Below are 144179 nucleotides of genomic sequence, written 5' to 3' on the forward strand. Positions count from 1 at the left end.
AGTGAAATCTACGACCATGATGAAGGATTGTAAACCAAGCACACTTACATACTGGTGTCAGCCACCTCTGGAAGGATCCACTCTTCTTTTAGCTTCCTATGCTCTTGTTTTTACAAAAATTATGCAAGTGTGCCTGAGAGTCTCCATAGATGTTTATTGAGCCTGGATCTCCCAGCTCATTTGCATAATTTTTAAAGCCTTTTTTTTTAAAAGACAAGAGCATGGGAAGCTCAAAGAAGAGTGGATCCTGCCAGAGAGGGCACACACAAGCCAGCAAGTGTGCTGGGTCGTTTGCAAACGAGCCAGCACAAAGAGCAGTCTCTTTCGTGTGAACTAAGTGAAGTGGTGCTACTGGCCTGAGGCTCCCTATTATATTATTTAATAGGAAGCCGTTCAGGAGACAGAGCTGGCTCTTCTTAGTGAGTGAAGCCTAATGATCCAGCTCACTAAGAGCCGGACTTCCCATCACTACGGTGTAGCTTGTGGCTGCTCCTCTCCATGTGGGACCTGTGAGGGGCAAGGAGGAGCAGGCAGGAGACTGCTGAGTGTCCCAATGCCAAGAACACACATGTGCAATGGACCAGCATCAAAGAGCCTGCAGGGGCTGGAGCCTCTCACAGCGGTGCAGAAGGAGAAAAAAGCAGCCTGACAGCACGTGCCAGGATGTGACCTGGTCAAAAAACCTGCAGCCCATCCAGAGACTTATACATAAAGTATATTGCCAGTCCGCCCCTGCAACTCACACTGATCACCTCAGTGGGCCCCTCAAAGTCCTGGGGGCCAGGAGAAAATGCTCCCCCTGCCCCCGGTAGCTATGCCTCCAACTAGAACATATCCGACAACATGCTCATACAATGGGATACATCCTCCTGTTCAAGGCGTAATTAGGAGAGGCAGGGCTCCATAGGAAATTTCTGAATTGGGCCCCCCTTAAAAAAAAAGTAAACACACACCAGATATACATACAGCATATACACACCACATATGCAAATCATACATCCAATACCCCAGATGCTGGGGCTCCCTCACACTGTGGGCCCCAAAACAGCCACTGTAATAACGTACCTGCTCCTGTTCCACCCTTACTCCCTGAAAGCAGGAGGAGAAATGAACAATGGCAGCAGTCAGTAATTTATCATATGTCGGTGTATATGTTCTCTGTTCCTTCCAATACAAGAGGAGGGTCTGGAGTTTCAGGCTGTACATGATTCTACACCACACCCAGCCTGGCAAAGAATTGAAATGTAACATGCAAACTTTCAGTCATGAAAGTTTACAAGCTATACCAAGTTTGTCGGCCCTCTTCACCACTGTCTTCCACCTCCTTCATGCCAACTACTAGCATTTCGCTAGTAAATACAATTATTTCACTGCTTGTATACCACAAGATTGTTATATACTACCTAATAAATCTCCCCTATTGTATGTTTAATAACATCCAAAGAGTCTAATTTTGGTTTCATCTGGTAATCCTCCGGTATTAAACAGACTTGTATAAATGTTGTTGAGCAAACTGCAGACGCGGTTGAACATGCTTTTTGGCCAGCAACGGAATTAATTTATTCATATCCATTGTATCTTGCGAAAGCACCTGGTAATGTTCCTTCCACTTCAGGATTATGACCCAACACTTAACCAATGCCATCAGTATACAGCATTTTGCGACAGTCTTGAGGCAGTTTATTGTGACAGGGGTGCACAGCCCGCACCCCTATGTCATGCCTCTCCTCACACCGCCCACACTCCTATGTTCTCCCTCTCCTGCTCACACAGCCTGCACCCCTATGTCCTCCCTCTCCTCACACAGCCTGCACCCCTATGTCCTCCCTCTCCTCACACAGCCTGCACCCCTATGTCCTCCCTCTCCTCACACAGCCTGCACCCCTATGTCCTCCCTCTCCTCACACAGCCTGCACCCCTATGTCCTCCCTCTCCTCACACAGCCTGCACCCCTATGTCCTCCCTCTCCTCACACAGCCTGCACCTCTATGTCCTCCCTCTCCTCACACAGCCTGCACCCCTATGTCCTCCCTCTCCTCACACAGCCTGCACCTCTATGTCCTCCTCTCCTCACACAGCCTGCACCCCTATGTTCTGCCTCTCCTCACACAGCCCGCACCCCTGTGTTCTCCCTCTCCTCACACAGCCCGCACCCCTGTGTCCTCCCTCTCCTCACACAGCCTGCACCCCTATGTCCTCCCTCTCCTCACACAGCCTGCACCCCTATGTCCTCCCTCTCCTCACACAGCCTGCACCCCTATGTCCTCCCTCTCCTCACACAGCCTGCACCCCTATGTCCTCCCTCTCCTCACACAGCCTGCACCCCTATGTCCTCCCTCTCCTCACACAGCCTGCACCCCTATGTCCTCCCTCTCCTCACACAGCCTGCACCCCTATGTCCTCCCTCTCCTCACACAGCCTGCACCCCTATGTCCTCCCTCTCCTCACACAGCCTGCACCTCTATGTCCTCCCTCTCCTCCTCACACAGCCTGCACCCCTATGTCCTCCCTCTCCTCACACAGCCTGCACCCCTATGTCCTCCCTCTCCTCCTCACATAGCCTGCACCCCTATGTCCTCCCTCTCCTCCTCACACAGCCTGCACCCCTATGTCCTCCCTCTCCTCACACAGCCTGCACCTCTATGTCCTCCCTCTCCTCACACAGCCTGCACCCCTATGTCCTCCCTCTCCTCACACAGCCTGCACCTCTATGTCCTCCCTCTCCTCACATAGCCCGCACCCCTATGTCCTCCCTCTCCTCACACAGCCCGCACCCCTATGTTCTGCCTCTCCTCACACAGCCCGCACCCCTATGTCCTCCCTCTCCTCACACAGCCTGCACCCCTATGTCCTCCCTCTCCTCACACAGCCTGCACCCCTATGTCCTCCCTCTCCTCACACAGCCTGCACCCCTATGTCCTCCCTCTCCTCACACAGCCTGCACCCCTATGTCCTCCCTCTCCTCACACAGCCTGCACCCCTATGTCCTCCCTCTCCTCACACAGCCTGCACCCCTATGTCCTCCCTCTCCTCACACAGCCTGCACCCCTATGTCCTCCCTCTCCTCACACAGCCTGCACCTCTATGTCCTCCCTCTCCTCACACAGCCTGCACCCCTATGTCCTCCCTCTCCTCACACAGCCTGCACCCCTATGTCCTCCCTCTCCTCACACAGCCTGCACCCCTATGTCCTCCCTCTCCTCACACAGCCTGCACCCCTATGTCCTCCCTCTCCTCACACAGCCTGCACCTCTATGTCCTCCCTCTCCTCACACAGCCTGCACCCCTATGTCCTCCCTCTCCTCACACAGCCTGCACCCCTATGTCCTCCCTCTCCTCCTCACACAGCCTGCACCCCTATGTCCTCCCTCTCCTCACACAGCCTGCACCCCTATGTCCTCCCTCTCCTCACACAGCCTGCACCTCTATGTCCTCCCTCTCCTCCTCACACAGCCTGCACCCCTATGTCCTCCCTCTCCTCCTCACACAGCCTGCACCCCTATGTCCTCCCTCTCCTCACACAGCCTGCACCTCTATGTCCTCCCTCTCCTCACACAGCCTGCACCTCTATGTCCTCCCTCTCCTCACATAGCCTGCACCCCTATGTCCTCCCTCTCCTCACACAGCCCGCACCCCTATGTTCTGCCTCTCCTCACACAGCCCGCACCCCTATGTCCTCCCTCTCCTCACATAGCCTGCACCCCTATGTCCTCCCTCTCCTCACACAGCCCGCACCCCTATGTTCTGCCTCTCCTCACACAGCCCGCACCCCTATGTCCTCCCTCTCCTCACATAGCCCGCACCCCTATGTCCTCCCTCTCCTCACATAGCCCGCACCCCTATGTCCTCCCTCTCCTCACACAGCCTGCACCCCTATGTCCTCCCTCTCCTCACACAGCCTGCACCCCTATGTCCTCCCTCTCCTCACACAGCCTGCACCCCTATGTCCTCCCTCTCCTCACACAGCCTGCACCCCTATGTCCTCCCTCTCCTCACACAGCCTGCACCCCTATGTCCTCCCTCTCCTCACACAGCCTGCACCCCTATGTCCTCCCTCTCCTCACACAGCCTGCACCCCTATGTCCTCCCTCTCCTCACACAGCCTGCACCTCTATGTCCTCCCTCTCCTCACACAGCCTGCACCCCTATGTCCTCCCTCTCCTCACACAGCCTGCACCCCTATGTCCTCCCTCTCCTCACACAGCCTGCACCCCTATGTCCTCCCTCTCCTCACACAGCCTGCACCCCTATGTCCTCCCTCTCCTCACACAGCCTGCACCTCTATGTCCTCCCTCTCCTCACACAGCCTGCACCCCTATGTCCTCCCTCTCCTCACACAGCCTGCACCCCTATGTCCTCCCTCTCCTCCTCACACAGCCTGCACCCCTATGTCCTCCCTCTCCTCACACAGCCTGCACCCCTATGTCCTCCCTCTCCTCACACAGCCTGCACCCCTATGTCCTCCCTCTCCTCCTCACACAGCCTGCACCCCTATGTCCTCCCTCTCCTCACACAGCCTGCACCCCTATGTCCTCCCTCTCCTCCTCAAACAGCCTGCACCTCTATGTCCTCCTCTCCTCACACAGCCCATATCCCTATGTCCTCCCTCTCCTCACACAGCCTCCTGCAGTATACGGCTATACGCGCTCTACATCCTTCAGAGCACAGCTCTTTCCTGAAAGCTCTGACTTTGCTCCTCCCCGGAGAGTGGTCACATGGCCGTTTCGTCATCGGAGGTCCTGCAGCCCAGTAGGAAATAGCATCAACAACTCGATGCTAATTTCATCAACGCGGGAAGACGGTAACCTGTGTCCTGCCGAGCGGAGCCCACGCCCCTCCCTGTGGAGTGTACAGGAGCGAGCTAGAGGGCGGGGCATAGCGCTGCGCCGGACTCCTCCCCTCTTGCACGGCCTGGCTGTTTACATGGGGGCCGCTCCCCCCTAGCGCTGCACTTGTCCTGTCACATCTTGAGCAGTGGCCGCGCGGGGCGCCTCAGTGGCTCCTCCCCCTTCTTCTCAGCAGCCTACGTCACTGCCGCTCCGCGCCTGGCCGCTTCTGTTGCCATAGAGACGGTGGCCTGAGAGCCTGGCTGAGTGCGGGCCGGGACATGCTGAGCATGCAGCGGAGAGCGCAGGAGCCCGGGGAAGTGTCCAGGGCGGCGGGGCCATGCAACGACGTGCGCTTCCCGGGGCCCCGACCCATGCGCCTGCTGGAGTGGAAGGTGTCCACCGGGATGTCCGTGCAGATCGGCTCCGTGCTGGCCCTCGGAGTAACTATCCAGGAGGCGAAGGAGAAGCGGCCGTCACAGGACGAGGCCGGGAGGCCGCACAGGGCGCCGGAGAGGAAAGTGAAGTCTGAGCGGGCCGGAGTGGTGCTGGAGCTGTGTGTGACGCCGGGCCAGGTGGTGTGTGCCGGGTAAGCGCGGGCTTGTTTACATGTGCTGCGGGAAGGCCGCGGCGCCCCAGCTCCTGCAGCGCCCCTTCTGCACGGGGTATGGGGCTCCATACAGGAACCCTGACCTTCCCCTATTGGAGAGGGCCCAAGCTGTAATCGTTGTGTCTTATACTATGTATCAGATATGTGTGTAGGGCCCCGTGCAGGACGTGGGTGGGAGTGGCGGCTGGCAGCTTCTGTACATTGATATAGATGACCAATTCTAAGCAGATGAATGGACCTGACCTATGAAGCCTCCCACTAGGGCACAACAGCTGCTGGTTGGATACAGTGCTGTGTATAATACTCCCAAACACGCAATATTGCTGCATATCCTGAGGATGGATGATGAATATTAAATAGGAACCTGTTAGGTAGAATTGCAACGCTTAACCACCACAGGTTGTTATGGAGCAGTGGTGTAGTGTCCCACATCACCCAAGATGGTCTCTGTCTGTGACCTGCATAAATACATTTATACTCGCTTTGATTTAAAGGAAACCTACCACTTTAAAATGACCCCTCTGACCCACAAATACCTTAAGCTAGCTCAGGATGAGCTGATGCCAGACCATATTTTCAATTAAACCAGAAACCGCTGTATTTGTAGAAACATTATTTTCTTGTGGTAGTAAAATCTCTCTTCGGCGCTTCTATAAGCGTCATACAGCGCGCACCCCGGACCCTACTCCGCGATCACGCTGTCGTCAGCGCCGCTCCCGTCACTAATTTTGCTGTGCCCGAGAGCCGGTGACGTCACCGAGCTCTCGGGCACACTAGCGCATGCGCACCACCTCCTCCCGGCGCGTCGCGGCCGGATCCCATTGCGCATGGGCGAAGTCCCGAAGCCTCGTAGTATCGCGAGGCTTCGGAGAGAAGACCCAGAAGACCACCTCCACTATGCTCGCCGCTATACTTCGCCCATGCGCAATGGGATCCGGCCGCGACGCGCCAGGAGGAGGTGGTGCGCATGCGCTAGTGTGCCCGAGAGCTCGGTGACGTCACCGGCTCTCGGGCACAGCAAAATTAGTGACGGGAGCGGCGCTGACGACAGCGTGATCGCGGAGCAGGGTCCGGGGTGCGCGCTGTATGACGCTTATAGAAGCGCCGAAGAGAGATTTTACTACCACAAGAAAATAATGTTTCTACAAATACAGCGGTTTCTGGTTTAATTGAAAATATGGTCCGGCATCAGCTCATCCTGAGCTAGCTTAAGGTATTTGTGGGTCAGAGGGGTCATTTTAAAGTGGTAGGTTTCCTTTAAAGCTGCCATGAAGCCAACATATTGTCCAGCAAGTCTAAGTCAAGCACCAGTGCAAAGAGCTCCAGATATTTATATTCTCCCTTATGCATTTTGGGACCCTAAACCACCAGTCCATAATGATGTGTAGTTGGTTAAGTGTCCCAAATCCACCTGACAGGTTCCTTTTTTAAGGTCAGCAATATCCGTTAACTAAAAAAATGCTGGAAGGGCGTGATAACACCTGCACAGTGGGTGCCAATCTGATATGAATCGATATTGTGAAACTGGAAGATCCTGGTGTGGAGTCTTGAGACGTGTGTTTGGTGCCACGCATGTGACCCTGACACTAGGTTTTAAAGATAAACATATTCTAAGGTTTTTTCATATATGTAGCTGAATTTTTTTTTTTTTAATTGCAGAAGGGAGAGTTGAGTTGAGGTCTGGACAGGTGTGAATAGATGCTAGAATTAAAGTATAGACTCTGCCAACAGGTATATATATATTTTTTAAGAAATTGCAGTACCACATGGTAAATCATTAAAAGGGAACCTATCAGCACCTCATTCCCCCTAATCCTACTATCAGTACCTTGTTATATAAAATGCATGTCCCACAGAAATCCTTCTGTCATATTTCTGTGTCAGCGCAACTGCAAAAAATACTATTTTAGGCTACCTTCACACGAATGTATGGGGGGGGGGGGGCATATATACGGCTGTCATATATACACCGTTTATACATCCCCCATAGACGACAATGGGCGCACAGCGCCGTACGTTCCATAGCCTTGTGATATATATTACTATGGACAGGGTTGTGGGTGAGCAGCACCGGTACTACGGTATGCCGGGGACACATTGTGTGAATGTATCCTTATTCAAATGTAATACACAAGAAGGTTGGGCTGTACAGTGTATTGCACTGTTTATCAAAGTGAACCTGTCAGCAGAGTTAAGCCCAACGAACACTACTAGCATCTTATCAGACACAAACACATCTTTACATTTTGTTCACTTTATGGTCAAGTATACTGACATCATACAAAAAAAATCAGCTTTGAAGTGAAATGCAAATTATCTTTTTAAAATCACAGATGAGAGCTCAGATCTAGAGTTAGCTGTGAATGCTCTCTCAGCTGGCTATTGACATCTGTGACCACAAGGACCTCAGGATTGTTGGAGGAGTCTGAGGGAGAGCTTAATAATTCTGAACTCTCTGCCTCCATGACTTTCTAAAGCTAGTTTGCATAACACATCTAGATCATGCCACCATTGGGGCCCATAAAAGTATCTTATCTCAGAAGGTGTTTGTCTGTTGATAAGGTGGTGGACTATTTCTGATAACAGGTTCTCTTTAACCTTAATAATAATAATTCTTTATTTATAAAGCGCCCCCAGATTACGCAGTGTGGCACAAAGCATGACAAAGTCTGTGGGCAGCTAAAAGAAGACTGCAGCAGGGGAAGGAGCGTCAGGAAGGTGAGTAAGGATTCAGTAAGGGTTATATTATGTAGATGACACGTGGCGTTGACTTCTGTGATCTTTGCCGGACCAGTACTCTCACGATATATTGCTCTACAGTAGTATTGCAGTATATTATATGAGAGGATGAAGTACTCTACGGGACCAGAAAAATTTGAAACTTTGTTCTTTTTTTTGGGAGGGGGGGGGGTTACTTTAACTCCTTCCGGATGTAGGACGTGATAGTAGTGTAATGGCTGTACTATTACGTCCTGCTTTTGGCACCAGCTCCCAAGGAGTTGCTCCGATTGTGGGTGTTAAACCCCCTTACACGCCGTGGGCAGGAATGACTAGCTCAATGAGAGCTTGAATAAGTGATCGCAAAGAAAGTCTCAAGACAAGAGTCCTTGTATGTTTACCATGTCCGATGAGGTCCACCCGTCACACGGCACAGGTAGAGGTGGGCGTGCACAGATACTTGATAGTAGTTGGAGCTGAGCATGTTTACAGGGGCTCAGACTGACCGCGGTGCCGGATGAGTTGAGTACACCTTTATTTTTTTTAAAAAGCCCTCCCCGGCCTCGCTCCAAGATTTTCTTTCAAGGTGCAAAATGGCCATGTTAAGGTGTTAAAACAGTAAGAATAACAAGACCTATGTAACTGTCCTATCCCTGGAATCCTTTTCAAAGCTCCTGGCTCTGCTTTCCACAGGTATCACTAAAGTGAGTGCAAAGACAAATATTAGCTTTTTTGGAACTGTGAGCCATTTATATCCCAGAAGTCCTGACTTCTAGTCCCAAGTCCTGGGAAAAGCATTAAAATGGGTTTTCTACAGACTAGGTTATGAGTAGATCATTGGTAGTGAGACACAAGCCACCCACACCAATCGGCTTCAGGCCAACCGGATGGTTAATACACTGTGGATGGCTTTGTTTTTCAAACTTCAGTTGTAGTGTATAAAAGCAGGTGTCCCAGCAGTCAGATACCAAAGACCAATCCTATAGATGGGTTCTCCTACCTTTTTAAGACCAAAACTATACTACATTTTAGGTTACGATTTCTCTGTTGTGAAAAAAAGAAGCTGGACCATATTGGAGAGTATTTATTTTTTTTACTTTCACCCTGGCCTTCTTGAGTAGCTTATTTTGTTTAGTGTCCTCATGTTGACATAGGATTTGTTTGCAGTTGTGTTTTGTGTTTTTATATGCCATCATATTTTGAGTACATAAAACTTATTAACCCTTTTATAACCAAGGGTCATTGTTACCTGCAATTAAAAAGGTTCTGGCCTTATCTTTGTAACAGCTTTCAATATACCGGTAACAATTTTTTTCATGAAATGTGAGAAACAAACTTGATGGTATATTTATTGGATACATGTTTTTGTTTATAGAATTAGCAGACTTCTAACTAACTAAATGTGAAAAAATACTTTTTTGGTAATTTTGTCCATTAAATCGCAACTCTGAAATAACCTGGCAAAATTGTTTTATCACTGCAAGAATAAGCTTTTGACAACAATTCCAACAATACGTATATCATGCTGCTATTCTTCCTAAGTGGAGATCTATCCTGGAATATCTATTAGCCCTTCTTATAAAATCATCTTCAACCTCTCCCGATGCGGGCAGGCACCTCCTGGATGTGACATCAGCTAAGGGCACTGAGGCCTGAGCAACTTTCCTCACTTCCCATAAGTCTGAGCTTTCCTCTCTACCACTAGCAGTTCAGGGGTTAGTGTGTGCAGAAAAAGGACCTTGTAGAGAGATTTGTGTGAAAGAGGCGCCAAAAATTGTGTAGCATTACCAACCGGCTGAGGAGATGAGATGGAACAAATGTACTGCAGCGTCTGACCCCAGTGTTGGGACAAGCCCAGTATACTGATATAATTTATTAATAGAAGACAAATATAAAATGAGGGGTAAGCCAAGGATGACGTGCTGTACTGATATTGAAATAAGGAGCAAAGGGGAGGCTAGAGATGAGGATTAGTTTATTTTGTAGTAATGAAAAGGACAACGCGTTTCGATGTTTAAATGGTGTCTTCAGGCCAAAGTAAAAGTAAATCTACACCTGTAAAAAGATAAAAATACAAAAATTACAAATAAAGGGCTTATTCACATGGCCGTCTGCGGGGACGTACATGCGGCCGCAAATTTTCAGCCGCATGTACATCCCCATAGACGGGATGGCACGTGTGGCACTGATCCAGGCAGCATACCGCAAAAAGATGGCTTGCTCTATCTTTCGGCGTGTGTGTGGCCTTGAACCGCTGTTTTCTATGGAGGCAGGAGGGGCCATCTTTTTGAAGCTGCCGGCAGCGATCGCGATGATAACACCCGCGATCGTTGCTAGCACTGATGGTGGGTGTTACCGCTAAGTCTTTGCTGCAATATGCCCGTGAGCCCTCTCCGTGCACCGGGACCGGCGGGCGGTCGTGAAACAGTTAATATAGACTTACTAATAACAATGATATAAAAAGATTATATAATGAAGTATAAGGTCCGTCCTAGTATAATACATAAAAATTCAGTATGTAATAAAGATGTAAACATTTTATCATAATAAGGGTGGGGGAGGAGTAGAAGTCCATGAAGGTGTCAGTCAGTTAGGGGGGCTCAATGGGAACCTGCCACTATCTGTAATTCTGAAAATGCGGTGACAGGTTCCCTTTAAACTGCTCGTTTTATGACTTATTCATCATGGAAAGATGTAGCAAGCAACATCTTGCCATCCTCTGGATACGTTGCTTTGCAGGATGGGGGACTCTAGTGATGTCGCTGTCCATATGAAAACCGTGACATCACTGGTGAAACACCCCTAACACCGGCAGCGTCCAATCTCCAGCTGCTCCTCTCCCCGCATTCACGGGACAGAACGAGTTGCAGGATGATGTATCCCCCTGTAGTGTTTGTGGCTCAGCAGTCTATTCTATTGTCATGGGCTTGTGAGTGGACCTCACACTCCAATGAGACACAGGTCACAAAACAATGGACCACGGCTCTGTTGTATGTGGCCAATGAGATGTATGCATCTGTGTGCAGGAAACCTTAGCGTTGGGCAGCTTTGATAACTCTGACCCATTGTCTGAGTGCTGTGTATAAAACACAGGATGTGGCAGTGGCTCTTCCTGTATTTCACAGACTGATGACACAGATCCCTTTACTGTGCCAGAATTGCTGGGTGTTATCTAGATGCAGATCAGCTTTGATAATGAGAAATATTGCATAAACCATAACTGTTAACATACTTAATGCAGTTGGAAAATATGTACATATGTTCATCAAGTTCAACCAAGTAAGGGAAGGGATTGGACGAGGAAGTTATGTAAGGGAAATCATTCTATACATACATATTCATAGCATAACCATCAATGTTATTTTTATGTAAAAAGCAGCAAGACCCTTCTTGACGCTTTCTGCAGTGCCTGCTGTGACCAGTGCATGAGGATGGCCATTCCACAGACTTACAGTTGTTACAGCAAAAAAGCCTGTCGCCTCTGGAGATTAAACCTTCTTTTCTCCAGAGACTGTGCCCCCTTTTGATGTAATTTAACCTGAAACAACTTTCCACCATTTTTTTTTTTTACGGACCGTTTATATAAACAAATCATGTCCCACCTTGGTTGTCTCTTTTTGAGACTAAATCTAATTATTTTATAATCTTTTCTCACAACTGAGACCTCCATGCCCCTTATCGTTTTTGTGGCTCTTCATACCCCCTCCAGCTCCAGGGCATTCTTTTTATGGACCTGTGCCCATAACTGGACAGCATATTTCAGGTGAGGGCTAACCAATGCCTTGTACAGTGCCAAAATTACATCCCTATCCTGAGAATCCAAACTACTTTTGATACATGACAAGATCTTTCTGGCTTTGGAGGCAGCTGACATTGCATGCTGTTATTTAATCTAATATTTACTAGTCACCCAGGTCCTTCGTAACAAGAGACTCTCCAAGATTTACTCCCCCCAAGGACATATGTTGCCTGTGGATTATTAGCCCCAGGTGCATAACCTTACATTTATCCACATCGAACCTCATTTGCCAAGTAGGTGACAACTCTCAGTACTCAGTCATCCTGCAGCCTAAGAACATCCTCCATAGACTATTACACTACACAACTTGGTGTCAGCTGCAAAAATACGCAGTGCAAGTTAAATAATAGTGGGCCCAGTACAGAACCTTGGGGTACATCACTTATAACTGCATCAACAACAAAAAGACCATAGCACTCTGCACCCCCAATAGATTTTTATTAGTTTATAGCCACACAACAAACCCATTAAAATGGATATGTACAATTAAAAAGGTTCTGGCCCTGGTCAACGAGACTCATCTGCCATTTGGGGGTTCCCCTTCATGTAATGATGTATTTGTCCTGTATATATTGGATCCTTGAGATATCACTATGTAAATGGGAACCTCTTGTATGGCAGTTGAGTCTTATCCTGGACCACGACCAGAACCTTTTTAATTGCATGTAATGCATCTTAAGGACGCAGCCATTTTGTAGCTTAAAGGAAACCTACCACTGCTGATGGTAGGTATTAGATGTAAACACCGGGCACCAGCTCAGGGTGAGCTGGTGCCGGAGCTTACCTTTGCTAGTGTTTTAAACCGCTATATCGCGGTTTAAACACATTTTGATGAACAGCCCCGAGGTAGCTCCGGCGTGGCGCCTCCGCACTTCCTATGGAGGCGTTCCCCATTTTTTGTATTTTGACTTGCGTCGCTTTATATGGGTATAAGTTTTGAACACTGTTACTTATCAAAGCGATTCTGAGATCATTTTTTCCCCCACATGTTGTACTTCAAATTAGTGTTACATTTTGGCTGATAAGTTTTGCATTTATTTACAAAAAAAAGAAAAAATGAAGATTTTTTTGAAAAATTTCCCTTTTTCTGAATTCGAAATCATTGCGTTTTCAGGCAGATAGATTTACCATCTAAGGCTGGATTCACACGACCGGTGCCCGCCGTACCGTAGCACGGCGGGCACACGGCAGCGCGCGGGGAGAGGAGGAGGGGGAGAGCGCTGCTCACCCCCGCCCCTCTCCATAGGGATATATGGCGCACGGCGCCGTATGCCCTGAAAAAATAGGACATGTCCTATTTTTTCACGGGGCACGGAGCAGTACGGTGCCGCACGTGTGCTGCACCGTACCGCTCCCGTAGGGCGCCGTGCGCCCATTGCCGTCTATGGGGGACGTATATCGGCCGTATATACGTCGGCCGTATATACGTCCCCCTTGCGGTAGTGTGAATGCAGCCTAAATAAGTTGCTGAATAACATTTCTCATAAGTCTACTCTACATTTTCATAATTTTTGAAATGTCTGGATAATTTATTTTGATGTTACGTGGCTTACCATTTTGCAGATAAATACAGTTTTGAATGAAATTTTACATATTTAGCATCAAAACCCCCTATATAACCAACCCATTTTCAAATTTGCACCCCTCAAACTATCAGAAACAGCTTTTAGGAAGATTGTTACCCCCCTTGATATCTTCATAGTAATTGAATCAAAATGGAGGTGAAATTTAGAATGGTCAAATTTTGTTCATTGTACATTTATTTATGTTGAATCAAGTTTATTGAACTGTGAAAGACACAAGGCAAAATACACAAACAAAACGAGGCTTATAAGGATACAACATAACTTGCAATGAGAAACATACATATATCCAAATCATATATTTCCTTTTCTGCAAAGCCCTGTGAGAAAATAGTGACCTCTAGGGTGAGGAGGAGGCTAAGCTCAGAGACGGAACCCTAAGAAATATACAACGTTTCACATCCTTTTCTCTTCCCCACAAGGCCCGTCGACTCCTGTCGTATATATTAGGGCAGAATATGAATCCTTAGATCTGCTGAGAATAAAGTGCCAGTAAGGGGCACAAGAAGGAAAAACTCGCAAGGACACAAAACATTAGACAGAAACATTCAGGGTAGAACACATAGGGGAGGGGATCCTATAGGGCAGTGATGGCTAACCTATGGCACTGGTGCCAGAGGTGGCACTCAGAGCCCTTTCTGTGGGCACTCAGGCCATCACCAAAGATGAGTCCAGGTATCTTACTGCAATCCCAGACAGCCCAGGACTTGCTGTGCACAGAGATATTTTAAAGTGACAGTGCTATCTGGGACTATTCTCTGCTTTATTGGTGTCCTCAGGGGCTGGTATCAATGAAAACTGTGACAGAGCAGGGAGTATAAATCACAAATTACATTTCTGTGTTGGCACTTTGCGATAAATAAGCGGGTCTTTGTTGTAGTTTGGGCACTCGGCCTCTAAAAGGTTCGCCATCAATGCTATAGGGTGTCACCCCTTGGGTTAGGAAGAGGAATGAGTGGTTCAGATATTCCCATCCTCTGTAATAGGGTTATACGTTTATTTAGCCCTAAAATTTACACATTTCCAAAAGATAAAAAGAGAAGACTCAACATACAATTGGTTCTGCAATTTCTCCCGAGTACAGGGGGGGCGATCGTGGGGGAAAGCCCCCCCCCCCCTCCAAAGGCAAATTAAATGCCGTGGTCGCGCTGATTGTGGCATTTAACGGGTTAAACATCCACGATCGGAGCCCACTCTGACCTCGGATGTTACACTGGGGTGTCGGCAATTAGTTACAGCCGGCACCCCGTGTTTCCCGATGCGCTAAGGGGTTAATGTATTTGTGTGGCTAAAACTAATAAAAGGGATTTAAGTCTATTGTGGCATTGTGTTCTTGTTGTTTATGTGAATAAATTGTAGGACTAATTTGCATCCCTGCTGTGTGCTCCCTTTCTTACCTTCACCACTTATAACTGGTGATAACTCTGAGTAGGAATCATTGACCCCCTACTCTGGATACGATCCTTCAGCCAGTTTTCAATTCAATTGCAAACGAATCTTGACAAACCAATAGAACTTTTTACCCATCAGGAGGCGTCTGAGGAACAGTGATCAATGCCGTTGTAAAGTCCAAAAACACAATATCCACAGCAGCTCCCCTGTCCAGGCATAGTCTCACCTCTTCATAAAAACAGATGAAGCTACAGCTGGTTCCCACCTGCATTTTGTCTTCCGTTTTGCAGTTTCCGTTTTTAAAAAAAATGGATGAATAACTGATTTGTTTTTTTCCATGGATTTCATTGGACTTGCTATGGTGTTTGTTAGCATTTTGTTTTTACATCTTTTGATAGACCTTCCATTATTTGAGCATTTGGTAGGAATAAACCAATGGATATAAATAATTATTTAAAAAGCATATTGCACCCAGCCTTTAGTCTGAAAGCTTAGTAAACCCATGCGGGAAATCAGTCTTTTAGCATCCCTAAAAATATTTTCTCCACAATGGAAGTTAAAGGGGTATTCCCACGAAGACAAGATTCTTAAATAGGCTCAGGATAACAAAATACATTCACTAATTCGCTGTTTTAACAAAAATACAGCATTCCACAGATATAATTCCAACCTGTGTCTATCAGGCCTGGTGTATCAAATACACTGCTTTGTTATTTTAGCTGTGTGCTTAGGGTCATTGTCTTGTTGCAAGGTGAACCTTCGGCCCAGGCTGAGGTCCAGAGCACTCTGGAAGAGATTTAGAATATCTCTGTCTCAACTGCATTCATCTTTTCTTCAATTGCAACCAGTCATCCTGTCCCTGCAGCTGAAAAATGCTCCCATAGAACGACACCTCTATATTTCACTTGTATTGGGCAGGTGATGAGCAGTTGCTGTTTTTCTCCACTCATACCGCTTAGAATTAACACAAAAAAATATTCAATCTTCGTCTCATGCAAACTGTATGCAGGCTTTCATGCGTCTTGCACTGTAAAGAGGCTTCTGCCATAAAGCTCTGACTGTTGGAGGGCTGCAGTAATGGTTTACTCAGCCACCGTAATCTTGGCGTTCTTCTTTACCTCTCCTTAAGGCTCTTCTTCCACGATTGCTTAGTTTGGCTGTCTTAGTTTGGTTGTTCCAAACTTCTACCATTTAAGGATAACGGAGGCCGCTGTGCTTTTGGGAACTTTGAGGGCTTTATAAAGAATTTTGTAACTTTCACCAGATCTGTGCCTTGACATAATTCTGTCTCTGTGCTCCTTGGGCAGTTCCTTAGACCTCATGATTCTCATGTGTTATGACATGCACTGTGAGGTCTTGTATAGCTTGGTGTGTGTGCCTTTCCTAATCAAGTCCCATCAGTCACAGCAAAGAGTCTGAATACCTATGACCATGTAACATTTCAGTGCTTTATCTTTAATAAATTAGCAATAATATCTACGTTTCTGCACCTGATGTATGATTATAAGCTATGCAGCGGCTCCACTGAATACACCCGAAGGGGCGGGGACTGCATCATATGCTGGCTCACAAACATTGACATAGAAATAGTGGGGGCATTTATTATATATCTTATGCTGTCCGTCCCTTTGTCTGGTTAAGTAAATTATTGTATTCCCCTAATAATAACCGTTCTGGAGCCTCTCCTTTTAAAAAAAAAAAAAAAACTTTGCATAGTGCGGTTTCAGGTACATTTTTCAATTGTTACACCTACTTTAGACATGCGAGTTGCATATGAAAATCCATTCCTGTCTTTTTCTTTAAAAAGGACCTGTCACCCCCAAAAAGACCCCCACCAAATATGCCCCCCATAATTCTCTCCCTAGTCCCTTTCCATATATGCCCATTTTTTTAAAAAAATATATGTTGGGAAAGTTGGTTGTAACAGATAAGAGGTCGGCACTGGAAGTCGGCCTTATTCATGAGGGGGCCAGCTGACACTCCCCCCACCACGCCCCTGCCAGCAAGGACCTGTAAGCGTAGCCAGCAGCAGCACATATATTTCGCAATCGCTGCCGGCTCTCCATGAAGAGGTCGCGCCACACTGACAGCAGCCGCACCATGCTTTTTGACAGCGCCGATGTGAGATTTAAATTAGTTTTATGAAGTCCAAGAGTAGGAGAGTTTTCCCTTCCCTAGAATACCACTTCACTGTAATTATGGTTCTGCTTCATTGACCAGATGTTCTGAAGTCCTGCGCATGATGTCAATAACATGGGAAGAGGAGAATGAGGGAAGCATGACTCCAGTGTTAAACTCTCCGCCACCCTACAACCAATTTACATATCACTTCAAAGTGGATTTTCTGGCTAATGCCATCAACCTGGGCCATGAAAGCAACTTGATCTAGAAGCTATTCAGCTACTTGACAACATACTGGTGTTTGGTTTATTAGACCATTTTCTGATGACAAGTTAAACGGTCTTGTTTGTTAAAGAACACCTACCACCAGGATAAAGGATTGTAAACCCAGCAGACTGACATACTGGTGTGTGCCCCCACTGGTCGTATCTGCTCTTCTTTTAGCTTCTTATTCCCTTGTGTTTACAAAAAAATATGGCTTTATGTATTATGCAAATGAGCCTCAGGGGCTAGATTACTCAGATTACAATTTTATTGCAAATTGCCTTGTCCTACTCAGTGATAGATGTTACAGACCAGGATGATCTGAGTTGATGTATAGTTTTGTGGGAAAAAGACTCAGTATAACTTGTCATTTATTGGCTTAAAATGCTGACCAACCCCCTGGCTTTACAAGCGGCTTCTCCTACTCTATAATACCATCAGCATGGTTTGGGGTTGACTGTAAGGTGTTCCAGTACCAGCAGGGACATAGTACCACATATAGTATTGTGCTAGAATACTATCCTCTCAGTGCCAGGTATTTGTGCTGCCCTGCAGGCTGGAAAACCCACACAACGGATGCATAATAGAACGAGTCTGCACACAGTACTGGGACAAGCTGTATTTGTGTGGATTCGGAGTAGGGTGGGTGCAATGTTTGGTAACAGTTTTCATCCAGCAGCAGCTTGTTCTACCCAATCCAAAACAGAACTGCTTGTGTTCCCCATCTGTGAAGCTGCAGTCTCTGGAGAGATAGGACTAATTTTGTTTTTCATAGCTGCCTTTGAGGATAGGTGGTAAACAATAGTTTCTAATAGAAGGGTTGTGCCAGCAGCTGAACATAGCCATGTGCTACTCCAGGGAGGTTGTCTGGCACACACTGCCTTCAGTGTAGTATACATAACATCTTTATTCTACAGTTCTGAAAGTACCGGATTTGTGTTTATCAATATGTTTTTATTTTATTTTTTTTATCCGGGAAAAGCAACTTTTTTTAAGATAATTTTTTTCAAGTTGTAACCCATACAACCCAGGACAAATAACCTGATGACGATTTTGTGGTTTGAGTTGTAGAGTATGAGGTATTCTCTTCCTGGTACCAGCATTATAGTGGATGTAAAAGACTAGATAAATGTTGAAGAATATGTACTGGTAAGGAAACAATGTTTTGGGGATGAATATTCAATTTAAACTTGGATAGCCATATTCTGATTTACAAGGATTCTTCTGGGCCGTGTACACACATTCCGACAGGATTGTGTTTAGAAATTGTACAGGGATTGTATATGCTCTTTTAACCCTTATAGGACAGTCCTTTTCGTTTTTGCGTTTGTTTTTTTACTCCCCTTGTTCCAAAAGCTTTTTTAGTTTTAGGTTTACAGAGATGTATTCGGCTTGTTATGTGCGGGACAAATTGTACTTTCTAGTCGCGTCATTTATATATACCATGCAATGTACTGGAAATTTGGGTATCACTGAGACCCCCCCCCTCTGATCAACAAGTTAGGCCATATCCCTCGGTTATGGCCTAATTTTAGTTCGTGGGAAAACCTGTGCTCTTCGATCTGCTAGTGATCTTGGATTAATTTCTACCTTAATTTGAACCTCTCACTTACGCAGAGGTCACACTAGCTTTTTTGGCAGAGTAAAAACAATACTCTTAGGAATTTGTAGTAATATGGCGACTGCATACAAATGTGCCATGGAAACACTGGTCGGATCCCAATGACTGAGCACAGCACTGGACTCCTATTGTAACAGCGGTGTTGCCGTTTGGCTGGCAGACGGGGAGTCCTAGCATCATATTTCTCTATGATGTAAGGACTACTGTCCAGTGCACTTTTCTTGTTTTGTTCACCTTTCTGCCAATGGAAGTCGCTGTAGATTAGACAATTACTATGCGGCTATGCTGCGGTCAATCCGCCCCATGTGTATCCTGACCTAGAGCTGCTTTTACATGGGTTGTTGCCTTGTCTGAGTTTATCAAAAAATCTTCAGGTAGTCCAGCTGTACTGTGCTGTTTGTTTAGAGGCAGGCACGCTCTGATTGGGCTACTTTCACCTGCCCGACATGCCCACCTGTCCCAGTAGCTGATGCACATTGAAAAAAATGCTGTATCAGGTGCTTGGACAGGGGATGGGTGGAAGTTGCCCGGATTGGAGCGTACCTGCCTCTGTAAATAAATGGGCATGGCCCTGCGGGACAGCAGTGCAGGAAAAGGTAAGTATAGGTAAGTGTGTTGTTTACAATGCATGTGTGTTTTGGCTTAAAGTGTTATGTATATATATATATATATATATATATATATATATATATATATATATATATATATATATATATATATTATATGAAAAAATTATAATCTTTTGGGGCTCGTTCAGACGGCCGTATTGGGGGCTGTGATCACGACCCCCATATATCTCTATGGCTCCCGGTCACGTCGCAGTGAGCAATTCATCACTGTATCGTGACCCAGTCACAGCCGCTCATCTGCCTATGGAGGGAGGAGGAGTGAAGAGCGTTCACCCTGCCCACTATCTCCTCCTGGCCTAGTGTTCGCCGTGGATCTGGTTTGAGCAAGCACGTGGCAATGTGCATAAGCCCTAAGAATGGAAAAATGAACAACTAAAATAATGACCTCAGGCTTAGGCCAGTTAGCTTGCCCACAGATCCCATGTCGGCATCATGGGATCTGTGGGCAAGCTAACTGGCCTAAGATGGCCTATTCTCTCGAAGTTTTAGTTTCCCACATGTAAATTCACTGCAGAGTCTACATGCAGGAGGTAAATGGTGACAAGCCTGGCAGCTTTCATTACATGGAGGAGCATGGGACATGTAATAAGTTAAAGAAATCATGAGTAAACCAGTTACAAGAAGTGTATAGCCTGTGCTGTGTGAGCATTAAGGGTTAATAGCTTTTCTGCACTGTGAACAAAGTGCCATGTATAAGGTGGGGAAGGGGAGCAGCATGAGGTGCAGAGAGAGAGACTTTTAAAAGTTCTGTAGAATCATAGACTGGGATTGAGGGACTGATTTGGAACAGGGAAGATCTTGTACCTCACTATTCTGTGCACGAGACATATGTATCCACAGCTCTGAACACACCAAGCACTACTACATACACAGAGAAAGCTCTGTCACATGACCTCCTCTATAAGCAGGGAGTAGAAGCTCCTCCCCTCCCATGAAACCGATAGATAAACAAACTACGGACAGGCAGAGGAAGGAGCTACTGCAGCAATGAGGTAATCTGAGGGGTATAGCAAAGAAACTATTGGATATAGGTAATAAGCAAAGTTGTTTTACATCCTAAGACCCATTGTTTATGGGTGTTAAATAAAATTTCTGCAGCAGTAAGTTTTTTTTATTAATAAATGGACAGAAAATATGTGCCCTTCAATGTACTTGTTATAGTCAATGAATATTGAATAATTGAGGAATGCATGTTTGCAAATGTTTTGGGTTTTTTTTTTCTTCTTCTTTCGTTTCCCTCTTCCTTCCTCCATTGGAATATTGGTTATGTATTTGTGAGATACATAATGCAACCATTTGAAAAAATAAATTAATTTCTTCACATAATCAGAGATAAATATTTTCCACCACATCCTCAATTACTCCACACTTGCAACCATGTAGTTTTGGTAATTTTGTAGTTTTTCTCAACCCCCACTAAAAGACTGATTAATACATCAAATTAAAAGTGGAAATTAATCTAACTTTTTTTTTTTTTTTCGATAAAATTATACAGAGATGATTTGTCTTCTCTGCCATTATTACAGGGCTTTGTATTCTCTCTATACCTACTCTCCTCTGAAAGTAAGCTACAATGTATCCCAGTGTGTAGAGGTGGGTGTACTGTATTGGGAGATTGTTGTCTCTGCTGCTAAGAACTGGGGCTCCCTGGAGAGGGGCGTCTTTTCATTCAGTGATAGGAACTTTCTTATTTTTCAACAGACAAAAAAAGGAAATATCCCCAGCAAAGCAACAAAAGTAGAGGCTTCTCTCTCAGAGAGAATCCGGTGGAGGTCTGGTGTCGAGAGCGTAGCTGGATCCTGCCTGTCCTGCGTTGACTTATAAGCTAGGCTCAGAAGCTGATCTTGTTAGTGTAGCTTCCTCTGTATGTGGTTCCTCTGAATGTGGCTATGCTAGATGAGCTCTCACTATTGAATCGCATATTGTGCCAAACTCCTCCAATTTCTCGAAGCGTCTAATGCACATAGTCTAAATGCAGTTCATAGTGTTTGTATAGATCTCAGCGTTCTTTACATACAGCTGTCGTATACTGTACTTTTGTGAGATACTTGCACCTGTCTGATTTTGGCCTTGAATAAGGAGCTGAGGTCAGAAGGACCGGGTAGTATGTTAATGGTTGCGTTATCCATTTATGTTGGGAGCATTATTGAAAATGCACATATTCTGTTATGAGAGGAATTTGGTGTGATGTATTTTTGCAAGTAAAGAAACCTTTTCTGATTTAAAAAAAAAAAATGTATTTTTGTGATGGCCTATTTTAAATGCATTTTCTTTTCTTCTTTGAACACAGGGGTGTTTTGTTGAGACTATCAAGTTGTAACCATCCAGTGGTGATGAAGGGCTTGTGTGCAGAATGTGGCCAAGACTTGACACAGTAAGTAAAAGACTGAAGAAAAACACACTAATACTGTATAGCACAACACCACGAGCAAGGAAGCCTTCACATGAGCACCCCACATGTCATACTGTCTCCACTCCACTGTGTGCAATGAGGAGACCTTTAAAGGGCTCCTGTGTTATGAAATGAAGGCCATGTTATTTTATGCTCTATTATTACAGCTTTCTTCAGAAGCCTACTTGTTTTTGTCCCCACTTATCCGGCGGTTCATGATGTAAACAAGCCTTTTGTCTGCTTAGCCAAGTTTATTGGTATAGATGATACACCAGGTAAAAAACAAACAAAAAAACATGGTTAACTGCAATTGTTGGGTGTCTATATATTAGAAAAACCAAAAGTTGTCTGTAAGATTTTTCTTATAAAGTAAAGCAAAGTATGAACCTCTTCATCAGTGTTTGCTGGTTTAATTCAGCACCCCTTGATTCTTCCACCATGTGTTTGTGCTAGCTGACCTCTAATACCAATCAAAAGCCTAGGCAGCATTATTGGCACCAACATCACATCTCTACAGTCCAGCCAAGTGTCATCTATGCCAAGATCATTACCAAGTCTTGTGATTGCACACAGCGATTACCTGGCACATCAATGCCTACTAAATGCAGTGGCCCTGTAAACGGAATAGGACTCAAAAAGGTATTTTATAGGACATCTACCACCAGGATAAAGGATTGTAAACCAGGTACACTGACATACTGTTGTGCGCGCCCCCTGGCAGGATCTGTTCTTCTTTTGGCTTCTTATTCCCTGTTTTTATGCAAAATGGATTTTAAAATGATGCAAATGAGCCTAAATTTATTAGGTTTTAATGAACCCTGCATATGTTTGAAAGCCTTTTATTCTTAAAAACAAGGGAATAAGAAGTTTAAAGAGAAGTGGATCCTGCCAGAGGAGAGGCACACCAGTAGGTTAGTGTGCTTGGTTCACAATCCTTCATCCTGGATTAGATGTCCTTTAAGATTTATTTCCCTTTTATTGGTATTTTACTGAACTGCTTTACTGTATTTATTTCTTCAGGTTACAAAGCAAGAATGGAAAGCAACAGGTGCCATTATCAACAGCTACTGTGTCCATGGTCCACAGTGTCCCAGAACTTATGGTTAGCTCAGAGGTAAGTGGTTTTGTCATGTTCACTGTCTAATCCGCTGCACCGAATAGATTCCGAATGTCCTGTCAGTTACATCCTTTCCGGAAGATGATGACACATCTTTGGGAAATGTTATTACAATCTGTTAAGAAATTATTATTTTTATGTGGCTGGTTTACATTGCCAATTCAGTATCTAGCTACAGCAGGTAGATATTGAATTTTAATAATCCAATTTTGTCTTTTTATCAATTCTTTATTTATGAATGTATATGTGCAAGGAATAGAACACGTATCAACTAAATGGCTGTAAAATCCTGATTTGTCTGTTTTTGTGAACAGTTACATTCCCACCTTGTGTTTCCTGATGCTGTGCTGTTCACTGGGACAGAACTTAAAGGAATAGTAAATGAGCTTCACAATATGGAGTTAAAATGACATTTTAATTTTATGGGGAATGCAGTTACTACCTAAAACTGACGTTTCAGCAGAGCTGAACGATCCTTTGTGGTGGTTTTCCCCATAGTAAATTGAATCATATAAACTTGAATTAACAAAAGTATTTTGCATTGTGCTCCTGTTACTTTTTCCCCTCAATGGTCCACGCAGCATCCTCTACCCCGTTTCCTACAGACTGACCACATTTGAGAAGCCAAAAATGTGAAGACTTTCTACCAAGTACCTATAGAAGATCTTTCACAAAATGTCGCAGCTACCTTCACCTAAACAAAACATAAGTAATAGGGAGAGTTTATAGAGTTTACTCTCCCAGAGTGACTGGTCTCTTGTTAAATTGTGGTGCCTGAAATTATACAAGTACAGGAATTAGATATTTTGGTTCCTTTCCATTATGTTTTTTAGGCAATCTTCTTTACTCTTTGATAGCTTGTTCACAAACAGGTCCATTTCATACCCCATTGTTGCAAACTCTACGGTCACTTGGTTTTGGTTAAAGGAAATCTAATATTAATGTCAAGCAATATAAACCAGGGACATTTACTCATAAAATAAACCTTCTAAAATAAACTTTTAAAATTCTGCTAATGAGCCAAAATGGCTCTTGGAGTCCCTCAGAAATACCTCAGTTTTCCTGATGGTAGGTTTCCTGTTATTAAAGTTTCCTATTATTAATCAGTGGTGTAAATGTGATCTTGCTTTGGGACAAGATTTATATTGCAGCTATGTAACACACTGGAAGCTGCATATGTTTGTTTCTTCTGATACTTGCTTCTGTACATACTCTGGAATAATTTTTTTTTACAATTTCACTGTTTACTACTTTAGTTACTATTTTACACGCTGACATTTTATGTGTCTTTGTATTTGTCTTGTGCTTCTTTTTTTTTTTCCCCCTAACTTTTTTTATAAATTTTCCTTTTAGCAAGCAGAACAGCTGGGACGCGAAGACCAACACAGATTGCATCGAAACAAGAAGCTTGTCCTGATGGTTGATTTGGATCAGACATTAATCCATACTACAGAACAGCACTGCCAGCATATGTCCAGAAAGGTATTTTATGGCTTCCTGTTTTTAGTTCAGACTTTATTATAAAAAACTTTTTAAAACGGTGAGTCCATCACGGGAAGAGCATTATCAATGGTGGTGGTTTTGGGTGTTACTGGTGTGAAGAATGTATTCTTCTATTGCCAATGGGGCTATGTAAGCTTACCTAACCTCACTACCTGACCTCTGGATTGGAGAGTTGCTAATACGTACTAGGTGTAACAAGTAGTGTGAATTAGTAGGACCAGTGTACAATACGCACTGGGCATCAAATGAATACCTCTGCAACTCAGCCAGCTCAGAGTGGATATAGAGTATTATCGCTTTCCCCTTTTTAAGTACTTCAGCTGTTCCTGAGAATATCTCCTCTCTAAATCTGCTGAGGAAAGATGCAATTTTTACCTCCGGGGACATATTGAACAGGCTGATAAGTTGCTGCCATAGTAGTCAGGTGGGTTCTTTCTTTCTTCTCACCAGTCAAGGGTGCATGCATGTGTAGGGGGTGCAGAGGATTTTTTTTATTTTTTATAAATTCCTTTCTAAATTCTGTTCTATTCCTGATCAGGATGAACATTTAATGGTTCAAGGGCTGCATGGTTTTACTCAACTTTAAGGAGCCATGTCAATAACCAGTACCTGAGTCTTCTCCTGCTCCTCTTCTCTGGGTCCTGACACTGGCACATACAACCAGCATCAGGACACTGTGAGGACTCACTGCTGCGCTCACCACTACCTGGCCTAACTGCATCAGTTATGGAATAACTGGTTGGACTCAGAAGGGTGTGGGCCACAACTCATGGCTTGACAGGCTGTATGTGACCTTACAGCCATGGGTTGTGCACGCCTGTTCCAGTCCTTTAGTTGAGATGAATGTGCACTTTATGTACATGCTCAGTAGTAAGGTCCCTCTGCTACAGATCAGAGGAAAAAGGCACCAGGAAGGAATGGCTGTACTCATCTGGGCACTGCTAGCATCTTGCAGAAATCATGACTGTGAAGTTGGAATGATAATTTGGCTTACCGACTCCTGGTCAGTAAGTGTAGCTGCATCATTTCAGTAGTGTAGAGTGTGGCCCTTATTGCGTTGTCCCTATTATATAGACCTATTATCGCTGTCCTGATATAACTAACAGCATTGAATCCTTCTGGTTATCCTTTCGGTCTATTGATATATCTGTTTATTCTTTTGCAGGGCATTTTCCATTTTCAGTTAGGCCGAGGAGAACCAATGCTGCACACTCGCTTGCGTCCACATTGTAAAGAATTCCTGGAGAAAATTGCCAAACTTTATGAGTTGCATGTTTTTACCTTTGGAAGCAGACTTTATGCACATACTATTGCTGGTCAGTATATTCATAAAGGTTGTTTGTAATGTCTCTGATCAAAGTCTATAGAGTCTTCTCATTGGTACACTCCTAAGGAATAGATAGGCGCTGGGAAATAGGCTATAGTCACCTGCTCAACGGCTGTAATGTTGTCACTGTTATGTTATTCACTGTTCTGCCAGGTTTTTGTTTTTCTCATGGATGGAACAGTGAGCAAGTTGGTAAAGTCTTCATTATAAAATTAATTGGAAATGCCCCAAGTTAATGGGAACCTTTTAAAGTGATAAATTAACCTACCTAACAGGGGGTAAAGGAACCTTCTGATAGCATTGCCTCTTGTCAACGATATACACGTCTGCGCCAGGAAGAGGAGGAGCTGCTTCTCCCCCCCCCCACCCCTCTCCATAGAGGAACATGACGCACGGCCTATGGGGGCCATATATACGTCCCCCAACGGCCGTGTGAATGAGCCCTAAGGCTACATCCCCACAACGATGTGCCCGCCGTACCGTAGCACGGCTGGCACACGTCAGCGCCCAGGCCGTTTGAATGTAGCCTAATATTGATTACTTATTCTATGGATGGATACCGCTGAGAGAATGGGACTAGCACTACCAAAAATGAGGGTCAAAGTCATACAAAACCTGAGCAAACAATGAAGAAAGAAAGACGTATGCTATATGACCAAAGAAAATTCAACTTTATTAATACAATAGTATACCACAACAAAAACAGACATTATTAAAGCACACAGATCTAACCATGCAGTGGGACCCAGCATATGATAGTGCTTGTCACCCTGCAATACTCCAGCTCCCTCAACTGAACAGAACCCCTCCTAACAGATTTGTATAACGAAAATAAAATAAGCCGAGCTCAAAAGGGGGCCAAGTGTATGTGAACAATGTACAAAATGCATATGAGTATTACTAAAAGTAATAATGCCATGGAAAAATGTCAACACAAGGCCAAAAAAGAGCAAGAAATACTATTAATATCTACCTGTAATGACGAAAAGTAGTGCAGTAGGAGAGACGAGTGGGAGCTGGGGAGAGAGCTCCATGCGTATCGCCAGACAACTGGCTTCCTCAGGGGAATACATAAAATTATATACTATAGAGACAAACTCTTTTACTGTTGCTAATAAGTGAATTGACAATGTTTACATTTTACTGCTAGTTTCCAGGCTGCACTTGTATATGCCAGTGTTTGACAATTGGCTGCTATTATTGGCTCCCTGCATAATGATTTTATGGCTATTAGCCATAAAGTCATAGCCAATAATATATAAATATTAGCTCATTTTTTGGCAAACTGTAAAATATGTGTGAATCAGTGTGTGAAGACCTTGGTGTGCTGTAGTTACTATTCTCTTTTAACACAAGAGGGCAGTACAGGGCTGCATAAATAGATGATGATTCACATTGTGTTGTGTCATAGGACGAACATTTTTGCAATATTTTATTTCGATTTTTTTTCTTTCAGTGGGTTCTTTTAAAAAGTACATCTTTTACTTAGTTTTTTCAATTTTAAAAATTATGAAGCAAATTTATGTTAAGGACATTTCCATAGGCATGTTCCATGTATACAATTCAAGACTGGTAGCCAAAGTATAAATTAAAGGGATATTCCCATTTCGGCAAACTGTTTGAATAATGAAAAGTTAAAAAATTTTCAAATATACTTTCTGTATCAATTTTTCATGATTTTCTTGATCTCTGCTTGATGTCATTCTATAGGAAGCTTCTCTGTTACTTCCAGTGGACGGAAATCTGACCATGGTCACACAGGTGCGCGGCTCCTTATCACACAGAGAACAGTCAGAGCACAGGTTATAACGAGCCATGCACCTGTGTTACCATGGTCAGATTTCTGTCCCCTGGCTTCCTATAGCAGGACATCAAGCAGAGATCTCAAAAACTGTATGATGAAAATTATTAATTTTTCCAATGTACTTTCTGTATAAATTCCTCACAAACAATAATATTAATTTGCCGAAATGAGAACACCCATTTAACTTTCTTCTTAGACTTTATAGACTTAAATGAGTTATTGTTATTTTCGATCCACAGCATAGGGAATAACTTTCTGATTAGTGGTTGTACTCCTTATAGCAGTGATGGCGAACCTTTTACAGACTGAGTGCCCAAACTACAACCAAAATCCCCTTATTTACTGTGAAGTGCCAACATGCATAAGCAGTAACTTATTGACCCCTGAGGTCACCAATACAATTGACAGAAGGAGGGCAAATTCAAACAGTCATTGTATCTTCTCTCCAGGGTCTGTAAAGGAAGAATGGTGGGTCGAGCAGGATGACCTCCAAAGATGATGCAATTCTGTCAACACCTTCTTACTTTCCCTGCAGTTCCAAACACCCAATAAGAGATGCTGAGAGCTATTTTAAAGCGACACTTTAAGTTCCCTGGGACTGCAGGAAGACTCAGTGTTTGGTGAACTCTGTCCTTGGACGATGGCCTAAGTGCCCGCACCCGTGCCATAGCTTTGCTGCCACTGCCTTTATAATATATACAACCTATACCAGAAAACGGATAACAGAGGAACGAAAAGTCTTGGCTCATGCTGGGTTGGGCAGCTTCTATGTTAGCCTTTCCGAAGACTCCCAGAGAATAATTTGATGCAGTTTTGATATGTGCATGTAGTGTACAGCAGCAGCACATCTTAAGAGGAGGAAAGTTTAATGCTAAACTTTGTAGTTACAGCCTCAAAAAAAAAAAAAAAAAAAAGTAAAATCTGTGTGGATATGACCAAAGAGGTGCTATCTACCAAATGCTCATTTGAAATTAATTTACATAATAATTAAACCACATTTAACTCCTGCTATTGGTTTTTCACTTTTAGGATTTTTAGATCCCGAGAAGAAACTTTTCTCGCATCGAATATTATCGAGGGATGAATGTATAGATCCGTTTTCCAAAACCGGAAACCTTAGGTTTGACTATCAATTTTTATTGTAATAGAGATTCATTTATTTAGTTTTGGTCCTATTTATTCCTTATTTTTATACAGATTGGTGAAACATATGTATGCTTTTACAGTTGTGGCTCTTGAAGAAACCTACCGTGAGTAATCTTCTATCAAAAGTAGATCTGATTTGTAGATTCCTTCTGCCTGCCTCTGCTCTAGTCTGTAATTTAATAATCCTGGAACCTATTCTAACTTGTTAAGAACTTTATTTTAGTAATATGTAAATTAACTGGAGCCTGGCTGGGCACTGGGAGCTAAGGTTACTCCACGCCACAGTAGTTAATTTACACATTACTAGAATAAAGTTTTCAACAAGTTAGGTTGGGTTCCAGGATTATTAAATTACAGATTAAGGAAGAGGTAGGCAGGAGAAATCTACCATCAGTTCTACTTCTGATGATAGATTCCTCCTTTTAACCCCTTCATTTGACCCGAGGCTACATGGCTTCTGCATATCCATTACAATGAGTAAAAATTACAGACACATTAGGTATCGCCGTGTCGCAAAATGGTTGATCATTCAAAATATAAAAACCGGTTATTGACTGTGGTGACCTCCAAGACGGGAAATGGCGCCCAAATGTCCGAAACGCGACTTTTACACCTTTTTACATCACATAAAAAATGGAATAAAAATTATCAAAATGTCGCACACTCCTCAAAATGGTAGCAATGAAAATGTCAGCTCATTTCGCAAAAAAAAAAATGACACCTCACACAGCTCCGTACCCCAAAGTACGAAAAAGTTATTAGCGTCAGAAGATGGCAAAAACTTTTTTTCTTTTTTGTACACATTCTTTTAATTTTTGAAAAAGTATTAAACGCAATAAAACCTGTATAAATTTGGTATCACCGCGATCGTACTGAACCAAAGAATAAAGTAGGTGTGTTATTTGGAGCGAAGAGTGAAACTCGTAAAAACTGAGCCCACAAGAACGTGACGCACACGCGTTTTTTCCCAATTTTTCCACATTTGGAATTTTTTTACGGCTTCCCACTACATGGCATGGAATAATAAATTACATCACGGGAAAGTAACATTTGTTACGCACAAAATAAGCCCTCACACAGCTCTGTACACGGAAAAATGAGAAAGTTATGAATTTTTGAAGATGGAGAGCGAGAAATGAGCGAAAATACCTTGCGTCCTTAAGGGGTTAAGTAGGTTGTTTGGAAGAGCTGCATTAATTCTACAGAAAAACATGTTTGCCACAGTAGCTGGGGATAGGATAGTGAATAGAGAAAACACTAAATTTGTGTCAAACATGTGAATAATTATTGTATTATTATATATGAAAGCTTGATGTTTATGCATGGATAGTTAGAGTACAGTCTTGTCTGCAATAGTCACCGCATGTGTTTCAGTGACTGAACCTACTGTTGTTTAGTGAACTTTCCAACATGACCAGTGTTCTCATTAGCTTTCTTTTGTGTTTGTTTTTCAACTTTAAGGAACCTTTTTCCCTGTGGGGACTCTATGGTTTGCATTATTGATGACCGAGAGGATGTTTGGAAGTTTGCTCCTAATCTGATCACAGTTAAGAAGTATGTCTACTTTCAAGGTACAGGCGATATCAATGCACCTCCTGGTTCAAGGGAAGCACAAATAAGGAACAGAGGTTAGTAAAAACGATTTGTTTTCATTCATTATGAACAATAGTTAGTGCTATTGATACTTATCTGCGTTTATCTCCAGTATAAATGTTGCTTCAGTTGTTTTTTTTTTTTCATATATAAGTAGGGGATGTGTTTTAAAATACTTTCTTAATATATTTCATTAGCGGGTTTTCTAGACTGTTAATAATAATCTACTGTAGCTTGAATTCTTCCCATGTCTGATTCTCTAACTATCCATGTCTAGGGAAAAGACCGATTCATCCTGTGCTGCTAAAGTCTTAATTTAATATCTATACTCTCCATGCTGCTGTCTTCCTCATACTTTCTATGAGCTTAAATTTTCCAGTACTATGTAAAGCTACTTCTTAACTTTCATGGACTTTTGGCTCCAAGGGCAGATATCAGACTCCTCTCACATACTAGCGATCTGCCAGGGAAAGGAGGGAGTTGGACAGTCAGCCATCAGAGGTCTTAGAGTGTCGGAGGTAATCTTTGGATTAACATTGACATTTTTATTGTAAATCTGAAGTTTCCCTCTGTTCTAGAAATAAGCTGCTGCTAGAGGTGTCTACACCTACATGTGTATGTGACAGTCGAGTGATGGTCAGCAGCCAAATGTCAATATATGGGAGCCTTAGAGGGAAAAAGCATCACTTCCCCATCCTGCTCATATAATTTTTTAACATCACATAAACATCCACTTCTTTTTTCTAATCTGTTTGTAGAAAAAATAAATTTCCTGTGTCTAGGACTATAAGGGTTGCCATTTTGCCTCGACTTTTACAGCATTTAGTGATGTGCTTTACCGCAACTTTATGGTCATAGGCAATGTTCCAGAAATGACTCATTGATGTCTATGTATAGTTTTCTAGGCACAATCAGCACAGATAGAGGTGTATGTAAGCTGTGAGGACCTCTATTGTCAGTATTTTCCATAGAAAGCTACCACCTTATTGCAATTCTGTCTTTTCTGTGGTGTGAATCTGATGACTGTTATATAGAAGATCAGTGTCCATGTCATTCTTAACATGAAGCCTAGTGGCTCCAGTGTGAATTGCAGGATATAGTACATTATAGAAATATTGATGCTTACTTGGACATTTAAAAAAAAAAAAAGGAAATACAAATATTTTGGGGGAATTTTTAACATATGAACTTGGTGAAAAAATAGTTAATTTTCTGTTAATATATTCCCTTTTACGTAATAATTTTTAATCTAGACATTCAGAGGAAAAAATATTTTTATACATTTCTTAATTGTAATCACAGAAGATTTTACAGAAGTTTATTATTACCGAATAGTTATTCTATTACGCTTTTCTATTATGTTCTATTATGTTATGTCATTATTGGTTATATTTAAATTAAATAGTAAGCTACCTATAACAGTATATATAATAACAATATTTTCCTTATTGCAGTGAGAAGCTCTAAGGCATCTGCGACAACCCAACAGTCTGAGACACAGGATCCTGATCAGTCTAAGAACCTTCCTGTGGAGGAGCAGAGTAATGGACTTGGGAAAAGTACAAAGGAGGTTAATGGCGGCTCCTCAAGCACTGACCCTATGAATAAGGAATCTATTGCAAGTGATGGGGCAGTGAAGCAGGAACCTGCCACAAGCCAGCTGCCTTGTATAGATGATGGCAAAAATATAACATTATCAGACGCTGAGCCTTCTCTAGAACAAGATGATAGGACAGCGGTTGTCAAATCCCAAGTAAAGACTGCTGCAGCAAAAGACCTGGACTTTGACCTCTCTAGCGACAGTGACAGTGAGACTGATGTTAAAAAATCACCATGCCCTTCCTCTTCATCCTCTGGTAGTGAAAGTGAATGTAAAAGAAGTTGGAGAAAATCAAAAAAGCCAGACCAGGTGGCTCAGGAGCCGTCTGCAGAGTCTGTTTCTAGCAAACCTTGCACAGAGAATCACCATAGTGACAAAAGGCTATTATCGGAAACAAAAGAAAGCCCATTATTACATGATGAGATGATGGAGGTTCAAGAAGTAGAACAGGATGCCCTTATTGACCTGGGAAATGGATGCACAGATAGAAAGGAGGTGGAAACTGAATCCCAGAACAGTGAGCAGTCTGGAATAACCGTAGGAGAATCCCTGGATCAGAGCATGGAGGAAGATGATGATGATGGGGAGGACCATGATGAAGATGATCACTTAATATACCTAGAGGAGATCCTTGTCAGAGTGCACACAGATTACTATGCAAAGTATGATAGATACCTCAAAAAAGAGTTGGACGAAGTTCCAGATATCCGTAAAATTGTACCAGAGCTCAAGAGTAAAGTCTTGGAAAACACAATTATTGCTTTCAGCGGCCTTCATCCCACAAACTTTCCTATTGAGAGGACACGCGAGTATTACCATGCAAGATCTTTAGGTGCAAATATCACCAAACACTTGTCTTTAAATGAGGAGGACACTAACAAGGCGACTCATCTTATAGCTGCACGAGCAGGTAGGCAAATGTGTAACTCGCTGGATTCATCTGTGGAGTTTCAACCCCCCCCCCCCCCAAAAAAAAATAAAAGTGCACTAGAGCACTTCTCCATCTTCCTCTGTGTGCTGGAACTTCCTCTGCTGCAGTGAGATAACATTGACGGTTATTATATAGAGTTGTTTCCCCTAAAATCCCTTCCTTCGGACATGTCTTTTTTTTCAACCAAACTACAGTTGTGCCCAAGTTTACAAACCCCTGCAGGGTCTTGGCCTTTTCATAAATTTTAACACAAACTTTTTTCACTCATGAAAAAATACAGTACCATATTTTTCAGACTATAAGGCGTCGGATTATAAGGCGCACCATCAATAAATCCCTGCTAAAACGTCTATTTTTATATATATATATATATATATAGCGCACCTGATTATAAGGATAAATGACCAGCAGGTGGCAGACATGTGCACAGTTCAAGGCAGCTGTTGTCTGTAAGTATGGTTGATATAAGGCGCACTGGGCTATAAGGCGCACCTTTGATTTCTGAAAAAAAATCAAAGGATTTTAAGTGGCCTTATAGTCCGAAAAATACGGTAGTTTGACAATAAATGGCTCCACCCAACCATTATTAGAACGAAAAGTTTTCGTGTTCTCATTCATATTCACTGAAAAAAAAGGCAGAGCCAGTCAAAATTTTGCAGGAGTATGTAAACTTTTGAGCACAACTGTTTGTAAATCATGTGGGTCACGCATTAGGCCCAATTTACATATGGTAATTTTTGCCTCAAAGTATACTATAGTAAACAGGTTGGAAAAAAAAAGGCAGAAGGAATAGTGCTCCCTAGTATGCAATTTTGCTTTTGTTGCTTTGTATATAGGTTATGGGCTCACATTAGTAAGTTGTACGATTCAGACTTGTAGACGCTTGTTGATGCTTTGAGTATAAATGTACCATTCTGGCACATTGACAGAGGATTCTGGGACTGATTTTGTTAAGAGGCCTGTGCCGTTGTCAGATTCCAGCACACCTTGGACACCGACAACTGCACATATGCAGGAGCTGTTCTTTTCAGATTTGTAAAAAGTACAGAACTCTCTCCCGGTGATCCTTCCATACCAGCAGATATCATGTGCACAAAGGAAGCTGAGCTAATTTCTTCAGAACCACATATAAAAGTGATTAAAGGAAATTGTAGAATTTAAGATCTTGACGTAAAAGAGAACGAGTCATCACATTTTTACAAATATAGCTAGTGACTGGTTCCCATATAGACCTATTGACACCCTTCTTTTAGCTAAAAATTGTTTCCTTCACAGCCCAATAAAATCAACGTTGTCGTCTCACTTGACATACTGATGCAAATCAGAGGGGGCGTGTCCTGCTCACCAAGTCCAGTGGCTCCTCTGGTCACATGGGTCCTTCTTGCCATTCAGCACTTTATGTGACCAGAGTGATGTCATCCAAGGTCCTTTATCCACTAACCTTTGAAAAGTGTGCCCCAAGTCTGCATCTCATCAACACATGCCAACACAGAGGCCTGTGAAGGAGAATAAGTCCATGGAGCCATGCTGTGGTCAGATGCATACATGGGATATATTTTGCAAATATTAGTGGGGAAAGGACCTTAGATCACCAAGCCGAGCAGGACAGCCCCCTCCGACTTGCAGCTGTATGCCAGGTAAGATATCAAAGTTGTTTTTATGGGGATGTAAGAGGACCCTTATTTTAGCTACAAAATGTTTAATTAATATGAAACCTCTATGGAAACCTGTCACTAGCTTTATATGTGAAAAATATGGCGACACATTCCCTTTAAGGTCTTAATGAAATACATTTTAGTCAAATGGGAATATCTCTGAGTCCTCCTGTCTTTTACCTCGTCAGCCAGACATTCCTGTCCATAAAATGGCCATAGATGGAGGGTCATGTGATCTCTAACTGCCCATGAGCAACTGCCTTGCCAGGACCTTAACCCCTTAGTGACCGATGGTCATTGGTGCCTGAATGTCCAGGGCAATTTTTGACCTTCTGCTATGCACTTCTTTAAATGAGGATATCTCTGGAAAAGCTTTACATATCATAACAATTTTTACTTTGTTTTTTCATGACATGTGAGACTTTAAGTCGATAGGATAGTTTTTATTAATTACATATTTTTTTTTTCTTTATAAAATTTGCCAAGAATTGACGACAAAAAAAGCTTATTTTTTTCACATTTGTAATTTTTCCAATTTAAGTTTTTGAAATTGGTAACTTTTACCAAAATATGTTTTAAATGTTTACAGCAGCGTTCAATCACCCTTTCCCAGGTTCAGCTACAGATGCAGAGGGTGCATGTACTTTTGCACAGTCAGCCTCCTGCAGCTGCTTTTATATCCTGCCTTCAGCTGACAGCATAGATGGGGGCACACTTAAACGCCCATATTTTCCTGAACCCTTCCACATAATAACACAATATCCTCTTTAACCCCTTTGTGTCCAAGCCTTTTTAGACCTTTAGGACCAGGCCTGATTTTTAAAATTTGCCCGGTCATTATAGGAGGTTCTAACTTTGTTACGCTTTAACATATCCAGGGGATTTTGAGATTTGTCTTCGCGTCACACATTGTACTTCAAAGTTATAGAGTTGATATCTCTTGTCAAGTCATGAAAAAAATTGAAAATGAATAATTTTTACAAATTTTTGCAAAATTTCAAAGTTTCAAATTTTCTGCTTTTCAGGCAGATAGTCATAGCACCCAAGTAACTTAATAACTAACATTTGCCAAATGTCTGCTTTATATCGGCAGAGGGTTTTATGCATCCTCTCTCTTTTTTAGGTTGTTAGGAGGTTCAGAATTGTGGGTGGAATTTTTCTTTTTCATGAAAATCACCAAAACCCTTATTTAGAGGCACCTGCTCAGGTCTAAGTGACTTTGAGAGGCCTAAATAACAGTAAAACCCCATAAATCACGCCATTTTAGAAGCTACACCCCTCAATGTGTAAAAAATCAACTTTAAGAAGTGTGTTAACCCTTTAGATGCTACACAGGGGTTAAAACAAAATGGAGGTGTATTTTACAAGCTGTCATTTTTTTTTTTAGACAATATAGTAATCTTGGCCAAAAATTAAACCATTACAAAGTATTAAATGACGAAAAACTCCAATATACCCAATTTCTCCCGAGTATGAGGATGCCCCATATGTGGTGGTGACTGCTGTATGGGCACACGCCCGGGCATAGGACGGAAGGAGGCGCCATTCAGAGCACATCTGCATTGTCACATTTTACAGGCTATAAAATGTTTATTTTTTTGTAATTTGGACATATGGGAGAAAATTTTTTTGTGGTTGAGATCCACTTTTCAGGTACATCATTTATGGGGGGTTCAATAGCTAATAATCAGATTTTATTAACTCTTTCTTGGTGTTGGTTAAAAAAATCATTAATTCTTCTTTATAATTTTTTGCATTTTTTTCCCTGGACGTTCACCCTACCATAAAAATATTGTGTTATCTTTATTCCATGGAGGAATAAATATTCCATGGACAATTACGGCGATACCCCATTTATATGGCTTTTTTATAGTTAACTTGTTTTGCAGAATTTTGTGAGAAATGTGCTCGTTTTTGCATAGCCAAGTAACAATTGGCAGAACATTTTATATATTTTTTTTGTTTACAGTGCTGGTTTAGAGCTTATTTTTTGCGGGACAAGCTGTACTTTTTCTTGGTATCATATTGGGGTAAATTTTACTTTATCACTTTTTATGCAGTCAAAATGTGAAAATTTCATAATTTTTGTGAGGTTTTTTTTGTGTTTTTTTTTTTTTTACGGCGTTCACTGTACGGGTTTAGTGACAATTTTATTTTATTGGACGGGTTGTTACGGACGTTTTGATACCCAATATGTTGTGTTTTTTTTTGTTATTTTCACTTTTTTGTTTTATTTGATTACCATATATACTCGTGTATAAGACGAGTTTTTCAGCACAAAAAATGCTGTGCATCTACTATAGGCAGCCCTGGGGTCCTTCGGGTTACCATGGTAACGATCGGCACCTCCGTGCCTATGCACCTGTTACTGCGGGATTCCGGCTACCGCGTACCTCCGGGATCCCGCGGCGATCGCACGGTCTCAGCCTCTAATGACGACCCGCTCAGGACGACCCGCATCCTATGACATAGTATCATGTCAAGGTGCACAAAGGGGTTAATATGATATATGGATTGCGAATGGATGCTTAAAAGAACTGGTGATGTTCACTTTTAATTTTACAATCGGAAGTAGAAGGCTATACATTAAAGGAAACCTACCACTTAAAAGTGGTAGGTTTTTACACCTATACATGGCACCAGCTCAGGGATATCAAGAAAGCGGCGTAGAACTTTTAATAATTGTATATTGGTAAATTGCCTAATTTCAGCCCCTACTCTTACACTCACATAATGGAAAAAATGAGGTAAAGTGGTCAACCCTTCTAGTTATTGTGATATCTATTCTTCCTATTAACATTTTATAAAGTACCGAAAATGACATGACCATGTGATCGGAACTGTTCTAAGATTTCAAGTATTGAAATAATATCAAAGTTTTGATGCATCATCCCACTCTAATTCAGAGCCCGTATGATTCAGTCCATTTACTCTTTAGTCCTTTCCCAATTCTCAGTACGACAGAATATGAAATTAAGTCCAAGTTAATTCCTTTGTACAGTAATCTAGATTTGTAAAAATGATAAATATTTTGTGTGTTGACTTCTAGGTACTGAGAAGGTCAGACAAGCTCTGAATTGCAAAAGCCTTTATGTTGTCAACCCCGATTGGCTTTGGAGCTGTCTGGAAAGGTGGGAAAAGGTAGAGGAACAATTGTTCCCCCTAAAGGAAGATTATTTGAAATCTCAGAGGTATGTGGAATTTGTTATCAAGTTTATTTAGTGGGATTTAAATGATAACTTTTAAACATGTATAGATATAAGGCAGTGATGGTGCACCTTCAAGAGATCCAAAATTAAAACCCAAAAACCTTAATTATCATAAAGTCCCAAGACGGCAGTAACTTCTCTGCCACATCTTTCCTCCTGTGGCCGTCAATACAGTTGAAAGAAGGAGGAAAAATTCAGATCGTCATTGAAGTTTGTCTCCAGGGTTTTTCCTGAACAGAAAAAAATATCACGGGCCGCGAAGCAGGAACTCCAGTGATAATCCTATGCAGCCCACAATACTTTGCTTCACAATGGCGTTGAGCACAGCTTGTCCTGGGAGATTTACCAGAAGTGTTTGGCTGCCATCAACAACTATAGAACAGTTTTGCTCTCGGATATTTTTTTGAGAATAACCCTCAATCTAACCCATTTGGGGTGGGTTAGCCATACTGTTTTGTGCCTCATGCACGCAACTGTTTTAATTTTGCAGGCTTCTGTGCCCCTAGGACATTGGGAGTTGAGTGCTGCTCACCTCTCCCATGTACGATGAAAATGACCGGCTGTGAGGCAGATTTGGACAGGAATAGAACCTGCTTTATAATGTGAAGTGCAGCCAGTCGGCACACTCACGATGCATGCATCTGACCATGAACAGAAGTCAGTCGGAGCTGTGATTAGCAGCCACTTGTGCTGCTATCTCACATTCTCCAAAAACGAACATGTTTGGCCTAAGATTTTAGACACTGTCCTTTTTAAAGGATTCATAGATCCTATTCAAAGGTCATATTCGGGGCCATATTCGTGCCCCATGCACGCGACCGTAAAGAAAACGGCCATATATACAGCCGGAATGCAGCCTCATACATTCCATTGGGCAATACGGCCATCGATGTACATGGGCGTATTGTCCATTGTACCGTAAATGAGCCGTATAAAAATATAGAGCATGTTCTTTTTTTTTTCTGTTCCGTACGGCCCATATAAGTCAATTGGAACATATAAAATACGGGCTAAATACGTGCTGCATACGGTTGTGCACCGTATGCTGCCGTACATATGTGCAGTATCCACAACCAGTGGTAGGTGCATTCTGTCAGCCTTACATCATTTGCCAGCCCGCTGCAATACATTGCCACCCTGTAGCAATATGTCCCGTACTTAAGGTCAGAATACAGCCGTATATACAGACCATACGCTCGTGTGCATGGGGCCTAATATTGTTTGTGTACTGAAAAGTTATACAGGCGGTCCCCTACTTAACCCCTTAAGGACGCAAGGTTTTTCCGCTCATTTCTCGCTCTCCAACTTCAAAAATCCATAACTTTTTCATTTTTACGTGTACAGACCTGTGTGAGGGCTTATTTTGTGCGTAACAAATTTTACTTTCCCGTAATGTTATTTATTTTAATATGCCGTGTACTGCGAAGCTGAAAAAAAAAATTCCAAATGTGGAAAAAAATTTTAAAAACCGCACGTGCGTCACGTTCTTGTGGGCTCAGTTTTTTCGACTTTGACTGTGCACTCAAAATAACACCTCAGCTTTATTCTTTGGTTCGGTGCTAACGGTGATACCAAATTTATATAGGTTTTATTGTGTTTTAATACATTTTCAAAAATTAAACGAATGTGTACAAAAAAAAAAAAAAAATTGCCATCTTCTGACGCTAATAACTTTTTTTCATACTTTGGTGCACGGAGATGTGTGAAGTGTCATTTTTTGCTAAATGAGCCGACAATTTCATTGCTACCATTCTGAGGTCTGTGCGAAATTTTGATCATTTTTTATTTCATTTTTTATGTGATGTAAAAAAGGTGTAAAAGTCGCATTTTGGACATTTGGGCGCCATTTCCCGCCTCGGAGGTCACCGCCGGCCGTAACCGTTTTTATATTTTGATAGATCGGGCATTTTGGGACGCGGCGATACCTAATATGTTTGTGATTTTTACTGTTTTTATTATGTTTTATATCAGTTCTAGGGAAAGGGGGGTGATTTGAATTTTTAATATTTTATTAATTTTTTTTATTTTTTAAACTTTTTATTTTTTCTCTTTTTTTCCCACTATTTCTTAGACCATCTAGGGTACATTAACCCTAGATGGTCAGATCGTTCCTACCATATACTGCAATACTTCTGTATTGCAATATATGTCATTTTTGCAGCTCATTCATTACAATGAGCCACTGGCTCATTGTAACGAATCTGCAGAAGCCAGATAGCCTCGTGTCAAGCGAAGACCCGAGGCTACCATGGCAACCGATCGCCGCGCCCCGATGACGTTCGGGGGGCGCGGTGATTGAAATAAAGATGGCGGCGCCCGCGCCCCGCCGTCTCTTAAACGCCGGCGGCAATGAAAGGGTTAATAGCCGCAATCAGTGCAAGCACCGGCCGCGGTTATTAGCAGTGGGGGTTTTCTGCAATATGCAACAACCCCCACCCTTTTATGAAGAGGACTCAGCCTGTGAGCCCTCTTCATACACTCCTTATACCTCTGCGCCATAGAGCTACGGCGCAGAGCGTTAAGGGGTTAAGAACACTCGACTTACATGCGACCCCTAGTTACAAACGGACCTCTGGATATTGGTAATTTATTGTACTTTAGTCCTAGGCTAGAATAAACAGCTGTAACAGTTATCAATGGTGTCTGTAATGAAGATTTATTCTTATGACAACCCAACATTTTTAAAATCCAATTGTCACAGACACCAAAAAACATTTTGTCTGGGATTACAATAATAAAATATACAGTTCCAACTTGCATACAAATTCAACTTAAGAACAGACCTACATACCCTATCTTGTATGTAACCCGGGGACTGCCTGTATAAAATATCCAGTGTGAATCGGTTCTTTACGGTCTTCTATACCTTAATGGTGCAGGCGCTGAGCCCTCCTGATTTTATGTCCATGTAAGCAATGGATTTATATTGTAAAAACAGCTTTGAGGTAAGTGCAACTAAACCACTCATTAGGCTTCAGTGTGAAATCCCAATGAATCCTTAATCCCCGGTATGAAGGCCATCATTGGAATGCAAGGTTGATAAGAACAAAACAAGCCAAAAGGTCTTACACGGTTGAAAACCTGACAGAAAAACAGAGGATCTTTTATTCCATGTGTAGCTTTCTTGTGTATTTACCATTTCTATAAAAGCTTTTTTACTATATCATTAGTGTCTGCCTTTTATCTCTCCAACAGAACCATTAGTCCAACCACCTTTCCCGATATCTATGGTGCTTTTCAAACCCCGCTCTTTCATCCAACCCCAATCCATCCGAAGACTCAACCAGGTCCAGAACTGCGGCAGTATGACCCAGTGACCGGGAAACTCATCCGGAAAGCTTCACAAAGCTCGGCTCAGTCTCCTTATATACAGACGCCTTGTCCTTCAGTAAATGTGGCTGTCCATGGAGAGCATTCATCCTTCAGGTACAAGAAACTGTAAGAGAAGATCCAACTTACTTTGTTATACTTTCCTGCATGTTGTTGGTTTTGTTTGTATTGTTAACAAAAGAAAGTGTATTTTAATAAACTGTGTAAAGTAAAAGGTGATGTATTCGTGCCATTTGTGTAGCTTTCTTTTTCGTGTGTGTCATGTGTTTGGTTTTTTTGACCTACTTTGTGTGTAGTGAATTAACTAAATGCAGTGTGTATTATATGTATTTTACCTTTAAACATACTTTATTCAAGTCACTAGTACATTGTGTGTACATGAGGAATAGCATTGTCTTAGGCCTTCATGTGATTTGTATCCTGCATTTTTAAGCAGTTTTCTCCTGCATTGTTTGCACTGGAGGAGATTACCAGCTAACATGCCTCCCATACACTCGTCCAACTCCCTGATCCTAAAGAAGTGGCACCATATAGGACATTACAGTAAAGTACTGATCCGCACTGATGTCAATAAAGTACCTTGGGTGAGAAAGCCTCCATCTGTGCTACTTTAAGCTGCACTTTGTTTTGTTCCAGGGTGGATTCAAATTCAGGGTGACTCGTTTTGTGCTAATGTGAGTTTGGAGTTAGAGGAAGAATATATTTTTTCTCCAATAATTTATGGTATATTCCAAAGTTCCTTTTTCACTATTGACACTATTTTTAAAGTATTTTTCAATTGAAGGGACCAGTTAAAGGGAGTCTACTATAAAAATCAAACATGATAAACTAGGGACACTCGCTTAATCCAGGCCTTGTGACAGATTTCCTTTAAAGAGGTATTCACATTTAATTCATCTCTGTATTTATGTATCTATCTGTGTGTATGTGTATAATAAATATATATATTATAATATATATTATATTTAAACACATTTCTTCAACTGGATGTTATTTAAAAAAAAACAAACAAATAGGAAGATAAATTCCCATAATTATGCTTGTTGTCCCTTAGAAACGAGATGGCCGTCCTTGGATACGACCACCTGTGTTCTTTATCACAGGATGGCTGTGTGACATGTAGTAACTCCTGGCCAATTCATGAAAAAACAATTATTTTTTTCTCGTGCAAGCTCTACAGAAGCAGTGGTCGTATCAAAGGACAACAATGTCGTTTCTAAAGGACAAGGACATGGCTACATTTATGGGTGAATATCTTCACAAAGGAACATTATTTTTTTTCAATAGCATCCAGTTGAAGACATGTGTGTATATATGGCAGATGTATTAAATGTCGGTGCCCAGATGAGAAGTCTACAGTGAATTTGTTTTCTGTAATTCCCTAATGCGGGGAACCACATAATTATTAAAGTGCAATCCCTGTCAAATGTTTTCTCCAGTAGCTGGGTGTGTTGTCCATATTACTTAGCTGTTTTAACTTAACATCTATTATCAGCACTGTGTTGCCAGACAGGGAATCTACTCTGCAGTTTTGCATTTGTTGCAAAAGCGCTGTAACAAGACAAGAACTATGACAGGATTGTATTGCTTTATAAGCTCAGCCCTAAATGTAACTTCAACAAACCTGGCATGTATCAATAGTACAAGTGACCACAAGAAACTTTGTAATGTATCCAATAAGAGTGCTTTGATCTTAATTTAATTTGGCTCTTTTCATCCTCCCTCCTAATCTGCTTTTCACAAAAACGGCTGCTTTCTGTCTTGCTAGCAAGACGGACAGAAGCGCATTGAAGTTGTCACATGTCATAGAAGTTCTATGGAGGAGGGAGAGAGCGCGGACAGTCATGGAAAGGAAGGCCACAATAAATTAAGAAAATGCAGTCTACAAGTCACATAATGCCCAGAAATGGTGAGCTCAGGTATACATGCTGAACCAGTGGTTTCTGTAAAGATTGTTGAAAGGCAATGTACACTTTAAACAAAAGCAGGTATGTTATTTTATTTAGTTAAAAAAAAGCCAATTAATTCTGGAGGCATACATTAAGAAAATCTAAATTGTGTTGATTTTTTTCAGCAGTTGGTTAAACTGAATACAACTAGACTATTTTATCAATTTGTCAGAATCAATTTTAACAATATTGTGTTTTCAGACTTGTCTACCATGATGCTATTGGTCTCTCATTTTCCTTGTTGCTATTGGGCTAACGGACCTGTGGTGTGCGGCCGTGTATAATTCATGGCCCAGGCATTTGCCCTGTGCATGGGGCTGTGAAATCCATGGCCGTATGCATAAGCCCTTAGCGGTCTATGGGGGGCGCTTGCTAGCACACATCCCCGTTAAACATATATGTGCATGAGACCTTAGTCATGTTTTTTGTGTAAAGTGATGACCTTTTAGAATTCAAATTCACACTTTAAGTACACACTTAAAATGTTGTTTGAGTATTTGGAAACAGCATGATGTTTAAGTATGGGAATATGTTTCTATTGACAGAGTAGTTCAGCCTCATGAAGGACAAATGTTTGAAGATGAAGAGTTGCCTACAGAAAGTACAGAGGAGGAGCCGTGTGGCCCAGCTCGGAGAAAACGCCAGCCAAGCATGTCTGAAACTATGCCTTTATACACACTATGTAAAGAGGACTTGGAAAGCATGGACAAAGAAGTAAGCTTTTATGTAACTCCTATTTAAAAAAAAAAAAAAAAAAACCTGTTGTATAGTCATGCTAACTAGGTGTGGTAATGTACTGGGAACCTATCATAAGGATTTGGATTGCCTGTTATCCAGGACGATATTCCCAATTACATTCTTCTATTTGCTGCAAGATCTTTGAATGTTGTCTTTAAATGTCCTGTAAGGAGTCACTGAGATTGGAGGGGTGGGGTCCAGGGTTACAAATAATGAGCAATAGATCTGCTTATAACAAAATTCTCCCTCCCAGTCCTACTAACTGGTGCTAATCCCACTCACCTGAAGCAATCATATGGTCCTTGCTCATTTCCCCGGCTATCTGCAGCTCTAAGTGGGCAGGATCAGTGGGTGTCATCTTCTACGTGTATAGCTACGCACAATCACATCACAGCCCACTGTCATAATTATGCTTGCGCTCAACGGAGAAGATCAGAACGCTAGGACGACGGATGGGAGGAGGATAACATGTTTCTCTAGTGAGTAAGGCCGGAGTACGGCCAGGAAGACTGGGAAGAAACAAGATGGACTAGGGACCTCCAGACCACACGGAAGGATCGGGACAATGCTTTAGAATTTGTATTGAAGGTAAGTTTGACAAATGTTTGTTAGCCAGCCCTCAGGCCATATTTAATATTAAGATTTAAAGGGGTTGTCAGAGTTTAAAAAAAATATATATATATGTGGCCGGGAGCTGGCTGCCTAAAACAATAAAGCTGTACTTACCTTCTGGTGCCCTCCGGTATCCAGCGCTGCATTCAGCTTCCGGCCGGCCGTGGCCGTGTACGCCTATCCGTCCCTATACACAGCATTGAGGTAGGTTGTCTGGTCCAGCCGGAAGCTGAATGCAGCCCGCTCCCGGCCACATATATTTTTTTTTTCAAAACTCGGACAACCCCTTTTAATATTAAAGTGGCCAACACCTTTTTAAAGTATTTTTCTGTGTAATGAATCAACCAGAATATAGAATTGCATCAATGGGCTCCCGTCATTCTCCTGAATAACAGGTTTGTGGTTTTGTATGCTTTGTCTGGCTTTTTTTTTTTCTTTTCTGTGTATTGTATTTATAGACTAAAATCGGGGAATATATTAAATTACTAAACTTGTACTAGCAATTTGCATGTATAAACCTTCATTTTTTAATTTTTTTTTTTTTTGTGCTCCGTCGCAAAGTGATTTGTGCACAAGGGGGCATGAATACGATGGGTAGCAATTTACAGAAACAAGCGTTATCCTATGTTTTATAGCTTCCCTTTAAAATTACAGCTGAATCACAGCAACATACCCTTTTCAGTGAAATATTGTTAATCGTGAATTTCCTCCTGCAGAAACGTGTAACATGTGAATACTAACTAGGCTAGCTGAGGTTTTCTTGTGTTGTATGCTTACTTTTTCTGGAAGGCGAGTATTGATGTGTGTGTCATGAGACATTGGGAGCCGTGCTTATTAATTTGTATGAGTAATTCCGCCTGTCTTGTATTGATTCACACCGGTGCACTCAATCTTTACTTAACTACCAGCAATGGAATGGAACATGACCTGAGCAGGCTGTGGTAGGTGAGACGGCCCAGACTAATTACAAGTCTCTGCCGCTCCACCGTAGATGAAATGTTAATTCAGCTGTACTGTCCAGCGCACCGATCACTAATTCCCATCTTACATCTCGTATGTCACACTTTTTCCTTCAAGGGACTGAAGGAGAACACTGTTTGTATACTTCTTTTTATTTTGTCTTTTTAAATTTGATTTCTCATGGTATTTTTGTAAAGTAACTGATAAAAAAAATAAACACATGCTATACATATTAACGCACAATTTTTGCAAGTATCGTTTTAACCCACTTCTCCTTAATTCAATAGCCCATAGTTCTGCAAGCTGAAAATGAAAAAAAAAAAAATCTGTGGTGCAGATTGTTGCAAACTGACGTATTTTAACCAGTACAAATTTTTCTCTGTTACAGCATTCACCATGTAACAGAATGTTTTTTATATTTGATTAGATTGGGGCAAGTCTAGGACAAGTTTTACCTATGTTTCATATCAAAGCGACCAGAATTCCATTCTCAGAAATCCATTGCCACAATCGGATTTTCAATATTTTTTGTGGTTCAAAAGTTATAAACACAGAAATCCTCAAGAGATTCTCCTGTGCGTTCATATTGATTAGATCCAGTGCCTTCAGCTTTATTTTCAGCAACATGTCAAACATCTCTGCATCATCATAAGAAACATCCCCAGTGCTTGTTGCAATTTTCTGTGTCGATTTAACTTTAAACCACAATAGAAATTGCAAATCTGATTGCAGCGATAGATTTGAAACAATTTTGGTCAAAAAGACTGCTCACACAGCAAACTCCTGAGCGCTCAGCTTGTGTTTCCTCTCTGTAGACCCTTAAAGAAAACCTGTCATGCAAATTAATCCCAAAACTAAATATATTTTCATAAATTGCCACTAGAAAGCATTGCCCCTATTGTCACCATTGTCCCTCTATATGCCTGTACACTTAAATAATCAGATCATAAAACTGATTATCCCTGCAATCTCTTTAGAAAATTAACATATTAGGCAAATAAAAGTTATAAAGGGGCTACTGGGGCGTGGAGTAGCTAGAGCTGAGGCTCCACGTTGTGGCTACTCCATGCCCCAGTAGCCTCTTTGATCCTGCTACCAGATATCTTCGGCGAGCAGCGATGAGGAGCAGCGCGCCTTCGTCCACGAAGCTGGAGCTACTGCGCGTGCGCAAATCTACGGCTTTGCAGACAATTGCGCACAACTCCTCATCGCTGCATGCCAAAGATGTCTGGTAGGAGGATCAATGAGGTTTCTGGGGCGTGCCTTAATAGGTAGACCTGTGGTGGTAGGTTTCCTTTAAACAACATTAATAGAAAGTCCAATGTAATTATGGGGAGAAAGTAGTGCAGCCAAAAAAACATATTTTTCCCTTTCACCTACCATTATTTTACATACCTCTGCAGAGTTTTGGCTTTCATGGCATTTGATCATTTCGATGCTTTTTGATTGTCATTATGATTTTAAATGAGAAAACACAATACTTTGACAATAAATGGCTTCACCCAACCACTAGTGGGAAGGTAACCCCTTCACGACTGCCATACGTCCCATTTGCACCTGCCCTGTGCAGATAGGGCTACTATAAACCTCTTGACAGTGACAAACCTCAAACGACCATATCTCCTGAACCCTGACACATTCAAACATAATTTTGTCATTTTTTAATTTGTCATTTTAAACGGCAGCATCTCCCCTTTTAATATGATGTATGATTGTGTATGGATGCTTAACAGAACTGAAGATATCCAACCTTTAAAGTTGTGCATGAAAATCATATTTTTAAGTACAAGCTTTCTATTCCCAATTATAACTTTAATATGAAATATGGATTGTGGATGGATGCTTCAGAGAACCAGAGATATTCATTCTTAACCCCTTAACGACTTGGCCTTTTTTTAGTTTTTTCACTTCCATTTTTCACTCACCAACTTCAAAAATCTAAAAATTTTTTATTTTTCCACATAAAGAGCTGTGTTATGGCTTATTTTCTGCGTAACAAATTGCACTTCATAGTGACGGTATTTAATATTCTATGGCGTGTACTGGGAAGCGGGAAAAAAATTCCAAATGCAGTGAAAATGGTGAAAAACCACATTTGTGACGTTTTCTTGTGGGCTTGGATTTTACAGCTTTCACTCTGCGTCCCAAATGACATGTCTACTTTATTTTTTGGGTCGGTACGATCATGTGGATACCAAATTTGTATAGGTTTTATAATGTTTTCATACATTTAAAACCTCCTGTACAAAATATTTTTTTTTTATTTTGCCATCTTCTGGGGCCAATAACTTTTTCATACTTTGGTGTACGGAGCTGTGGTTAGTGTCATTTTTTTGCGAATTTTGATGGTGTTTTCATTACAATAATTTTTGGGACTGTGCGACCTTTTGATCACTTTTTATTAATTTTTTTATATTTTTCAAAATGGCAAAAAAATGCCATTTTCGACTTTGGACGCTATTTTCCGTTACGGGGTTAAACGTAGTGAAAAAACATTATCATATTTTGATAGATCGGGCATTTTTGGACGCGGCGATACCTAATGTGTTTATGATTTTTACTGTTTATTTATTTTTATATCAGTTCTAGGGAAAGGGGGGTGATTTGAATTTTTAGGTTTTTTATTATAATTTTTTTTTTTTAACTTTTTTTTATTTTTACTTTTACTATTTTTCAGACTCCCTAGGGTACTCTAACCCTAGGTAGTCTGATCGATCCTATCATATACTGCCAAACTACAGTATGGCAGTATATGTGGATTTTACTCCCCATGCATTAAAATATGCAATTAGCACATTGTAATGCATGGGTTAAAACGAAGTAGCCTCGGGTATTCGGAACACCCGAGGTTACCATGGCGACGGATCGCCGCTCCCCGTGACGTCATCGGGGAGCAGCGATCCACGACAAGATGGCGGCGCCCATGTGGCGCCATCTCTTTGAAGCCGCCGGCAGCATTGCCGGCGGCGATCGAGGTGAGAACACCCACTAGTACGGCGCGCGTCGGGAAGGGGTTAAAGAGGATACTCTCTTGTTTAATATGACACCCAGAATTCTGTGTCTAAGTGCAAGGGTTCAGAAGATGTGTTTCTAGGTGCACCCCTCCAGCCTGTCAGCTGAAGGCAAAATATAGAAAAAGCTGCAGGATAGACATGCACCCTCTGCATTTGTAGCTGAACCTGGGCAAGGGTGCTGGAATAATGCTGTACATATTTATAACCTATTTTAGTAAAAGTTACTACTTTTAAAAAAAACTTTAATTGGAAAAATGACAGCTTATTTTTTTTCACATTTGTAGACAATTATGGCAATTTTTATTAAGAAAAATTAATAATTGATAAAATTATGCTATGAACTTAGTGAAAATTGTTATGATATGTAAAGCTTTTACAGAGATATCATCATCATTTTAAGAAGTGCATAGCAGAACTTCAAAAATTGACCTGGACATTCTGGCACCAATGACAATTGGTCACAAAGGGGTTAATGTAAAATGAAAAGCTCCATCTCTTCCTGATGGTGTGACACTGAAATTATCCTTCTCCTTATTCTTCTAACCGCATAAGTGTCAAGAAGGCAACATTGTTATCTTGTAACTATGGCTTGTAACTTGTTACCTTGGTGAGCAGGTATGGCTTGGTTGGGCAGCTCCCAACGTATACTTTGAGCTTACCCGCTGATATATACTAGCAGACTGAGGCGAAATTGTAGCCTCAGTCTGACCAGTATACGACGCGTCTGCTAAGATGGATGGAAAGGCGTAGCAATCTACTTCTTTTCTGCCTGCTCCCTCCTGCCGAGTGACAGAAGCCTTGGGTAGCTCATGCAGCACAATGCTTCCCTCTTTCAGCCTTGCTGAGCGGATAAGTCTCTCAGCAGAATGGAGGATGCCGGTGATGTCACTGTCCCCGTACATTGGCGGCAGCCGGTGATTGCTCACATCTTTCCACTCATCCAGGGGGTTGGAGGAGTCACTGGGTGATGTATCACACTGTTTAAGCATACATTGGGATACGTCTATGCTTGCAACATATGGAAAAAAACAAGGGATGAAATCAGCCTAAATGTCAGTTTTTGATGGAGCGCTGTAATGCCCATATGCACGAAGAGGCTACAGCCTGTTAGTGAATATCGGTGCAAGTTCAGAACTTTAGGCCAAATCGGAACTGGCGGTGTTTGTTGCTATAGTCTTCGCTGCTTTCCTACTCTCTTTCTCCACACCCCCATAGTGATTCGGAGAAACACATGGAGCCTCATATGGTTTTTCTGCCAGAAAAACGTTTGTAGAAGCTGTACTGTATTTCCCCCAATGTCTTTATTCTACTATCAGACATAATCATTCTGCAACCAGGACAGGCAATATTTTAGCCACTGAATAGTCTTTCTAGAGCAATTGTTCCAAAAGTTCCCTTTGTAGTTAGGAAATAATTCTGCAGTTTTTCTAATTCTGCAAGGATGAACCTTGTCACATGATGCTCCATCTCTTGCAGTGCAATGTGTGGATGGGGGAAGAAGACCTTCAGTCACTTTTAAGATTGGTACACAAAGTGGCCAACCCATTTTAAATGGGTATTTCCATGAAGACAAGTTTCACTGTTAATTCCAACCTGTCTCTATCATTTTTGGTCTATACTATTTCATTTGCTCCTAGACACGACCCTGTAACTTCTGACTTGGTGTCAGGACCGCCACCTTGGATTTCTGCGTGACGGCATGGGGCTGAGATTTATCTGTTTCTGATCTGAGCCTGTCGCCACGCCTTCTGCTTTCTAGCACTGAGCTCACACTGATCCTTTCCTGCCAGCACATCGTGAGCAGAGAGAAGCTGCAAACTACAAGGAGATATGTGCCTGCCTCCCCCCAGGATCACTTATCTGTGAGAACACGGATGTTCCAGTGCTGAAAGTCGGTCAGCCTCTCACACTCCTCTGTAATAGGCATCTCATCATCTCTAATTTGTCTCCTTTCTCTTTCTATGTGTCATTATATTAATCCAATCTCAGAAGCCAGATGCAAGTGTATATACACATGTACCCTGATAATCTAACCGCATTGTCATCCCTGCCCACACCCTGGGATTTTGCACTGAGCAGGCTAGGGAGTGATAGGAGCTAATATACAGCAATAGAACTGAATAAAATTGTAAAGTAAGGGATTAAAATGTGTAAACATCACAAGGGGATTGAGATTTGAGAATTTTTTTCGTTGGAAAACCCTTTTAACTTCCACGCATCTTTTATCCCTGAAATGGAAAGGAATTATTGGCAGATTAGTTACAATGATTTCAGTTTCCTCAGTAAACATGGATGAATTCTTCCTGTACCTTTTATCAATGGTTGTGCTTTGTCAAGGGTTAATTTACTGAGTTGTAGCACTACTTACTTTAACCCCTTAGCGCTCTGCGCCGTAGCTGTACTGCGCTGAGTCCCGCGAATAGCGCTCAGCGCAGTACAGCTACTGCGCAGAGACGATGCCGGTTCAGCGCTGTATAGCAGCCGAACCGGCATCGTTAGCCGCGGGATTTCAACGGTAATCTACCGTTGACATCCCCGGCTAACACCCGCGGTCGGAGTGGGCTCCGATCGCGGGTGTTTAACCCGTTAAATGCCGCGGTCAACGCGACCGCGGCATTTAACATGCCTTCTGGGGGTCTTTACATCACAATCGCCCCCCCCCCCCCGCACCGTTTTCGGGGGGGCCGATTGCTGTTTTGGCACCTCTGGGGTCCGATCGGGACCCCAGAGAAGCCTGGAGGGTTTACCTTTAAGATGGCGTCTGTGACGTCATCTTAAAGGCAAAGTGTCAGCCTATGCATCTGCATAGGCTGGCACTGATAATACCCTGCAATACATTAGTATTGCAGAGTATTATCAAGAACAAGCAATCAGATGATTGCTTGTTCATATCCCATGGTGGATCATGTAAAAAAATGTAAAAAAAAAATGTTTTTCAATAAAAAATTACTTTATAAATCACTAAAAATGCCCATAAGCCCCAAAACATATAAAGAGACATATAACACTCAAAAAAGTCTAAATCATAACACAAACCCCACATATATAGTATCACCGCGTCCGTAACAATCCGTAGAATAAAACTAAATAACTATTGAACCCATATGATGAACGCCGTAAAAAAAAAACGTTAAAAACCCGCCAAAAATTATGATTTTTACCTATTATATCCCACTAAAAATGCAATAAAAAGTGATCAACAAAACATATGTACTCCAGAATGATATTGTTGCAAAGAACAACATGTCCCGCAAAAAACAAGCCATCAACCAGCTCTGTAGCCAAAAACGTAACAATGTTATGCCACTTGGAAGCCGGCGATGCAAAAATGATAGATTTTTCCCCACATTAGGGTTTTATTTGGCAAATTTAGTAAAACATAAGAAAAAATATTCATGTCTGGTATCCCCGTAATCGTATCGACCCATAGAATAAAGATAACAGGATTATTAGGCTATACGGTGAACACAAAAAAAAAAGTAAAAAATCCAGTACAGAATTGATGCTTTTCTACTCATGACCTCAAAAAAAAGTTCCAAAATTTTCAACAATAGGTGATACCAACCCCAAAATGGTAACACTGGAAAAAGCATCTCGTCCCGCAAAAAAAATGCTGTCACATGGCCCAAATAACGGAAAAGCGAAAATGTTATAGCCTTCAAAAGGGGGCAACCAGAAAACTAAAATCCTGGCAGCTGCAGGGTGCTCCTTCCCTTCTGCGCCTTGCTGTGCCCCCATAACACAAGTAATGTCCACATGTGGGGGGTCGCTGCACTCAGGAGAAATTGTAGAACAAATTTTATGGTGAGTTTTCTCTTTTTATCTTTTGGAAATGTGTAAATTTTAGGGCTAGATGAACGTATAACCGACAAAATTTGACCATTCTAAATTTCACCGCCATTTTGATTCAATTACTATGAAGATCTCAAGGGGTTAACAATCTTTGTAAATGCTGTTTCTGATAGTTTGAGGGGTGCAGATTTGAAAATGGGTTGGTTATATAGGCGGTTTTGTTGCTAAATATGTAAAATTTGATTTCAAACAGTATTTATCCCCAAAATAGTCAATTCCGAAAATACGGAAAATCGCTATTCGATTTGTAGGCCGCGTGACGTCAAAATAAATTATCCAAACATTTCAAAAATTATGAAAATGTAAAGTAGACAAATGGGAAATGTTATTCTGCAAGTTATTTAGGTGTTAAATCTATCTGCCTGAAAACGCGGTGGTTTTGAATTTCGAAAATGGCAAATTTTTCTAAAAATTCATCATTTTTTTCTTTTTTTTGTAAATAAACGCAAAACGTATCAGCCAAAATTTACCACTAAAATGAAGTACAACATGTGGGGAAAAAGCAATATCAGAATCGCTTTGATAAGTAACAGTGTTCAAAAGTTATAACCATATAAAGAGACGCAGGTCAAATTTCAAAAAAAAGTTGCGAGCCTTAACCTGCAAACAGGCTGCGTCCTTAAGCGGTTAAACTTACCATATATACTTCAGTATAACCCTAGTTTTTCAGCACAAAAAATGTGCTGAAAACCCAAACTCTGCTTATACTCGAGTAAATAAAATATAGGTTATAGCAGGTTTTTGTGGTAGGGGCCTCGGCTTACTCTTGGGTCGACTTATACTCGAGTATATACGTTACTTAGATTGGATATTTGACCCTGGCATCTTGTAGATGAACACACATGAAAATTTGTGTTTAATTAACTTTTACTTTTTGGGACATATTTGAATATCACGGGCCTTTAGTTTTCTCTATGCAAACTTGTCATCTTTCCTTTTCAATTTTTTTTTTTTTTTTTCAATCTTCTCCTTTTCAATTTCATATGTCTTTGTCATCTTATTCTTGGTACTTTCCTTTTTTATATTTGGTTTACTTTTGTTAGCACTGGGCATAAAAATTTGATGCTAAATATTGTTTTTGCGGCAACTCCATGATGGCAGACTACAAAACCAATTGGTTCTACGCTTTGTAGAGTATTGTTTTACCTTACTAGCATCTATCTCCTAGTGTATCCAGTTGAGAGCTGTAATTGTACTAGGCTTCTTACTTAAGCAGCAGTTTCCAGGCTTTAATTTTTGTCAGGATAATAAAATCTCCTATAAACGCCTTTTTAAATAAACTTGTTTCCTAGTTATATTATTAGTGACTTGTTCTTCATGTTCTCTGAAACCAGTATTTATAATTTATATAGAAATGCCCTAAACATTTCCGTTCCAAGGTTAAAAGCGAGAGCACCATCAAATTTTAATTACTCTTCTTCTAATGAGGGATGTGAAAGTATGTGAGTGTAGGGGACTTTCCAACTGTATAAAAGAACTTCTCATTTTAAACTTTCTTAGAAGCCATAGATGTGACGCATTTCATAAGTTTCTACCTGTAGTTATACTGCTGTTCTGTCAAAATCTGTAAATGCAAGCTGCTGAGTGACAGAATTTCCCAGCCTCTGTAATTCTGTAACTTTCTATAATGTAAGAGCTGCCGTGGATGCCAGTTACATTCCTAAGAAAGTCATTGTTCGTTGAGTGAAAGGAAAATGGCTGTGTATATGCCTATGATTTCCAGCAATTAACCTTCTGAATGTTACCATTCCCCTAATTGTGTCATTCAGAAAGCTGAGCCCTTTGGGCTAAATGTTTTGTGTGTTTTATTCCTCCTTGTGATTTCCGGGTACTTCTATCTACCATTCTTGACAGCCTACCTATGTGATCTGCACAAAGAGAACGCAGCAGGGGCACGTTTGGCTCTGGGTGTGCAGTACAGAACATTTGACCACGCATCAAGTGGGTAATAATAAGAACTACTTATGTACCCTGTGGTGGCGCTTTTGAGCGCCTACATTTGTACTGAACCTAAAAATAGCTGAATAACCGAGAAACAGCAGGTTTCATTTTAAAACATAACCTTGTTATTGAAAATGGTTTACAGTATTTTAATGCTTTCACAAAATAATTAATGGCTTTTATGCTGCTTTCTCCTCTGTGCTATTCTACTCCCACCATCTCATTTGGGAACTTGTGGATATATATATTCTCCACCCTGCATGGAAACCTGTAGCTGTTGGGGCTTTATGATATGTGCTAAAAATACTTTTCTATTGTATCCTTTGGAAATGAATAAAAATATGACAATGCAGTCACATGTGAATGGGAATCTACTAATTAAACATGAGTTTCTTAATGAATGTGAAGTGTACACTTGTATTTAATCATAGACTTTGCCGCAATTAGTTCTATCAACTCCAGGTGGTTAGATCTGTAAGGGTCCATAGTGAAGGCATAGGAGGATAAGTATTATTGTTTATCTATACACTTGTAGTCTGTCTCTTAGTAATAATGAATGCTGTGAATATACGATGGGCAGTTATCCTGCTAATATTCTTGAGGGGAACTGTTATCCATCACTGGTATCTGATACTCATCCATGATTTATTTTGAAATCACCAAAAGTTTGGTACGTTTTAAAAAGCATTTGCTCAAGAAGTACAATGTAGTAAACCAAGAAATTAGTCATAGCCTCTATTGCACCCCCATGGGGGTTATTGCATGGCCCCTGTATAGCAATGCTGCTTTCTTTGCCAAACTTTGATCCGCTCCGCCAATGAAAAATGAACGTCTGGATAAATGGAGATGTAATGGCTCAGTTGAAAAATGCAGCATAAAAGTGTAATTTTTCCTCAGACTAGATGGCCATTTTATGTAGCAAAATTATATGCAAAAGTAAGTAATAAAAATATCTATAAAGAAGGGGTAAAAGTCTGGTGCTTTAGCGTTGGCAAGGGTGCAAAGACCTACACATACAGGCATCACAACTACTGACAAAAAGTAAGTAACGTCAAGATTGATGGCAAAATAAATAATCAGGTTAAAGGATATTTTTTTTAATTAACTATATACTTTTTATTATGAATGTAATTGCCTTGTATACTCGAGAAAGCTGTGGCCCTTACATTTACCAGAAAAAGCTGGGGAAACCTATTGACTCGAGTAATAAGCCCAGGGGGGGGGAATGCAACCTTTTAGGGGTAAACTGTTCAGCAGCAGAGCCCGCTTAATAATAATAAACTTAGTACTTGCCCTCGGCATTCCCCACACATGGCTCCTCTTCTCCTCCCTTCATGTGGCTCCTATGGTTTTTTTTGGCAATGCATGCCCAGTCATGTCTTTGCAGTTATTTTAGTGCTTGTACGGCAGAAAACTGCCATAAAAGTGGTCATGAATCTCCCCCTTAGAATGTAGAACCATGCTTATGGTATGGATTTAACCCCTTCATGCTCTGTGACGGATATATCCGCCACAGAGCTATGAAGGGTGTATGAAGAGGGCTCAGGGGCTGAGCCCTCTTCATACAGAGATGGGCTTTGCTGCATATCGCAGCAAAGACCCATCGCTAACACCCGCGGTCGGTGCTTGCACTGATCGCGGGTGTTAACCTTTTCTTTGCTGGCGACACTGGCGCCGACATGCTTTCTCCGATCGTCGAACCCCTGAACATCATCGGGGGATGGCGTTCAGTTGCCATGACAGCCTCCAGTTGCCTGCAAAACCTCCATATACTGCGATACAGTAGTATTGCAGTATATGGTAGGAACGATCTGACCATCTAGGGTTAATGTACTCTAGATGGTCTAAGAAATAGTGGAAAAAAAAAATTAATAAAATATTAAAAGTTCAAATCACCCCAATTTCCTTAGAACTGTGATTTTTACTGTTTAATATATTTTATATCAAACACATTTGGTATCGCCGCGTCCCAAAATGCCTGATCTAGCAAAATATAAAAACTGTTATTGACGGCGGTGACCTCAGACTGGAAATGGCGCCCAAATGTCCGAAATGCGACTTTTACACCTTTTTACATGACATAAAAAATGTAATGAAAAGTGATCAAAATGTCGCACAGTCCTCAAAATGGTAGCAATGAAACCGTCGGCTCTTTCGCAAAAAAAAAAAAAAAAGACCCTTCCCACAGCTCCTTACGCCAAAGTATGATAGAGTTATTAGCGTCAAAAGATGGCGACATTTTTTTTTTTTTCCTTTTTCGTACACAGTTGTTTAATTTTTTAAAATGTAATAAAACGCCATAAAACCTGTATAAATTTGGTATCACCGCAATGGTACCGAACCAAAGAATAAAGTAGAGGTGTTATTCGGAGCGAAGAGTGAAAGTCTTAAAAATTGAGCCCACAAGAATGTGACGCACTTTTTTTTTTTTTTTTAATTTTTCCACATTTGGAATTTTTGTTCCTGCTTTCCAGTACATGGCATGTTATAATAAATAACATCATGGGAAATAAAAAAAAAAATTTACGCACAAAATAAGCCTTCACACAGCTCTGTACACGGTAAAATGAAAAAGTTATGGTTTTGAAGGTGGAGAGCGAGAAATGAGGAAAAAACCCTGTGTCCTTAAGGGGTTAAAGATGGGAATCTCCTCCTTCAAACTCCAACAGCCCTGTGGTTGTATGTGCTAACTGGACATGCAGGCAATTTGAAGGATGGGATTCTCATCCTTAACCCCTAGGCGCACAAGGACGTTATAGTACGTCCCTGCGGCTAGATGCTTAGCGCATGGGGACGTGCTATAACGTCATGGTTCTGGCACCGGCTCAAGAACGGAGCCGGCACCAGAAGCAGCAGGCTACCAGCTGTCTACCACAGCTGACACCGCGCTGCAACACCGATCGTGGATGTTAACCCCTTACACTCCACGGTCAAGCATGACTGCGGCCTGTAAGGGTGTTCCCGCTATGGATCAGATCCCCCGTGCCGCTTCTGGGCAACCCCGAAGACTGCCGAGTGCTCCGGGGCTGCCTGATCTCCTTGGCAGTCAGACCCCCAGGTCTGACTGTAAACTGTGTGAGCATGCGTCTGCATGCTCAGACAGTTTACACTGCTCTACAATGAAAAAGCATTGTAGAGCAGTGTATTAGACTTGAGCAATCAGAGCAAGTATGTACAAGTGAAAAAAAAAAAGTTTTTACACATTAAAATAAATAGAAAATGGATACATAAAAATATAAGCCCCTAAAATGTCTCTTTCCCATACAAAAGCTTAATAAAGTATAAAAAAACACAAACACACAAAAAAACCCGCCACATATTTGGTATTGCCGCGTCCGTAACAATGTATAATAAAACAGAATCGTTACTGGACCTGTACGGTAAACACCGGGAATAAAAAAGGAAAAAGGTTCCGAAAAAAGATAATTTTTAATTAATACCTTTAAAAAAAAAATGCTCTAAAAAGTGATTAAAAAATGTTTCGCACTCTAAAGTGAGACCACTAAAAAGAACAACTCGTCTTGCAAAAAATAAGCCCCTAAACAGATTTGTCAGCTGCAAAATTAAAAAGTTCTGCATATGAAAAGATGGTGATGCTAAAATGAACAAAATTTTCTCCAAATTGGTTTTTATTCAGTAAAATTGAATAAAATAGACAAAACCCCACATATTTGATTGTCGACCGCGACAATCTGCATAACAAAACGGAATCATTATTGGACCCGCAAAGAGAACTCCGTAAAAAAAGTAACCTCAAAAACGCTCCAAAAAAATAGAATTTTTAATTAATACCCTTTAAAAAAATTCTCTAAAAAGTGATTTAAAAAAGTTGCGCACTCTAAAATAAGACCACTAAAAAGAACAATCCTTCTCGCAAAAAATAAGACCTTAACCAAATTTTTGGTTGGATGAAAAAAGTTATGCATACGAAAGTCGGTGATGCTAAAATGAACATTTTCACCAAATTTTTCTTCGGTAAAAATGGGAAGAAAATTAAAGGAAACTATATAAATGAGGTCTTTTCGTAATTATGGAGACCCATGATTAAATAATATACTATTTTTACGGTATGGTAAATGGTCAAAGAAAAACACAAAAGTTCCTAAAAATGGATGATTTTCATTTCCTCCACCAACAAAGAGTTAATAATCTCACCAATTGGCTATAGATGCCCCAAAATTATGTACCAGAAAAGTGCATCTCAAGTGGCAAAAAATAAGCCCCTATAGGTCCACAATAAAAAAAAAAAAAAAAAAAAAAAAAAAAGATTATAGCCTGTACAATGTGACATAGCAAATCTGATCTGGATGGTGCCTCCTTCCCTTCTATGCCCGGCCGTGCACCCATACAGCAGGTTACCACCACATATGGGGTATCAAACTTTGTGGAGCCTTTTTTTTATTTAATCCATTACAAATGTTTAATTTTCCACCCAAAATGAATGTATTGTCAAAAAATATTACAGTATTGTCAAAAAATATTACAATATTAACCTAAAGGGTTAACAAACTTCTCAAGTGTTTTTTCGTACCTTGAGGGGTGTAGTTTCCATAATGGGGTAATTTACGAGTCCAGCTATTATTTAGGCCTCTCACAGTCAATTAAAAGTTGACCAGGTCCATCAAAATATTAGAATTTGGGTGCCATTTTTAACATTTTTGCGAAAATCACCAAAACTGAGCCTCATAACATTCTAGTAAAATATGTGGAATCTTAAAAAACCATGCCAACATAAAGCAGACATTTGGGAAATGGTAAGTTTATGAATTTATTTGGGTGCATCAAAAGTAAAGAATTTAGAACTTTGAAAATAAAGAATTTTTCCAAATATTTGCCATATTTTGATTTTTTTTTCATAACTAAACACAAAAGATTTCATCCAAATTTTTTAACTAATTTGAAGTACAATGTGTCACGAGAAAACAATCTCAAAAACCCCTGGATATCTTCTATCGTTCCAAAGTTATAAGCACTTATAGTGACACAGGGCAGATTTAAAAATGGGACCGCGTCCTAAAGGCCAAAAGAGGCTGAGTACAGTAGGAGTTAACTTGATACCATAAGCATGGTTCTAAATATTGACGAGTTAAAGATGAGAATCTTATCTGTAAATTGCATATGGAGGTAAAGACACAAGAGATATAGATGGTTAAATAAATGGATCTGATATTTATGTGCAGTTTGAATTCCCAACAATGTCTTAACTGTCTGTATCACATAACCACATGCGTATTTTTAAGTGCAACAGAACTGGAGATCTACATGATTAAAGTTGTATTTAAAAAATTAGATTTTTAAATACAGATCTTAATTTGACTGTAATTCAACATTGGATATCTCTGAAACATAAGTCCAATTAGAGAGGACAATCTCCCCTTTCATGTTGTACAGTATAAGAATAGTGTTTCTAGGTGGAACTGTAGATATTCGCTGTTAATGATGGTCAGGAATTAAGATGTGTATTTTTTTTTTTTTTTACGTAACAAATTTAACAGTGGATATCTCCAGTTCTATTTCAACTAGAAACACAATCTTGATAGTAAATTAAATGGGCGATGCCACGCTTCAGGAGATATAATTTAAAGTGGGACACTGTTATGACTTGCATAACCGTGGTACCGGCACGGGGCATGTGCAGACGTATATAGCTATATGGTAGTTATGAACAGGAACTGGTCAGTAGAAATTGACCCAATAAACCATTACCTGTATGTTGTCAAGCAGATTAACACAATCCTGATCATGTTTTTTTTTTTCATGGACCAGTTGGATGAAAAATTCCTTATATACTCGAGTATAAGCCTAGTTTTTCAGCACAAAAAATGTGCTGAAAAACCCAAACTCGGCTTATACTCGAGTCAAAAAATAAATATATCTAAACTCACCTTTCTGGTGACCCCTGTATATCTTCTGTGTGATCTGTCCGGCAGCGGCGGCAGGCTATATACACTGGGGCAGGGGCTGGCAGGCTATATACACTGGGGCAGGGGCTGGCAGGCTATATACACTGGGGCAGGGGCTGGCAGGCTATATACACTGGGGCAGGGGCTGGCAGGCTATATACACTGGGGCAGGGGCTGGCAGGCTATATACACTGGGGCAGGGGCTGGCAGGCTATATACACTGGGGCAGGGGCTGGCAGGCTATATACACTGGGGCAGGGGCTGGCAGGCTATATACACTGGGGCAGGGGCTGGCAGGCTATATACACTGGGGCAGGGGCTGGCAGGCTATATACACTGGGGCAGGGGCTGGCAGGCTATATACACTGGGGCAGGGGCTGGCAGGCTATATACACTGGGGCAGGGGCTGGCAGGCTATATACACTGGGGCAGGGGCTGGCAGGCTATATACACTGGGGCAGGGGCTGGCTGGCTATATACACTGGGGCAGGGGCTGGCTGGCTATATACACTGGGGCAGGGGCTGGCTGGCTATATACACTGGGGCAGGGGCTGGCTGGCTATATACACTGGGGAGGCTGTGACCATTGCATTTCCCACCCTCGGCTTATAATCGAGTCAATAGGTTTTCCCAGTATTTTGTGGTAAAATTAGTGGCCTCGGCTTATACTCGGGTCGGCTTATACTCGAGTGTATACGGTAAATGTTGAAGTGAGATTTTAAATTGGTTGTAAAAAGTCAGATGCAGAGAGTTAAGTGCTTAAGTCCAGCTCTCCCCACTTCAGAAAGCCCCTGTTATTGACATTGTGCATCAAGCAACAACCTAACAGTCTCTCTTTTTAAAGACTAGTATGTGACCTCCGTTGCAGCAGAAGGGAGATCCTAACTCTGCCTCCATGGCTTTATACAACCAATACATCACTGAACCAAGTTGAGAGAAACCTGTCTGGAAGCTGAGAATCAGCTTGATGACATACTGATGGGCGTTTTATTTATTTGGTATATTCCTACTGACAGGTTCCCTTTAAGCTTACAAAAAGATTTTCTCCATCTGAGAATTCTCACCTTTTTATACGGTTATTTATTTGTGCAATGCATTCAAAGCTTCAAGTAAAGACCATTCAAAATCAAAGGCAATGACCTGGACTAGTAATGTAGAGGGTTTGTATTCAGAGTGAGGCATTATTTGGGCACTTGATGAAACTTTCGGCATAGAATTAAGGCTATTGTTTGGTTAACATAAGGAAGCTACATGGTATTAAAGCTCCCCTAATATTTATGAAGATATGAATGCAGCTGTGCATCTTCATACATACCTTCTGCCATTGGGGTGTGTGTGTGTGTGTGTAATCCCTCTGTGTGTACTGGACTACATTAAAACATCACACTTCTTTTGAATTGAAAATATTCTTGGTAACTAGTTTTCTATATTGATTGTATCTTGAGTGGCTGATTTGTGCATAGAATCTGCAGACCAAGGGGAAAATAATGTTGTTGCTTGAGGCTGTTGATTGACTAAAGTGACGATGTTTTGTGTAAAAATAACACTGAATTCTTGTGAAGACCATTTGCAGTTTTTCTCCTATTTGTGGTGCTCATCTTGCATTTAAAGTAAATACCAATGTACATTTTTTTTTCTCCAAAATGAGGCATGCTTTTATTTTGACGTGTTATAAAGTTCTGCTCTGTTGAATACAGCTGTCTTGATGACTACGTCCATATTCCAGAATGGTGCTGTAACCTACGCCTGAATTGTCATAGGTGTCACTGGTGCTCCTTCGACCTGTGTGGTGGTACCTCAGCGTGGGTCTGCAGGCAGACTTCCCCTATCCTCGCTTCAGCAACGGCTTCTGCCGTTCGGCACGTGCTGGCTCTGTGAGATTTAAAGGGCCAGTGCGCTGTTAATTGGCAAGTCCAACCCGCTTTGCGGCGAGCTCTGGTGAATGCCGGGTGCCACTTAGACTCCGCTCCCAGGTATTGGCTTCTGTCCTCACTCGCAGTGTTTCAGGGGTCCATGACCACCGACCCTGACAGTAGGCTATAGCTAGTTCACAGCTGCAGGATAGGAATGCCCCTTTCCGTTCCACTCCGCTACCAGTCATGGCCCCCTTCATAGGGTGTGGAGTCTTGTAGCCATGGATGCTCCACAAGGGGGTTTCTGGGAAAATATGCAAAGTTTTCCAGGATGGGATAAGGAAAACCAAGCTTCTTTTAGGTACCTTGTAATACAGCTCCCATGACCTACAGGAAGTCTTATGACATGATGCAGGATTAAAACTAAAACCGTATAGCTATTCCAGAAGGAACAGACTCCCAACTGTAGTATGCACTGTTTTGACCTCATTGGGTCTCCCCAGTACAGCATAGGGAACTCTTACTTCCCAACTCTAGTCGCTCAATCAGCCTAACCAGTTCCCTGCTCTGTACTGAGGAAACCTAATCGGGTTGAAGCAGTGCTATCTACAGTTGGGAGTCTCTTACTTCTGGAATAGATATACAGGTTTGGTTTTATCATGTCCGCATCATGTCATAAGCATTCTTGTTGGTCATGCTTGATGTCAAGAGAGCTGCCTTACAAGGCAAGATTTTTTCTCTTTTTTTGGAAATGTGTAAATTTTAGGGCTATATGATCTTATTTTAGAATGGTCTGGTTTTGTCGGGAATAATTTTTAAATTGCTATGAAGATCTGAGGGTTAACAATATTACTAAAAATTGTTTATAATAGTTTGAGAATGGAGTGATCTACAGAGGGTTTCTAATATTATTCTGAGTTTAGTTTGCATTTCTGAAACCTATGTTAGTTCACTTTGTCCCATCTGAAGCAGTTTCTTTTCACAAAGCCAAACCCCACTATGACCGCCGCCCACAAAATAAAAATCTACTTTTAAAATTATGCTAATGAGTCAAAAGGGCTCTAGGGGATATTGCCACAGCACCTCTATGCTGCAGCTTACAGGCTGCTACACTGTTTTCCCCTCTGCTCTCTCAGCACTTCCCCATCTCTCTGATGTAATCTCACTGCAGCAGAGGAAGTTTCAGCATGCGGTGGGAGGGGGAGTGTTTCTTGCACTGTAAGCTACAGCAGAGAGGGGCGGTGGTAACACTCTTCTGGCAGCATAGTAGACTTGCTCTTATCTACTGCTCTTGACTGAAGGAATACGCACGCGTGTAATGTCTTATTACAATGTAAGGATACATGGTATATTATACATAGACAATTGAGGATGTAAAGATTTACCCAGTGAGCTTCACTGTTGACAAGCTATTTTGACATTTTATGTTCAGATTCAGCTCTTCTGTTCTTTCTTGGGTCTTAACCCTATTTGTTTCTTTCAGGTTGATGACATTTTGGGAGAAGGAAGTGATGATAGTGATAGTGAGAAAAAGAAATCTGTAAAAGAGAAAAAAGCACCAAATCCAGCACAGAGCTCTGAAAAAGTACCAGAATCCAGAACTGAATCCTCCTCTTCTAGTGAACAGAGCATCCCGGATGTCACAGCTCGGTGAGTTCACCTACCCTACCTATACATGTGGCTAATAACCACTAACATGTAACCCATTCAGAGTCGGGCCTTTTTGTCATGGCAACAGATCGCAGCTCCCCAATCACGTCATGGGGAGCGACGATCCTAGGCAAGATGGCCGTGCCCATGCACCGCCATCTTTTTGAAGCCGTCGGTGATTGATGACATAGCACCTGCAATATGCAGCAAAGAATTGCTGTCTGTACTACTACTGCGCGCGTCGGTCATGGGGTTAATTTGGCTAATCGCAGCCTTGTGTGTTAGAGCACACATGCTGCTTTGTAGGTCTGAGTCTGCTTTTTTTTATAATATGACAGCTGAGATATCGAAGTCTTTAGGGCACAGGCACAAGAAAGCACTGACAAGTTTGGGGATTGTTGCTCTCTGACGTGCACAGAAGGTGGTTATAGGCATGCATCAGTGTGCACCTTATCGGAAAGATAAAAATACTCCCTGGAGAAGTAAGAAGTTCTCATTCACAAATGCTTGAGAAAGTCTGGATGCTTTGGCTAAAACATTGCTGCAGGAGGTGAAATATAGGTACAAAACCAAGAAGAGTTTTGGTGTGTGTGTGTATATATATAATATTGGGTCTGTATATTTGGGTGGTTGTGTTTTGTTGAAGGTTGCCCATGATGCAAATTTTCATCTGGAATTTCCAGGTCTGTTATCACCCTAATGAAATCCAATATAAATAATCTGCACTGCATCTCAATTTCCACACATTTTAATATCCGGACTGTGTATAGAAGACTTTCCAGATCTTATCCACAAGAATAGTACTGTATTACATAGCAGATTTTCTGCACATAATATCTACACAAAAAACGCACATGTGATTATGCCCTTACCAATACTAGGTAGGAGTGGTTTTTATTTTTGTTATATCCCTAGGGTTACTTGGCTGCAAAAAAAAGGTTGACAAATACCGTTCAAAAACTCTGAAATTGTACATTTCTCCGACTTTCATTTATATTTTCCTAACTAAATTGATTTACTTTTCAAAGCTTCATGCAAAAATTGGAATCCTAATGTAAAAGGCTGCCAGTAGCAGATAAGTAATATCTGAATATTGCACAGCAGAATTAGTAAATGGTATGGAAAAGGATTCATAGATGAAATTATACAGTAGTCGTCCCAATTGTTTCTACAAACTGGAGGCGAAGAAAGTTAATTCTTTAGAACTATTTCTTGCTACACTATTGGAGGATGATTCTTTTATTTTCAAAAAGCTCTCCTACCTTTATGAATTTCTAAGCTGTTGTGCCTTTAAAATAGTTTTCTTCCGTCTTATTTTAATATTGAAGTAGAATTTAAACTCCTCATTTGCCAACTTTATGCTTTCAATGCTAAGCAAAAGCGGCATAAAGATGTCATTGTATAAAAAGAGCTGGTAACCATGCCTTTTATTCATACAAACCTTTACAAGTTGTTCCATGCAATAGATTAATCTTTTGTGAAATGTAGCGAAAGTAGTTCTGCTCGACCATATGTATGTCACTGTTCTACTTAGTTTTGAAAACCTCAAGAAAAGTCTGATGGGGAGCCCTACTGAATATCCTGGGGCTATAACAAACTAGATCTTATGATCTTTAAAATAATGCAATTTGTGGTAATGTTTCCTAAAAAACCTCTATTCAATATTCATAAGCTTAAGTGCAGAGATTAATATTTAATTCATACAATCATAAATTTTCCATTTGTCTGCGTTAGTCAAGGTTTAATGTTAATTTTAGTAGTTAAAACCTGCAACAATTATTTAATTTGACGCAATAGTGTAATAAACAGTATGTTTATTTATTTTGTGGCCGGGTGACTTCACATACCACCCTCTTCCACCATGTCCAATTTCAAGTAATATGTGTTGTTTTTTGTATTTGTCACTTAATTATCCATTTTCCCCCTTCACCACAACCGTACCATCACAGAGAGCGGGGTCTGCCCCAAGGGAGAGGAAACCCTTAAAGCCCCACACCTGCACCTTCTGTCCATACCTCAGTGGTTTCTTGTCCCTGGGAGACCCCATGACGCCATCAGATCAAGGGGCCTAGCCTCCCGGGCAGCCAGGTTTACCGGGGCCGGAAGTCCTGCAGGCCCCTGAGGAAGCCATAGGTATGGTGATACGCTTAGGGCATTCGCCCACATTCCCCCTAAATGCAGACTTGATTTGGATAATATATGTCTTGACCGGTATTGGCATGCTATAATACTTGCATTGGGTACATTTTGTGCCTGCATTATCATGCTATGGGGGCAGTGTGGAGGGATATTATTCATTACATCATAACCATTCTCTGTTTCTGCATGTATTGGGAACATGCATTTTAAGTGTTTTTATAGGTGTATCAAAAAATTTGTATCTACTTTTTTAATGAATCTCTTCTTTTGAGGTTTTTTTTTTTTGGTCAACATTTGTTTATGGTGTGGGTTCCCTTTGTATATGAACCTTATTGTTAGCGGTGCAAACCTGTAAGGGTGGAGCAGGTCCAGGAGCTGGGCGGTGGTAGCGCGGTTTATGCTGGAAGGAAACAAGATCCTTCACCTTTTTAAATCTGATGCCTATTACACGAACCGCTATATCAAGGAGAGTCGGATTGGATAAGATGATACTATAGTGCCCAGCGGACCAGCAAAGTCTCCACAGCGGATGCGTGTAAAGTCTCGATTCCATCCACAACATACCTCGCTTTCATCTATACCAAGCCTCGCTTCTGTGCGTATAGTGGAGAGATGAGTGCCAACAAGAATTGCTGAAACTTGGTATCTGACCAAAAGATCTAACTAAAAGTTATCCATAAAGAGTGGCATCATATACTAAAGAAATTTTTTTTTATTGTGCGTCTATTATCTTGGTTGTTTTCATCATTCATCTAATATCTTAGACTTATCACACGTATGTGACCTTTACTTGAAACTATATCAGCAGTGATGTTTTGCAAATAATCTTAAAAACTCACAATTATACATTATTACTCACGTATTCATAGTGATGAATATATAATATGGATGTATATATGCTGTAATTCATCTTTTAAATGTTGTATTGTATTTACATTTTACTGCATAGGCCCCACAACATAGTCCCATATATTTTTAACCCCTTCCCCCGCACCCTGGCGTAATTCTACGACTATCGCGATCCCGTCTTTTGAACCCTATAGACGCTGCGCTCATAGTGACCATGGCGTCTATAGTGCATCGCCGCGATGATGGTCTCCCTCAGTGCAGGGCTGCCTTCAGTAGCAGCCTGTTAGGATCGTGCACTTTGCACAATCTAGCAGAATGCATAGGCTGACTATGTGATCTGCGGCAATACATTAGTATTGCAGTATATTACAATAAACAAGTGACCAAATGATAATTTATTAATGTCTCCCCTAGGACAAAATAAAACTGTAAAAATAAGATGCCAAGAAAAAGTACCACTTGTCCCGCAAAAAAAGCTCTAAAACCGCTTGGTAAAAAAAAAAAAATGTTATTCCCATTGTTACATGGCGATACAACAACAAGCAAATTTCTCACAAAATGAGTTCTATATTCTTCAAAAAAAGTTACCATAAACAAGAATTAATTATTTTTTAACCACCACCAAGAAAGAGTTAATAAAATCTAATTGTTAGCTATTGAACCCCACCAGAAATGATGTACCTGATAAGTGGATCTCATCCACAAAAAAATTAATCCCCCATAAATCCAAATTACAAAAAAATTAAATGTTTTATAGCCCGTAAAATGTGACAATGCAGATCTGCCCTGAATCTGCATCATAAGAGAAATTGGGTATCAATTCGGCATTTAATACTTTGTGACAGTTTAATTTTTGGCCAAAATGAATGTAGTGTTTAAAAAAAATTACAGCTTGTAAATTACAACTTCATTTTGTTTTAACCTCTGTGAAACATCAAAAGGGTTAACACACTTCTTAAAGTTGATTTTTAACACATTAAGGGGTGTAGTTTCTAAAATGGCTTAATTCATGTTTTACTGCTATTTAGGCCTCTGAAACCCGAGCAGGTGCCTCTTAATAAGAGTTTTGGCGATTTTCATAAAAATTAGAAAAATTGCACCCGCAATTCTGAACCTCCTAACAGACTAGAAAAGAGAGAGGATGCATAAAACCCTATGCCCATATAAAGCAGACATTTGGGAAAAGTTACTTGGGTGCCATTATTTCAATTTTTTTTCAAATTTATATAGAATATTGCCTACAGATGATCTTTTGTTTTTTGCATGACAAATCATTTTCAATTTTTCAACTTAATCAAAATTGTTAGGGCCACCATGGAATTAGAAGTTCAGGATATCATGTTCCAGAGATTAGGGGAGAGAAGAAAAAGTTTCCAATGTAAACCACATTCTTGTGTTCCTCATAAAAGCTGAAAGGACCAGAGAAAAAACTATTTGTCCCAAGAGCAGTTAAAAGGAAATATCTGTTTTCTGATAGTCTTGGTACATGGGTATTAGGCCCCTAAAGTGGATATAGTGGTATCTTAGTTGTCAAAGAAACCTGCATGCCCTTAAGAACATTCAGGAGTCCTAAAGGACCCAATTGATAAGCAGATGGGTTCCTTCGTAAGACCTTGGAGGTTTTCAAACCAAACATTGCGCTACTTGTATTTCTAGGTCCATGTTAATGTGGTTAACCCAGTTAGAAGAAAAAGTGAAGGTAGGTGTTCTGAGAAATCGTCTCCTAATATACATTACTACATATGTTCTGCTACTCCCTGGTGCTTGGACATAGTCAGAACAGAAATTACGCAATAGGCCCGTTGAAACGTGTAGGTTGGCTAGTAAATGCCCATAAGTAATCTGTAACATCAGAAAAGTAAAAAATCTTCCTGGGCATCCGACTAAAATCCTTTTTACTGGACCAAAAGATAGAAAAGCTTCAGAAGACAGTTTGGTCTTTGCAGTCAGAACAGGCCCCGTCCATAAAGAATGTGATGATGTTGATAGGTCTGCTTACTTCAGCAATCCCAACAGTTTCCTGGGCTCAGCTTCATACTCGGCCCCTGCAGCTATTCATGCTAAAGATGACGGATGGTCATGACTCCAGCCTGGACAGAATGTTTTCTCTTTCTCGGGAAGTTCGGGAAGTCACTTCTCTGGTGGTTGCAGGATGTGAATCTCCTCAGGGAGTTTCCATGAGACAACAGAAGACAATATCATTAGTGACAGACGCCGATCATTTGGGTTAGGGAGCACATCTGGGAAAGCAAGTGTTTCAAGGCCATTGGGATCCACAGATAATAGACAGATCCTCAAATTTCAGGGTGCTGTGTGCTATTAGAGAAACCCTGAAAAGCTTTCATAAGATAAGTTCCATATAAAAGGCGAAGACAACAAGAGTTGAGCCAGGGGAATGGGACTTCAACAAGTAAGTATTTACAATGATAACTAGTCAATGGGGCTCTCCAGAGATCAACCTTTTTGCAACACTGGAAAACAGGTCAAGAATTTTTGTTCCCTGCACAGGAAGGACCTTCCATGGGCTCTGAACGCCTTGTCAGTAACATGAAAGTTTGGCCTACACGTTTCCTCTCCTGATACGGATTCTGAGGGTCTTAAAGAAAATTGGGCAAGATCATGTAAGGGTAATACGCAGGGAACTGAGGGAGAACTAAGGGAACTATTGGCTTCAGACCCATGGATCCTGCCTGTAATTCCAGATATGTTATATCAGGAGCTGATATTCCATCTAGAGTTCAGCCACCTTCATCTAAAAGCCTAGAATTTGAGAGGCTAATCTTACTCAAAAAGGCCCTTTCTAAGAAGGTAGTATCTACTCTACAAAAGAGTAGGAAACCAGTAACCTCAGGTATATATTACCGTATCTATAAGGCCTTCAAGTTCGGTCAAGGTCAGGAGGTAGAGCATCCTAAAGCAACCAGGATTCTAGACTTTCTGCAGGCGGGCTTTCTGCAGCAACACTCAAAGTGCAGGAAATCTGATAAGCTATTTGTACTCTCTGGAGGAAAGAATAGGGGTAAAAGGGCCTCTTTTAGATTCTATTTCCAGGTGGACCAAGATAGCCATTACATCAGCCTATACAGCCCTGGCTTGCTGGTACTCGCAGGTTTCTGTAAATCAGATGTGCCAGGCAGCAACATGGTCTTCACCGCACACATTTTTCATGCACTATAGATTAGATGTGGGAGGTGCACTGGAATTGACTTTAGGTCACCGGGTGCTTTCTTCAGTAATCCCTCCCTTATTCTTCTCTTTAGGATTACCCTCCCACCTTCTCGGTAAGGTTCCCTTCCTCTTGACTTGCCTTATTCTTCTTTAAGCAGAAAAAAATGTAATGTTTTGAGAAATGTGGCATGAGTTGTGTTAGATGTGTGTGTATACTAAATGGAAAGTGTGTCCTATACATTCGGCCTTGTCCCTTCTCCCTCCTCTTCCTCATTGTACATACTGTATAGCAAAAGGCTGGAGCCAAAAACAAATGCACATATATATTTGCCCCCATTGGGTAAATTTTAAAGGTAACAAATGAGATTCACATTGTAGCAGGACGAAAGGCAGATTGCATCATATCCTGATTCTGAATATGCAAAATAATTTAAATATGATGTATGTTGACTTCCCCAAAATAGCTCTTTATTGTGAAGTATGCTTAACAAAATGCTTCTCCTCCTACCGTATTAGCATTAGACGCGTGGCCTTTGCTAACAAAACATAGAACTGGTGGAAGTAATAATATATTACAGATTGGTACTTTTACTGCAGGAAAAAAGTTTTCATACACAGAGCAGACAGAATTTTCGCGCAATTATATTTAATTATAGGCTCCCACTTGAAGAGCTTTGTCTTCATGACTTCGCTGTGTTGCAATTACCAGTGTAAGAGTCTTAATTTATTGACTTAATGAAAATCCAAGGACATGCTTTGGACAGGTAGCACTGTGAAAAGCTATGGTTATGATCATTTATCGCCATGGTTGTATTTAAATAATGGCTCAAAGGTCAGCCCATCGAACAAATTAGGCAAAAACACTTTTGCATCATTTTCTAAATTATAGTCGGAGAAATAAGCATCTATTTGCATGATGCACATAATGGATTAGATAGAATTTTGACATGTCAAACATTTACATGTCACACTCTGTGACTGGACGCCCTGACAAGTGCCATGGGTTTGTTGACATTATTAAATGTCTGCACAGCTAGCTGTCAATGCTGTCTCTCTGATTTTTTATTTTTTTGGTAAACAATTAGAAGTAATTAGCTCCTAATGACTGCGAATGGTATAAACTGAGACCCCCCATTTCTAATTGTCTAGAACTGTAGAAGAAATTAAGTGTCTCATTGCTCTGCTTGTTTTTGTGTTGCACTTTAAGCTTCCTCATTTGTTTTGTAGATTTTATATTTTAAATAAAAGATGGTGAGGGGATTCGTATGACGTGTGCACAGAGCGTACATACTCTGTTAGATATTAGTTTGCCATTTGATAAGTTTGCTAGATGACAAGGGGTAAACTAACCTGGAAACAGCGGTCTACAGATGGGTGTCTGGTTTGGCTACTGTGGGAAATGTCTTTTGTTAGTGTGGGCAGGTGATTTGCAACTTAACCCCTAAATCCCTGAGAACCAAGCAGTTGTTTTGGTTTGGTTTTTTTGCATACTTTAATAGTTCATTGTAGTTCAATATTTGAGCCCCCTTCAAGCCCCGGATTTGGTCATAAATGGTATAGGCCTGTAAAATTCTTTTACAGGGAACCTTTATCGCCTCCAACTATTTGCAATTAGATGCTACTCCAAATATTCTGGCATAAATAAACCCATCTGACAGTAGCTAACTTAATTAGCATATCGGGTACTAAAACTTCCATTTAACTCTGCTAATTAGACTCCCTACTGTCAGTTGGGTGGTTCTGGGCTGGAACAGGTAGCCACACTTCTCATATGACAATAGAAAGCTATTGAATAGTAATAATTCCAGCTATTCCCAGAAACAAAACATTGAATAGCCGTATTCTGGCATGGAATTTTTCATTAGTTATTAGTTTTTATTAGATGTTCCGGGAGTAAACAGTTTAGTAGATTTAGACGATTCAATAAAATCACGAAATTTATAGGTCACCAAACTAATGTAATTTACAGATATTATATGTATATGTATCTTTTCATGTGGCTAAGCTTGGGGTAATTTGCAATGAGTGGGAATTATCAGGCTGATGCAGTATGATGACTAATTGGATTCCTGCTGCAAATGTTAATTGGAATGGTAATTAAAGTGTTTACACTGCACCTTGCTCTTGTTGTGAGCAGCATCACCCCGCTGTAGACTGTACAAGAAATAACATCAAACCTTAATTGGATATAAAACACCAGTCACACTTCATTTCCTCCACTTGCTTCACTTTGGGATCTGCTGAGATCGGTATTATGGTTTAATTCAATTTACCTTTTTGCTCATATTATTAGAGTTTGAGATTCTCCACTACAGTGATGTGATCACAATAAAAAGCAATGGAAAACCACTAATTGTGCAGCAGTAGTAGAAAATCTGGAACACCGTTATCAAATGACCAGAAAGATGCCCGGGTCACTCTGTCTCCATTCTGTTACTTCTACTAAGATGTGCCTGTGGTAGGGCTCAGTAGTCACTTAGGAATTTTACAATAAGGTTTCATGCACACAAACATATAATGGGGCCGCGTGCTAGCCGCAAATAAGGGACCACGGGCACATTGTTTACAGCCCAGAAACTGAAACTGATGGTCGTGTGCATGAGCCCTAAGGATGAATAATTTGCTGTTCGTTGCTGATGTTACACGACAAAAAAAGTGATCATAATTCCCCCCTAAATATTATGAATAGGCACTATTACATGCCCTTGCACAGCGAAGTACAGTACTTGGAGATATATATTTACTGGTTTACAAATGTATGCAATGTACTGAACAAGTGCCAGTAGACTATAAAGCAGTATTCTTTTTTTTATTTTTCAAGATTGTTAGCAAAGGTTGTTGTTACTGGGCTTGTATCCACACGTTTCTAATGTGCTGCTCCAAATTTGTTTTTACTTATGACAACATAAAATAACTCCTCAGTCTATCAGTGTGTGCAGTAGTCAAGTCATGTTTGTGAAGGAAATCTACCATCTGGAATCTACTTTCCCATGTAGCTCCACCGTGATGCAGGGTCTGTTCTTTAAATTCACATTTACATGCTCCTTTGTCCTTTTAAAGCAGAGATTTCAAAATATTTTAACACCAATGCTTTGGGGAACTGCTTACACCCCGCTACACGTTCTTGGTTCCTTCTGATGTTTGTCGCCACATGCACAGAGCATCCCTTAAGCCAGCGGCGGATCTGTAGATACGGAGTGACGTCTGCTTCAGTCGCAGGGGCTCTGCTGACCTTCCCTAAAGCACTTGTTGTTTGCATATTTTAACCTCTGTTTTAAGAACAAAGAAGTGTGTAAATGTGAATTTGAAGTACAGATCCTGCATCATGGTGGACAGTTAACCATGTCAATTCCAAGGTTTTTAGATATTAGCTATATTACTAACAAGGGTGTAAGCTAATAGGGAATAAAGAAGAGAGAGGGAGGGTGGGGGGTAAGGGGTATAATAAGTCATAAACTAGAGCAATCTAGATGTAAATAGAATGAGGGAGCATTTTTGTGATTGCCTAAAAGTGAGCCAGGGACCCCAAGGGGCTGTGTTGTCTGTACGGGTATTACGCTTGGCACAAGTTGTCAGATATGGATGTCAAGGGACCATCCTGGGTGAATAAGTGTGTGGAGCCCGAGGAACGTTTCGGCGTTCTCCTCACTTGGGCGGCTATATGAGGCAGCTCTTGAAGTGAGTGTGATGTTGTCAAGTATCTACTAGACCAGGGAAGCGTTGTTAGGGGTATCTTGGCCAACTTTTCTTCTAGTCGGACCCAGAGCTTGTGGTCCCTTATTGTGGAACCAGTAAGTACTCTTGCTAGGGATGAGGCAAGAAAATAACCCCTAAAGTCTGGCAACCCTAAACCTCCAGGTTGTTTTCTGCAAATCAGGGTTGTTCTAGCTATGCGGGGATGGGAAGATGCCCAGAGAAAGCGATTTGAGGATACTGGTGAGTTTAAGGATATACTTATACAAAATAGTAAAGTGTTGCAATTTTGTACTGGTCATAATAGACAGTTTCTTCCTGGAGACTGTATGTATGAGCTTGTTTTAGACACTCAGGTTTTTTTTTTTTCTTCAACTTCCACCCAAGAAAAATGTTTTCCATATACCTGGTATATTAGTTGATAATATATTGGTCCCATTATAATGTATAACTTCTATGCAGAATACAAGTCCTGAATTTGCTATGTATCTGGAAGATTGAAAGTGTTTTTGTTTTGTTTTGGGTTTTTTTTTTTTTTACTGTAATGAAAAATTTAACAATCCCTTTGACTTCAAAGGGTCAAATCTCTGTTTACTTTGTCTTGTAGCTCTCTGAGAGAAAGATCACTAATATAAAACATTTAAACATTTTATGAGATTTTCTTTAACATGTTTAAATGAAATAAGCCAGATTTCATTCTGTCACATCTACTTAAAGTACATTTTACTGATCCTCGCGCCACAAGGATACTGGTGAGATATAAAGGTGACTGGAAGGTAATAAGTACCAGTTGTCTTGTAGGATACATGTCTTCCTATCATTGTACTAATAGTATGGTAAAAGTAGCTAGGAAAATAGAAGGGTACTTCTATACAGGTGTTGCCCGACTTGGGGACACCCAACCCCTAGTTACAGACGGACCTCTCTGTGACCTCTGGTGAAGCTCTCTGGATGCTTTACCTTAGTCCCAGGCTGCAATGATCAGCTGTAAGGTTAGTGAAGTTTTATTGTTCCCACAGAATTTAGAATTTTAGTTGCTGGGACAAGCAAAATTTTATACAATTATAAAATATACCTGTTATGACTTATAAACTCAACTTAAGAACAAACCTGAAATAACTAATTTGTAAGTAAGACATGATTTTTAAAAGTTTTTCTTGTTTCCCCAGAGGTCAGAAAAGAAAATTGGATGTGGAGGGCGAGGATGAAGATGATGCTGATGAAGAAGAGTCCAGTAATGAAGAGGGAAGCAGTTCTGAAGCGGATGAAATGGCAGCAGCAATTGAAGCGGAGCTCAATGACTTCATATGAACATGTCTGCTAACAGAGAAACCTTAGGAACTTGTGGAATTGCACACATAACTGAAAGGAATTGTTGTGTTGCTACTTCAGCTTGCGCATATGGATGTCTTTTCAGTTTCTTTTGACAGTAGCCTATTTGTATATTTTGCTGGGGACTGAACTTTTTTTTTACACATTTCGAGCTGGTTATTTTAAAGGTGTTTTACATAAAGAACTATTTCATTTTCTGTAAGGCAAAGGAAACGAGTATTAAGTGGGAAATGTGTGCTATGCCAAAGACATGAAATGCTTTTGTCAAAGCTTTATAGGTTTTGAGAGTTTTGGGGTATTTGTTGATTTCTGTTTTACGCTTTTATTTTTACGTGCATGTCTCTTGCTCTTCTGACAGTCGTCTGAAAAAGAACAAGAGCGGTCCACTGGCAGCAAAATATTCATCACATGGAAAGAAATCAGTGCTTTCCGTATATACTGAAATAAAACATTTTTTAAAAAAAAATATACAATATATATGTACATATATATATATTTGTATAGATGTAGAAAATGTGATATGAGATAATTGTAAACTTGACTTGTCACTTGCCTCTAACTATTCTCACGGACTAAATCTCCTGTTTTTACACGTTCCTCTGTGCTTAGTTTGGATTTGCTAGAGAAGCAGTGTTTAGATTTTTTATCCTTGGCTCTCTGTCCTCGTGCTGCAGCTCTATGTGGCACAGAAATGATTACATGAAAGTTCTGTAGGCAGAGCAAATCATTGCTATAGCTTAACATGCAATAGGGTTTTATTCAATGGAGAGGACTAATGTAAAGTTTTTGTATATTCTATTTCATATTTGACCCACAAAACAGATTTTCTTTCATTTAATAAAACAGATCAATTTTGTAGAAGTTGCTGTGTGTCGCATTTTGTTTTGCGTCAAGCCACACTTTTCTTCTTCGTTGACCAGACAAAATATGGGGGGGGGAGTGGGCTGGACAGTGAACAGCTTCTTTTGTGCATACGCTTGTTATCTTTCGTGGATATACATTTTCAATTAGTCAGGGAAGCAACAACTTGCATATGTAGGAAAGACACGACATCTAAGAGTGCACATCTAAATCAAATAAATTGGATAAGGAATCATGATATAACTAAGGTACATCAATTTATTAAATATATCAAAATAAAAAAGGGTGTTTACAATGCATGTCTGAAGAAACCCAATGAATAAAATGGGTCATTATGTCTAACGCGGCTCTAATTTTACTACGTTGAAGAGAAGAAAACCCGGTGTGATGTTTTCAAAGCAATGTTTAACTTTCAGTTTTTTAGGGTTTTTTGTGGAAACTGAGACAAAACCGAAGAAAAACAGAGACTCAACTATATTCTACCACTTTATATCTATTTAAGGACAAAAAGTTGCTGTAAAAGTCATCCATTTTGCAGGTAATGGAGCGCATTCTTCACCACCAGCATTAAAAACACGCTTGTACGCCTCCCTGAATCCAGTACTGTATATATGTGTTGCAGTCATGCCACTATGCGGAGCACTGGTGCCAGAGGTGGCATTCTGAGCCCTTTCTGTGGGCACCCAGGCCATCACCAGAGAGGACTCCAGGTATATTCCTGCAGTCCCAGACAGCCCAGGACTTGCTGTGCACAGAGCTATTTTAAAGTGACAGCTCTACCTGGGACTATTTTCTGCTGTATTGGTGTCCTCAGGTGCTGGTATCAATGAAAACTGTGACAGAGAAGGGAGTATAAATCACAAATTACATTTTTGTGTTGGCACTTTGCTATAAATAAGCGGGTCTTTGTTGTAGTTTGGGCACTCGGTCTCTAAAAGGTTCGCCATCACTGTCCTAGGGGTATATTTTTACTATAAAATAAACCTCAACAAAGAATGGAATCCAGGCTTGGTAACAGTCTGTGAATTCATCTTGTTTTTAGCTATACAGAAACTTTTTTTGTCATTTGCTTTAAAAAGCCTTTACTCTTGGTCCAACTATTAAATTATTTTCTAGCTTTATTGAACCAAAAATTATTTTCTAGAATTACTTTACAAAGGTTTGGTCTGGAATGTTCACCTGTATACTTCTACATCTGCTTATCCTTCGGTTGAATTGACCCAATGTCATTTCCTACAGAAGTCATGGAGAATGAAGATATTCATAGAAATGCATGAATACAGGTATGTCAGGTTCTGCTGGGGTGTCTATTGTTTAGACAGAAACAAATGGCACTATATGGAGTCTGAAGTGAATGGAGCACTCCTGTGTTATAATAGCTTTTTAATATGTGCTGCAATTCTACAAAAGCCATTGTTATCCCAGTAGTTGTCACAGGTAAAGTAGAAAGTAGGTTTAATCATTTCCATTTTTCAGTACCACAATGACTGCTGGTTTCAGTAAAAATCCCATGATTGGCTCACTTAGTATTTCTGTAACTTGAAAATCCTCTTAAGGACAATTATATTGCTACCTCTAAATTGCAGTATTTAGATAAACATTAATTAGGCAATTGGCAAACTGTGCGCCATCACGTTCCATTGTCAAATGCAGCTAAACCCAATTCCAAACCCGTATAATGTAGTCAATTCTATATGCCAAAATGTTTTGTATGTAAAACTATAAATAAGAAAGTTATTGTGTAACCACGGAATAGAAGGCAGCACCCAAATTCATCAGTCCACATGGATCCAAACATTACCATTTCAACTTGTACATAAGCGTTTCTATACTATCAAAAGAAGCCAAAAAAGCCTAATTGTACTGCCAGTTTATTACGATTATATTGAACAATACTTCTTCCTAGAGAGATGGGATAATCTGTAGAGTGAAAACCACTTAGATTTTGAAAACCTAAGACAGCCCTGTGGAGACGTAAATGATTTCACTTGGCAACTTCTAAAGCCTGCTTATTCTCCAAGTCATAATGTTATAGTCTGGTTTTCTTATCGAAGAGCTTTCTGTAATGACTTTTATTTCTGCTCTACGGGGCATGTTCTCTCCCACGCCAACCATTTCTTGAGAAAGTTCGAAAAAGCAAACTTCTCCCTCTTTCTCAGAGTTGACATTTTTTACCTTTAAATGCTAGCAGCGCTTGCTGTGACTTTTTATGTGTCATAGCTAATACAGAAGCTTAGACTATGTTTATGACTAAGTAGTGACCACAAAGCAACTGCATGTCCCTGAGAATGTATTCTTTTGTGACAGGATAATCCTATCATTAACTGCTTCCGGACCCCTCTCTATATGTAGACTGCGGCACAGATTTACTGCACAGGCTTACCAGACTGGCAAAACAATTTTGCCATTCTGTCTTTTCTGATTTCACTGCTATTACGTTGATATTCGAGAAAAAAGTTTAGACAAGATTTTTTTTTTAATCGTTTATTGCCTATTCATCACTAGTAACTATTGGCAGAACTTGCATATGCGGTATTTCTAATCTCATTTTTGCTAATGGTAATAAAACCCACACATCAGTGCTTTTCTATTATACAGTAATATTTCTGTAAGTCAATCTTTGGCAAGTACCATCTTTAAAGTGCCCTGTTATGGATTGTTCGAACACAAAAACAGACAACTGTGCTATTTTGAATGGGTCGCAGCACCTTATATTGCTGGCATATTGAATATTTTTCTGTTGTAGAGAAACCTCCAGCAGAAACCAGTTTGATTGAGGGCTAGGTTGAGCCCCACCCTCTTGCCACAGCTAATGTGTAGCTTAAAGCAAGTATATCATTAAAATCAAGCATTCTAAACCAGGGGCACCTACTCATAGATCCAGGCCCAGTGACTGGTAATCTTCTTATTTGTTATCAATGGCTTTCTTCCAAATTCAATATGAACTGAGGAGTGTTTACTAGAGCCCCAACGTCTCCCCCATTTTGCATTTTTCATGCCTCCCATTGCCTGCTGTAATCTTACACAGTCGTAAGGGAGAAGTGCTCCTGTACAGTGTACCAGCCTGTGAAGCTGCAATAACCCCAGAGCCCTTACAAATATAAGAAGATTACCACAGTCACAGGGCCAGGGTCTATGAGTAAGTGTCTCTGGTTTCTCCATGTGTGGTTTTGATAGAAGATTTCCTTTTTTACTGCAATTTTTCCAACCTGTGTGTCCCTGGCCAAACACAGCACTCCGCAAAATCTGTAAAGCCCTACAAACTAATCAAAAAGCTCCCCGGTCCAGGAGGTGGCAGTCAACACTGCAAGTAGTTATACATACATATACAATCTCCTGCTAATTAAAGATACCTCATGCCCTTGATATGGTAGTAGTGCCTTTAGTGATATGGTGGCATCAAGCCATGCCAGGATCTCTTTTTGTTTCAACAAGGTTTTATTGTTTCAAAAACATAGGAAAATAGGGGAATAGTAATGGAAACAGAAATTTCAAAATCAATAAAACATAAGGGAACTGGGGAGAGCGAAGGGACACAGGGGGAAGGAGAAAAGCATACAGGTAACAAGATCATAAGATCTGTATAGTTTAGAATATGGATAGACCAAAACTGTCTGGAGAAGTGCTGGAGCCATGTTGATGCATATTAGACTGTTAGGGTGACAGGGATAGAAATCTCTCGAGGGTGGGGGAGCCTTGTGAAGCAATCCACTGGTTCCAGATCCCTTCAAACAGTGGGAAGGTGTCCTAGTCGCCTCAATTCTCTCCGAGTATCAGATTGATTCTGTTCTTAACTGCAGTAAATGATAAGTCTGGAGATTTATGTTTTGCTGCTATGTGAATTCTAGCCGCTAAAGCTATAAATTGGAGTAAGCGATCAGCTTTATTCTTAAACTTTGCTGGTTTATCTCCTAGTAGGAGTACAGCTGGGGTTACAGGTGTTGAATTACCTAACAGAGCGGATGAGATTTTTCACATGGTTCCAGAGAGGCAACTATGGGGCAGTGCCACCATATATGGGCCATAACGCCCAGGGCATTTCAGCCTCAGAACTCTGGGCAGATGGGGGTACATATTGGCAAGACATGCAGGAACATAGTACTGTTCTGTGGAGTAACCTAAGAGAGGTCTCTGTTAATGAAACTTGCCTCCATCTTGGCAGGGAAAACTGGCAACTTAAGTCAGACTCGCACTTTTCCATAAAACGTGACTTTTAAAATAGAGCATTAGACAGAGATTGTTGCTCTACTGAATGGGTCATTATACAGATATTTTCAAATGCTGTGCGGGAGTTTGAGGACATATCTCGTTGGATTTATTCCACAAAATGTAATAATTAAGTGGGAAAAATTCTGACCGATTAACCACGTATTTGGATGTAACCTTGTTGTGAGACAGTGGTTTATCAGGTGCCGCAAATGGGTGATATCCTTTGTCACCCATCATCAGACGTTCCCCGATTCTAGTCATGGAGGAAAAGCGAAAACGGGTAACAATGGAGAAAGGTTAGTTTGCAATTTATGTTGGAGTGAGGTGAGAAAGGGGAATGGGTCTACAATAAGGTTGGCAATGGGCTTGTCATCCAGAACAGGCTTGATGGTGCGAATAGATGGATTAGCTGGGATTCAAGCGACATCCATGTGGGTGCATTTTTGGCAGTGGCATTAGGGAGAGGAAAATTAGGCTAATTGAGACGCTTTATAGTAAAGGGACAAATTGGGTAGTGATATACCACCCAGACTTTTATGTTTGAACGTGGTAGATAGTGCAAGGCTTGGGTGTTTGTTGTTCCATACAAATTTGGAGATATGGGAGTGAATAAGCTTGAAAGTTTTTATAGGGATTAAAGTGGGTTAGGATCGGAAAAGATATAAGAACTGTGATAGGGTTACCATTGTACTAGTGGTGTGTAGTTCCAGCGGAACAAAATGGACCTGTAATTCGCTAGGAACATCCTGAGATATGTAATATAATGTGGTTGAATCTTAAAACCAGAGGAATCCACTATCCTCCTGAGTCCTAGCTGGGATATGTAAACAGAGTGCTTCAGATTTGTCCATACTCTCTAAGTCCTGATACTGAATGGTAGCTGGCCAGGAGTTGCTCCTCTTCATCACTAGCCCTCACGCATCCCTCCCGAATTTAGTGCAAGTCATCTAAGAGACTTACTTTCTAAGTGTCATTTGTGGTTTTAAAGCCCTGTACATCGGGGAAGGCCCGTATGGCCGCAACCTGGAGGCAACCTTTGCGTTTACCTCTGGGAATATGAAAAGGTGTGGGCTGCATTGTAGGGAGCTTGAGATGGGCAACTGGGTGGTCATAGAGAAGTTTAAGGGTGGATATAAAGGCAGGTGGAAATTTATAGTGTTCCAGGACCTTAAATAAGTATGGCCACAACACGGTATCGAACACCTTTTCTATCTGTAGTAAGAGCTTAAGCAAGGAGGTACGAGTGTGGTTGCTGCATGTATGATATTCAGGTTCTTACGGATATTGTCTGGGGCTTGTTGGGACGGCTACCTGATCACTATGAATCATTATTGGTAGAAGTCAGCTTATGCACTGAGCTATTATGGAGGTAAAGAGTTTCAAGTCCAGATTTAGTTAGGAAATGGGCCTATAGTTGCTGGGGTATAGAGGATGCTTATTAAGTTTTGGTATATCTGTGATATGGGCTAAATAAAAGTCCTGGGGAATTGTTTTGCGCTGAAGAGGGGAATAGAGTAAGTTCGGATATGTGGTTGGAGGATGGGGAGGAACTTTTTATAGTAAGTGGGCTGCTCTCGCTATGTATCGGTCACGTCAGACCTGCTCACAGCCGAGCTATCCATAGCAGGGTTGACTATAATTTGGTGTGGGTGATTTAAATTTTGAAAAGTGGTAGGTGAATTGCATGTTTAGAATGTAACATGCCAGACAGGATCAGGAATCATCCCTCTGGATCAGAGTAAGTATCCAGGTTGGAGGGGGAAGGAATTCTTGAGGAGTATAGCCACTCCCATTTTCTTCCGTTAATGTGATGCTAAATATATCCGTCTGTATTGTTGTATTGTGCATGGAAATAATTAGGGCTTGAAGTAGTAGAGACATGTGTTTTTTGGAAACAAATAACATCCGGTTTTTTGGAGTAGTCTATCATGGCTCTACAGCATTTAGAAGGGGAATTAAGCCCCCCTCACATTATGTGAAAATACTCTACCCATAGGAAACCGTGAAGAAAAGCTTGATAGCTAGATACCATAAAGAAAGCAGTAACGATCTTGTGTATATACTTGGCTTATACACAAGTATAAATGGTACTTTTATTGATCCTGTTAAAATGTTTCCTAACTGTCCCATGCTTAACCCCTTACTGACATTTGACGTAATAGTACTCCATCGCGAGAGGTTCGTTCCCGCAATTTGCAGTACTATTACGTCAAGCTTCTGGCACCGGCTTGTTCAAGCTAACCTGTAAAAGTAAATTTAAAAAGTTAACGTTAAATAAAAATATTTTTTAATAAAAAGAATTAAATAAAGTTAAGTCCCCATAACACAAATATTCCCTATACACATGCAATAAAGTGAAAAAAAAAACCACAAAATCGCCAAAAAAACCTGAAAAACTCGCAAAAAATGTACATTTTTCATAAAATCTCTACACAAAAATGCTCTACAAAGTGATCAAAAAAAAGTTATGTGCGCCAAAATGGTACCACTGAAACAACTCAACACGTAAAAAATAAGCCCTAAACTAGCTCTGTCAACCAAAAAATATTAAAGTTACGTCTCCGAAAAGATGGCGATGTAAAACAAATGAGATTTCCTCTATATTAGTTTTTATCCAGTAAAATTGTAAAAATAAATGAAAAACTATATAAATGAGGTATCACCGTAATCGTAGTGACCAATAGTATAAAGATAATATAGTATTTTTAGTGTACGGTGTACAATCCCCAAAAAATATGAACAGAAAGTAAACAAAAATTGACAATTTTCTTTTCACCCATACATTCAAGAGTTAATAAAATCTTATCAATAAGCTTATGACCCACTAAAATGAAGTATTTGTAAAGTGCATCTCATGTCGCAAAAAATAAGCCCTTCTATGTCCAAATTGCCAAAAAAATAGATTGTATAGCCAATAAAAAGTGACAATGCATAATCTGCTCCGAATGGCGCGGCTTCCCTTCGATGCCCTGGCGTGTGCCCATACAGCAGGTTACCACCACATATGGCGTATTATTATACGCAGGAGGGATTGGGTATCAAATTTTGTGGAGCGTTTTGGTATTTTATCCACTGAGGATTTGTACATTTTTTGAAAAACACATTCATTTAGCCAAAAAAATTTTACTTTCAAAATTGCATCCGATTTTGTTTTAACCCCTGTAAAACAATTAAAGGGTTAACAAACTTCATAAAAGATGTTTTACGTAAATTGAGGGGTGTAGTTTCGATAATGGGGTAATTTATGGGGTTTTACTTTTATTTAGGTCTCTCAAAGTGACTTGAAACCTGAGCAGGTCCCTCAATAGCAGGATTTTGAGGTTTTTATGAAAATGTGAAAAATCGCACCTAACGTTCAAAGCCCCATAACATCCTACAAAAATAAGAGTATGCATAAAAAACTATGTCCACATAAAGAAGACATTTAGTGAATGTTAGTTATTAAGTATTTTTGCGGTTATGACTACGTATGGAAAAAGTAGAACATTTTGAAATATCTGATTTTCTTATAAATAAATGCAAAACATACCACCAAAATTTTTCAACTAACATGAAGTACAAAGTGAGAAACAAGAATAATGTTTAAAATCACTTGGATATGTTAAAGCATTTCAAAGTTATAACCACTTATAGTGACACAGGGCAGATTTGAAAAAATGGGCTGTGTCAGGAAACTGAAAAGTGGCTTCGGCGTTAAGGGGTTAAAGAGCCAGTAAACATAGAAACCATGTTGATTTAATATGAAAACACATCTTGTGTTTCCTTGCTGGCAGACCTGGAACATGTAACCACGAACCACGGATTTGCTTGAACTTATGAGCAGTTTTTTTGCTTGGCATAGATAACACTCCATTTGAATAACCTAATTTATTCTAGGGGGTTAGGGTACAAACATTGGAGTGCTAACAATTTACATGCCTGCATAAAAGATGCTGGGGAGAGTCTACGTCCAGGCGTCCTTGTACACAAACCAGTGTTTCACTCGATAACTGCAGCCACTTACTGTTTGTATCAGCCCTAAAACCTGATTCCAAAATGGCCCAGTAACATTATATGCAATATATGTGCATTCTCTCCACCTCACCTAGTGCAAAGGTCATTGTCACAGACTTTAAAATGCATTATATGTACAAGTAATAGTTGGGATATTCCCTACGCTTCACGCAATGATAATTTAGGGATTTATGTCACTACCGACTCCCATTGATCATCTAATATAGAGCCAATGTCTGATCGAAACTTTTCAGAGATCTTCATTGAGAATCGAATTAAGAACTTGGAGAGCGCACCATACAGTGTATTATTGAACCATTAATGCCATGGTGCTATACAATCAATAAGGGGTTTACATACATCAACACAAGGACAAATGCAAGTACAAAATACAAAAACTGCAGCCATATGAAACAAAGACCCCGCATTATAAGGGCTCATAATCTATGTGGACGAGTAGATGGAGACACAAGGTAAGGGAGCAGAGCAGTAGGGTTATTGCCTGTTGTAGGTGATCCAACTTGTACATCAAAGCTAACATGGGGAAGGACTCTGAGTGACCTGGAGTTTAGTGAACCACAGCACTGGGTAAAGATCAGTATCATTTGTATTAATTTTCTCTACCGCTGCTCTCTTAGCTGTAATAACTTGCAATTTTGGTTCTGTGAATATTGGTTAAAATGGATTATCTTGGAATATCAAAAATAAAATGACAAAATAAACATTTAGCCAAATAAATAATACTGAGAACAATGATTAAAAAAATTGTTGTTTCTAACAGAGGCACAGGGTTCCTGTGATTATCATAGATGCCCAAACCACCCATCAAGTTTGTTGTGGTCCTTTTTCATTTGCCCGGAGTGGTAAAAGAACTGTGCTGATGCCAGATGTATGTAGAGCTGTCCTCTAAAGTTCCCCAATCCTGCACCAGTGCAGAAAGAGAATACATGTGTCTCTCTTGTCTGTGTCAGTATAAACATCTATTCTTGCCTTATATTTGGCCAGTGCACAGTACTTAGGAGGAATTTAAAATTCTTTGTAACTATCATACTTTGCACCACATAATGTCAGAATGGGGCACATTTACTTATCCGCCTCATTGACTCCACCGATCCAGAATGTCCGACGAGGATTCGGAGCTGTCGCGATTCACTAAGATCATGCGTCCAATTTCCTGCATGTGCTGCATCCCCGCTGAGAGTTTACCTTCTTCTTCCTGGTGCATGTGCTGATCTTGCAACACAATTTCATTTTTAAATTCCACTGGTTGTCCGAATCAGTCGGGTTGTCTGACGGCCACGCCCCCGATTTGTGTTGCATGAAAGCCGGCGCCAATGCACTACAATCCGATGGCGTGCGCCAAAAACAAGGGGCAATTCAGCACAAAAGGAAAAATTTGGGATACCCGACGGAAATGTGGCTGACGGATCCCTTAGTAAATGTGCTCCTATGTTGCTAATTTACGGAAAAAAAATAATTAAAAAAAACTATTTTACTAAAATGAGTCATTGTGGCTATTATACCTTAAGGGGTGCACATCTGCATTTTATGCCATTCTTCTCAGCAGATCGTCTCCAGCTCTCAGATTGAATGGGGACCATCAGTAAACATCCATTTTAAAGTGCTATCCAACCAGTTTGACTATGAGCCCCCACTAAGGGCAGTCCCCTAGACCTCACAATTTCATCATTGTACAGTGATCTTAAATTCACCTTCAAGGCCACTACCTCCTGTGGTGTCCTGGTGTGGATAGCAACAGCTAGATCTGTGTATAGACCCTTCCCTCGCACATTCCAGAGTTGCCTCAGCGGTTACCATATAAGTCGGCATCCTGTCCCATGACAGTGACGCTTGCTCAGTGAGGTTTCTGTTGTCTGCAAAAAGGTATAAAAACTCAGACTATGTAATCAAAGGTGGAATCATCTTACCAGACACGTGTGTGTGTGTGTGACTGATTCTCGCAGTACACAGCAATTTGGACCCACATTAAATCAGAGATGGAGACAAATCTTCTAACAGAACCTTTACACAGGCTCTAGGTAATAAGGCAAGATGAAGGTCCTAGTGCGGATAGGCGATGAAGACCAGTGGTGGTGCACACACTGGCTTTTTAACCCTTAGGCGCACCAGGACATTATAGTACGTCCCTGCGGGTAAATATTTCCCGCACACCGGGACATGCTATAACGTCCTGCTTCTAGCACCGGCTCACGAACGGAGCTGGCACCAGAAGAAGCGACTGTCAGCTGTCTATCACAGCTGACTCCGATCGCGAATGTTAACCCCTTACACGCCACAGTCAACGATGGCCCGGCGTGTAAGGGTGTTCCCGCTATGGATCGGATCCCCCATGCTGCTTACCGGGGGATCCGTTCCACTTCTGGGCAGATCAGAGGTCTGCCGAGTGCCCCAGGGCTGCCCGATGTTCCTGGCACTCAGATCATTTCCGGGTCTGACTGTAAACTGTCTGCGCATGCTAAAAAGAACAACTCTTCTCTAAAAAAAAAAAAAAAAAAAAAAGCCCCTAATCAGATTTGTCAGCTGAAAAATGAAAAAGTTCTCCATATGAAAACATGGTGCTGCTAAAATGAACAAAATTTTCTCCAAATTAGTTTTTATTCAGTACAATACACACAACCCCCACATATTTGGTATTGCTGCCTCCGTAACAATCTGCATAATAAAACAGAATCGTTAGATCCGAAAAGTGAACCCCGTAAAAAAAAAAAACAAACAAAAAAGTGCTCCAAAAAAGGTGCATCTCATGTGGCAAAAGAAATGAGCCCCTATAGGTCCACATTAAAAAAAGAAAAAAAATAAAGCCTGTACAATGTGACATAGCAAATCTGCTCTGGAAGGCGCCTCCTTTCATTCTATGCCCGGCCGTGCGCCCATACAGCAGGTCACCACCACATATAGGGTATCGGTGTACTCGGGAGAAATTGGGTATCAAACTTTGTGGAGCCTTTTTTTCATTTAATCCATTGCAAATGTTTCATTTTCCACCCAAAATGAGTGTATTGTCAAAAAATATTACAATTTGTAGAGGGCACCTCCATTTTGTTTTAACCCCTATAAAACACCTAAAGGGTTAACAAACTTCTCAAAAGTGGTTTTTCATACGTTGATGGGTGTAGTTTCTATAATGGGGTAATTTACGATTCTAGCTATTATTTAGGCCTCTCACAGTCAATTAAAAGTTGAGCAGGTCCATCTGAATACTGGTCAGGTTTGAAAAATGGGTCCGCGTCCTAAAGGCCAAAATAGAGTCCCGTAGAAGGTTAATAATAATAATTCTTTAATTTATATAGCGCACACAGATTACGCAGCGCTACACAGAGTATTTTTAAGAATGTGACAGAGCCTGACAGAGGAGTGTAAGTGAGAACGGAGCAATGGTTGCTGGGATGTTGCTGACATTACAGTGTCAGCGCTGCTATTAAGTGAGGAGGCACGCCGTGCATCATACATCAATATGCTGCTCTGCGTCTCTGCGTTCAGTCTGTGAAGAATTACCCTGCACAATCCGTGATTCACAGACCCAACTTGGCAAGTGTGAAGCTGCCCTAAGCAAGTTTTCTCATGTTTCAAGAACTGTCATGATGTGGCCGGGCCCCCTGACACTGCGGGTCCTGTAGCTGCTATGCTGGCTACCACTGTGGAAATGCCCCAGGTCTGTAATATACTTCAGTAGTGAGTACTATGCTAATGATGGACTTCCCTTCTTGATTCCCAGAGGTGGAACCTACATCTCTCAGATATTTATTCTATGGTTTGGAAAGCATGCATAGATACTTCTATAAAGTTTGCAGAGCCTGTTACTGTAAACTTTTTATTTATTTAATTTCATTATTTGTGATCATTTCCCTGTTTAGTATATTCATGATAGTCCTCCAGTGAGTTGAGCTGGCTTAGTTACTGAACCTCTCCTTCAAAGTCACTAATTGTTTCCTAGAGTAAATGTGAACACGCTGTGATGTTAATTGTTTTCACTCTCATGATCTCTATTAGTACACATACAGTATATTCTGTTTCCCTAGTAGATTAAAAGCAACCTAATAGTCATTATAATCATATCTGATATTTTTTGGAATGTATTTATTTGCCTGAAATAAAACCTGCACAAAGTTGGCAGCATACAAGTATCTGTACTGCTGTCTCCTTCGATGTGAACATTAAATAGGATAAAGAAAATTGTGACTTTATACTGCATAAAACTGGAAGCTATTCTGATATGTCTGGGCTAAATAATCATGCATTGGTCCAGTAGTAGATTTTATTCTAAGTTTTTAGCAGCCAAGACCAGCTGGTGCGGCCTTATGTTACGCTATTGATATTCATATGTAAGTGAAAAAGCACTATGATTGCCCACTCACAATGCAGCAGATGCTTAGTGACCCAGCATGTATCTGAAGTTCAATAAATAATGTACCACATTCAAGTTACATATGATGCTGATACTTTCCTTTATGATACTCCGGTTATATCATAAAACTTTATAGAATATAAATTGACAGCTGTCAAATTTCATTGGTTTAAAGAAACAAAATTGAGATTAAATAAAGAGATTAGTACTACCGTATGTTTATACAAATTTTATTTCATCAAAATGAAGCAGGTGCACTTACTCATAGATCCTGGCATCCAGGGCTCTTGGCTTCTAGAGTCCCTCTGTGCTCTTCCTTAACTGGTTCTTACACTGTCTCCCCCTCCACCTGCTCCCTCAGCACTTTACCCTTCCCTATGCTTGCTGCAAACTCAATGGAAGGGGGAGTACCCCATGCACAGTATAACAGCCTGTGAATCTTGGATGGAAATTGATTCACACTGAGCATAACTGGCTTCCAGCTATGTTAGAGTCATCAAAGAGTCCACTCTGCATCCACCACTGTTGACCAAATAAACCTGTTGTGAACTTACAGTACAGTATGAGCAGATGTGTCTGGTCAATAGAGACAAAGGCAAAGATTAGAGAGTACTAGGACTAAACCCACCTCACAGTTTTCACTGCCTATTGCCCACTCAACCCTAAGTATTGGGTACATAACTAGGAGACGTTCCCTCCTTGCACCAATACAAATAATAACAATAATACAATAAAAACACGGGAAGTCAACAAAGATGGGTCGGTTCCAAGAGTACCATTGCCACTTTTTATTGGCTTTTGTTTGAATACATTTTCTCATGAAGATGAGATGAAGAAATCGCCTTTGCATGCTTCAACCTTGCCTGTTTTCTACAAATTTCACTCAAAAGACAAATATCCCTAACCTTTTGGGAATAGGGTATATAGTGGCCAAGATTTATCCAAAGTAATGCACTACGTGCAGTTTGCCTCACCCATGTAACACAATTCTGTCGATTTGCTGTAATAAATGTGTCGCAAACTCTGACTGAGCACTAACATGTACATTTTTCTGTCTTCTCAGACACTTTATAAATACATGTGCAAGCTCCAAAGACATTCTTTTGTATGAGCCATTATCTTTTTTTTATGCCTAACCTATTAACATGCTTGATTCTGTTTAGTTGCTCTTTGTTTACCTGCACCAATTGTTGTAGATTTAGACTAGTACTTTGCACCAGTTTCTTTTTTACAACACTGACCATGACAAAAGACCCAGAACCTTGAAATTTGCTCCTATTTATAGATTGCAGAGCTCATTCCAAAGCATGCTGAGCTGCCAACCAATCACAGCCTGGGATTCTGCAGGAAAGTATACCATTGTTTAAACAAAAAATAAATATCACATTAACTCTTCAGTGGCAGGCATGGTGTAATATATGTGTAAACACCCCTTTTGGGTAGTAGATGGCAGCAAATGATCATTATTGGATAGCTACAGCAGAAATTAGTTAAGCCAGGGTAATGCCAGCCTTAAGGGAACCTGTCAGTGTTATTTGGGCACTAAACCACCACTGGTCCTTATGGACTGGTGGTTTAGTTTTGTAAATCCCCCCCTACATGGTCGCATAAAACAACCCAAACATTTATACTTACCTTTGTCCAAAGTTCCCAAAGGCGATGCGTTGCAGCTAGTGAAGCCCACGTAGTATACCCCAGCTTCACCGTGCAAGTGCTGTAGGTGTAGATGTTAATTGTTTTCACTCTCATGATCTCTATTAGTACACATACAGTATATTCTGTTTCCCTAGTAGATTAAAAGCAACCTAATAGTCATTATAATCATATCTGATATTTTTTGGAATGTATTTATTTGCCTGAAATAAAACCTGCACAAAGTTGGCAGCATACAAGTATCTGTACTGCTGTCTCCTTCGATGTGAACATTAAATAGGATAAAGAAAATTGTGACTTTATACTGCATAAAACTGGAAGCTATTCTGATATGTCTGGGCTAAATAATCATGCATTGGTCCAGTAGTAGATTTTATTCTAAGTTTTTAGCAGCCAAGACCAGCTGGTGCGGCCTTATGTTACGCTATTGATATTCATATGTAAGTGAAAAAGCACTATGATTGCCCACTCACAATGCAGCAGATGCTTAGTGACCCAGCATGTATCTGAAGTTCAATAAATAATGTACCACATTCAAGTTACATATGATGCTGATACTTTCCTTTATGATACTCCGGTTATATCATAAAACTTTATAGAATATAAATTGACAGCTGTCAAATTTCATTGGTTTAAAGAAACAAAATTGAGATTAAATAAAGAGATTAGTACTACCGTATGTTTATCCAAATTTTATTTCATCAAAATGAAGCAGGTGCACTTACTCATAGATCCTGGCATCCAGGGCTCTTGGCTTCTAGAGTCCCTCTGTGCTCTTCCTTAACTGGTTCTTACACTGTCTCCCCCTCCACCTGCTCCCTCAGCACTTTACCCTTCCCTATGCTTGCTGCAAACTCAATGGAAGGGGGAGTACCCCATGCACAGTATAACAGCCTGTGAATCTTGGATGGAAATTGATTCACACTGAGCATAACTGGCTTCCAGCTATGTTAGAGTCATCAAAGAGTCCACTCTGCATCCACCACTGTTGACCAAATAAACCTGTTGTGAACTTACAGTACAGTATGAGCAGATGTGTCTGGTCAATAGAGACAAAGGCAAAGATTAGAGAGTACTAGGACTAAACCCACCTCACAGTTTTCACTGCCTATTGCCCACTCAACCCTAAGTATTGGGTACATAACTAGGAGACGTTCCCTCCTTGCACCAATACAAATAATAACAATAATACAATAAAAACACGGGAAGTCAACAAAGATGGGTCGGTTCCAAGAGTACCATTGCCACTTTTTATTGGCTTTTGTTTGAATACATTTTCTCATGAAGATGAGATGAAGAAATCGCCTTTGCATGCTTCAACCTTGCCTGTTTTCTACAAATTTCACTCAAAAGACAAATATCCCTAACCTTTTGGGAATAGGGTATATAGTGGCCAAGATTTATCCAAAGTAATGCACTACGTGCAGTTTGCCTCACCCATGTAACACAATTCTGTCGATTTGCTGTAATAAATGTGTCGCAAACTCTGACTGAGCACTAACATGTACATTTTTCTGTCTTCTCAGACACTTTATAAATACATGTGCAAGCTCCAAAGACATTCTTTTGTATGAGCCATTATCTTTTTTTTATGCCTAACCTATTAACATGCTTGATTCTGTTTAGTTGCTCTTTGTTTACCTGCACCAATTGTTGTAGATTTAGACTAGTACTTTGCACCAGTTTCTTTTTTACAACACTGACCATGACAAAAGACCCAGAACCTTGAAATTTGCTCCTATTTATAGATTGCAGAGCTCATTCCAAAGCATGCTGAGCTGCCAACCAATCACAGCCTGGGATTCTGCAGGAAAGTATACCATTGTTTAAACAAAAAATAAATATCACATTAACTCTTCAGTGGCAGGCATGGTGTAATATATGTGTAAACACCCCTTTTGGGTAGTAGATGGCAGCAAATGATCATTATTGGATAGCTACAGCAGAAATTAGTTAAGCCAGGGTAATGCCAGCCTTAAGGGAACCTGTCAGTGTTATTTGGGCACTAAACCACCACTGGTCCTTATGGACTGGTGGTTTAGTTTTGTAAATCCCCCCCTACATGGTCGCATAAAACAACCCAAACATTTATACTTACCTTTGTCCAAAGTTCCCAAAGGCGATGCGTTGCAGCTAGTGAAGCCCACGTAGTATACCCCAGCTTCACCGTGCAAGTGCTGTAGGTGTGGAGAATGTGCAGTGTCTCTTCAATTCCCGCAAAGTGAAAGGAGACGCCAGCGTGGGATTTAATGTGCCTTATCCAGTTAAGACTAAATGTTTGGATTTTTTTTAATTGAGGCCACACAAAGCTTATCTACAGGCCAATTTGAACCTTAATCAACAGGTCCATATGGACCTCCAGTTGGTTTAGAGTTACAAATTGACCTGACAGTTCCTGTTTAAAGGTGAATAATGGTGGCACTGGAGAGCTGGCCAGAGCCTCTCCAGTTACCAGGAAACTAATTGGGGATGAATTTAGAAATGACACATTTTGCGGGACCTTACACAGGTCAAATTGATCTTGTGATTTATAATGCTTGGGTCAGGTGACAGTACCCGATTGGCTGGCTTGTAGTGCAGCCTAACATCAGAGATTTGTTATGAGTGAGATAATGCCAGAGAAAGAGAAGAGGTGGAGGCCGCAGTATAGTTATGGGATCACTATAGGATGGGGCACTCTTAGGATGTAATAGCAGATCCCCTCCCAACTGGTGAATAGGAGGCCTGTGTTGTTGCGAGGCCAGGGGTCGCATGTGGAGATAGAAATCTTGAACAAAACTCAATCTTTTTAATGGCACACAGTCATGAATGTAGCAGGTAACAGGCTGTAAAAGTTCCTCTCTGCAGACTCCTACGAGGATGTGGATAGTTTTGAAGCATACCTCAGCCCTGGTCAAGTGGTTATTAGGAGCCAAGAAGGACTCGGCTACTTTTAATGTGGTCTCTGCAGTATACGCACATAGAGCTGCTGGTCTCTCAGGTTAGGGAGCCTTGGTGCTGCCTCCAGGACTGACAAAATAAAAAGACCTAGAATTACAGCTAGTGGGAATATTCATAAACTTTCTGATCTGGGGATTTCCAATCGTTTCAACCAGTCACCAGCATTGAGCTGCAAAATGTATTGTAACATTTAATATCAACATCACAGATATTAACCCTCTAGTTCACAGGCATCGGGTATTACTTGTGTAGTACCCAGGGCTGATTCTAGCATATTTGCTGCCTGTGGCAAATATTAAAATGCTGCCCCTCCCCCCCTACTCATGTTCCATTGCTCGCACCCTGTTTTGTAGATGCTGAAAACTTTTCTAACAATTAACATCCCCAAACTTATACTCTCCACATGGGAGGGTGCTCCCACGACGCGCTGCTCCGGTCTTATCGCGGCTCTTCCATGAGCCACGGCTCCGCACAGCATCACAGGCGGTGTGACGTCATCATCTGCCGCCTGTGTCGCTGCATAGAACGGAGCCACGCCAGCAGCCACATAGGCATTGCGTCACTCTGCATATAACAGGAAAAAATAAGGTTATTTATAGTGACCAATGTGACTGGGTGTACATTCTATTCAATATTGAGGAAAAAAGGAATTTGTCCTATAAGGACATTGTCACCCATTTGTCACTTACAATTTAACTTTTATTTCTCATCTTTAAAAACATGGATCGGATTTAAATATAAGTGAAGTTTAAAACTATCAGACAGTGATACACAGCGAGTTGGACCTCTGAAATGCAGGGCAAATCATAATGGGTCCAATCGGGTGTGGGTCTGTATATGAGCAGGTATAGTACTTTTTGGTCTCCAGCGTTTACATTTTTCGGCCCGGACCAACAATTTTTCCTCCAAGCTAACTAGCTTTATTATAATATAATAATACCTTAAGCCTCCTATCAGTAGTCTACGATGTATCACATTCAGAGACCAGCATCCTTCCTATTATACAGCCTCAGCATGCTAAAGGGAGGAGGGGGAGTAAGGGAGGATTCCTATATATTACCCTATGGTCAGACAACAGTCATTCCATCACACATATATTTCGTATTAGCGCTTATTGTGATTCGCTTTTGCACACTGCTGAATCCAAAGTTGTGAGAAACAAATTAGCCCCCCTAATTTGTTTCTAATTTGTTTCTCAAAATTTTAGATTCAGCAGTGTGCAAAAGCGAATCGCAATAAGCGCTAATACGAAAAGTATGTGTGATGCAATGACTGTTGTCTGACCATAGGGTAATATATAGGAATCCTCCCTTACTCCCCCTCCCCCTCCTCCCTTTAGCATGCTGAGGCTGTATAATAGGAAGGATGCTGGTCTCTAAATGTGATACATCGTAGACTACTGATAGGAGGCTTAAGGGATTACATTATAATAAGGCTAGTTAGCTTGGAGGAAAAATTGTTGGTCCGGGCCGAAAAATGTAAACACTGGAGACCAAAAAGTACTATACCTGCTCATATACAGACCCACACCCGATTGGACCCATTATGATTTGCCCTGCATTTCCAAGGTCCAACTCGCTGTGCATCACTTTCTGATAGTTTTAAACTTCACTTATAGTTGAATGATCTCCGATCCATCTTTTAAAGATTAGAAATAAAAGTTAAATTTTAAGTGACAAATGCGTAATAATGTCCTTATAGGGCAAATGGCATGGCAGATGCAGCCCTGGTAGTACCACATTAGGTGACAGCCAACGATAGTGAATAGTGCTAAAAAGGTATATTCCTAAAGGTTAGAATGGGGAGGCTGGCTATACTTAAAATAAAAACCAAAAAGATTACTGGAGTTAGCCTTTTTAGTAATGACCCGTCCACCTGGCCATCACACTTCAACGACTGTATTAGGGAGAAAAGCCCCCTGTTTTGTCATGTATGCATTGGAGACATAACAGTGGATTTCCACTGATAAGCTCAGGAACATTTCAGAATTAGAAGGAAAACCTATGGCGGGTAACAGATAGACATGAATATCAATACATTGCCAGAAATTGTATTGGTTTTGTGCATTTTTATAGTCCTCTGAAATGCTAGTTATATAAAAGTAATTCACAAATATTTTTGTAAATCTGTACTGGCAGTACAAGAAAATACTACCATAATAAAGTTCCAAAACAACATAATGAATAAAGACAAATTTATGGCACAGACTCCTTTAACAGATCATTGGCAATCAAATTCTTTATTTTTTGACAATGTTACACTGTTTTACTAAGAACAGACAACTAAATCCAAGCCATAGAGGCAAATTCAGTAATTAGGAAAACAGTAAAAATGTGCATGTATTTGCAAGGATAATGAAATATCGAAGAAGCTCCCAATATCCAGCAGAAATTGATAATGGATATTGGAATTGTGATGGATAAAAAGAAAGGAGGATTTATGGAGTAATTTCATTTCTGACTGGTTGATTCACTGGTTACATGTTGCAATATATAGCTGGGCTATACCTGGAAGAATCAAGCTGTGGGGTGACATGGCTAAACAACATACTTAAAAGGGTAAAATTAAATATTTAAAAGGTTTGTCCAAGACTAGATATTTTGATGGGGATGTTTTCAGTGTATAGGTTAAAATCTGCACTAACAATCCATATCCGTAATTATCATTTTACCATCTGGGGTTTCCATGCTAAAGCCTATCCATTATGCTGTGACTGTAAATAGTGATAGTTTAGCTACCAGCAAATAGACAAGGACCAAAGGGAAGCAGTTACATCCTACTATGTCCTTACTGAAATATATCTTAGTCAGTATTCATAGGTAAACTGTTTAAGGTGTCTGAAATAAATGGTGAAATCAAATGTGCCAGATTGTTGACACAAATTGCACCGGAATTGGGTCACATTTTTATTCATAAGATTGTCCCATTGTATTGGTTGTCTAAACTGGCAGGAGAAGATCTAAAATTATAAGTTTAGATCTTGTAAGTTCGATTCTGCTTTAAACCTTACACCCAGGCCTTCACTACAATCTGCTGCCTCCACCTCAAGGTCCTCTCACATCGGTCCTTCCTCAACCTGAAGTCTAAAAAATGGCTAATCTAAGCCCTCATCGACTCCTGCTTGGACTACTACCTCTTTTACGCTTTTCTCACAACTATCAATATGACTTCTCCTGTATATAATCCAGACTCTGGTCTCTACCAAAATATGTCAGTGTCCCCCACCTTCCAAATCTTCAATCATAATTTGAAAGGTAGGCAACAAACATAGTTTTATTTTCACAGGCTTGCTCCCTTTCTCTCTTTAACTATTAAATAAAATATTATAAATATTTAACATTAGCATTTAGTATACAAATAATTAGAGATTACAAATTACACGTTTCCCTTTATGAAGAAACCAATCCTCCAATATTTCAAGCAATACGTAACAAGTGTTGTAATTACTCTAATGACACACTCTCCAAAATAACATTCTAATGACCCGATGGTTATGTGTCAAAAATAACTGTATATGTTTTCCATAGTAAGAGGCAGAAGAGTGTTAAACAGAATATGGGATGAGGTTGTGGCAGGCAGAGTGATTGTACACATCAAAGATTGAGACATCATCACCAAATAACCAGAAAAGCAGAACTCCGGAGACTGTGTGAAAAAACAATGGGGGTCAAGAATAAGAAATATAGATACAGTATTAGCGGGAACAGATTTGCAAATTGGTTGAGATACTTTCATCATGGACACACTGAAACTTCAAATCGCATAAATCTGGTGTGCAAGTGCCATAAGGAGCCAGGGGATAGCAGTTGCAACACTTGATGCTGAAGAAAATAGGGGTTGGATTATTTCATTCAGCTCCATCAATTATTGCCCAACTAAGTCATTCCCTGTATTTTGTAGTCAAGTTAAAACCAATAGTGTTTAACCCCATTCAGGACTTATTTTGGACCACCTTTGGCCTTAAGGACGTGGCTACTTTTTCCTTTTTTTCTAAAAGCCATAACTTTTAAATTTTTCCACATAAGTCGGTTGAGGGCTTGTTTTAACTACCAGTAGTTACAATTTTTGGTGGTGTCCATTTGTGGCACCTGTAATTTTTTGATTGAATTTTATTAATTCTTTAGGCTGAGGAGGAGAAAAAAACACTCATTTTGCTAGGTATGATTTAATTAAACAGAAGATGCCTAATTTATCTGTTTGTCTATCTATATAGGTGCCATTCGGGGGCCTTGAGCAAGTTTTTGTTACTTTTTATATCATTTTTTTGTTAAACCATGTGACAGAAACGCACAATTTTTACACAGTGGGGGTCATTTACTAAGGGCCCGATTCGCGTTTTCCCGACGTGTTACCCGAATATTTCCGATTTGCGCCGATTTCCCCTGAATTGCATGCGATCGGATTGAAGCGCATCGGCGCTGGCATGCCTACTGATTATTTTTTAAAGAAAATCGTAAAGTTATTTTTTTAAAATTTTGTCCCTGGAGGGGACTAGAAGGTGCAATACCCTGATTGCACAGTCTATACACTGCAAAACCATAGTATTGAAGTGTGTACTGGCAGTCAGCATACAGCTAATGACCGGGATATTAGGATTAATATATGGTTAATTCTGGCAACCCTGAAGCCCTTCACAATGCATCAGCACCCTCTAATCATGGTGTGGGGGTTACCGATGCCGGGGGGGGGGAGCGGTTGAGAGCAGTCACAGGGTCTAAGACAATGTGGTCACTAGTGACCGCAGTGTCTAAGGTGTTAAGACTTTAAAGGGAACCTGTCACCAGCTTTAGCCACCTATACTACAAAATGTACTTTATATGGCCTATTGCATGTGCTCTGGTGGTGTATTTATGTCGTACTATACCATCCTAGCAAGCAAAAGGGTAACAGTGTTTTTAATGTTTAAGAATAATAAGAATTCTTTATTTATATAGCGCCTACAGATTACGCAGCACTGCACAAAGCATGCCAAATTGGTCCCTGGGGCTCACAATCTAAACAACCCACCAGTATGTTTTGGAGGGTGGGAGGAAACCGGAGGACCTGGAGGAAATCCACACAGACACGGAGAGAACATACAAACTATTTGCAGATGTTGACCTGGGTGGGAATTGAACCCAGGACCCCAGTGATGCAAGGCAGAAGTGCTACTCACTCAGCCACCGTTTGGGGCTCCATATTTCACCATCCACTACAGCTTTGAACATTAAGAGACCATCATTTTACAGATAATTATTTTGGCTATACATAAAATTGACTTGCAACTAGCTTGTGCTGGAGTCGGACTGTAGTACTTTAGCTCCACCCTTCATGTTACTAGGAAGAATTCTTGACTGCTCAGAATTGACACTGTGCAATATAAAACACATTGGAGCAGATTTAGCGTTATTATTAGACAGTGCAGAGTGAGACAGACGGTCTTATAATGTACCAGATTTAGAAAACATTATGTGGTGCACTGGTAGTTGGAAGAATACCAAATTAACTCTGTCCATTCATTCCAAAGACACTGGTTGTAAGTCCAGGTTAAAATAAATTTAAAAAATCATAAGTTCATCAAGACTCGTAGAAACATAGCAGTGGAGGTGTCCAGACGTCCATGCAAGACACATGCAATGTGTCTGGAAAGTTAGCCTGAAAAAAGGTTAAAAGGCCTCAACTTCAATATCATCATAAGTAGTGATTTGGAAAAATGAAACGAAAGACGATAGACTCGGCCTTGATGTGTGCAAATTGGTTTGGAATAATCAAGGAAAAAGTGGGTTAATTGATCTAGAAATTGAAGGAACAGTTACAATCGGTGGAGGAAGTCTGATGATATGATGTTGTCTCAAGACATCGGATTCTTGACCAGGATCAATTGTGGTCATAATGCTGAGCTATCCTTCCAGATGAGACTTTGTATACCCTAGTACTATGCATATGAAAAGGAAGGCATGATGTTCTAACACTGCATTTCTCAACCTGTGGGTCGTGACCTTGGCAGGGGCCGAACGACCAAATCACAGGGGTCACCTAATGCCATCGTAGCCACTCTAGTTGCTGCAGGATGCTTGAATGCTGTCATTAAAGGTCTCACTACAGGGGTCGCTATAGCAGCTGTATTTCTATACAGTGATTCAGATCCTACAGCCTGCCGGCTAAAGAGCTTGTGATGATGTAATCATCACCTGACCCTCCAACTCCAATCACCTATTGCAAAGCTGCTGACAGTGAGGAGGGGTATAAGGATGGAGGACTAGATCTGTGGTGATCCTGGGCAAGATCTGGGGAGGGGATTCTTTGTTGTGGAGAGGGGGGTGAGATTTTGAAGGGGGTTTGTTCTGAGAAGAGGGGGCAGATCTGGGAGGGAATTTTGTGTTGTGAAGGGGGGGGGGGCAAGACCAGGGGGTGGGATTCTGTTTAAGGAGGGGGCAACATCTGGGGAGAGTTCTGTGTGAGAAGGGGGTAGGAGTCTTTGGGGGGGGGTACCTGAGTGAGGTGGAGGGAGGAGCATTGTTATTATAATTATATTGTTTTACATAGGGGACACTAGTAAAGTAGTTATATTCTTTTAGATAGAGGGCACTATTACAGTAGTTATATTCTTGTACATGCGGGGCAGTATTATAGTAGTTATATTCTTGTACATAGTGGGCAGTATTATAGCAGTTATATTCCTGTACATAGGGGGCAGTATTATAGTAGTTATATTCTTGTACATAGGGATCAGTATTCTAATAGTTATATTCTTGTACATAGGGATCAGTGTTATAGTGGTTATATTCTTGTACATAGGGAGCAGTATTATAGTACTTATATTCTTGTACATAGGGATCAGTATTCTAGTAGTTATATTCTTGTACATAGGGATCAGTGTTATAGTGGTTATATTCTTGTACATAGGGAGCAGTATTATAGTACTTATATTCTTGTACATAGGGGGCAGTATTATAGTAGTTATATTCTTGTACATAGGAGACAGTATTTTAGTAGTTATATTCCTGTACATAGGGGGCAGTATTATAGTAGTTATATTCTTGTACATAGGGGGCAGTATTATAGTAGTTATATTCATGTACATAGGGGGCAGTATTATAGTAGGTAGATTCTTGTACATAGGGGGCAGTATTATAGTAGTTAGATTCTTGTACATAGGGGGCAGTATTATAGTAGTTAGATTCTTTTACAAAGGGGACAGTATTATAGTAGTTATATAACCAAACCGAATATAAAAAAATCAACCAAAAAAAGTGGAGAGCGGGCACCAAATGAAGAAAACGACAGACAAACGACAAAACCATTGAAAAGCGAATGCATTTTTTTCCCAATGTAGTCAATTTATCTACCTGCACTCTGTCTATTTATCAGTTAAAGATTTTGTCTAAAGGTCTAAGGTTTGCTCCCACCAATACCTTCAACCTTTTTGACACATTTTGCAATGTCAATAAATTCGTACTTTGACTGTCAAAAAACATTTTTTCAATGCCAACAACACAGATGCTTGTATCAGTACCATTCCAACTACCTCTTTAAATGAACTGGGATCTAATGCTTTCACGCTATCTGTAACATTCAATGAACATTTAAATCTCTCTACTCTTATTAGTCTACAACATCAAAATACAACCAATATTCCACAACTTGATACCATAACTAATACCTCCTCTTTCTCCACTAAAAAAACCCCATATTTTTACCCCATAAATTCATGAGTACCTGTTATGGATTTATTTCAGGAGTCTATTGAAAGAGACTTAAAATTTCTTTATTCCAATATGAATGAATTTAAACAAAATCTTACCTCCAAAGAAAGACATGCTGTATGAGAACTTAAAACCAATCCATACATAATTGTAAGACCTTCAGACAAAGGAGAAAGCATCACAGTTCTTGACAAAGAGTTGTATCACAAGATGCTGACTGATAAGAGTACCTACCACTGCTTATCCTCTGATCCCACCAACCGCATAAAAAAACATATGACATCCTTAATTCATGAAGGATTACATCTAGGAATTATTGATACCCGGACTTCAGAATATCTCGTTCCTGAGAAACCAACATGTGCAAATTTTTACATGCTTCCAAACACGCACAAACAAGGCTTTCCACCAGCCTTTAGTCCAATAATGTCTTGTACCGGTTCTCTCTTGGAAAAACTTGGAACTTTGTTGGACAATCTTCTACAACCTCTTGTCACCCGTTTGCCTGGCTACATCAGAGACACAAAAAACGCCTTATCGGCTATGACTGAATTCAGCATGCCATGCTGTAGCATATCATCTACAAAAATACAGCGCGTATTCTGCTTCACTATAGGACTACATTGTATCAGTTTTGTCTTTTTTGTTGCATAATAATTTTTTCCTCTTTGACAATGCTTTTTATCTGCAGGTTACCGGCTGCCCTATGGGTGCCTGTTTCTCCCCATCCTTAGCCAATCTCTACATGGCTTTTTGAGAGGAAAAACACCTATACAATGCCAACAACCCATTTGTTCACATGATAAAATGGTATGATAGATTCATTGACGATTGCCTCCTGGTGTGGACTGGGCGCCGGGAGGCAGTCGTCGATTTTATCTCCTACATCAATGTACCTATAGGAGAGTTTATCAGAGCCAAACGAGTGTGTTCTGACAATATTTCTTATGAAACCGAGGCCATTAATATGACATCTCGCCTACATCAAAGAGGCTATTCTAATTCTGATTGTCTGTGAGCCCAAAACATTGTGAACCTCGTTTACACTACTTAACTGAAAAAGCTAAGAAGAGTAACACTGCCATCTCGAAACCATTTTATTGCACGTGTTTTTCTCCTATGTACACCCAAATTGTAAATACTGTAAAAAAATACTTACCCATCTTACAATGCGATCCTACACTTAATTAAATCCTCCAAGATGGCATCAAGTGTATATCCAGACATGCTCCGATTCTGGCCAATATTATTTCTCCAAACACTTTCACTGCTTCTAACCAGAGCAGTACGTGGCTATCTTATAAGGGCAGTTTTTGCTGCGGGGGTTCTCCATGCAATATTTGCAAACACATGAAAAAAACATCTACTTTCACATCCGTATCCACTAATACCAATTACAACACACACATGAATTGTGAAACTTTGCATGTCGTTTATTTAGCCGAGTGTGTTACCTGCAAACTGCAATACGTAGGCTGCACCTACAGGAAAGGCTTTCTGAACATATTAACGGTGCCAACCCAAATACCGCCAGCACCCGCAATTTCACAAGCCTATCTAAGCATTTCCTAGACACACATCTGGGAAACATGATTTCCCTCAAAGTTTGTGCCATCGATCATGTCCCTCCACAGAAACGTGGCGGTGACCGGGTTAAAACCTTACATCTTAAAGAAGCCAAATGGATCTTGCTGCCTGCTTCCAGACATCCTCTTGGCCTTAATTACAAAAGTGACCTTCCATATATTTACTAATTTTATTATTTTCTCTGCCTCTCTATATAAGTGCTTTGGTCTTTATGGTCATACACTGCTGTTTTTTCACGTATACCTTTTGCATCTTTTGTATATTCTATGCATGTATTCATTTGAATATCATCACCTGTTACTGAGTATTGAAGAGGCGTAACCTCAATGGTTTACTTCCTTTTCCTTTAAATACCAGTTCATTGCTTTACCTCTTAGGTATGACTAAGGACCCGCGCTCTAGGGTCTGAAACGCGTTACCCGCTACCATGTTATCCTTATTTTCACCATTGTTTTTTCAATAAAGCTTTTTTTTAACAGCCACTGACTTTTTTCGCCTGCTGCTGATGGACATCATTTTTCATTCATTATAGTAGTTATATTCCTGTACATAGGGGACCGTATTATAGTAATTATATTCTTGTACATAGGGGGCAGTATTATAGTAGTTATATTCTTGTACATATTTTGGGGTCACCGCAACATGAGGAACTGTATTGCGGGGTCACAGGATTAGAAAGGTTGAGAACCACTGTTCTAACAGGACAATGGTGCAGAGCATATGTCGAAATTGACAATGAAACAGTTCAATGACCATGAAATAAAGAAAAAGAAAAATTCTGTTCACCAAAGCTTAATCCATTGGCGTGCACTGAAGAAGGAGAGGAGGGGAGCGGGAATGATGGAAAGAAATTGTATGAGTCAGCTTCGGTGCTCAGTGCTATAGAAAACTAAGACATCCTTCCAGAAGGCCAAAAATTTTAGAAAATTGTAAAACTTGCTTTATTCCATTATATTAAAATCAGGATGCACATGCACAAAAAACACAAAACAAAAAGTGGTAGACTGAGAGCCTGAATAAAGCAAGTTTTTAATTCTTCTACAATTTTTGGCATGCTGGAAGGATCTTTGTTTTCATTTACAGCAATGAAATAGTTCAAACCTCAACCCAATTGAACAGTTGTGGGAAGAGTTCTGGTTTTTTTTATTGAGACATGCTTGAATCTGAGAGCATGCTCCAAAGGATTCAGGAAGTGTTGATAGCCAAAGGTGGATTCACAAAATACTAAGAAAATAATAAAAATTTAGATTTTTAGACGCAAAACATGAAAAGAATCTGCAAAACAAAGCAAATATTAAATTCAGGCAGTCCCCGGGTTACGTACAAGAGAAGTTCTGTAAGTTTCTTAAGTTGCATTTATATGTAAGTCAAAGCTGTATATTTTATAATTGTAACTCCAGAAAATTTTTATTTAGTCTCTATGATAATTGGATTTTAATCTTAATTGCAGACACCTTTGATAACTGTTATAGCTGTTTATTGTAGCCTAGGACTAAAGTACAGTGAATTACCAATTACCAGAGGTCCATTTGTAACTAAGGGTCATCTGTAAGTTGGGTGTTCTTAAGTAGGGGACCGCCTGTAGTTGAAAGTCAGATCTATGTATGATATGATTTTATAAAATTATGGTAATTTCACGTTTAAGTTGTATTAGATGAGATTTAGAGCCTGAAAGTCAAAAGCTCACAATATTGTAACTCATTTGCTCATCAATGTTACATCTTTGGCTATGAAAATCAACACTGGCTCTTTGGGACAGATTTACCAGGGGTTGTATGCCTAAAATCTGGTGCAATTCCTGGCCCCTTACACCACCTACATGCCAAGTAGGTTCATTGGATTTATCAGGAGATTGCCACATATAGCACCAGCCTATGATAAATCATCATAAATCGTTACTGTCCCAATACTTTGCTTACATTTTTTTTCCATATAGTTATTAACGCTTTTTACTTCATTTCTGAATCTGCAGGTTGTAGTAATACACAGGAACAAATCTGTAATGCAGCTGTAATGAAGAAATAAAATGAGACCATTAGACTTATTACTAAACACTGCTCTCTAAAGGACTTCTCGTGCACTGTTTATATTTACCTATCACGTTAAGCAGCCAAAGAAAGTTCTGCTACTTTGTATTTAATGCTATTATATGAGAGGGAGAAAGAAATGTGAACATCTATAAAAACCTATTAGAATGTACAAATTACTGTTTGGTTATAACTATTGTTTGTCATAATATTCTAAGTTTAAATTTACAGCCAAAATTTGCTCCAAAAATTACTATATTCTTTTATAGCTATTGTGGTTTCCAAAATTATGTTTCCTGATAAATGTGTAATTTGCTGCCATTTAAATTCAGAATGTAGGGTGATTTGGTCTGCAGTAAATTGTTGTTGGCAGCACGGTCTCATCTCTATGTAGCAATGTCTATGGTTTTAGTCTAAGAATTCTGATACCTGCTTTCTCCTTTTGCTTGAAGAATTATCTTAAACTTTGTTTAATTAAAAATCATTTTTGACCTTATATATCATCCTGTAAACACAACCCTACTGAACCTCATGAATTAGGCAAATATAAAAAAAAGATCACAAAAAAAATTTAAATTAGAGAACAACACACAATTTCCTAAATCTCAAGTTCATTGTGTAGTCCTATGTGAATATATCCTAACTTTGAGCGAAATACCAGTATTTTAAGCTTATTTCATAAATTGTATATATTTTAAAGTACATACTGAAAATGTAAAGAGATCATTGTAAAAGAACACTGATTAAAATTAGAGAACTGTTTTAGATGCCTGCAAGTTATTTGTGTTAGGCTACATGCACACGATGTATGCCCACTGTACCGTAGTACGGCGGGCATATATCGGCGCTGCGGAGAGGAGCCGGGGATGAGCGCTGCTCACCCCTGCCCCTCTTCATAGGAATATACAGCACTCGCCGCCGTATCACGTAGACAGATAGGACATGTCCCATCTTTCTACAGAGCGGTATGGTGCTGCACATGTGCTGCAACGTACTGCTCCCTTATAGGGCCGTGAGCCCATAGAAGTGTATGAGGGCGTATATCGGCCGTATATACGTCCCCCATACATTGTTGTGAATGTAGCCTAAATCTGGTGCCTAGTGCTAATTTCCTTAATTATCTGACAAACCCTATTTAACTGGAAACTAACAGCGACTTTACAAAGATGGCATGCTGTTCCAAAGTGACTGAAACTGTCTGGCAGCAGGGGTGACCCTTTGAGCCATAGCAAGAGACTTTGGTCATTCCAAATCTGTGATTTCTAGAATATTACAACACAACAAAAACTCATTCAAGTCCCCCAAGAAGGCTGGTTACCATCGAAAGCCAAATGTCAGAATCTCTGTATTATGGGTAATCGTTTCAACATTGCTGCTGGAAATGTTTGCCAGTCCAGCACTGAACAGGGTAAGAATTTGTCTCATCATAACGTGCCTCGATGTTTGACTTTGCACGTTCTTTCTAGTGCAGACAGTTATTTAAGAAGGGTCCAAGCCACATATGCGTCACACGTGACCCTTTTGTGTCGCAGCTGCATTAGTCTAAATGCAACATAAATTTCTGCACTGAAGGTGGCATTCCAATGCTCAGTCGGACCGTGCGCCAGATTTAACATGCAAAGTCTGACAGAAAGCAGTAAACTCTGTTGGAGCAGGGCAGAGGATGATAGATTCATGAAGAAAGATAGGTTCATGAAGAAATCCTAAATCTGGCGCCCTATGAACACTACAGAGGAAAACTGCATATAGTGCAGTTTGCACTGTTCTTAGTAATTATGCCCCATTAGGTTTGTTGACTGAACCCAAAGTGTTTAAAGAATTCAGTGAAAGGTGGTGGAAGAAATGTCATGGTTTTCTGCTGCAGGTGTTGGACCTCTCATACAGCTACATGGCAGACTGGATACAATTGCGTATCGGAACCTTTAACAAAACATGGTTCCTTCTTTGTGTTACTCACTCAATCAGCGAGCAATATTCATGCGGGACAATGCCCACACAAAATTCCAAATGCAGTGCAGTTGGTGAAAAAACACATTTGCGGTGTTTTCTTGTGGGCTTGGATTTTACAGCTTTCACTGCGCACCACAAATGACATGTCTAATTTATTCTTTGGGTTGGTGCGATCATGGGGATACCAAATTTGTATAGGTTTTATAATGTTTTCATACATTTACAAAAATTAAAACCTCCTGTACAAATTTTTTTTTTAGATTTTTCCATCTTCTGGCGCTAATAACTTTTTCATACTGCATTGTACGGAGCTGTGGGGTGTCATTTTTTGTGACTTTTGATTAAGGTTTTCAATGCTTGTATTTTTAGGACTGTACAACCTTCTGATCACTTTTTACTGAATTTGTGATATTTTTCAAAATAGCTATTTTTGTTACGAGTTTAAACGCAGTGAAAACCCGTAATTATTTTTGATAGATCGGGCATTTTTGGATGCGGCGATTTCTAATGTGTTTATGATTTTTTTTGTTTATTTATTACTTTTACTATTTTTCAGACCCCCTTGGGTTCTTTAACCCTAGGCTGTCTGATTGATCCTACCATATATTGGGGATTTTATTCCTCATTCATTACAATGTGCGAATCGCTAGCACCAGGTGTTACCGGTAAGACTTACCGGCTACGGAGAGAGTTCAGCCCGTGAGCCCTCTCCATGCACCCGGAGCCGACCAGTGATGTGCTATTACATCACAGGTCGTTAAAGGGTTAAAGCAGTTTCTTGAATCAGAAAACATTGAAATAATGAAATGGCCAGCCCAGAGTCCTGATCTAAACCCAATAAAAAACCTCTGAAAAATCCTTGGTTAAAAAATAATGGCCAATAAACATACAACATAAAACTGTGGAAGAGACTGGAAGAAGAATAGGCCGAAATTCGACCAGAGCAGTGTGAGAGACTAGTGATGTCCTGTGGCTGCTGATGTGCTGAAGTCATTCCAAGCAAAGGGGGTACACTTCTACTGATTGGTGACTGCTGTAATCTTCAGAAAATGTTGTTATAATCTTTCTATGTGCTACAGTCATTGCTGTTCTCCAATTATGTTCATTATGTTTTTTTTGCAAAACAATGTTCTAGTGGCATGGTTTACCCCTTACAAATAATCCTTCAAATGTTGGTTAATGGAGAAATGACAAAGACAAGTAAACATACCGGTACATTGTTTGCTAATTTTTATCTCCAGTGTTTTGGCTAATGAAAAAATGCAATTTGTCTTTAAAATAAATCAAAGCAATTGTAAAGGGCAATGGAACATTATAAGGTCCAGCTACTTTGCATCTGCTAGTTTGATCATAGGGAAGATCTCCTCTCGATTAGCTCTCGATTTGCACTAGAATGTGCAAATCCAGTAAAGCACACAACAACATTACAGGTTTGCGTGCTACTGATCTATACACTGTGTTCCAAATTATTATGTAAAAAGTGTTTAGGAGTGATAAAGATGTTTGTCAGTTAAACTCATTGATGGTGATGTGTGTCAGGGCTCTTTACATCACTGAAAGCAATTGCAGACACCTGTGCTAATTTGTTTGGCAGGTGTGTCCAATTAAAGGCAAGACTACTTAAGAAGTCTGCCCCACATTATTAAGCAGCCTACATTTTCGGCCAAAATGGGAAAGAAAAATGATGTGCCAGCAGCTGAGAAGCAACAAATTATGGAATGTTTAGGTCAAGGCATGACTACAATCAACAAAAATTGAGGCAATTACGTCAGGTTAAAAAAGCAGCTGCAAAAATGCCCTGTCATAGCAGCAGACACGTTTTTGAAGCTGCTGGTGCCTCCAATGTCCCCTGAACAAGAAGATTCAGGGTCCTTCAGAGGTTTGCAGCTGTGCGTAAGCCATCCTGTCGACCTCCTCTATCCACTGCACACAAGCAGAAATGGATCCAGTGGGTGAAACAATACATGAATAGTGACTTCACGTCGATCGTTGATTTTGCTGTTCCTGTGCTGCACCCCAATTGGTATGAAATAAAGGATGTAGCTTTCTTAGCATAGTACCAGTGTGGCTTACTAAGAGCGCCAACCATTCAAATTTTTCTGGACACTCGGTTTCTGGAGTGGGGACTTGCAGGCGTGCACCGCCACATGGATAAAGTGCTGGAGGCTGTCTAAGGATGATTGGGTGAGCGAACCGGAGTTACTTTGTTTTTTGCTATTTTTCTTGCTATGATGCATATTTTTTAGCAGTTCTAAAACAAAAATCTGATTGCATTTTGTCAACCAAAAAAAAGGCATCACCAAGACTATATTCTTCGTAAAATCTACCATTTAATTAGTAGTTAAATAATACAACCATAAAAGATGGGAGAAGTCAACCTTGTAAATTTCACCATTTATTTAGCAGTCAATCAGCTTTGCCCTAATTTATTGAGGCAGTATTTCTCTTACGATCCTTCATACTTAACATTGAATGTTAAGAGTTCACCACCAAATGCAGTATTCACTGATGAAAATGTGACTATAAATTGTTTTTCCTGCATTTGCAGGTTGTCAGAAGATACTGCATTTTCACTGTAATCTTGATTCCTGCAGCATCACAAGACAGTAATACATTCTGTAAATTCTGCCAGAATCAAAGCCTGTGAGTCCTCCTTCCTCCACCCCCATGTAGTGATCGACAGCTCTGAATAACTTGGAAAATGACTCCTATGCTTTTCCTGGGAGATCTGGCAGCATTTATACAATAATTTACATGTGAATACATAATCAAATAACAGAAATATATATATCCATGAGCTCAGCATTTCTCTCAGTAATATCCTGCCCTCAGGGGAAAGTGTAGCAGCCATGGCAGATCCACTTTATCAGAAAATGCAAACATAAAGCAGGAAGTGCTTTGGTTGTTCTTTTCCTTCTGTATTGTTAAAGTGCATTTGGCATTATTAGGCCTCAAATATGGAAATCATTTGTATACCCTCTCAAAAGTTCCAATAAAGTTATAAACTACAAGTGTAAGATATATGGCAACATGAGAAACTTGACATTAATAAACACTGATCGAACCCTGATGAAACTGCTCTGTGGCAGTAAGGGCTGTCCTAAATGATTAAGAGAAGATGCTATACTCTAAATTGTGGAGACGGTGAGATATTGAAGTAAAATTTCCTACAAAGCTTTTATCTTCGCTGTCCATCAAACAGGCTTACTAAAATAGTAAGGAAAAATAAAATGCAAACAAGTATACAAAATAGAAGAAAGGGTCATCACTTTTGCACAAAGATGAATGAGTAAAGCTAATTATTTGGGTAAATCCTGGGATGACTAATGCTCTATGTCTATATAATCCCAATAATGTCATGATTAATTTCCTTTATGCTCAGCCTTTTCTAATACCAGCCTCTTAAGTTGTTGTGTATCTATACCAGGAACAGGAACATCTAGGACAATGTCCTTTGGACAACCAAGACCAAAATGGAGTTGTTTGGCTTTAATGCATTGCTTCCCTGTACTTTCTGTTTCTAATGATTGCTTATGTGACAGATGGCTCTGTAATTGCCAAAAATGTAAAGGTGTGCAAAAAAATTGAAAAGGGGGATATTTTGATAGATACACGGATATAAAATCTAAATAGACATGTGCAATATTTTTCTAAAAGCTATCCAATGTTAGAAAATTAGAACACAATGTAGAGCATTCAATATTTGAAAACTTTGTAGGCAATGAGAAAATTACCATCTTCAGAGGGAAGAAGACTTAAACATCAGCCACCAGGATTAATGATTGTAAACCAAGCACACTGACATACTGATGTGTGTCCCCTCTGGCAGGATTGGTTCTTCTTTTAGCCTCTTATTTTGGTTTGTGTGGTTTGTGTTTTAGACTTTTTTTGGGGCTTATGGGTCGTTTTATTTATTTATTACTTTATTTTTATTGAATAACTTTTTTTTTTAACTTTTTCACTATTTCCACCATGGGACATGAACAAGCAATTATCTTATTGCTTGTTCATAATAATACTCTGCAATACGATGTATTGCAGGGTATTAGCAGTGTCACAGACGCCATCTTTTAGGCAGTGCCTACAGGCAGCTCTGGGGTCCTAACAATCTCGGCCCCCCGAAAATGGCACGGGGGGGGGGGGGGCAATCCTGGGGGAAAGACCCCCCCCCCCAAAGGCAGGTTAAATGCAGCTGCATTTAATGGGTTTAACACTCACGATCGGAGCCCACTCGGAACGTGGGTGCTACACTGGGGTGTCGGCTAGTAGTTACAGCCAGCAACCCGTGTATCCCGATGCCTATTCAGCTCAGTTCTTGAGCTGAAAGGACATCAGCTCTGCGTCCGATATATCGAACACTGAGTGCTAAGTCACTGCACTTAGCGTCCGATATATCGGACGCAGAGCGCTAAGGAGTTATAGGGCTATTCTCATCTTTTACATGTCATTTGATCCATCTGACATATACATAGATTTCTTCAATTGGATGTTATTAAAAATGTGAAGCAAAAATACAGATCCAAAATTCCAAATAAAAAAACATTGGAGCACATTTTCTTACCTGTCCGACTGAGTTCACTGAAAGTGCATTGTCCGACGATAATGCACTGTACCGGGATTCACTAAGATTGTGCGCCCGATAGCCCGCATGTGTTGCTTCTCCGATCCCCTGCCGGAATTCACCTTCTTCTTCATGGTGCATGTAAGTGCATTGTCTCACGGCACAATTTGAAAGTTAAATCCCGCGCTCAGTCCGAATCAGTCAGATTGTACGACACTCCCCAATTTGTGTCACATGGAAGCCAGTGCAGCTGTGCCGAAATCCGATCACATGCGACACAATCCCCGCGCACACACCTGTGAAATACTTGTCAAAGCTGTGCAAAGGCAAATAGTCTGACAAAAGTGAGCAGCACAACCCTTAGTAAATGAACCCCATTAAGTTTATTACATCTTCTTTAAAATCTCATAAAGTGCATATTTCCCCAATCGACCTTCATGTTTTGAACTATACACAGGTCTTAATCATGAAGACCATGACTGGGTCAGTTGAAGAGTATGATGCCTGGTCACATGACACTACAGACTACCAAAAAGGGAGGTATAACTAAACTAAAGTTAAAGCAACTTTTTTTATTTCAGTAATGAATATAACCGGTGATAATAGTAAAATTTGAATTATACTTCATTAGGGAAAGTGGCTTCTGTCTTTATTTTTCCTGCTTCATTCACCTGTAGTGGTTAAAGTATTTGAAAGCCTTTTGAGGTCTGTAAGCTTCAAAGTGACAAAGACAGGATCTATTTACCTACGTGCCTTGATGATTCAGATTCTTCTGAAATGCCCCTTGCACGCTCCGGTCAGCGCGACCGCAGCGTGTCAGGGGTTAACACCCGCGATCGGAGAAATCTCCGATTGCGGGTGTTAGAGGCAGGTGTCGGCTATAATATAGAGCTGACACCTGCAGCTTCTGGCGCTGGCTCCGTTCAGGAGCCGGTGCCAGAAGCATGACGTAATAGTACTGCATTTTGCGGGAACGCACCTCCCGCGATGCAGTACTATTACGTCAAATGTCGGGAAGGGGTTAATCATGGAAATCGTCTCCATGGCTGCCTCCACATGTCGTCCCCTTATCAAACGAGCTGTGTCAGGCTAATTTTTCAGGTGTTTCACCAGATACGTTATGGAACTTGGTCACTATGTCGCCACCATGCTGTGTTATCGACTAAATATACATTCAACCTTTTGTTCACATAGGAAATAATTTCCGCGCTTCTTGTTCACATCCTTTGGTTCCTCTCTGCCGCCTTTACCAGGCAAAATACTGATACATAGAGTGCTACACGTTATCCTCGCCAAAAGGAATTTTTTAAATTGGTTTGAAGCCTGAGTCCGTTTGGGGTATGTCGCCATGCCACTCTCTAGCCTGCCGCTGCTGCTGCCTCTGCATGCCGTCTTCTATAGTGTCAGGGTCAATTATTGGATGTTTTAGATGCTATCTAGCCTCATTCAATCACTCTGTCATCCCCATGCTGTTGCCCATAATTTTGGCATAATGGTGCGATTAAGCAGCCTCAAAGGCATCCATGCATGCTGCCCCTGCTGTTTTCTGTCCATTTCCGTGGTGTTTCTATCACCTGACTTCAATGGGGTTCGTTATTCGAGACGAGCACTCGAGCATCGGGAAAAGTTTGTCTCGAATAACGAGCACCAGAGCATTTTAGTGCTCGCTCATCTCTAATCATACCTCTATATCATTAACCCTTACTTTAACCCTAAGCTCTTTTTCATTTTTGCGTTTTTTTTTCCTCAAATGATTCCAAAAGCAATAACTTTTTTATTTTTACAATTACAGATATGTGTTTTTATTGTTATCTGCAGGAAAATTTTTTGTATTTTTTAGTGGTGCCATTTAATATTCCATGCAATGTACTGGAAAGCCGGAAAAAAATTCCAAGTGCAGTGAACTTAACAAAAAAACACATTTGTGGCATTTTCTTGTGGGCCCTGTTGTTACAGGTTTTATTTTGTGCTCCAAATGACACTTTCTCTTTATTCTTTGGGTCGGTATGGTCACAGGGACATCAAATTTATATTGGTTTTATTAGGTTTAAATAGATTTTTAAATAATCTTTTGTACATAAAAAATATTTTTCTTTTCGCCAAATTTTGAGGCCAATAACTTTTTCAATCTTTGGTGTACGGACCTATGTAAGGTGTTTGTCACCATGCCTCCGTGTTCCCCACCATGCTAGCTGCAGTTTCACTCACCTGTCCCTGCTCCAGCAATGACTCCTATTCTCTGTGAAATTTAAAGGGCCTGCCTCTTCCTGTGACTACTGCTGGATTCTGTTCCGTTCTTGACCTCGTATCTCTGCCACCCATCTTGACCATCCGCTACATCCCTGACTCCGATCCTGTGCCGCCTGTCTGTATGAGACTGTAGGCTTCCATGGCAACTGATCACTGCCCACTGATGACGTCAGGGAGGGGGGGTTTGGGGGTTGACGCCCATGAAATGGTAAGTTAGGTGCCGCGGTCAGGTTCGACCACGGTTCTTAGCAGGTTAACTGCCACAATCAGAGCCAGCACCGACCGCGGCAGTAACAGGCGGGTGTCAGCTGTATTATACAGCTGACACCTGCTATGTATGGAGAAAGCTCACCCCATGAGCTCTTTCCATACACCCCCCTCAGCACCAGGAGGTTATAGTACATCCTGGTGTGAAAAGGGGTTAATAAAAAAATTAAATATTAGTGGGCCCACTACTTATAACTGAGTACCATTCTGAGTAGGAATTATTGACCACAACTCTCTGGATACGATCCTTACGCAAGTTTTAATTGCAAATGATTCCTGCCAAACCAATAGATCTTATTTTACACATTAGCTGTCAATGAGAGACACTGTTGAATCTCTTTTCAAAGTCCAATAACACAATATCCACAGCAGCTCCTCCATCCAGGCATCTGGTCACCTCATCATAGAAGCAGATCAGGTTAGTCTGATAACTTCTATCCCATGCTGGCTGTCACTTATTATACCATTTGATGTCACATACTCCTGTATGTAGTCTTTTAGTAACCCTTTCAGTATTTTCCCTTCCAATGTTTTATTCTGTGCTTTAAGCTTAAAATATTGCTATTTTAGTTATGCTAGGCTATATTCACATAATTACTGACATTTAGGAAATTATGTGTTGTTCTCCAATTTTGATCTCCAGTGTAGGTAGAAACATATAGTATATATAGTATAAAAAGTATACATATAGTCATACATGAAGTATCGCTTTTACTTATTGTACTAATGACCTTTGTAATGTGTAATATAAGTGAGCTAGTCAACAACAAACATTAGACGTGATATTGATACAGAGCATGCATCTATCATTCTTAGTTGTGTGATCCCCAGAGTACAGTTAGTGCAGCATGGACAGTAATGGCACAAAAACAACAAGACAGTAAAAACATCGACTGAGCAGTTAGAAAAAAAGTCATGCCGAAGCTTATTCTCACTGCTGTTTACATGCATGGCTGCACACCTGAAGACCTCAGCTAAAGGGAATACTCAGTAGAGTCACTCCGGGAACACTAATTAGAAAATCAAGTATCACAGTATCATTTCACTTTAATATTTAATTAGTTAAACTAACATAAAAATGTATTGGAAAAGGAAACATGGACGCATTTTATGAACTACACTTGGGATATGGCAGGTTTGGTGACATCTGCCCTACATGTACAATTAAAAATTATAAATATGACATTGCCCCCCAATAACTAATGGTAACAAAGCATTAACTAAGAAACACAGCCTGAAATTATGTCATATTTATCACAGCGGCCCTTCTTGTCATCTTGGACTATTTATTTGGCCTAGTCTGAGGCACTAAACGACCCAAATTAAATGATTTTCCTGCCCATTCTCCTCTGACCTCTGGCATCAACAAGGCATTTCCGCCCACAGAACTGCCGCTCACTGGATGTTTTTTCTTTTTCGGACCATTCTCTGTAAACCCTAGAGATGGTTGTGCGTGAAAATCCCAGTAGATCAGCAGTTTCTGAAATACTCAGACCAGCCCTTCTGGCACCAACAACCATGCCACGTTCAAAGGCACTCAAATCACCTTTCTTCCCCATACTGATGCTCGGTTTGAACTGCAGGATATTGTCTTGACCATGTCTACATGCCTAAATGCACTGAGAAATTAAGTGTTAACGAGCAGTTGGACAAGTGTACCTAATAAAGTGGCCGGTGAGTGTATATATATTTATTTTATGGTTTGTAATAAAGATTACTACTTTTCACTAGTTATTTGTAGCCTTGTTTTCTTTTTCCTCTTTTGTTATTCTCCTTGGGTATTTCATGTTAGCTACATGCAGGATAGGGTCTATATCTGATAGGGAGGTATATAGCAGAGCTGAGAGTTTCATTGTGTTTTATATCCATCTCATGGATCTTATCTCTCATCTGTGATCTATCTCATCTCTCTTTTTCTATGTATCCGATACTAGTAAAATGTTTAGAAACTAAATAATAGTGTAGATAAGCTTGTACCCTGATTATCTAAGCACATTGTCAGCACAGAGCATTTCATAGCAGGAGGAATCATGTAGTGTCCGCTAAGAGAGTCACCGCCTACACTTTGGGATTTTACAGTGACCATCACTTTATAGGAGCTAAAACGGCAATAAAACTGTATAAAATTGTAAAGTAACCGGGTTAAAAAAAGATCTTTATTGTGTAAACATCACTAGGGGATTAAAAATTGAGAGCTTTCTTTCATGGGCAAACCCCTTTAAGGCCCTTATCTCTAGTGCATTAGTCTGGAATGCTTTTACAAATGAACATATAATCCCATAAAAGCTGACTGCAGCCCAGGAATGCACATGGCTGTGGGCATGAGCCACAACATTCAGAATTTGGTGGAATTGGAGAGATACTTGGGATCTGTCCCGTAGGTACTGTTGCACCACCCATTGTCAGTTTTTCCTTGTATTATGCCCCCCATTGTCCGTTTTCCCTTCCCCCCAACCGCACTTATATTTGCGTTGCGATAGAAGGAGTAGTGCACCCAGTGTGTGGAGGAGGAAGTAATGCATACCATATGCGTAAGATGTAGTAGTGTGCATGCCGTGTGCGGAGGATGTAGTAGTGCACACCGCGTGTGGAGGATGTAGTAGTGCACGCTGTGTGTGGAGGGGGTAGTAGTCCCATAAAAGCTGACTGCAGCCCAGGCAAACACATGGCTGTGGGCATGAGCCACAACAGCTAGTTAGAGAAAGTTACAGAATGGAATTTTTTTTAAATTTTTCCTAAATTGTTGAATTTTTAGCCCTAAAAAATCCAACCAATCAGCAAAATTATACTACTAATATAAACCAGAATGTGTCGTGCGAAAACAGTCTCAAAATCAGTTAGATAAGTTAAAGTGTTACAAAGTTATTTCTGACACTGGTCAGATTTAAAAAAAACAGGTCTGAGCCGAAACTATATATGTTTATGTGCATGGGGCCTTATTCTATGGGCTTGATACTGGAGTCAACACTGGCATACTATTATCACTTCACTTTGTGAGAATATCCCAATATAACCATCAGACTGTTATCCTGTTGTCATGTTATGCTGTTTCATTTATCAAGCTGACCCAGAAAATGTTATGATTTATTATAATTTTGCTTGCCTGAAAGTTCCCTATTAGGTACATCAACAATCTGTGACATACAAGTCTCACTGGTTCATTGCAATTAAAGTAGAATTCAGGTGTTTTGGGGAGGCGTTACATCAAAATGTCAAATATGAATAAATATGTGATTTTCTTGTGTAAATTGGTTTTACTAAATCTTACATGGAGGAGGAAAATACCTCGAGACAGGTTAGATTAATGGAAAATGTTACAGTAGCTATTACTGTACTTGCCTTTTCATGAATGTGCAGAAGTGGAAAGCTCATGAATAGAGTTCTTAGAACATCTCTTAATCATGTTGTACACACACTCAGATGCTGCCTTCTAGCCTCTTTATCAGCCTCTCTGTACCTCCACACAATTCAATTACTCTGCTGTGCTTACGTGATATACTGGATCCTAGACAAAATGTGAAGCTTCTGCATATGCCCATTATTCTCAGTTTATAATCTTTTTTTACTCAAAAAACAAAACTGATTCATATTTGATTTTCTAATTCTGTCTTCTAACATGAGCCAAAAAAACTCCCACTTATCCTGTACCTAATACAGAATCATCCTGTACCTAATACAGAATCAAACATGCTTCCAGAAGACGTGCAGTCAAATATTTCAGCACATAGGCTACATTTATTAAAGTGTTTGCCCCAGTCTGACTTTGCACTAGAAAGAACATGCAAACTGTTTGCACATGTATTTTTAAAGTGTCTGCGCCAGTTTTGTGTCACGGCGGCAATGTGTCTGTGCCACAATTTTGCAGCATGAACAAAGTGCACCAAAAAAATGGTTCACACTTCCCAAGCAGTGCAGGGGGCGCCAGATTAATGAAGACACTGCACCACAATTACTGAATCTGGCGCAACCTGCACACTCCACAGGCAAACTGAACATAGTACAGTTTAGAGAAAAAAAATGCATTTGAGCTGATGCATACTAGCTTGTTGGCTTCTGCAGCATGGGTCTTTGGGAAAAGAATTAAAAACGGGATAAGGCCTAACATGCTGGTCAGTGGGGGTCTCAGTGCTGAAACCCCCGCAGGTCGGGAAAAAGAGGGGTCTGACGCCGTTCCTCAGACTAATGGAGCAGATGGCCGTGCATGACTGTTCTGCTCCATTAATCTCTATGTAGCTGACGGAAATTGGCGAGCATGGCGCTCGGCGATCTCTGTCAGTTCCATAGAGATTAATGGAGCAGAACGGTCATGCGCGGCCATCTGCTCCATTACTCTTATGGAGCAACGAAGGGTCAGTCGGCACTGAGTCCCACACGGATGAGCAATTTACCATGGATAGGACCTAACTTGTCTTCATGGGAAAACCCATTTAAGGGCACAATCTCTGTATAGTTTGCAGTTCCATCAAAATCTTAAGGGAGCTGTTGCATTATTGCTTGCAGTTCCACCAAAATCTTAAAGAAGCTGCTGTATTATAGTTTGTAGTTCCAGCAAAGATAGGATGTGACACCACTACCACCCCTAGCAGTACCACTGTCACCATCACTAAGCCTGTCCACACCATTCGTTAAGCTTTATATCCCCCAAATAAAAGAGAGAAAGAGGAACTTTGCTCAATGTTACGCACAAGCTCTGGTCCTGAATAAGGGCATTTCAAAAGTGCTGGCCTTTGAAATGCTCCCATTCAGGCTGGTGGAGACGGACAGCTTTAAAGATCTGTTGTCCCACAATATGAAGTTCCCAGCCACCACTCTTTTTCCTGGAAAGCCATTCGCACCCTACACCAATATGGTGTGCACTCCACAAAGCTATTAGTCCCAAGGTGCTCATCACAAGTGACATGTGGACGAGTAATCATTGACAAGGACATTACATCTGCTTAACAGCTCATTGGTTAGTGTAGTGGGGGCTGGTCCCAAGGCAGGAAGCACTTTAGCTTACATTCTTTGCCCTCCCAGGATTGCCGGACGTCACTTCCTACTTCCAGTTGCCTCCTACTCCGCTTCCTCCTACTTCCTCATCGAGTCAGCTCAGCGCTTGCGCTACCGGTTTTAGTAAGGCCATGGGAAAATGAAAAGCAGGCTGTATGAAAACTCATCTGTCTGAATATAGACCACACACCACCTTGGGAACTGTGGACTGGTATCCAGGAGCAGACAGACAAGTGGCTGATGCCACTAAACCTCAAGCTGGGCAAGGTGGTGTGTGACAACGGTCTGGACCTTGTTGCAACTGTGAGCGAGCAAGGTTGACACATGTCCCTTGTCTTGTGCATGTGCTGAACCTGGTGCAAGGGTTCCAGGCTATCTTCCCAAACCAGCTTATAGTGTGTGGCATGTGATCGTATTTTTGGCATTCACACCCTGTTGATACTCACTTATATGGATTGCTGAGGAACTTTGGCCTGCCCAGTCACCACCTCATATCTACCAACTAGGTGGAATTCCGCTTTGTATATGCTGGGAAGCGGGTGTGAACAGCAGCAACTGGCAATTGTTGAAGTGATTAATAGCACCTCACAACCAATGACTAGGCAACTATGAGGGACATTTATTAAGTGCTGCACTGCTTTCAACATGCCACCAATATGGCCAGTGCTGATGACGCCATCATCAGCGCTGCCATCCATATCTTTTGTCTACTTGAAAAAGCTATTCTGGCCATGAGGGAGTATGTTATGGTGGCACAAGACAAAAAAGAGGAGAAAGAGGCGTCGGGCTAGTGAAAACATGGCTCAGAGGTTGCTGTAGCAGTGGTCAGGTACTGCACTGTCAAGCCACGGGACTCTTTCGGAGGAGGATGAAGAGCATACCTTTTCCTAAGATCAGGATGACAACTGGACCAGCTCATGGTGACACCTCCCATTAAGGACAGCTGGTCTTTTCCTCTGGGCAGCCTGTGTGGTCTACATGAGCCACTATATGCTCCATTGCCTGTACAATGACATCCGAGTTGCCTGGATAATCACCATTTCCATTTACCTCCTGGCTAACCTGCCGGATACAAGCTAGCGTAGCTACTAGTATAGTGTAGCATCCTTAATTCCACCACTAGAGCGTAACGAAAAAGTTAGAGAGTACAAGCACAAATTGGTGGAGGCAGTACTGGCAGAGCTCCTACCGGACATTTAAGAACTCAGTGGCATAGGGAGGAGGCGGAAGTTGCCAAAGAAATAGCATCACATTGGGATGGAGAATGAGCACTGCCACAACGTAGAATACCATGTTTAATTTTCTTCTACTTTGGATGCAGCACATAGTACAAAGAGGCTGACTGTGACTGACTGTGGTGGAAGATTACCGTATATACTCGTGTATAAGCCGAGTTTTTCAGCACAAAAAATGTGCTGAAAAACCTAATCTCGGCTTATACACGAGTTAATAAAAAAAAATATGAGTTAATAAAAAAAAAAAATTTAATACTCACCCTCCGGCTCCCGGTCCTCGGCGGCGGCTCCTGGTCCTCGGCGGCAGCTCCCGATCCTCTGCGGCGGCTTCTCTCTTCGATCTTCACGTGCCGGCAGTCGCGTCTATGCGACTTGCCGGCGGGCGCACAATATGATGTAGCGCATCGCACTGTGCGCCCGCTGGCAAGTCGCATGGGCGCGACTGCCGGCACGTGAAGATCGAAGAGAGAAGCCGCCACAATGGATCGGGAGCCGCCGCCCAGGACCAGGAGCTGCCACCGAGGACCGGGAGGCGCCACTTCAAATCAAAGGTGAGTATCGTCGGAGGGTGAGTATTAAGTTTATTTTTTTATTATACTGAGGGCAGGCTGTATACTTTTTGGGGCAGGCTGTATACTTCATGGGGACAGGCTGTATACTTCATGGGGGCAGGCTGTATACTTCATGGGGGCAGGCTGTATACTTCATGGGGGCAGGCTGTATACTTCATGGGGGCAGGCTGTATTCTTCATGGGGGCAGGCTGTATACTTCATGGGGGCAGGCTGTATACTTCATTGGGGCAGGCTGATTGTATACTACTTGGGACAGGCTGTATACTACAGGGGGCTAGCTGGCTGTATACTACACCCTCGGCTTATACTCGAGTCAATAAGTTTTCCCATTTTTTTTGGTAAAATTAGGGGCCTCGGCTTATACTCGGGTCGGCTTATACTCGAGTATATACGGTATCTGTCCACACGTCTCCTGGTACTGAAGGATTTGTCCTCCTTGTTCAATTTCTGGACAGGAAAATTGAATGTGTCGTCAGAGTCTTCACTTTGTGCCATGCAGATGCTGTCCAGCGGCAAGTGTGTATGTCAGAATGCATGTTCAGCACCACCAGTGGTGTCAAGATGATGAACCAGGCATGGATCCCATGTGACTTGGCTGTGCAATTGCCTGCATAAGTTGGTAGAGAGTGAAATATAGTACTGCAGTATCTGAATTTTAACTAGAAATAGTCAAATTCCACATTACCTCAATGTAAACTTGAACATGACAGATTCAGCCGTACCTGCAATTGAACTTGAAATTGACTAATTCTGCCGTACCTGAAATTGTACTTAATTTTGACAAACTCTACAGTACCTGAAATTTAACTTGAAACTGACCAATACCTGAACACCCACACTGAGAGGAATGGTTTGTGGTTTTCCAATTGCTTCTTTTGACACTATTAAAATAACTTCTTTAACCATATAGCTTCTTTTTTTTTTTTAAAAAAGTATTTATTATTCATTTTTGAACAATAAACTTGTACAGGCTCCGACTGGCCTGCCCGGTCAAAACCCTGCTGGGCCCTTATCATAAGTCACCATCTCTTATCTGTGTCTGTGAGCAGGAACATTCAGCTGAGGCTGGAGTGGGGGGGGGGGCAGCAGGGGGGACTATGACGTTCTGCAGGAGGGAGAGACAGGTTCTCTGCTCTTCCCACAGCAGCGCTGGGGCAGGGAGTAAGACATTTCCTCCTCTCTGCACTGAACACCTCAGCCCCTGAGTCACTGCAGGAGAACATGGCCCCTGATTCACTGGAGGAGCAGACAGTGAGCTGTCACTAATCACAGACCAGAGGATGTGGGCCCCCTAGTTGTCACAGTGGGCCCCTTCCTCCTGGTCCTGGAGTGTCCTCCCCCTGACACAGCACAGGCTGCCCTCATGTGCAGGAGCTCAGGATGGATGAGGAGCTGCTGCTCACCCCATGATGGCTTCCAGCACAAGAGAAAGGTACAAAATAAAAATGCATCACATTTACACACACACAGTGCACCTCATTACATCCCTGCAATGTGTATATACATATAGAATAACAGTGCACACAAGAACTACAACTCCCAGCAGTTGAATGAGATGCTGAAAGTTGTACTACTTTGATTGATTGTATTAAGTATTGCTGTATAATAAGGAGTGATGTCACACGTAACGCGCGGACTCTGTTTAGAAACGGGATCAAAGCGCACAGAGGTGTGATGCACTTCTATGCAAACGCATGTGATGGATAACCTGCACCCGGTGTCTTGTATTGTCCAAATGCTGAAGGAATCCAAGCGTTACATGTGACCGCAGCCTCAGTATTACCAGCATACCCCGCATTACGTGACCGCAGCCTCAGTATTACCAGCATACCCCGCATTATGTGTGACCGCAGCCTCAGTATTACCAGCATACCCCGCATTACGTGTGACCGCAGCCTCAGTATTACCAGCATACCCCGCGTTACGTGTGACCGCAGCCTCAGTATTATCAGTATACCCTGCGTTATGTGTGACCACAGCCTCAGTATTACCAGCATACCCCGCGTTACGTGTGACCGCAGCCTCAGTATTACCAGGATACTCTGTGTTACGTGTGACCGCAGCCTCAGTATTACCAGCATACCCCACGTTACGTGTGACCGCAGCCTCAGTATTACCAGGATACTCTGTGTTACGTGTGACCGCAGCCTCAGTATTACCAGCATACCCCACGTTACGTGTGACCGCAGCCTCAGTATTACCAGCATACCCCACGTTACGTGTGACCGCAGCCTCAGTATTACCAGCATACCCCACGTTACGTGTGACCGCAGCCTCAGTATTACTAGCATACCTTGCGTTATATGTGACCGCAGCCTCAGTATTACCAGCATACCCCGCGTTACGTGTGACCGCAGCCTCAGTATTACCAGTATACTCCGTGTTACGTGTGACCGCAGCCTCAGTATTACCAGCATACCCCACGTTACGTGTGACTGCAGCCTCAGTATTACCAGTATACTCCGTGTTACGTTTGACCGCAGCCTCAGTATTACCAGCAGACCCAGCGTTACATGTGACCGCAGCCTCATTATTACCAGCATACCCCGCGTTACATGTGACCGCAGCCTCAGTATTACCAGCATACACTGCGTTATGTGTGACCGCAGCCTCAGTATTATCAGCATACCCCGTGTTACATGTGACCGCAGCCTCAGTATTACCAGCATACCCCGCGTTACTTGTGACCACAGCCTCCGTATTACCAGCATACACTGCGTTACGTGTGACCGCAGCCTCAGTATTATCAGCATACCCCGTGTTACGTGTGACCGCAGCCTCAGTATTACCAGCATACCCCGTTTTACGTGTGACCGCAGCCTCAGTATTACCAGCATACCCTGCGTTACGTGTGACCCCAGCCTCAGTATTACCAGCATACCCCACGTTACATGTGACCGCAGCCTCAGTATTACCAGCATACCCCACGTTACGTGTGACCGCAGCCTCAGTATTATCAGCATACCCCGCGTTACGTGTGACCGCAGTCTCAGTATTACCAGCATACCCCGCGTTACGTGTGACCGCAGCCTCAGTATTATCAGCATACCCGGCGTTACATGTGACCGCAGCCTCAGTATTACCAGTATATTCCGCGTTACGTGTGACCGCAGCCTCAGTATTAGCAGCATACCGCGCTTTACGTGTGACCGCAGCCTCAGTATTACCAGCATACCCCGTGTTACGCGTGACCGCAGCCTCAGTATTATCAGTATACCCTGCGTTATGTGTGACCGCAGCCTCAGTATAACCAGCATAACACCGCGTTACGTGTGACCGCAGCCTCAGTATTACCAGCATACCCCTCCTCCCCCCCTGTGTGTATGAAGAGGACTGTGAACCTTCTTCATATACAGGCAGTCCCTGGCTTATTTAAAGATTGGTTCCTTAGGTTTGTACTTAAGTTGAATTTGTATGTAAGTCGGAATTGTATATTTTATAATTGTAGATCCAGACAAAATTTTTTTTTGCCTCATTGACAATTAGATTTTCTAAATTTTTTGCTGTAATGAAACCAAGGATTATCAATAAAGCTTCATTACAGACACTTTACAACTGATCATTGCAGCCTGGGACTAAAGTAAAGCATCCAGAGAGCTTCACCAGAGATCACAGGGGGCAGAGGGGTCGGTCTGTAACTAGGGGTTGTCTGCAAGTCTGGTGTACTTGAAGGAAACCTACCAGTTCAAATGGTAGGTGTAAGCTGTAAATACCGAGCACCAGCTCAGGGTGATCTGGTGCCGGAGCTTACTTTTGTTAGTGTTATAAACCGCTGTATCGCGGTTTAAACACTTTTTAATGTTTATAGCAGAAGCTCCTTCGGCGCTCCGCACGACCATGTGCGCCGGAACAGCTACAGCTGTAAACATTAAAAAGTGTTTAAACCGCGATACAGCGGTTTATAACACTAACAAAAGTAAGCTCCGGCACCAGATCACCCTGAAACCTGTTAAGGACATAGCAGTAATCGAGAAAGGAAACTTTTATCCAGCTAGATGCGAGGAACCAGTAGATCGATAAAACCATCAAAATTTATTTAATCCATAAACGGTAAAAAATACACAGCACAGCATAATGGGGAAAAGAAAAAGGGAGGGGAGAACATGAAGGCTACAAGCCTACGCGTTTCGGTATAGAACCTTATTCATGGCTTCTGTTAAGGACATACATGTACCATGTGCAGTACTTAAAGGACATCTATCACCAGATCAAGGATTGTAAACCAAGCACACGGACATACTGGTGTGCGCATTCTCTGGCAGGATCGGCTCCTCTTTTAGCTTCTTATTCCCTGGTTTTTACAAAAAAAATTATTTTAAAATAATGCAAACGTATCCATGAAGCAGCTGGTGGGCCCTTGGCACCCCAGTCCGACCCTGAACTTGTACTTATTAACATTATGTAGAAATATATGGACTCGCACAACACATGGACCAAATACAATCAAATTTCTGGGGGCATTTCCTGTTAGAATAAAGCAAGCGATAATTGGGGATAGTGCTGTGAATGAGCAGGATCCATCTTTTTAGGGGGGGGAGGGTCCCGGTCCTTCCATGACATCATTACCACTTTCCGGGCATAATATGATGCAAACCAGAAAAAGATTTTGCCGTATTGACCATTAATAACTTTGTTCATAACACCCAAGAGACATACTGTAGGGGACATAAGTTGGGGGAATTCAAAGTGTTTGGTTTAGGAATTCCTGGACTTCCAACCAGAAGATATTAACCTTAGGGCAGGACCAGACAAAATGTAAGAATGATCCAGTTTCAGCCTGGCAGCAGAAGCACAAATCATTAGGCATCATTCCCATGCAAAAAAGTTTCTCTGGGTTAAAGTATACCCGGTGTAGGAATTAAGATTGGATTTGGAAGTCCCTTGCACTCACTACAGATGAGAAATAGGACAATTCAACTTCCCTCCACTCATCATCTGACATTCCACAACTTTTTCAAAGGGTCTGGTCATTTGCTCTTGCAGAAGAGTGGTTTAGGGAGGTCCGGGGTGCTCATTAGATTCTCCAATTTTGAGAAATCAACTGCCAGGCTGAGGGAACCAAATTGGGCCTTGAAAGCATGGTGTAATTGTGTGTAGTGAGAAGCAGCTGTTATGGGCACATCAAAGTTTCTCCCGTATTTCAGCAAAGCTAAATAATTCAGCATTTGTAGCATTTGGCCAATAAATTTCACCCTGCCGCCCGCCACATTGTCCACCCAGAGAGGGAGAGGAGGTGAGGGAGCCATGGATAGAGCCATAGCAGTGTCCTAGGCGAGAAAGTGGGAGAGCTGTCATCCCGAACCACTATCTGCGCTCTGCGCCAGCATACTGCCACTAGGCGCATAGGGAGTGGAATGTTGGATGGGGATTTATAACAGTAAAGCGCATTTTTAAGAGCTTCTTAAGAACCCACTACGGCCCCTGCTAGAGTAGTGGCAGCATTGCCCCTGTCAATGTCTATCCACCACTGTGCATACACCATCTGAGCAGCCAAATAATATAACTATAAGTCAGGCGCCGCCAACCCACCCCGAGACTTAGCTAAACTAAAACGCGGGGAGCCACCTTGCCAATAGAAGGATCTGAGGATGCCATCAATACGTTTGAAGAGGCTGTTAGGGAGTAGTATTGGGCAGGCATGAAACAAGTATAAAAATTTGGGAAGGAAGATAATCTTGAAAATGTTAATACGTCCATATAAGGACAGAGGCAGCGTTGACCAAGCCTTCAGACAAGATTCCATAGCAGAAATTAGTGGTTCAATGTTTAACCCTGTGTAGGCCTGCATCTTGCGTGACACCTGAATTCCCAAGTATTTAAAGCTTGACACTACTTGAACTGGGTCTGGAAGGGGAGAGCCTCCCAAACCCTTGTCTGAAAGGGGAAGGAGGACGGATTTATCTCAGTTGATGCGAAGGCCAGAAAAAAAAACGTAATGATCAATTTGGGATAGTAAGGATACCAGGGAGGGTCCCGTGTCCCCAAGATACACCAGATTGTCGTCAGCATACATAGATACTTTTTCAACGATAGCACCTGTGGAAATGCCTTTGCATTTGTCAGAGTGATGGATTGCCACAGTGAGGGGTTCAATAGCATGTGCGAATAGGAGTGGGGAAAGTGGGCAGCCCTGTCTAGTAGCCCTGGCCATAGGGAACAAGGAGGAGATGTTAAGGTTGGTCCTAACCCTTGCCCTGGGCGTCTTATATATGAGTTGAACTAGGGCCGTGAAGCAGGGTCCTATACCTAACCTCGGCACCAGGGCCCATAGGTACGGCCACTCAACTGAATCAAAGGCCTTCCAATTATTACAGTTATCTAGAGATAATATAAACCCAGGATTTGCTGACCTCTCCACCTCTGCAATGTTTAAGTGCAACCTTTGAATGTTAATGTCGGTCCTTCTTCCCGGCATAAATCCGTTTGCTCCGGAAGAACCAGAGAGAGGATTACTTTGTTAAGTCTTGTAGCCAGTATTTTTGCAAGTATTTTTATGTCTGAGTTAAGGAGGGAGATTGGGCGGTAAGAGTCAGGGAGAAGGGGGTCCTTTCAGGGGTCCATGTGGGAGGAAAACTATATGGGCCTCCCACATGGATGCGGGAACGAACCAAGTTCCAATGCTGTAGAATACATGTTAAGAAGGAGAGGGGTTAACGCTTCACAGTTGTCTTTGCACCACTCTTCCCCCTAACACATCCAGTACCGGTGTCTTACCAGAGGGAAGTGATTGTATAGCCAGTTCCACCACCTCCGCCGAGACCGGGCCATCCAGCTCAGATGACTGCGCCAGAGCGGAAGATCATCTAGAAAGCAGGTTATCTCGACAGAGGAAGCGGACGCCCTGGAACCATAAAGAGAGGAGTAAAAGTCACGGAAAATTACATTGATAGACCGGGGGTCAGAGATCAGGGCTCCTCTGCCATCTAAGATGGATGGAACAGAGGCACAGGGCCACTCAGACCGTGAAAGGTATGTCAGTAGCTTCCCATTTTTTTCCCCATACCCGAATATTGATGCCTCCCTAGCAAGTAGACGTGTACTAGTGCGCTCTTTCATGACTGCCAGGTGCTCCCTTTGTGCCTGCACCCCCTTTCTCTTTTTATCAGGGTTAGGATGCTCTAGATATTCCCTTTAGGCCGTCACTAGGGCATCAAACAGGTTAACCACCTGTGCATTTAGTGTACGTCTGTGCCCTGCTACACCAGAGTTAAAGGCCCCCTAATGGAAGACCAGGAGGGGATCTGGGTGTGCTGAGTGTGTGTCCACAAACTCACTGTGATTTGCCTTAACTGAGCCCTGGACTGCCGGGGAGAGTAGCCAAGCCGGGTGCAGACGCCATAGGCGAGAGTCACTGGGGGGGGACTATACGAAGATCAAAAAGCATGGCAGAGTGATCTGAGGTTCTGCGTGGACAGTATGATACACAATCAAGAGTATTCTTTCTCTAGAGGGTGTTTGCTATGCCATATGTCAGTGAGGTCTGAAGATAAAGGCCATTCATTTAGGCGGGGGAGACTATATCCAGACTGCTTGTGGGGTCCATGGAAGGGTCAGGGACTGCATTGAAATGGCCAATACATATTAAAGGACCTGGAGGCATAGCTGTCAGCTTCCTAGATACCAGATGAAGGGTAGTCGCATCAAAGGGGGGTGGGGAAATATATGGAAACTATGGTAAAGGCGAATCCCCACAAGTTACAATGCAGAACCACATATTGGCAAAAGTGGTCCGGCGCCACCTGACTAACCTTTATAGGGAGTGCCTTGGAAAAAAAGATAGAGACTCCCCTGGCGTAGACCAAGTAGGAGGAGTGGTACCCTCTAGCTACCCAAGCCCGCTTTAGAGAAAGAACCTTCTAGTCTGTGAGGTGTGTCTCATGTATGCGGGGGCCATCATACAATATGCGTGGCCTGTTGTTTGATAACATCTAAAATTGGAGCCTGCCTTAACTTGGAGTTTAGGCCCCTGACATTCCAGCTCATAATTTGAAGTGGGGTCATATCAACGGAAGGGAAATGGAAAAACCCAGGCTGGTGGGGAGTGCGAAAGGAAACAGGGTTGGTGTAGGGAAGGAGACATATAAAACAAAGCATTCATCCTTTCGTACGACGCAGACAAAGACAAACAACCATTGAAAAACATCACAGATAAACCGAAACAAATAAACTATCCCAAGAAAGGAGAAGAAAACCCCTGTCTACCACTTACAACAGTAGTAGTGTAGACCTATACCCATGAACTAACTAATCAATGGAACAGTGGTCCCAAACTTAAGACAAACCCACACTGTTTGTCCCAGGACCCTAACCCAGTACAGGCAGTCCCCGGGTTACATACAAGATAGGTTCTGTAGGTTTGTTCTTAAGCTGAGTTTGTATGTAAGTCGGAACCGTATACTTTTATTATTGTAACCCCAGTCAAAATTTTTTTGGTCTCTGTGACAATTGGATTTTAAAAATGTTGGATTGTCATAAGAACTGGGATAAACAATAAATCAAAATTACAGACACCTGTGATAACTGCTACAGCTGTTTATTGTAGCCTAGGACTAAAGTACAGTAAATTACCAAAATCCAGAGGTCCGTTTGTAACTAGGGGTCATATGTAAGTCAGGTGTTCTTAAGTAGGGGACTGCATGTATGCAGATTGTAAAAGGAAAAAGAAGGGGAAAGGGCGTGGGTAAAGGAGAGAAGGGAATGAAGAAAGGAGGGAGGGTGATAAAGCAGGATTTGTATAAGGCTGTCCCACAAAAAAATGATTCAACAATGGGGCTAGAGGAAAATAAACACATGCCCCTTGAATCAGATTGAGACAGCATAGGCATAACATTGGAGGCAGGGACTGAAAAAGGAGAGGAATTCTTTCATTCAGGAGGACCCCTTGCCTGCAGGGGCCGCTTGAGGGGCAGCATCCTCCCAGTGGAGAGCATCGGTTGGTGAGTTTTCTGGCCATCCACAATGCGTAGTTTCGCTGGGAAAATCATAGAGTACTTGTATCCCTTTTCTCTTAGGTGGGAAAGGGCTTTGGTGAATTAAGATTGTTGTTTTCTCACCGAGACAGAGAAATCAGGATAGAAGGAAACCCTATTATTGGCGTAAAGGATTTCCTCCTTGGCGCGTACCCCCCCTAAGGATAGAGTCTCTGTCCCAGAAGTGCAGCAGACGGGCCAGAAAGGGTCTAGAGTTACGGGACCCATGAGTTCTTTCTACAGTGGAAAAGGGGGAGAAGGTTTCTGCTGGTAGCAGGTTTTTGAGCCATGTTTCAAAAAAGGCCCCTCCACTTTTTCATGTAGCCCAACCACCCAGATGTTGTTTCTCCTTAGGCAGTTCTCAAGGACATCTGCTCTGTCAACCGAGGCCTACATCTGATGCTGGAGGTCCCTTATTTGTTCCGGCATTGGCCTTTGGACATGTTCGATCTCAGACACCCTGTGCTCATTTTCAGTAATTCTCTCTTTGGCTTTGTGTACATCGTGTCTCAGTATGACAAAATCCTGTTGCAACTCATCCACTTTAGTGATCATTTTGGATTGACACAAGTTAATAGCCTCCAGCACTTCTGCAAACTTGCAGTCCAGCATCGGAGCAGGGTCAGGGAGGTCAGGAATAGCTTCTGAGGATTCCAGCCATGGCAGGCTCTGTGAGCCCTCTAACAATGAGGGAGAGGAACTCCAAGACCCTTGCAGAGAGTATGGCTGCGTATGGGAGAACTTCCCCAGTTTGCGCAAGTACCTCTTGAGATGTGGAGCACGCCTGTGCATCTAGAGGCTCTAATGAATGAAATGGAGGGTCTTCTGGGATAGACTCATTGTCGGAAGGAGGCTCCGAGGCACTGGACTTTCGTCCTCTTCCTCCTGTTACTCATGATGATAGTTAGACCGCAGCAGTGGGCAGTTAGACTGGGCAAGTGTAAACCAGCAGGTATTTGCAGTAATAAGCACTCAGGATAGTCCAGGGCAAAGTATAGTATAAGATGCAAAGCACAGTCTCTGAAGGAGTTAATATATGATAGAACACCACAGGAGAGTCAATGGGTCCACAGATAGGGTGAGCAGAGCGCAGGGTGCTATGATACTGTGCATAGGAAGGTATATGCCAGCAGGCCACGAACAGCGGACCGACAGAAGGAGCCAGGCGACCTGAGCGGTGCGAAGAAGGTGAGTCAACCCGGTGATGGCTGCCAGAGAAGGTGGATTTGGGTCCCCAGGTGCTCACCAGCACGCGTACGCTCAGTCCGGCATCCGGCCACGCCCAACCAGATAGCTTCTTTAACCAGAGTGAGAGGAAGGGTGTGTGATTTTTCATTGGTTCTTTAATCCTTTATGTAAATAATTTGATCTTTATATGCAGGGCAACTTTTACCACTATAACATTAACATCATTTTTTTATTCATTATTTTAAAAGCTTTTTTCTCTTTTTTTATTATATTATAATTTTAGACAGCTTCCATGTTATTCCCACCATTTTTCATCCCTCTAGCCATTACTACTCAAATTATAGCCATATTTGGGTCTTAAAATGGTGGTCCCCATTGATTTCAATGGGGTTAGTGTTCTTGTTCATGTTCCTGCCGCAGTCTGGGTCCGGGACACAAAAAACGTTTTCAGGATCAAAAAGCAATGCTGGAAACTACAGACCTGTGAGTATAACTTCTGTTGTGGGGAGAATTTTTAGGGGTTTGTTAGAGATGCTATCCTGGAGTATCATACTGTACATAACCTTATAACCCAGCGTAATCATGGGTTTATGAGGGATTGGTCCTGTCAGACTAATCTGATTGGCTTCTATGAGGTAGTAAGTTCCAGACTGGATCTGGGGGAGGCAGTGGATGTTGTATATCTGGACTTTTCAAAGGCATTTGACACAGTGCTGCATAAAAGGTTTGTACATAAAATGAAACTAATGGGACTAGGGGAAAACCTGTATGTTTGGGTAAGTAATTGGCTTAGCGATAAAAAGCAGAGGGTCGTCATTAATGGCACTTTCCTAGATTGGGTTGACGTTACCAGTGGAGTGCCACAGGGAGTGCCTGTGACTAAGACAAGGGGGCCTACGCCTAAAGGAGAGGCGGTTCTACCATCGCCATAAACAAAGGTTCTTTACTGTAAGAGCAGTGAGACTAAGGAACTTTCTTCCGCAGGGGGTTGTCATGGTGGACTCTATGTTCAAGGTCTGGATGCCTTTCTGGAGAGAAAAAATATCTCAGGTTATGGGGAAAAAAACATTTGTTTAATTCTTAAAGGTTCACCAGTACCTGCCGCAAAGCGGTATGGTCTTGCTGCAGCGGGGTGCTACCAGTTCGTTCCACAGGTGCGACTAGCCCGCGGTGGCAGCCAAGGTAGTAATGCAGGACACAGTCCGAGCCCGGGTATGACAGCAGGAGAAAAGCGCTGAAAGGAACACTGGAATTCACAGCAGGAACACGGGAGCGGGCACAAGGAACAGGAACGCAGGAACAGACTAGAACAAGGGAACACTCAGGAGACACGGGAACACTAGGAGCACAGGAGGGCTTTTACTTCACAGGAAATGGCTGAAGATCTGGCGGGGAATAATGGGAGCCGCCGGATTATATAGCAGAGCCAGGGAGCGGGGACGTGCAGAGTAAATGAGGGCCTGGGGATGGGGAAGTGCCACACAGGAGGGCAGGGGTTAACCCGTGATCCAAGACATGGATCGCGGGGGAACCCGTGACAATTACAAGGGACAGCACATGAAGTGATGTCCCCTGGAAAACAGAAATGTAGTCTTATGTTTGAGAAAATCACTGACTTGGTAAAGGAGGACCCATGACCACTGGTCCTCTCCAGGGGATTTGTCTGTCTAGCCCATATAAATCCCACAGTTCATTTAGTGTACACCTTAAAATCTTTAAAGCATTTAACAATAGAAGGTTATAATTACATGGATTAATAAATAAAATAAAAAAATTATGTAGCGAAAAGCCATTTTACAATGTGGTCCTATAGTGAAAACAAATAAAAGCATTACAGTTCAGTCTCACTAATGTCTTTCCATTGGAAACAGCTGCCTGCCCAGGAGTAAACAATATGTTCAAGGTACTATATTCCCTTGTAGCAAAGCAAACATTTCAAAAAGCCTATTTCCTGCCCTGAAATAACAGCACATTTCCTAATGTTGACTTGTAGTTCTGAATAGAATCTGTCAAGGACAGAAATACATAATAAACTCATCATCTATTGTCTGTATATAAATGTGTTTTCTTAATAGCGACCTACTGTACTTTGTGAGGCAGGGTACCATACATCTGAGTAACTATGGCTATTTCATTCACGACTAGGTTAGATAAGGATGTAATCACAATATAGACTTTGCCCAATGCCATTTCTTTTAGTGTTATGTAAGGCTGATAACCAATGATAAGTGAGTTTGTCAAAATTTGGATCAACGTGTTTGGCTGAATTTTGAGTGTTCAATTCAATATCCAAACTTCACCACGGAGTTGATCCTGAACATGAGTAAATTAGGATAGAATTTTAACACCCCTAAACTCGCTGTAATATAAGGGGAATGGGCTGAAGAAAAGACTTTGATTATTTAATTTATTTAATTTTTAAAGTTATTCTAAGAAATAATAAAAACAAATTAATAAAAATGTTCTCTTAATGTCATTGAGGTTTAAAGGACACCTGTCATCAGGTCTCTGTCACTATTTCTGTCACCTCTACCTGTTGGAGCAGCTCACAAGGATCCATCCCAGCCTTTATCTAGTCAATTCATACATTAATCATTACAAAATCATCATTTCTTTATCATGTAAATGAGGCTGGTCACATGGTCAGAGGCAGTGATGTCACCCCTGTTACCCCTCCCCTTTCCTCCCCCTGCTCATGTCTGTGTGTAATGTGTAGTAAAGCATTGCTAGTGTCTGTGCTGCATCTGCTGACATGCTGCATCCTCCTAATACACAGACATCAGCTACACAAGTACCTGACTTGTTCTGCTATAACATGGCTGCCTGGAGCTGTTGTATCTCTCCTATACACACACAGGCTGCAGGGGGCGTGGCCACCAGCAAGCACATGGAGCAGCCATTACATGGAGCAGCTGTCAGTCAACCACTGGGGGTGTGGCTGTACCTCCCACTCATGAATAAGCTGGACAGCTTGAATATGCTAATGACTCATTGGACATTTCACAGGTCATTTGCATACAGCTTTAAGACCTCATTGCTTAAGTTTACAGGCATGTAGAGGGACAATGAAGGGATAGAGGCAATGCTTTCTAATGGCAGTTTATGAAAATATATTTAGTTTAGGGGGGTTATTTTGCATGACGGGTTCTCTTTAAAGGTGCTCTGGATGTTCAGATTAAGTTACTTTCTCTGTGGAAAAAGGAACAATGGAAGAAAAACATACCCTTCCTCTCACTGTGGGTAAACATGTTCTGGGTGTTCAGATCCAGATTCTCATAGGGACACATTTACTCACCCATCCGCTGGAGTTCACCGAAAGTGCATTGTCTGACGATAAGATCGTGCACCTGATATCCTGCATGTGTCGCTTCCCCGCTCAGGTCTGCCGGACTTCACCTTCTTTTAAGTGGTGCATGTAAGTGCTTGGGCTTGCAACACAATTTGAAAGTTAAAACCTGCACTCAGTCGCAATCAGTTGGATCGTCTGACGGAATGCCCCCCAATTGTGCCCTCAGAGTGGAGATCTTAGGCAAGATGGCGGCGCCCGTGCCGCCAGAAGCCACTCGCATGGATAACACTCGCAATCGGTGCTAGCAATATTAATTGATGCATTTTGTGTCCTGCCTATAGGCAAGATGAAGCGCTAGGTGCGCGAAACGATTCGTCCCTATAAACGCTCCTGTGTAACTGTGCTCTTCTCCATGTGGTGCACGCTGTCTTTTATGGTGTAATGAAATAAAGAAGATACATTTTAAATACGTGGTGAGTGCCAACTTTCTCTTTTTCTCCTCTTCGTTGATGGTGTATAAATACTCTGTTCTGTGTCATTCTATGTTTGAGCACCACCACCTACATACTTCTATATGTTACACTTCTCCAGTAAGAAGAATTGGCCAGAAGAGATTTAGATATGCTCCACTTTCTATGAAAAAGGTCTAAGAAGCAGTGCCCCTTACACCCTCTTCTCTTTTGATGGTTCTGTAACATAGTATTGTATGGTGCCTTTATTTCAGTAAAATAGGTACTGTTACATAGTACTGTACTGTATGTTGCAGATATTACTAAGACTGATACTGTAATATAGTACTGTATAATGCAGATATTACTAAGACTGTTACTATAACGCAGTACTGTATAATGCAAATAGTACTGAGACGGTTACATGTATTGTATGAGGCAAATATTACTAGCACCAGTACTGTTACATAATACTGTATTGTGTACATATTACTAAGACTGGTGCGGTAAAAGAGTACCACATGATTTAAATTTACAAAGACTGGTTCTGTAACATAGTACTGTATTATGCAGATATTTTATTAAAACTGGTACTATATGGTAACATATTTATTAAAACTGGACTTATATGGTAACATATAGTATGAAGTAGATATTAATGACTGGTACTGTAAAATAGTACTGTATGATGCAAATAGTATAAAGACTGGTTCTTTAACATAGTACTGTATGATGCCAATATTTTACTAAAACTGGTATGGTAACGTAGTACTGTATAATACAAATAGTACTAAGACTGATACTGTAACCTAGAACTGTATGATGCAGATATTATGAAGACTGAGGTAACACAGTAATATATGATGCAAATAAAACTAAGATTTGTACGGTATTGTAGTATTGTATGATGCAAATATTACTAAGACTGGTACTGTAGGGTAGTACTATATGATGCTGTAAATGCAAATAGTACTAAAACATATACTGTATTGTAGTATTGTTTGATGCAAATATTACTAAGACTGGTACTGTGAGGTAGTACTGTATGATGCTGTAAATGCAAATAGTACTAAGACTGGTACTGTAGGGTAGTACTAAATGATGCTGCAAAAGTACTAAGACTGGTACTGTATAGTAGTATTACAAAAAGTACCAGCCCTTCTCAATAGCAGCCAAAAGAAATCTGAAGAACACGTAGTTTCCCTAGAAAGGGCAATTATTTCAGATTACCACCTGTCTCTTAAAGAAGAATCCTCCTTTCTCCAACTAACTGCCCTGAAAATGGCAATCATTCATTTTTATTAAGTACATGTCTGTCTGACTGTCCCTATCTCAAACAGCAGCCTCTCCCTCAATCTGTCTCCTCTCTGAAATAGCACGGGTGCATTGGACACTGCCTCGTATACAGCAGGGCTACGTGTCCCACCTCGCCAATCATAGCCATGCTCAGTATGGGCATTGTTGTGGTTGCTTAGGGGCTAAAAGCTGGTTAATTGACTGCTCAGCCTTGTCGATTTAGCCTTTGGGAGAAACTAGTATTTTATGCATATTAAAATAACACCGAGTTATATCACCATTTTCTTGTAAATTCTTTCACTACATTTTTATTTTACCATATGAGAAAGGACGTGTCACTCTGAATAACACAGTGTAATTTAATGAGCCATTCTTACAAGATATGCTAAAATATTCATGAGGACACATGTAAAGGTGACATAAGTACTCTATGCTTTCTGACTAATCCATGTGCATAAGTGGATTCTGTGTTGTTCTGTTAATATTTGGTGTTTCAATGGTAGCGGGCATTACAATGACAAATTATTTCTCATCTACCAAATGGATTTTGATGAAAAATAAGCAAAACAACAACAAACTCGAAAAACTGTTTCAAAATGATTATGTAAAATACCATAAATCACAGATAAAATAAAAAAATAAGCAATTTTCCAAATTGCATTAAGCTAAGCAATATAACTATTGTATAATACTATTTTGTACTATAATTTCTAAATTGGTAGGCTAAAACCAAGTCTGGTATGAAAGGTGGTAATAGGAAGTCACCGTGGACCCTACCTGTCAGGACAGGCCAAAAGTACAAGCCATATTCTGCCCACAACCTTTGTCCCTGTTTATTTGCTGGTACTGCCAAACAAGACAAACAAGAAAGAAAGAAAAATAGCGAGGTTAGGAACACCAAGTCAAAACCAGGACGGCGGTCGGCTACAAAATCATAAGGCAAAGAGCAGTCAAGGAAACAAACAAAGGGGGCAGATATACAGCTAAAGCACAGAGATAGTATAATGATAACACAAGCCAGAAAACAAGGATTTGTATATATGTGAATATGGAATATTTTTATGTTACCGTGCGCAGAGCTTCGAAAGGGTTTTTTTTTTTGAGTAACAAATTATACTTGCTAGTTGTGGTTTTCAAGTTGTCTCTGCCCGCCCACTGACTTTAGACGTCAGCGGGCATAGGACCTGAGTCTGCAGCGGCGTCTTTAGACATTGTTGAAGTTTTCTACTGCTCCCGTGTTATTCTGACACCCAGAGACCCTACCGCTTCTTCCTTCTTCACTCCTCACTGAAGTAGCGTGATGCATAAAGGAGCAGAGCTGGCGCTGCTGCCGGCTCTATAGACTCGGCGGTCATGTGACTTCTAGGTCTAAAGGGGTTAATCAGAGCAGCTAGGTCTCATTAGATCCAGTACAGCTCAGATCAACATAAGTAGGGGGGTCTTTTCCCCTTTTCCTGCAACTGGGGCTCTTATGGGAAAGGAGGATGACTTGAACCTAGGTTTTTATCATTTTTTATCATTTCTTTTACATTTCTTTACAGTATTTTTCCAGTACTTGAACCCTAACATACAGTATTGCAGTATATGGGGATTTTCTCAATGATCTATAACAGTGTGCCATGGCCACACTGTTATAGATTGTGCTAAATAACATCCCTGGGACTCACATGGACTCCCGACTGTCACAGCAATAAATCAACATCCCCTCTTAATACACTTGCTGCCAGAGTGTGATGTTGGGGAACATCATGGTGCGGCAAGGGGGTTTAAAGTTAATCTAGTTATAAATATGTTTTTTTAATTTACCTTTTTCATAAAAACACTTTCTTTACTTTATACTGCACTATCCCATCATCACTATTGATATACGGTTTGGCTCAGCAATTTCTTTCCTCTGCAAGCTGTGCAAGCAAAAACAATATGGCTGCTAATTATCAAGACTGGGTTAATTTGGCAATTTTTTTCTGACTGTAACAAAGTGAACAGGGATTTTAATAGTGTTTAGCACTTTATATATTTTTCTATTTTTTCATATTTGAAAACTTTATTTTTTACACTTTACTTTTGTACTGTAACTGGGGTTGCTGTGCAGCCAATGGGAAAAGTGTGCAGTATCAGTGACATTTGTGAGAAAATAAGAAGACAGAAGTGGATAGGATAGGTATAAATAGAACAGAAATTTGTGAATCCCCCTACTACAGAGATAAGTGAGTTGCAAAAATAGATCATACAAAGCAACAAAAAAAAACCTCAAGAGAGACAACACACAATGAATCAAATCTCAAAAATCGTTTCTGTACAGGTGTAGATGATTAGCAACATCTATCCTTGCTTTATCATGAGGGTTTTAGCAAAATCTCTTTACTGTCCTTAACATGCAAAGAGTTTGTATGTTTTCTCTGTGTTTGTGTGGGTTTCCTCTGGGTCCTCTGGTTTCCTCCCACACTCCAAAACATACTGGTAGGTTGATTAGATTGTGAGCCCCATTGGGGACAGGGACCGATTTGGCAAGCTCTGTGCAGTGCTACATAATCTGTGACCAAACCCAAAATCCAAACCAGACCCAAAATCCAAACCATAAATCCAATCATAGCCCCAGTCTTTTAAATAAAGCAACTATCTCACATAGGATGGGTTTCATGTGAAGGGTGGAAAGTAAATGGACCTGCAGGAGTAACAGAAAATGTAAACAATCTCCAGGACCTGAAAGAATGCTACAGCATTCTCCCAGGCTCTTGCTCATTTAACCCCTTAAGGACCAGGCCCTTTTTCGTTTTTGTGTCTTTATTTTTCACACCCCACCTTCAAAAATCTATAACTTTTTTATTTTTCCATGTAGAGAGCTGTGTGATGGCTTGTTTTCTGCGTAACAAATTGTACTTCATAGTGATCGCATTTAATTGTCTATGCCATATACTGGGAAGCGGGAAAAAAATTCTGAATGCAGTGAAAATGGTGAAAAAACGCATTTGCGCTGTTTTCTTGTGGGCGTGGATTTTACGTCTTTCACTGTGCGTTGTATAGGTTTTATAATGTTTTCATACATTTACAAAAATTAAAACCACCTGTACAAAAAAAAATTCTTTATTTTGCCGTTTTCTTGCGCTAATAACTTTTTCATACTTTGGTGTATGGAGCTGTGGGTGGTGTCATTTTTTGCGACTTTTGATGATGTTTTTAATGCTTTTATTTTTAGAATTGTACGACCTTTTGATCACTTTTTATTGAATTGTTTATATCTTTCAAAATGGCAAAAAAATGCCATTTGCGACTTTGGGCACTATTTTCCGTTACGGGGTTAAACGCAGTAAAAAAAAATTCTTATATTTTGATAGATCGGGCATTTTCGGACGCGGCGATACCTAATGTGTTTATGATTTTTACTGTTTATTTATATTTATATCAGTTCTAGGGAAAGGGGGGGCGATTTGAATTTTTAGGTTTTTTTTAATATAATTTTTTATTTTTTTTAATTAAAATTTTTTACTATTTTTCAGACTCCCTAGGGTACTTTAACCCTAGGTTGTCTGATTGATCCTACCATATGCTGCCATACTACTGTATGGCAGTATATGGGGATTTTGCACACCATCTATTTCAATGTGCAGATCGCACATTGTAATAGATGGCCTAAAACATGATAGCCTCGGATCATTGTGTGCTCCGAGGCTGTCATGGCAACGGATCGCCGCTCCCCGATGACGTCACAGGGAGCGGCGATCGGAGCCAAGATGGCGGCGCCCACACGCCACCGGCTCGTTAATGCCACCAGCAGCTTTGCCGGCGGCGATGAAAGGGTTAACACCCGCGATCGGTACAAGCACCGATCGCGGGTGTTAGCGACGGGTGCTTGCTTCATTGTGAAGCAAGCACCCCGCGTGTATGAAGAGGGCTCAGCCCGTGAACCCTCTTCATACTACCCCATGCACAATAAAACGTACAGGTACGTCTTATTGCGCTATGGGGTTAATTTGTGTCACATTCTGGTGTGTGGCTGCCCTTAGAAAATGCATGAGTACTCCAAAGATTTTCTTGGCTCACTTCACTTAGCAAGATTCCATGTTTGGAAGCATATGTAAAGGTTTGCAAATATAGGTAAAGGTTATTTTTATATTTACTTTAATATTTACTTAGCGGGCAACCAGGCAGCTGCTGACCAAATGCTATTCTTGCAGGCAGCCACCAAATTCTGCACTCAAGAGAGGCACAGGAGACAGGACCTGTCCACCATGACAATGATTTTAAAGGGAACCTGTCACCAACTTTTTTACAAATACATCTAGTCACAGGTTCCAATTGAGCCCTATTAACTAAAAATTGATTCCCGCACATCCCCATAAAATCATTATAGTTATGTTGCCTGCCATACAGCTGTAAGTCAGAGAGGGCATGGGCAGCAGCTCCTCCTCATGTCTCATGCCTCATCTTACCAATCAGCACTTCATGTCATGTGACCAGGGTGATATCATCTAACGTCCTTTACCCCTTAATATTTGCAAAATCTGCCCCATGTATGTATCTGATCACATGAAGTCACAGCATGCCTCCATGGACTAGAAATCTATAGAGGTATGCTGTAATTTCATGTGATCAGATACATACATGAGATAGACTTTGCAAATGGTAATGGGTAAAGGGCCTTAGATGACATCACCCAGGTCACAATACATGAAGTGCTGAATGATGTAACGGAGCTCTCTCTCAATGTTCCAGCAAGGCACTGTGTAAAACATTTGAGACAGCTTTTTATACCCCTAATAATAAGTAAACTGAGCTATATATGCCTGTAGTTATATTGGCAGTTGTAGTTAATATTGGCAGACGGTCCCTAAGTACTGGTAGCTGTGAGCTCTGTCAATCAGGAACAGGCAGGCTGTAAAACTGCTCCTTGAAGGCATTGCAGTATGATGCTGGAACTGCAAATAGTACTAACAGTCATAACCTATAAGTAGCAGCATGTGGTTCTTCAGAGTGCCATATAAAGAACAATTATTTCAGATTTCCAACTATCCCTAATCACAGCAGCCTTCTCTATCTATCATATTGCCCTGAAAAGGGCAATCTTTCATTTTTGGTGGAAAATTGGTTTCTGACATACATCTAAACACTGCCTGATTGTTTAAGGCAACAGTATTCATAATGGCAATGGTTTTTATTGCTAAGAAGATATACTTTATAATAGAAAAGGATCTCACATAAAGATAATGTCACGGCGAGGACGCCGCCGCCTCGTCACGTGACGTGGGGTGCAACTGTACGGGTTAATTTAGCCTACTCAAACTTGCGCTCACCTTTTACTCAGGACACAAATTGACCATAAATAACACCTCATACAGATCCAGCACCAGAACTGCTGCCAACACTTATTGCATTTATACTGGGACCAATAAGTATCCCACTCTACAACAACTCTTGCTTCTCAGGCAGTCACCTTGTCACACCACTAGACATGCACACTCAGCACTCCAGCAGTCACACGGCTAACCACACTTCACAAGGCTATGAGTTCGCAGAGCATACAGGGACCAAAATTAAAGTGAAAAGCTTTACTTACAAAAAGTTGATCAGTGCATAAAAAGATATTAAAAACAAAAGATTTATAAAATAAAATGACACACAACACGACAAAACAGTTCTAAAATAAAAAGGGAGAATAGTTATAGTTTTATAACTTCTCAGTTTGGTTCAGATTTCAGAACCTCCCATTCATTAATTAGTCCAGAGGGTCATTCACGATTGGGCAAAGTGTTAATGAGGGGGGAGAGTCCAGGAATATTTAAACAGTTCTTTGTTTCCAAATCCTGATGCAGAAGAGGGGGGGTAGGGAGACCAAATGTCTTTTGGGGTCTGAACAGACCAGTCTTCAGTTCAGAGGTTATCAGGCTGTTAAAGCTCCAGGATGTCATAAAAGCTGCCTGGACGCTTCAATAGGTGCCAAATATTTAAACAAAGTTGGAAATTACCCTATAGTTAAACCAATCTTATACATTCACAATTAATATCTCCTTGACACCTCCCCCTTTCAAGATTGGGCAAATTTGAAATGACCCACGCCATTTTAAATTTTCCCAAGCCAATTACCAATAATACATAGCAGAAGTTTAGTACCATAAAAATCATTGCCATAAGATGTGATTACCTGGGCACATCAACCATCTGGTTATTTGTCCTGTGTATAAGGCCAAGTAATATCTCCCCTGGTGACTTGTACACTGCTGTGCTGGGACCCCCTGCTGACTTTATGGCTTTGTGCTGCAGAAGTTCTGTGTCCCCTCTCCCAAGTGTGAAATGGTTAACCCTCTCCCTGCTGGATGAAATGCCAATGGAGTTAAGTGTAGGACTACTGTACCCAGTTACATTGTGTTTTGGTTTTCCCGCTGTACAGCTATTAGAGTCCCTCTCTTTATCATTTATACTACAGGGCTTAGGTTGGACCACTGACTGAACGCTCTCCTGAGAGTCCCTATGCCCCTGCTCCCCTTTATGATCGCTCCCCAAAACTGCACTGGCAACACTCGTCACTGGGAACCCGACCTCACTGTGGACCCCAATCTCCTCTCTCAGCACTGGTTCTAGTGTACACGCTGTCTTTAGCTCATAGACACACTGCATCTCCCCAGTCTGAGTAGAGGCATCTTTGTGGCTCATGCTCTGAGCCTTACTCATCTTGACACCTCTTGTCTGCTCTAGGACCTCTCCTTGAGTAATGGCCTCCACCAGATCCAAACTCACAACCTTAGAGCTTTGAGGTGCAGATTCAGAGACTCCATCCTGGCAGCCTCTCACACCCTTCACCATATCTGCTGACTGCAGGGTTATCTCTGGGGGCCCATTCACCACCCCCTCCCCCGTAGCTTCCTCATACTGGGACACCTCTGGTTCTGGAGCAGGCATAGCCTTGCTCTTGCTATCCTGTCCTCCTTCCCAGACCAGTCCCCTTGGGCTTCTGCCCATTTTCTCATATAATTGTTGTACATCAGGCACATACACAGTTGTCATTTTTCCCAAATCATTTCCCAACAATACATCCACAGGCAATTCTTGTGACACTCCCACTTGTCTGATACCTCTACCAGAACCCCAGTCCATAAAAACCTTGGCAATGGGCACTCCTGGATGGCACCCAGTTATCCCCTTCACAGGCAAAGTCTTTTCTGGAATGATGTCCTCAGGGTTTATAATCTCAGGGCGAACAAGAGAATAACTTGCCCCTGAGTCTCTTAATCCCTGGGTGACTCTATCACCCACTATCACAGTCTGCATATGGTGCTGTAACTTGTCCATATCACCAGAAAGCAGCATGACTACTGTTACTGTAGAGTAGACAGTTGCCCCTCTCTCTGGGCACGCAGACCTCAGATGACCCACTTTGTTACAATTAAAACATTTGCGCATATCCACCTGATTTATAGACTCCCTCAGTGTAATGTTCTCACCCACTTTGGAGACAGAAGGTTGTGATGTTGTCCTGGCTTGTTTCTCCTTCCAGCTGGAGGACCTTTGGGGGGAAGTTTCCCTCTTGGCTTCAGGCATCCGGTTGGCGGTGTAGGAGTCTGCAATCTGCGCAGCTTCATCGGCAGTTTTAGGCTCCCTGTCACAAACAAACTGTCGTACATCCACAGGACAAATGTGCAGAAACTGATCTTTTATCATGAGATCCTCCAGGTCCTCACGGCTGTTGACAGAAAGTCCTCGGGTCCACTGTAGAAAGGTAGTCCGTAAGTTGCCTACTGTATCAGCGTATCTCTCAGTTGTTTCTCGCTTTACACTCCGGAATTTCTTGCTATACACCTCTGGAGTTAAGTTGTACTTTTTAATCAAAGCAGCTTTTATAGCGTCATAGTCCTCATCAAGCTCAAGAGGAAGGTCAGCAAATACTTCCAGAGCTTTGCCTCTTAACCCTGGGCTTGAATACTGTGCCCGCTGCTCACGGGGCAGATGGTATTGTCTGCAGGTCTTCTCAAACGACCGCAGAAAAATGTCCAAGTCCCCATCCTTGTCCAGTACTGGAAAAAGGATAAGCTGCAGGCGCAGGCTAGGATCACATTCACCTAGCTGCTGTAGGGCCATTTGTAGAGACACATCCATGCCTTCCTGAGGGCTCCTGCTGTGGGTAGCCTCAGGGGAAACTCTTCCAGGATTAATGTCCATATCTTGGCTCCCTTGAGCCGTGCCAGATCCTTGCTCTGCGTCTTGCTCCATCAAAGCACAAACCAGCAGCTCTTTGGACTTGTCAGCCGGGTCGATGCCTCTCTGCTCACAGAGGTGGACTAGAGCCTCCTTGCTCTGTCTCTTGTAGATGGTTGCCATCACTGAGTGCAACCTTTGCCAAATAAAAGATAGAAAAGAAAAACGGGGAAGGGAAACTGTTTGCATGTGTGTCTTAGAACAGCACTGATTTGGTCCGTGTAAAACTAGGGTACTCCTCGCAAGGATTCCACTAGTCCTTAAGTGCAGGGGTTAGTTGCTTAATCCCAACACTTAATGCTCTGACAAAAAATGAATTTATCCCACCACTGCCAACCAATTTGTCACGGCGAGGACGCCGCCGCCTCATCACGTGACGTGGGGTGCAACTGTACGGGTTAATTTAGCCTACTCAAACTTGCGCTCACCTTTTACTCAGGACACAAATTGACCATAACTAACACCTCATACAGATCCAGCACCAGAACCGCTGCCACCACTTATTGCATTTATACTGGGACCAATAAGTATCCCACTCTACAACAACTCTTGCTTCTCAGGCAGTCACCTTGTCACACCACTAGACATGCACACTCAGCACTCCAGCAGTCACACGGCTAACCACACTTCACAAGGCTATGAGTTCGCAGAGATTAAAAACAAAAGAATTACAAAATAAAATGACACACAACACGGCAAAACAGTTATAAAATAAAAAGGGAGAAAAATAACAGAAACTTACAAACTTAAAGTAAATCCTGATCCCTGGAGGTGGGAGAAATGAGGAACACACTCAGCTTGTCAAGCAGCCCCCAAAATGTGAACCCCAATT

At 41.3% G+C, this 144179-nt stretch overlaps 1 protein-coding gene across 2 annotated transcripts; it reads left to right on the forward strand.

Annotated features, from left to right (window-relative positions):
- The first annotated feature begins 4732 nt into the window (after nucleotides 1–4732).
- On the forward strand, nucleotides 4733–75684 carry CTDP1 (CTD phosphatase subunit 1). Of its 2 annotated transcripts, none has more exons than XM_072152387.1 (13): nucleotides 4733–5415; nucleotides 21854–21937; nucleotides 22976–23069; nucleotides 24426–24554; nucleotides 25741–25891; nucleotides 28736–28826; nucleotides 30314–30480; nucleotides 31900–32955; nucleotides 37681–37822; nucleotides 41036–41278; nucleotides 43665–43833; nucleotides 63476–63642; nucleotides 74661–75684. In XM_072152387.1, exons 1-13 carry the CDS (start codon nucleotides 5108–5110, stop codon nucleotides 74800–74802), a joined length of 2943 nt encoding a protein of 980 aa, XP_072008488.1. In that variant the 5' UTR covers nucleotides 4733–5107; the 3' UTR covers nucleotides 74803–75684. The 2 variants fall into 2 exon arrangements, with proteins under 2 accessions (XP_072008488.1, XP_072008489.1); XM_072152388.1 differs by having other exon boundaries at nucleotides 41036–41266.
- Nucleotides 75685–144179: the final 68495 nt, after the last annotated feature.

Source organism: Engystomops pustulosus, chromosome 5 (genome assembly GCF_040894005.1).
Source record: "Engystomops pustulosus chromosome 5, aEngPut4.maternal, whole genome shotgun sequence".
NCBI classification, from domain to species: Eukaryota; Metazoa; Chordata; class Amphibia; order Anura; family Leptodactylidae; genus Engystomops; species Engystomops pustulosus.

What these genes read in the sequence shown, in the direction of transcription:
- CTDP1 (XM_072152387.1), top strand. Translation starts at nt 5,108, where the DNA reads ATGCTGAGCATGCAGCGGAGAGCGCAGGAGCCCGGGGAAGTGTCCAGG. An exon ending in TCCAAAACCGGAAACCTTAG is followed by an intron (nt 28,827 to 30,313) that starts GTTTGACTATCA and finishes TTCAACTTTAAG; the next exon opens with GAACCTTTTTCCCTGTGGGG. An exon ending in TCCTTCAGGTACAAGAAACT is followed by an intron (nt 41,279 to 43,664) that starts GTAAGAGAAGAT and finishes TTCTATTGACAG; the next exon opens with AGTAGTTCAGCCTCATGAAG.